We start from the raw sequence: 144,179 nt of genomic DNA, 5'->3' as shown, positions 1-144,179 counted from the left end.
ATGGCTATATCATCTTATCTGATTAATGAGTGACAAGCTTCTTAACATGCATGGAAAAAGCAACTGTGAAGCATAAATATTTTCAAGCCACAGTCAGTGAATCCACTCTGGAGAGCTTTTGTCCTGTCCAGTGGGAATTAGTGTGTCTCATCTCATTTTAGCTCATTGAATCAATGCAGTAACAGTGGAATACAATAGAGTGGCTGTGCTATAGGCAGCTCTGGATGAAATAAGAAACAGCACATTTTGTGAGGAGTGTGTTCTTTTCACAGGGAATAACAAGGTGAATTCTTTAATTTTTTTTTATTTTTCATGTTTCATGACGTGAGAAACTGTGCTCACTTTAATCACTGACTTCAAGGTCTGGGTTAAAAAAAGAACTACTGTGGTGGTTTCTCATGTCTGAAAGCTTGTGACCTTTGCTGCCATTTCATACTGAACACTATCTCCCAACACCCTCTCTCCCACTCCCCACTGAGCCTGAGAAATACTCCCCCTAAAATGTATGTAGATAGGCATAGATTATCGTTTCACTGCAGTAACAAACAAAGCTATTGAGCTCAAACTCTCGAATCACAGCTCATCTTAAACTGAGTGAGGTGCACACTCATCCTTGACTTTATGCACCTCCATCTTCCTGCTCTTCATTCTCCTTGCTGGCTGGATCATACATGCACAGTTTCTGGCCTTGTGCAGGAAAATTTACAGCCTGATGTAACCATCTGTTATGCAGCAAACATATGATGCTCAGGCTCCTGCACCTTGTTGAGCGTACTGCTTTATATTGTGAATGTCCTATTAGCATTCATGAAGGTATTTACATGCATTCACAAGCCACACTGATGGTATTTATATTGCACACTGAACACAGGAAACATTAGAGCATTCTTCTAGGTTATGATGGCTTCCATTAAATGATCAACTTGTCTCAGTGATAAAGATGAGCGTGATGAATTTTGCATTTGTGCAATTGAGGCCATGTGGCTTTTGCAGTACAGCAACCATGAGACCACATAAGACAGTAATTGAATTTTGGAATACTGACAAATGTGAAGGATAAAATGAAGGACCATAACCACACAAGTAGACATCAATTCACATCTTAATCTACCTCCTTTGACAAACCGTAAGACTGTGTCCACTTTTATATACGGTCCATGGTTATTGATGAGAATATCTTTTTGCTCATAATTTCTGTTTTCAGAAGGTGTAATGTGTGAAGTTTTATAGTCTGGCTTTAAAGGTTTAATATGAATGAATTAGTGATTTAAAGTTGAGACTGCTGATTGTTAGAAAGGGAGGACTCGCTCCTCACTTCCCCTTTCCCAAGTACATCTACGAACTAAGGTGGACTTGTACATACAGTATGAAAAGGTTTATTCTAAGGTTACGCAAAACAAACTATTTCACTCACACTTATTATCCATTTGCAAATGTGGCTTTAACTCAACCATTGCTTATTCACACTGAATGGAGTGGCATCAAGGGTCACTGAACTCCATTGTGTACTTCGTTTTGCTTGTACTGCATGTGGCAGATTTGAGAAATATTCAACTTTACAAGTATGAGCACTGGCCAATCAAATCATGACATAAATAAAATATTTAAGCTCAAACCCTGCACTGTCCAAAAATAGCTGTTGGTTTTTGTGCTTCTATCAGACAGTGTGCACCCAACAACTCTCTCATTTTTGGCAGGTAGCCATACTGGTCATATGCATGGATGTATTAACAATTGATCAATAATTTACATTGATTTGACCACACTAATGTCTTAAAAGATTACTGATAGTGATTTGTGTAAACTAGAATTGGGCAGTATACCACACCTCGCAACCTCATATGCACCAAGGTAGCGTATTGTTGTGGGCTATATAATGTGTTCTGATCTGTGTTATTGTGTCACTGTTGTGAATTGTTAATTTTTGATTATGTTCAGTGTCACTACAATGTACAGTGCTAAAATCTCAGGGCACCACCAGCTTTGTTTATTTCTGTCATACTCTGTTATCTTTGGAATTTGGATTGGAATGATGTGACTAAAAGTTGGTCTTATATATTAGCAATGTTTGAACTCATACAGCATGTGCATGTAAATGCTCAAGCATGTCTTGAATACACCTGGTGCAATAGACCTTTTTCACAGCAGATGTTTTTCAACATGAAAGAGTACAACATTAATAAGAATTCCACTCCAGCTTCAGGGTCATGCAAGTGTAGGATTAAGTTTAAATGTGGGTCACACTAAATACTTGACACTAACCTGTAGAAGCTATTTCCTTTTCTGAAAAAAGTCATTTTATACTGCATTGAAGTTTCCTTTATTTTCTGGATGTGTTCCAAAAAGGTGATACATTCAGGTAGATGATAGTTGGCCCTAGATAGTTGGATAATAGGCCCTAGGCGACTGCCTATGGCCTATGCCTAGAGCTGGCACTGTGTAAATCTATGTTAATTTATTATTGTTATTTTATATCAGTGACTCTCTATTTTCTGGCCGTCCCACTATTTGAGAAGTACTGCTTTAGATTGTCAGTGAAGGAAATCTGGCTATAATCTTTAAACCTCAGTCCTGGTTTTAAAAGATTTACTGTCAAGGACACTTGACAGTAACGCTCAACCATTCCCAATATTGGAATGTTAAATGGTTTATATAGCATTTTCCTAGTCTTGATGACCACTCAAAGCTGCTGTATACTACAGTTTTCCCATTCACATAGTGCATCTGCTTGCAGCACATTTTTCTATCACTCGTCTTTCATAACCACACACACGCTGCTGGCACAGCCACCAGGAGCAACATGGGGTTAAGTGTCTTGCCCAAGGACACATCGGCATGTAGACTAGTGGAGATCGAACCCACAACCTTTGAGTTGAAAGACATCTCATTCTACCACTGACCATCTGACACCGCTGAACTCTCCACTCTGTGCATCACAGTGAATAAAAGAGCATAATAATAGTCGTGAAACATTACGGGGAGATGAATGACTGCGGCCTGTTGGCATTTAGCAGGATACTCTTCTGTATGCTGCAGACGTGCCTCTGCTCCTCATGGCCTTTAAAGTGGCTGATATTCTGCTCGATGCACGAGGGAGCAGAGCTAATATGGCCATACTAGCTTTAACAGTCACATCTATTACAGACACTAACTATCTCATTTGTCCTCCTGACCAAACAACAATGGCAGCAGACTGAGGTTCCTGCAGGTCCAGCTACAGTCAAAGCCGACGGCAGTCAAGGACCGGCATGTTTACATTTATCCCTTCACTGCGTAAGTATTTCAATTGGTCATTATTGGGTCCCTCACCGACATAGTCATTAGTTTTTGTCACCATTAAAGGCTTAGTGCCTCTTTTTTAATTAAGCAAGTTTCTTAATTAGATTTGCTGCAGTCAAGCCTACAAACTGCCTGTCGAGGTAATGAAGTAAAGGCCCACGTTTATGGAGGTGTGGATAAAGAGAGTTAGAGAGAGTGGAGTGATGATGTTCACTTATTGTGTTGCTCTGTGATAAATGCCACTGCAAGGCAAACTGAGTTAAAAAAAAAAAAAAAAGTTTCTGCCACAAGGCAAATAGTTATTTATATTATTCACCATTGACATCCTGTTTTAGTGGGGCTTAATGTAGTTAGTGCTGCTGCACTCAGACATTTGGTTGCCAAACATTAGCCTCATCTCAGCGAGACATCACACACGCCTCGCTCTCAGGACGTGCCTTGAACGGCAACAGCCCCCCTGTCACAAATGGAAGGACAGAATCTATCTGTTTCTGCAAGATGTTTTGTGCACTTTTATCTTTTAGCAAGGTAATTCATGGTGCACGCATCAATACATCATAGGCTTCTCCAAATTGAGCTTTTAAACACAAAGGGAAGGGCAAACAAGATGGACACAGAAATCAATCTCCTGCCTGATAACACAGAGGGAAAGCACATGCTGCCGCTTTAAGAATTGACAAGGAGTCGGCATGCGGCAGTGTCTGTCTATCAGCCTGTGATGCCCTCCGAAAACAATCGTCTCTGACACGTCGTATACAGTTCATGTGGCAGACTCTAGATAAGGCTATTTAGTCCTGACCATGTCTGAGGCACACCGTACATGATTTGCCTTGCATAAAATTGAAAGGAGGAAAAGACAATTGGGTTCACCCTATAAACCATCAAACCAAACAGGAAGTTTACTTATTCACGGTGTGTTTCCCTCCACAGCTTCACTGCACTTCACTTCAGGTTTTAAAAACCTTTAAAATTCACATGTGGATGTTGATGTGGACCAATGTTAGTCAAAGAGAGGGAAGTATGGCATGGTGAGAGTGCAGTGGTCATGTCTCTTCTGCTGATGTGTAGACTTCATCACAGCCCTGCCTCTGAGCTACGATTCATCTGAAGCACATACGTTTTGCACTGGGGGACTAAACAAGGCCTTCAGAGCTCTGCCACAATTACACAGCAGGATAAAGATAGGCTTTTGACTGGAGACCTCTGCAGAAAAGACGAGAGCTTGGACATGAGTAGCGTATTTTCTCTTCTTAATTAATGTCTTCTTCATTGAGAGTCAATATTTGGTCTGAAATACAACAAATCTTTATCACATGGTAAATGGTTTGTATTTATACATCACTTTTCTAGTCTTCATGACCACTCAAAGCTGCTGCACATACACATACAGTTTTGCCATTCACCCATTCACTCAAACTTACATACAACACATCAATGTGCAGTGTATTTTCTAGAGCTCATCTTTCACAAGCTGCCGGCAAAGTGTCTTGTATCTTTCTCCTTATAAATTCCAGTGCTGAATCACAATTCTTCTTGCCCCTCAGAAAATGCTGGTTTAACCCTTAATTAGTCAAAACATCCTAAAAATCTGAAATGTTTAAATATATAATGATTGATTTAAAATAAATAAAATGTAAAATATTGTAGCGACTTGCAGTAATGTCTGTTTATAAAGTGTCCCTGTTCTGTAATGTAATGCTCAGAGTGTTGACTATGTGATTATGTGATATAATCAGTGTTGGGAAGTAACGAATTACATGTAACGATGTTACATAATTTATTACTAAATGTACGTAATTGTAATCCGTTAGATTACTGAGAGAAAATGTGTAAATACAATTACAGTTGCTTTTGGAAATTTCCATGATCACAATTTTAGTTACATTTTTAAAATTGCCAAAAAGCTTGGATTTATCATAGTTGTTTTCATATCAACATCCTCCTTCTAAAGCCGATACTGTGATTCGCTCTCTCTGGTCATGTGTCATTCTGCCGCTAGACTCAATCGACTTGTTAATGGTACGGCAGTCAGCAGCAACAATGTAGGAGGCGCACAAGACTAAAACAATAAAACACTTCAGACAGAAGAAAAGGGCCCAAACATAAACAAAGAGTGTTTGCCGGCAGTGAAGGTGCTGTCGACGTTGAAACAGCCGATGTCGAACCGGAGGACACATCTAAAGCTATACGTAACCTACTAGCCTATAGCTGTAACTGCAAGCACTCACATACAATACAATGGGGAAGAAGTGCCAGCCTTCCGTGTGTCTTTACATGCTTGGCAGGTTAAATGATGATGACAAATTAAGATCCATTAGTCTCAATGATCTAGATTTTCCAAATTACCTCGAAGCACCACCTTGTGGTGTAATCTTCATTAGTTTATCTGAGATTTTTAAAAGGTTAGACCAGGTTAGACTTATAATGTATGGTTGAACACATAAAAGAACACTGACCTTTGAACAGTTTCATCTTTATAATTTTGGTTCTATTTTATAGAACATTAATGCCATCACTTATCTGCACTATTAACCCGAAAGTTCATTCTACACAAACAGTTTGAGTAAATACCACTTTTAAAGATTAGTATTATTGTATTACTTAAACAGTATGAGTATATGAGACAATCATTGGGTGTACTCATTTTTGTAAGTTTAACAAACTTAAACTATCAAGTTTTACCTGGACGCTTTTAATTTGACTGCCGTAAAGAGGGCACCATTTCTGCTTGATGTTTTGTTTTCTCTATTGAAGTATTAGAAACTGCTGGAACATTTTCTAGTTTGAAACGTGTCCATTTGAATGTGTGTAAATTTGAGTTTGACTTATAGGTCAATTTTGAGCGTTGGACAATTGCAATTGTGAGAATCTTTGAGTAGCTCTCTCTACTTGTGTGTTTTCTACATACAGGTTTGCAACAGTAGTGTCAAATTCAAATTATGAGAGGATTTCCAGTCATTCTTGCTATGTTTTTTAAGAGCAGTTCAGTGAGTAAAGTTTTTTGATTGGTGTGTGACTTTCTATTCTCTTATGTGAATTATGAAAATCACATTATTTATGAAGACCACACAGCTGATTGTGGACAAATTGCTGTTAACCTGAATATCTTACTTTTGTCTTGCTTCTCGTACCATAGAATTTTAATGAGGGAGACTCTGTGGACATTCCCGTGGGAATCCTCTGCCATGAGGACACCAGCACTGCAAGCCCAGCATCACCACAACTTAACTCCTCAAGAGTGGGGATCATAATAGAGGGCAGCCTTGTAATCGAAGCACTTACCAACCTACCTCAGGCAATGTGCCTCTTGTTTGGCTGTACTGTTGTAATTGTTGGCAAAGACCCATTTTGATAATTTTATGAAAACTTACTGTTATTTTGGATCTGCATCTGGTATTTCACTCAGCATCATTGTTAATATGTGTTGCTTTGTCGTGTGTCTAAATAAAATAAATAAAATGTACTGCATTATGTGGTCATTAACAAATAATAATTTAATTGGAATTGTCTTATTCCAAATATAATATTTTAAAATTTAATAAATTCATATTTTTAATAAAACTCGAATTTTAAGTGTATTTGACCCATAATATTAAGTTTTGAATACTGTACTTTTAAGTAGATTCCACTATACTTACTTAAACCATTTAAGTGTAAGTAACTTAAAAATGTTAAATTCTGATTATGTACATTTAAGTTGACTGCACTTGAACAAATTGATTTTCTCTACTGTCAATAACTTAAACCCTTTGAGGCAATCACTTGACACAAATGGTTTAAGTACAATCAACTTTACAGTGTGGGTTGTCATACAAAGTGCTATTGTTTAAATTGTGCACATTTGTCATCAGGTCAACATGGTATCTTGTTTTCCACATGCTGCACACATTAATTTAATTTAATTTAATTTAATTTAATTTAATTTAATTTAATTTAATTTAATTTTAAATATGTGGTTAATTCCAAAATAATGATCCATGGTTTTAATCCACTTTTAAATTCAGAAAAGTAATCAAAATGTTATCAAATGTTATTAGTTCTATTACTTTGAGTAATTGAAATAGTTACACTACTATTACATTTTCAACAGGGTAACTTGTAATTGTAACTAACACAAGTAATCTTCCCAACACTGGATATAATACATATAATAAGCAATGCAGACTCTGGACTGTAATGTATCTCAAGCTGTGAGACAACCATGGAAAAGTAAAATAATAATTGTTGTGTGGGTTTCAAAGAAAAGCTTATTCTTCTGCTTCAGTTGGTTTTTATGGCAGTTGGCAAATTATTTGAAAGGTGCATTACCACCACCTTTACACCAGGTGTATTCTTCACAGAAGGGCAAACGTTGGCTGCATTTAAAGGAGCCGACAATTCATGTGGCAATGAGAACAAACCCATGTGACGGTGCTGTGACACATTTTCATCTGGACAACAAATGCACACATGGAGGATACAGCTTCTGCTACTGGGACAGCTCTTGTCTCATTTCATGTGTCTTCAGTTCCTGTCCTCCTGTGTTTCCTTGTTTCCTGCACCTGCCCTAATGTTTCACACCTGTTTCTCATTGCCTCCTCTCCCTATTTAGTCTCTGCATTTTCCTTTGTCTGTTTTAGTTTGTCTTGTACATTCATGTCTGTGTTCCAGCCTTTCACCTCATTATGTTTCTTATTGTATCATGACACTTTTTTTGTCAATACTGGACTTTGCTTCTGCTTATCACATACACAATCCAAGATGACAGCATGTCCTTTTGTTTGCTCAATGTTTGTCTGCCTTTACTAAATGGATTTTAGTTCCTTTCTCACTCTCAAAAAGGTTTTAAGTTGCTGTTTCTTTGTTAACTTTAAGTATTTTATCGATTTTGGGACTGTGGCCTATTTATCTTGTTATTGTTGTGTGGTGAGTATAAGGTAGAAAGGTTAGAGTTAAAGGTAAAGAGCTACTAGGATAAACGAGGTCCCACTTTGCCTACTGTTTACTGAAAAGGCCACCTTGGGACTTTCACCCAAAGATTTATTATATATATTTTTTTTTTTTTTAAATTAAAGATACTATGTCACCCATTTATGTGACAGGCACACACATGCACACGCACACACACACACACAGTGAATACCTAAATCCCAGGGGGACACAGCACACAGAAAAGACTGACACCACCACCAGCCTCTGCACTAAAACAAGATACAAAAATTAATCACACATAAAACTAACTCAGAATTATAATAAACACTGGGCAAATTATAATAAAACTAAACAAAATATATATTGCCCAGAATAAGTAAGAACAAAGGCAATACAACTAATTACTCAAGCTTTATTAAGAAATTGATAACCACACATTACTCAAACAAAACAAAACAAAGAATTACAACTGGGCAAATTATATTCCAAAGACTAAACTACATGTAATTTCCCAGAATAATTAAAGGAAATAATAAACATATATAACACTACATGAAGCACTTAAGTAAACTATGCCCTAAAATATATATAATACAAAAGTTAACTAATTCAAGTTAACCAAAATATATCTCAGAAATCAAAACAACAAAAGGGCAGACGGAATAACACAATCAAGTTAATAAACAGAGTCAAAATAAACCTAAACTAAGATATCAGAATAAAATCAAGCAAACACAAGGCAGTCATGCAGCACCAGCCACTAGCGCAGATAAATAGGGAGCCACGACAGGCCCACGAGAGCCAAGGCAGAGGCCCTGGAGCACCAGAAGCAAAGCGGTGGGAGCCACACAGCCGCAAGACAGCGGCAGCGGAAGGAACCGTTAAGTGGAGCAAAATCACGTTGAGACAAAACAGAATTAGATCAGAGAGCTAATGTGCTAATTACGTAACTTCCAGGTACCTGGCCAATCACAAGACAGTGGGAAAGCTCTCATTGGCTGGCCAATCACAACACAGTCTGTGTTCTGGGGGTGTGACTTTGGTCTGAAACAGTGCAGCTGATGAGAGCGACAGTGAGGAGAGATTTCGATTAGCTCGTTTGCCGCAACTAGGAGGTGTTTGACCATAAAAACAAGTAGTATGTATGTATGTAAGTAGACCACCATAACTCACATATGTCACTTTTAAATCAACAGATATTGTTTAATAATTAATTTATTAAACAATATCTGTTTAATAACAGATAAATTAGATTTTTAAATCTGTGTTTGTGTGTTTATGTTTTTGGACTGTGGGAGGAAACCGGAGAAGACTCACACACACTGGGAGAACATGCAAACTCCATACGGAAAGGCCCTTGCTCTGACTGGGTCGTGTCTTCTTGCTCCAAAGGCAAGAATGCTAACCACTACACTAACTGTGTGGCTACACTGTGCAGTCTTTTGTCATTGTAATCTAACAGTCTGATTAGTGATAACTAGATTTCACTAATTCACATACACCAGATCTTTAATGGTCCACAATATTTATTTTAAATCAGCATTTTTGTAATTCAGTTTGAGTTTGTCATGAATTCATTAGTCTGCTTCCATTTTCCTGTGAAGTATTTTGCTCAACTATATCCTTTGCTTTTTTTTATTTGTCCTAATACACCTGGGTTTGTGAATTATGCTCTCAAACCAGCATAGAAAACAACAACACTTGCATTTTCACATGTTCACATGCCACTGTTTCTGTATTAATGGACATCTGAATGTCACATGGCATGTTAAGAGCTGTTGACTACATGCAGAGACTTTCCAGGCAGGATGATTGAAGTCTCAGATTCTGAGAGTGTGGATGCCTTCCAGGGCCAGATTTACCAAGTGTCCCTGGAGAGAGACCTGACAGAGAAAAGCCATAAGACAAGCTTCAAAGGACACAGAGATTCTCTGCTTCATCTCCGCCACATCATCTGCCACCTCCTCCCTCCTCATTTCCTCATCTCTAGCCCCTCTCCCGTTCAACTTAATTTTCAATGTTCATGTGGCACAGACCTAAATGTGCACTCCTGGTGGAGAACAAGCTATTTCAAGTGTCCGACCCTGCACACCGCACAGTTTTCTGACATTAGTTCAGTGCTAATAGTAAAAATTATTTGATGTACATTCCTTGTGTTGGTTATAGACAAATGTTTCGGTGTATTGCCAGCATGTGTGTGATGTGAAGGGTTCTCTCAGTCTGTATGTGTTTTCTCAAGCTGCAGTGTGTGAGGCTCTCTCTCAGTCCTCATTTAAATGTCTCTGCACAGCAAGATTAATATTCTCTTCTCTACCTGTTTCTGTCTCATTCTTATACTGAGTCGAAGACCCAGTCTCTGTTTTCATAAGATAAACTATAATTATATTGTAATAGTTTGTATCATCTGCAGACTCTGTGTGGTAGAAACATTCTTACTTTCTTACTTGGGTGTCAGTCACTCACTCTCTGTCTGTCTGACTCGCTCTCTTTCTCTGTCTCATCAGCTTCAGCACTTCAGAGTTAACCATGGTATTGGACATGATCAGAGGATTGGACAGAATTTGGTGAGAGGAAAGGAGGGTGGAACGGTAAAAGCCACAATACTGCATGTGCTCCAATGTCTCACAGCCTTGTCATGCTTCTCACATTTTCCCCTCCAAGGACCCAGTGCAAAGGGAGAGTAGTTTCAGACCCGTCTTTGTTTTACACTGTCACACTCAAAGGGAAATATTCATTAGATATTCCTCAGAAATAGAGAGGCTGAGAGGGATGAGGAGTGGAGCAATACAGGAAGACAGACAGAGAGACATGTGCAAGTGTTTGCTTGTCATTCCTTCGTTCACAAACATGACGAGAGAGCATCAGTTTGCTGGCAAATAATGGCCATATTATAGAGCAGCAGGCAACACTGGGGCATAGTGATTACATATATCTGTGCTGGATGGGTACATTAATTTGTAAGTAATGCATGCCCAGAACATTGGCAAGCTTTTTCCAGTGATGTAATATGAGCATCAAATGAGTCATAATCATTGTGTAGACCAGGGGAGGGGGAATGCATCACCATCACAATGGATGCCTCCAATGTTTGATTGCTCATTCTGACAAATAGAGAATAATTCTCACAAGTTTAACAGCTATTCTTTTTCCATCTGACACATATTTCATCAAAATGAGGAGAATCAAATTAATACTTCTAGAAATCCAACCATTTTTGACTGTTTATGTGATGCCTCAGTGGGTAAGTGGATAAAACTCTTCATCTTAAGCCTGCCCCACACATAATGATAATCAGCCAGATTTCATTACCAATCTGGCCCTTCAGACTATTTTGACATTGCACACACAACAGCTATTAACTGATGATGCTGACAGTCCGCCTGTCTGGTTATATTCTGAAGTCATGTTAAATCACATGAGTTTCTATGAGACCCCAAATCCCTGGGATCTCCTCCCTGAAGTGTGTGGTCCTGTGTCTTGACTGGATCATCTAGTCTGTGCTTTCTCAGGATTAAAGTTACAGAGTTCATAGTGTCTGTGGTCTCCCACATTTTTTTTAAAATCAACTCGAATCAACTTGAAAATCCTCTAGTGTGGAGTAGGCTTTAGCAATTGTCCTGTGTGGAGTTTATTTTGCTTTTGATAACCCAGTCTGTTTTAAAATGGTTTAGCAAGCTGACAGTCAAATGCTTGTACAGCAGTAAAGAGGCCAGGTACATACTGTCTAGTAGTACATACAGTACATGTGCTGAAAAAAGCTGCACAAACTCACCTATTATTCTAATGAAAAAACAGGGCGGATCTTGAGACGCCCAAGCTTTTCAAGTACTGCTGTGAACCTTAATGCAGTAGTAAACTTGTGTGTACCCACACAGTAATTTTTTTTGACACTTTGCAGTATCAAAGTTTAATGACTTTTGCAGAGTTATTACAACAGATTGAATAGAATGCCCCCTATGAAAGAGTTAATTTAACACCAATTCTGATAAGGACCTAATACACTCGGACACAGTGGTAATTTAACTCTTCAAGTGTTGATTTAACATTGCAAAATTTACTGTGCATTGCAAAAAGCTAAAGCCAACTGGCGAAGGACACAAATGATATAATGACATGTAAAATTCTCACCTCAGAGGCTTCAGTGTTGGACTCTGCTAAACACAGAAACATAGCACTAATTGAGAGAAAACCAGCCAGTCACCTCATTACATTAATTGTTTTCAAGAAATTACAAATATTGTTGGATAAATTGTTGGACATTATGCAATAGTGCTTTCACTTGGCACATTTTCATCCAAGTGCATTCAAACTACACAAAAAACGAGAACAACATTTTGGATATCACCCTTTAGGATAAATATAACCCTTTCGGACAAACAAATACACACAATTCTGTTGGAGTTTTTTTTTGTTATGACATACTGTACGTACATGCTGGGAAGGTTTGACAATATAAGTTTTAGCTAGTAACAGAAGGATAGCAGTGACTCTTTTGCCCTGAGCTGTGAAATCTTTTCACATCTGTGAAGCAGGTCAAAGATGTCTAGTCAAAACAAACCACTGCACAATGGGCACTCAAAATCCAGATGAAAGCAGTGAATAGGTGGTTTTGAATAGAGCTTGGAGTTATGTGAATGTGCAGTTCACAGTACTGCACACTTGCATCAGATGGATGGAAGCGACAGATTCCATCCAGACTAAGGATGTCCCGATACAACTTTACAGCACGAATCATACATACTTTAATTACTTATTTTGTGGTGTGGAATGTTAAAATAGGCTTGAACAAGTGATATTACTTAAAGGGGACATATTATACCCTATTTTTTCAAGTTAAAATAGTTCCCTGGTGTCCTAATGAACATGTCTGTGACATGCTTTGGTCAAAATACCATAAGGATGAAGCACCAAAGCAGTTCAATAATCCTGCCAAAACCGCCCCTTTCAGAACGCTCGGTTTTGTGCATGGTCCCTTTACATGCAAATGAGACACAGGCACACACCCACTTCTTCAAGGGGGTTTCTGATTTGTCGTTTTTACTGCGCTCAATCAGGTCCTGTTCCCTCCGCTCCATTCCTCTCCCCCTCCCTCCACTAGTTCTCTGACAATATCAACATGGCAGTGTGCGTGGAAAACAGCGAGAGTACCGTCACAGGAACAGATGTCCGACACAAGGATCAAGCCGAACATTTTCAAAACCAGCGCCCCTAGCGGTTGTATACATGACTGCAATCTGGTACATCGGAAGTGGTATCTAGTAGCTTCGCTGAAAGCGCCACTGGCAGTCGGCTCAGTGACGAGAGCCCTGCACCTGAGTGTGGTCAACAAGGGTTCAACTCCCTTTTTAATTTTTACTGCTTAACCATGTCTTTTTTGCCCTAACCTCAGTAACACATGTGCATGTTTGAGTTGAAAAATACTGCACCAGTGTAGTAAAAACTAGACGGTCGTATGCAGGAATTACGACCTATGTCTACGTTTTCAAAACCAGCGCCCAAAACGACATTTCACGGGTTGGAAAAACGACCCATAGTTATGTTTCAGCTGGAGGACAGGTTGATTCCCTAAAAATCAGACACAGTACAGATTGTGGTGAGGGATTTCCAGATGCTAGATGGTCATTTACAGAGCATCGGGTTTCAAATGTGAAGAAGTGTGTTTACACTGACTATGTTCTAATTCCTGTGATGTTAATAACCCAGTTTACAAAATTTGTCATGAGAGATACTGCAGTATGTAACCTTTGTCGATTGTTATTATTCTGCCTCTGTTTTGTCCTCATGAACATAAGAGATGTAACATTATTTGTATGCTGCATCCATCATCTGAAAACAGGCTCTGTTAATCAGTTCTATCAGTCCTGACTGAGTGTTTGTGTGTATGCAGCAGTGTAGGAATGGTGGGCGCAAGAAGCATTTATCCCATCAAGCTGCCTTTTAAATAGTCAAATTTACTTTTGAAACTTTCCATGGGTTCTTCTTTTTGCAGTGGTCTTGCTTTACTAGCACAGTGTTGCTGTCGCCTCCCTCTGATGACATAAAAGGAATCACTTCGGTTCGAGTGCATGAATTTCACAGGGTGAAAGGAGCTCTAAACACCACTATATTGGGAAACACAAAAACGAGAGTCATGTGGAGCTGATTGGCTTAATCAGAACTGTGAACTAATTTGACAGACATTTTTATTTATTTAAAAGTTACACACTACAGTTTTGAGGACTGTGCTCCACTGAGTTTTTTGTCTTCAGTTTGCTCTTGTCAGATTGTATCTCTTTGACATCCCTATCACCCTTGATAGGAACAAATGAGGAAAGTAAGAGGAATCATTTGTTCCTTTTTTCCAGATGAAAAATTATTTTCCTCCTCTGTTAAGTGATTTCACTACAATAGCCAAGGACAGTGTACTCTGATTGAGTTCTGACAGATCAGTTTTCTTTGTGGCAGACCTTGAAAGAATTTAATCACTAGCAAAGTTATTGTACATGTCTATCTCATGGACAGTGAGGTGGATGGAGCGTCAGAATCACTAGGTCCTGAGACATGTTTCCAGATCAGAGGAGAGCGAAATGGACAGGTCTCAATAACCAGAGATGAGTCCTACACAGTCAGAAATCATGACCCCCAAATAAAATGTCTCAGGAGATGAGTTGGTCACCTCTGGGATTTGTCCCAACGTCTGACATTGCCTTCATCGATACATTTCCAGCAATCGCCTGCAGCATCATCACCCTAAGCTACTCCAGTCTCTTTCAAACACCACCTCCTCCCCTGCCCCCAAATCTCATCTTTCAATCATCTTTCAATCTTCATCCTCCTGCTCCTGTGGCTTATCGATTTTCTATTTTCCCTTTTTCCCCCTCCTTTACCTTGTCCTCCATCTCTCTCAATCTTCTCAAACACACTTCCTGCAGTTCAGACCGTCCGTCTGAGTTTTTTTTTTTTTCGCATCTTTTCTCTCCTCCCTCTCTTTCATTGTTTGGTCAGAGTTTCTCCTCTTTGACAAGGTCGAAGCCCCAGCCGTGCTCGGAGCTGCTTAAGCTTCGTAAATATAGATGTAATGTAATAGAGTGGCAGAATAATAGAATCTGTTAGGGCTGGGTCTGATCTTGTTAGAGAGGGCTGGGGTGGAGAAACTCCATTGGGATCCTGAGGCATCAGGGGTCTGATATGTGGAGGCTTTGTTCTAGGATTTCACATTGAGATGTGTGAAGAAACAATTTTAAATTTTAAATTTGTCAGTATTATCAAAATTGTAGACATTGTTAAGATCTTTTCTTTGATTGCATACATTTAAACGACATTTAAAATGACATTTAAAATGACAGCCCTAGTATTGCATACTAGGGCTGTCATTTTATCCACATCATCATTTTCATCATCCTCCGCTTATCCGGGGCCGGGTCGCGGGGGTAGCAGTTTCAGCAAGGGACCCCAAACTTCCCTTTCCCGAGCCACATTAACCAGCTCTGACTTAGGGATCCAGAGGCATTCCCAGGCCAGAGTGGAGATGTAATCTCTCCACCTTGTCCTAGGTCTACCCCGAGGCCTCCTTCCAGCTGGACGCGCTCGATACAGCTCCCTTGGGAGCCGTCCAGGGGGCATCCTCACCAGATGCCCGAACCACCTCAACTGGCTCCTTTCAACGTGAAGGAGCAGAGGTTCTACTCCGAGCTCCCCCCGGATGACCGAGCTTCTCACCCTATCTCTAAGGGAAAAGCCAGCCGCTCTCCTGAGGAATCCCATTTCGGCCGCTTGTACCCGCAATCTCGTTCTTTCGGTCATGACCCAACATTCATGACCATAGGTGAGGGCAGGAAAGAAGATTGACTGGTAGATCAAGAGCTTTGCCTTCCGGCTAAGCTCTCTTTTCGTCACAACCGTGCGGTAAAGCAAATGCAGTACCGCACCAGCCGCTCCGATTCTCCCACTCCCTTGTCCCCTCACTCGTGAACAAGACCCCGAGATACTTGAACTCCTTCACCTGGGGCAAGGAGTCATTCCCCACCCAGAGAAGGCAATCCACCGGTTTCCTGCTAAGAGCCATGGCCTCAGACTTAGAGGTGCTGATCTTCATCCCGACCGCTTCACACATTTTATTCACAATTTAATTAAAAATAAAAATTAGGTGACAATCTATTTCACCGAATATAATCAAACACTACTCCCACCCCAAGTCCACACATGCCAAAAAAATGTGACATTATTTATTATTACTACTATGTGCTGACGAGGGCGATAACATTACATGTCACGTATTGTGTCACTTCCTGTGCTTCCACTGGTGTTACGCTGTGTGTCTCCTGCGCTCTCTGTGGTTTTCTATCTACTGGAACAATCGATTAACTGAACAAACGACTAAGACTAATACTTTCACCCACTGCTTTTGCTTAGACTCTATCGTTTATGTAGATCACGTACGGTGTTTCTTTCTTTGATAGCGTAAAGTTAGCTTAGCAGCAATGGCTTCTCTCTCTGCTTCTCCTTCTCCTGCTCTCTCCTGTGTTGTGTGCCACATGTTTAGCTACTCCTCTGCCTCCTTTAGCGATAAAAGTACTTGTAAAAAGTGTAGCTTACTGGCTAGGGTGGAGGCGAGGCTTAGTGAAGTAGAAACTCTGCTCTGCACCATAGAAGCTAAATCAGTTAGCCAGTCCCCTGTAGTCGGTGCGGACCACATAGCATTAGCTCCCTCAGCAGCTCCCGTGCAGCCGGGAGACAAACAGGGCAGCTGGGTGACTGTCCATAATAAGAGGCGTAGTGTTAAGCCGAAGAGTCCTGTCCACCACCAACCTGTTCACACCTCAAACAAGTTTTCCCCTCTCAGCACCACACAGACTGAGAAACCAACTCTGGCAATTGGTGACTCCATCGTGAGGAACGTGAAAATAGTGACGCCAGCAACCACAGTCAGGTGTTTTCCCGGGGCCAGAGAGGGCGACATAGAGTCTTATCTGAAACTGCTGGCTACAGATAATCGTAAATTCAGTAAAGTTATTATTCATGTCGGCAGTAATGACACCCGATTACGCCAATCGGAGGTCACTAAAGATAATGTTGGGTCTGTGTGTAGGTACGCACAATCTATGTCGGACAACATAATCTTCTCTGGTCCTTTGCCCAATGTGACCAGTGATGACATTTATAGCCGCATGTCGTCATTCAATCGCTGGCTGTCGAGGTGGTGTCCAGAAAACAACATTGGGTTTCTAGATAACTGGCAAAACTTCTGGGGAAAACCTGGTCTAATGAGGAGAGACGGCGTCCATCCCACTTTGGATGGAGCAGCTCTCTTATCTAGCAGCTTAGGACATTTTATTAGAAACCCATGACAATCCAGAGTTGAGACCAGGACACAGAGTTGCAGTCTTTCACGCTTCTCTGTGCTTCTTTTCGTGCAGTCACCAATTAAAAACCCCATAGAGACTGTGTCTGCCCCTCGACCTACTAAAGTAAAAACTAAATTAAATAAAGTAAATAAATCAATAACAGAAGAGGAGTTAGACATTCTAACTTAATAAAGATAAAAACCAACAATAAAAGAGAGTCAAATAATACCACTTTTAAATGTGGACTATTAAATATTAGGTCTCTCGCCTCAAAATCTGTTTTAATAAATGAACTAATTTCTGACAATTGTATTGATTTATTCTGTGTAACTGAAACTTGGTTACATGAACAAGATTACGTTAGCCTAAATGAGTCAACTCCACCCACTCATGCTAATACCCATATTCCTAGAAGCTCAGGCCGAGGAGGAGGTGTAGCAGCCATTTTTAATACTAGATTATTAATCAATCCCAAACCCAAAACAGGATATTCATCGTTTGAAAGCGTTATTCTTAATCTATCTCATCCTAGTTGGAAATCACAGAAACCAATTATGATAGTCACAGTTTATCGTCCACCTGCACCTTATTTAGAGTTCCTATCAGAGTTCTCTGAGTTCTTATCTGAGTTAGTGCTTAAGACAGATAAAATCATAATTGTATGGGATTTCAACATCCATGCAGATGTTGACCGTGATAGTCTTAGCTGCGCATTTAACTCGCTGTTGGAATCAATAGGTTTTATTCAACACGTTAATAAACCAACTCATTGCCTTGGTCACACCCTCCATCTTGTTTTATCTTATGGTATTGATATTGATAACTTAAACATAGTTCCTCAAAACCCCCTCCTTACTGTTCATTATTTACTCACATTTAATTGTACAATAATTAACTACAATAACATAAAAAAGAAATACAGCTACAGCCGGAGCCTGTGTGATAATAATATTAATACATTCAAAGAGACAGTGCAACCTTTATTTAACTCTGTGCCATATGTCAGTACATCTGAAGGTACCTTCTGTGATTTTACTCCCACCCTCATAGATAACCTTGTTGATAGTACAGCAGCCTCACTGCGTACTACATTAGATTGCGTTGCCCCTATGAAAAAGAAAGTGGTGAATCAGATGAGATGAGCACCATAGTTTAGCTCCAATACTTGTGCTCTTAAAGGCCACATAGATTGGAAGCTCCAATTAACACTGCGTTTGTGTGTGTATTTGCGTCATTACCTCGTTTTTGAAACCCTAAAGTTTCAGAACAAACAGTTCAGCCACTGCTGAGAAAATAGGGTTTTATTATTTTCTTGGGCTCTGCGAAGCGGATCGGCACTTCCTTAATTTGATGTCGTCATCAGAAATCCTCACCACTCCTCTCACCACCATAGCGGCACTAGTCCGGGCACATCCGGTTGCGTACGTTCAACCGCAGAAGAAGAAGAACTACTCTCGTTGTAGCTGCTGAGATGCAGAGTATCCACCATGCCAGAGGGGGAGCTGTGGATCTGAGAGCTGGCCTACCAATTACGTCACTTCCAGGCACCTGGCCAATCACAGGACAGTGGGAAAGCTCTCGTTGGCTGGCCAATCACAACATAGTCCACGTTCTGGGGGTGTGATTTTGGTCTGAAACAGCGCGGCTGACAAGAGCGTCAGTGAGGAGATATTTTAATCGGCTCATTTACAGCGATTAGGAGGTTTTTAACCATGAAAACAAGTTAATATATGTAAGAAGACCTCCATAGCTAACATTTAGACAGTTTCTCCCATATAGATCTCCCTGAGTTAACATCATTAGTTTCATCATCTAAGCCATCAACCTGTCAGTTAGATCCTATCCCCACCAAACTGTTTAAAGATGTGTTTCCTTTAATTAACAGCTCTATATAAGCTCAAATTAATCTATCCTTATTAACTTGATATGTGCCCCAAACGTTTAAAATAGCAGCTATTAAACCCCTTCTCAAAAAAGATCACATTGTCCCTTTAGATGACATCACCCTGGCTTCCAGTTCCACTGTGAGGAACCTTGGAGTTACTTTTGACCAGGAAATGTCATTTGATTCACACATAAAACTAATTTCTAGAACAGCCTTCTTCCACCTGTGGAACATTATGAAAATTAGAAACATTCTGTCTTTACAGAATGCTGAAAAACTAGTTCATGCTTTTGTTACATCTAGATTACATTACTGTTATTCCTTATTATCAGGATGTTCCAACAAGTCTGTTAGAACCCTTCAGTTAATTCAAAATGCTGCAGCACGAGTTCTGACAGGAACTAGAAAGAGAGACCACATAACTCCAGTGTTAGCTTCTCTACACTGGCTCCCCATACAGTTTAGAATTAAATTTAAAATCCTCCTCCTCACGTACAAAGCACTTAATGGTCAGGCCCCTTCATACCTGAAAGACCTAGTCCTACCTTATCACCCTAATAGACCACTTAGGTCACAAAATACAGGTTTATTTGTGGTTCCCAGAGTCTGTAAGAGCAGAATGGGAGGCAGAGCCTTCAGTTACCAGGCTCCTCTCCTGTGGAACCAGCTTCCAATGATAGTTCGGGAGGCGGACACTCTCTCTGTATTTAAAGTTAGACTTAAAACTTTCCTTTTTGATAAAGCTTATAGTTAGAGCTGGTTCAGGGAAACCTGGACCATCTCTTAGTTATGCTGCTATAGAACTAAACTGCTGGGGGATTTTGCTGTGGTGCATGCACAGGGCCGGCTCTTGGCATAGGCGATATAGGCGGTCGCCTAGAGCGCCATCTGCTGGAGGGGCGCCCCTCCAGCAAAACAATGAAAATAAAAATGATTTTCTATTCCCAGTCGCCCTCATTTGTGTGTTCTCTCTTGAAAAGAGCATCAACCGTGAAGTGTCTAGGCAGGTGTCATTTGATGATACCATAGATGCTTTTCCTGCAAGGAAGTCCAGACGTGTACAATTTTAGTTAAAGTGAAAGACATGCTGGAAAGAGTTACCTGAAAGTTTGTTGTTGTTGTTCAAATGAAACTGTTGTGATTGTTCTTGTGGTTGCTGTAATTCAATACTTGAAAGTTGTGATTTTTTGCTGTTTGCTGTTGTTGTTCAAATTTAACATGTGTGATTGTTCATTTGGCTGGTGTAATTCGTGTGTGTGTGTGTGTGGGGGGGGCACCGGAGAGCAATCTCGCCTAGGGCACAAAATTAGGTAGAGCCGGCCCTGTGCATGCACATTCACTCTCTCACACTCAGGATATGATTATGACTTTTTATATGTCATTAACCTTGTCTCTTTCTCTCCCTTGTTTGTGTCTTTCCTTCCTTCCCTCTCTCTCTCTCTGTATTCTCATCATGCAGGTAGCGGGATCAAGATCCAGTTTTCAAGGCTACCCATATCCTCACCATTATTATTGTGCTATAATTAAAAAGGTGATATCATTGACCGTGTAAACTTGTAACTTGATACAGTTGTTGTGTATCTGCTCCTGGTCACTCTCTCTTCTGTCTCTACCTCATCTCCCTCTTGTCCTTTCTCTCCCCCCTTTCTGTCCCCCACCTCTCCGCTGTCCCCCATTTTTCCTTTCACCCCAATCGGTCGAGTCAGATGACCGCACATTTCTGAGCCTGGTTCTGTCAGAGATTTCTTCCTGTTAAGAGGGAGTTTTTTCTCTCCACTGATGCCTAGTGCTTGCTCATTGTGTGAACTGTTGGGGTTCTCTGCTCTCCTTGATGTTGTCTATGTACAGTGCCTTGAGATAATGTATGTTATGATTTGGCGCTATACAAATAAAATTTAATTGAATTGAATTGAATTTCCACCGACTCGCCTCGCCTCGCCTCGCCAGGGCACGGTTTAGCACTTATAACTAGCACTTCATTGTTTGGCTTGTTGTAGTGGAGATTCAACCTACCGTGCCGTGCTGGTGGAGCTGGTGGAAATACGCCATTATAACTTACTATTGTTATTGTGGCTTCATATCAGTGGTGCCAGGGTATTAGACGATTTGTCTTGTGTTTTGTGTTTGTGACATATTCATATTCAATAGATAGAAAGGTAACAGCTATATCCTCAAGAAGGACTGTGTGGACATAAGGACTGTCCACACAGAAAGGGGTTTAAGTAAATACACATACTATTTTTGTCGGATAAGTGTTCTGTCCACATGGAAACAGCGTTTAAGGGGACCTGAAACGGAATTATTTGAAAACACTTCCCAGAGTGGGAAAATCTCAAAACAATGGCCTCATACTGCTTTAGGAAAACGATGACGTCATATGCCCACCTCTCTCTTGCGCTGTCATTTATTGACTTGTGTTTGGAGACTGACAGAGTTACTGACTACTTTCAATGAAAAGTAACTAAAGTCAGCCTGAAAAGACACTAGATATCACAAGAACACGTCCTGTCTTTAGCGATTTCACACATGGGGATGTAAAAAGTATTGAATTGTATATGTCCACAGCTCCTTCTTGTCTGTGTGTCTGACTCTCCACTCTGCAGAAAATACAGTTTGATGAATCTCACTTGGCAGAATTTTGCATTTCCTTTTGCCTCCTCTGATCTGATAATGTACCATGTTTTGCTTTTTCATTAAGAGGCTGTTGTGTGAGTTACAAATGTTAGGATTATGATGAAGGACCCTCTGACCCTCCAGGCCTCTGGTCAAAGGGTTTGGTAATCCATCCATGAATCCAGGAGCACAAAAAGACTAAAAATGTTCAGTGTGCTACAGTGAAAACCCTGCACTATTGTCTACAGCACATTTTTCTGTCAAATTAAGGTTAACAACACAAACACAAATCCATCACAGCATGTGTGAAGTCACTACAATGAGGAGTGATATTTTTTAAACATATTTTATCTTGTAACTAAAACTCCTTTCCTGGCAATTCCAGACATATTGGGGAAAAAAAAAATCTTCCACAAAATAAAGCTTTGTCCTGTTAGGCCTGTTTTCTGTCCCAAGATGGATCACTGCTTATTCCTCTGTTCATCAGTGATGACCTTCAGCAACTCTTTGATATAGTGGGACATCACATAGCTTGGCAGCAGTAGACGGGCCACCACTAAGGCAAGGACACAACCACTGTGGATCTATCACCCAAACAAACGTCCACTTATTTGTGGCCGGATGCAGGGATACATCAAACTGACACAACAGCAGGTCACTGCTGCAGGTGTTCTGTCCACCATTTCTTTCCTGAGAAACAAGGACTCTGGTTCTGTAAAACCCTTTGAAATGTCTTGCTTTATCCACAGGGCATGTGTATTTAATTAACTGCATATGATTGGGCAGAGACAAGGGTTTTTCCAAATCTAAACTTTTTTCAACCTTAAACTAATGACGATGACTGTAAATAATATGTGCTCAGGTTCAGTCTACACCATACCTGCTAAATGCTCTCTTGCTTCACCAAGTAGTTCCAGCTTTGTCTTACTGATGCTCTGTTTCATTGACAAATAAAGTTAAGTATGCAAAACATTTATATCGGTTTTTTAAAGGAGCTGGGTTTGTCCCCAAAGGTCCCCCAATTGGGGAACTTTGACGGAGTTTATGCAACTTATTTTTCATTAAGGATCACAGAAAAAAATTTTTTAATTTTTTTTTGAAAACTTCGTAGCAAGATTTTCTGAAAAATCTGGTCTACAAAGCAGTAAAAAAATCTTAAAAATGTGACAAACACAGCTCAAATAACACCTAAATAAAGAACTACATGTCAAACTTTGTAAATACCGATGTGTCAAAAAGTTATTGCGCATATCGTCGCATTTCTGGGGCTGATGCTCCGCCATCTTGTCCAACACACACAAATGAAAGCTGAGACTCTGCCCTTTCCACAGCAGTATAGGACAAAGTATTACAGAGATACACGCCAGAGAATACAGACAACAGAGAGTTGTTTGCCGAACAACTGTAAAAATGCTCTTACCTTTGATGTTTCTCCTTGAAAAATTAATCTTTCACTGCAAACAAAGCATTCACCAGTTAGACTGACTCCCTGTGATAAAATCAAGCACTACCTGGCATATCTAGGTGACGTCATCACGTTTTTAGAGGCATTACCCTATCCTAAGGCAGCAGTCAGCCGCGTCACATCCACGCACTTGCCTCTCATTGGCGAACAAAGCTGTCAATCAAAATGACGTCGTTCATTCATGTGGCCATTCTCTCACTGAGATACAGGCCAGAGAAGAGAGACAAGTCAGCTGGTGTGTGTTTTTTGAATGGAAAACATATTAAAGTCTGAAGGAACTTTGAAACAACGCCAGAAATTGTTTTATTTAGCATTAATAGATATATAAGTGAAGAAAGTAGTTAAATACATGGCTTAAATACAAATTGCACAGATGTTGTGACAAATGTGACAAATGAGTCCTCGCCAGTAATTTTTGTACTAAAATCACTCTAATTTTGAACTGCTTCACTTTATCAAAGTCAAACTTTGCAGAGATTATGTTCACAGGCTGTACTTTGATTTGACTAGAGCTTATTCACCATTATTCCAGAGAGATATTCATCTTTATTTTGTTTGTTTTTTCAGGTGAAGCTGAATTATTTTAATTTTGTTGGTGTTCTATCTTAATTTACTCTTCACCACTAATACTTACACAAATCCCACATTTTTTTTCCTTTACTATGATACCAAAAGTATTAAAATAGTTTGTGGTTGCAGAGATATACTCATTTTATTATGAATATGAAATAAGTGTTCATAGACCTAAAACATAGGCATAAATAGGCTCAAGAGGTTAAGAAATAAAAATAATAACAAGGTATTACATTACATTACATGTCATTTAGTAGACGCTTTTATCCAAAGCGACTTACAATAAGATATGCTTGCGCTGCAATGCATTCTAGTGAGAACTCTAGGACTCATAGGATGAACAAAGTGACAAGGCAGGAAGATGAAATGCATTGTGTGTTGAATGTGGCAGGCACAGAGCTGAGTAGACAGGCAATTAAAAGTTCACACTAAACCAAAGATGACTAACAAACAATTAGTTTGTTAAAATAACTTATACTATCTGAGTCATAGAAGTTCACTGGTTTGGATCCCGGCCCTTCTCTGTGGATTTTGCATTTTCTCCCCTTGTGTGTATGGGTTTTCTCTGGGAGCTCCACTGTCCTCCCACAGTCCAAAACATACAGATTGTGGACTTGTTTAACTTGACAGTCTAAATTGATGTAGGGGTGAGTGTGAAAGTAAATGGTTGTTCATCTCTTTATGTTTGCCCTGTGATGTCCTGTAATGGATTGGCGACCTGTCCAAGGTGTACTCCACCTTTCTCCCTATGTCAGCTGGGTTTGGCTCCAGCTCCCCATGACCCTCAAGTGGAGGATAAAGCATTTGAAAATGGATGGGTGGACCTGAATTGCAAGAAAACATAACCAGAAATAGTCATGCGTCTGCCCATATGATAGCATCTGATGCACAAAATCTCATTTAAGTTTATTTTTTGATATTTTGTCTTCATTTTTAAGAGCACCTCATTTTGTAAATGTGTGCATCCATTTTATAATCCAATTCATAGTAATACGCTTACACACACACACACACACACACACACTGAGTTGTAAACAGCCTGAGATGCCTGACATTATACAGTCGTTTTGTTCTCTCAGTGAGCCTCGCAGCATCAGCCACTGTTTAATAAACTTCCCTCGACACCTTGTATGATTAATGATGTTTAACAGAATTGAGTTAAGGTTAAGAATGACATGGCTGAGGCAGAGGGGGCGGTCAGAGGGGATAGAGACAGCAGCGCTGGGTTGAAGGTAGCAAGTGCGGTAAATAACTTCTTTAGAGGAAATATACAGCGGCCCCTCCTCTGCGCCCTCTCTGCCATGCCAAGTAATTACTCGCCCCGGCCTCCTGTAATAATTCCTATTACAAGCAGAACGGAAGAGTCGGTAACTCAGCGAGCAGGACAAGGTGAAGGCAAGGCCACGGAGCAGTGGATCAATATTTCATTTACTCACCCTGCTTCACCATCCCGGGCCTAGATCAAATTCACCAGTAGAGGTGGATGGAGGGACAGGGTAAGAAAATAGGAGAAAGAGGGATGGAGGAAGAAAAAGAAAAGAAGCAAGGTCCATGGAAAACGACACAAGTCCTCTAATTTCCTCTGGATTTTAGGTGGAGGAGGGAGCGAAGCACACTGAAGATGGTGCTTGGGGAGGTCAGGTGTGTGTGTGTGTGTGTGTGTGTGTGTGTGTGTGTGCATGCGCGCGTGTAAAAATGTATAGAGATGTTTCCACAAGGTCGTCAATCACACACAATAATCAAAGAGAAAATCATCAGTTCTGCTCAGAGCCACTCTGCAATGGTTTTGTCCTTGTGAATGAATTCCACATTCATTTTACTTAGCAAACATTTAAAATGAAAAATGTTAAATGACCCTTTTACATAAGAGTATCTAAAGTATTTCAAATCTTTGAAAAGTTCCAAACAAACTTTCCACATTTATACTGTTTATTTTATACTGTTTAAAATGGACATTGAATCCCGAATGGGCCATGTTTCGTGCCTCCATTGTTGAGGCGGCTGACCGGAGCTGTGGCCATAAGGTGGTTGGTGCCTGTCGTGGCGGTAACCCCCAAACTCGTGGACTCCAGTGGTAATGGATGCCTTTAAGCTGAAGAAGGAGTCCTATCGGGCCTTTTTGCATTGTGGGACTCCAAAGGCAGCTGATGGGTACTGGCAGATCAAGCAGCTTTGGCAGTCGTTAAGGCAAAAACTCAGACGTGGGAGGAGTTTGGTGAGACCATGGAAAGTGATTTCCAGAAGACTTCGAGAAGGTTCTGGTCAACGATCCGGCGACTCAGGAGGGGGAAGCAGTGCACCATCAACACTGTGTACAGTGAAAATGGGTTGCTGCTGACCTCGACTTGGGACGTTGTGGGTCGGTGGTGGGAATATTTCGAAAACCTCCTCAGTCCCACTGACACGCCTTCCAATGAGGAAGCAGAGTCTGGGGACTCAGGGGTGGGCTCTCCTATCTCTGGGGCTGAGGTTACTGAGGTGGTTAAAAAGCTCCTCAGTGGCAGGGCCACCAGGGGTGGATGAGCTCCGCTCTGAGTTACTTAAGGCTTTGGATGTTGTAGGACTGTCTTGGTTGACACGCTTCTGCAACATCGCAATGACATTGAGGACAGTGCCTCTGGATTGGCAGACTGGGGTGGTGGTCCAACTACATGGGTATCATATCATATCATAAATAGTGCTGAGAACATGTCCCCGGCATCCCCGGCGTATCTGACGCCTATGGCTGAGAGTACAATTGGTTGTGCTGCCCGAAGATGGTCAAAAATCAGTTATGGCTGATTAACTTGAGAAACTTAATGTATAATCCGTACATTTTCTATATTTTTCCAAATACTTTTATTACATTTAATAATTAATTATGATGTGTATGTTTTATTATGAAATATGGAAACATAAAATATATTCTATTTCTGTTATTTTTATTCTTTCTTGTTCTTTCTTATTTTGAACACTTTCATTGAACTTTACTGAAGATAAAATAAATATCTAAATCTAAATATTCATCTCACCTGAGCATATATAAATCAGATTTTTATCCAGCGAGACCACAGAGGTGTAAAAATATTCCAGACATGTTCCAGACTCTCCAAAACCAAAGCTGCTCCTCTTCTGCTGTGAAGCTGACGGAGGCTTGGATCAATAAGTGAGAACACTCCTGACTTCCCCAGGTCTCCATTCACAATCGCTTCAGTCCTGTCCAAACCACAAAGGTCAGATTGGAGAGGAAGAGAGAGACAGAGAGAGAGAGAGAGAGAGAGAGAGCTCATGCATTAAAGACTGAGGCGAGTTATGGGGTTTACAGACGAAGGAGGTGGAGGAGTGAATTTAATAAATAACAAATTCCTCTCAGCTCTACAGAGCCATGCTTTGTGTTTAATTGCACTGTATTGATTTTCCCTCTCTTTTTCTTTTCATTCTTGGGCCAAGCATTGCTCTCATTTTGGAACAATCAGGTGGCCAAGGTGGACCTCGCAGTTGAATGTCATTTATTCTTCTCCTCCTCCCACTCGCATCTACTTCTTCTCCTCCTTTTTTCTTTCTTCCTCTCACTGTCTTTATGATGCCTTTTGTGTTTTACACTTTTAAACTGTGATTCTGTTACTGTCAAGGTTGTCTTGAATTGCTTTCAAACATTTACAAATACTTTGTTTGTTTGTATGTTACAGATTTCTGTTAACAATTTATGTTTCAAAAGACTATGTCCACACATAAAGGTTTTTGTTCCATTCACCAGTGTATTGTATTCTTTATATTTCTGGTGAATGAAAAATAGAAGAAATAAGACACAGACCACAGGATTGTGTCCAAGTAAAGTGTTTACTGTGCTGTATGCTGTAGAAAGTGAATGCCCTACTCTCTTTAACAAGCTCTGCACAGTTACATTAAACTACATCACCTCAAACCTTATTCAGAACAGTCTTTAATTACACCATACAGAACAACTTAGCTCAAGTTTTCCAAGTGTTTATTACCATAATTTCTTTGTCCTTTCCATCTTCAGCAGCATTTGTGATATTATTCAGTGTTAAAAAGTTTGGACTTCAAAGGTGATGAAAAGCTCAGGGAGAGCACAAAATAACATGGAAATCCATCATGAAATATAATGAAACTCTGTTGATTTAACTCACTGGGTCAGCAGCCCTCACCTTTAAATAAGAGCGTATGGTAAATTGCATGTTTTGAGCTGACCAGGGTTCAAGTTAAATGCCATGAATAAAGCTACAGTAGCTCAACCTCTGGTCTGGTGAATCAGGGAGAAGATCATGCGTTTCAACAACGCCACCACACTGCTCCCAGCCTTGCATGTGAACACAGGTGTATATTTTCATCTAAAAGGAAAGCAATTTGCAAAGGATCCTCCCCTTTAAAAGCTGACTTGACATTTCCTGCCATTATGAGCACAAAGTGCTCTATTATAGAATGAATGGCAATTAAGTATATGGGAAAATGTCAGGTGAATTTCAACTCAACGAGGTGAACCTTTTGACAACGCAGCCACCATGACCTACTTTGATCCTCCCTTACCAAATCACCCCCTCATCTAGATCTCAAATAAAAACATTTTTAAAGTTTTTGAAGAACGAAAATCAAATAGGCTTCTTTACTTCATCTAGATTATCTATGCATGGTGCAAGAACACAATTTTGGAAAGTAACTGTTACTTTTAAGACCAAATGTAACTGGCTACTAACTTTCAAAGAATAAGCAATAAATAAACCAAAATTTCAAATAGTCCTTAAAAGACGATTGTGTATGATTAAAAGCCATCTAGGGAATAAGTTTAGTATTGCAACAAACAGAACAGCTTAATGTAAACAAACACGGCTACATAGACGATTCCATGGAAGAGAACATGCTATATAATATATAATGGTTACATATATAATATATAGTATATAATAATATAATGTTTTTATTCTTAGCTAATGAAAAACTCAGCAGTTCTTATTTATCAAGTTAAATTATTTAAAAACTGAATTTCAAATGTTGTATTCAGTTTCTGTTGATCAACTTTCACAAAACGTCGAAACTTTACTTGTTGTCTGTGCAACATTTAGGAGGGTTCATAAGAGTATATTTGTTACTCTTATTTCAGTGACCTGCTTTTATTTGTCATATCTTTATTATTGTTATTGCTCTGAATTCTACATTTGTTTCAGTCTGCAGTCTCACCACAAATTCTTCCACAGTGGATCTATAATTAGATTTGAAGTCTTGCAGAGACTTATTGACCGCTAATGGAGGTACTTTGGGCTGTACTTTCTATGAAAAGGCTGCAAATAGTATACAGTTTGAAAAACACCTTTGGTGGCTTATTAGCAAGGAAAACGTGTATGAATGTTGGCGAGCTTGAATAACTTCAACTAACCTTGAAATGTATTAACCAAGTTCATAGCTCATTTTGGCTCAGAGATCAATTTTGAATTTAGGTTCATCATTTACAGTCTTTGACAGTCTCAAAGAAAAGCCACAGGCCAATTCTCTTCTTCTCCTGTCCTCGAACATCTGCCCTCTTCTTCCTTCCTTTCTCCTCTCCTCGAACATCTGCCCTCTTCTTCCTTCCTTTCTCCTCTCCTCGAGCATCTGCCCTCAGGCCGGCTTTTGGCATCCCTTTGCTGCTGATGTAGTGCTGGATAAAGTTTTTCAGCCTTAGCATCAGTTACCAAGTAGAAGGTAGGAGTATGGAATGCCAATTAATTTTGCTTTATACAAAGAGTCACTGCTGTCCATCTGAAACAAAAATACAACAAAGTACAAGCCTCCAGAAAGTGAAAAAAGCTAATTTAGTAAATATAATTATTAAATTCTATAATATTTAGAACAAATACAAAAGTTTTAGATGCACATGGGTCGAACTTTGTTAATAAATCATTTTTTGGAGGCTAAGCCCAACTGAAACTGTGAAGCCATAGCGATGAAGGCACTGCTTAAAAATAGCGATCCGTGCCTACTTACCTCATGCTCTAAGTCACTAATCATCGACAGCAGATTTTCAATGCAATCTGCCAGAGGTCATGCCTCTTTAATTATCCAAACAGGTCAGAGGTCAGAAACACTTATCATGTGGCAAAGGGTCAAAGGGCAGCCAGAGAGGTCACAGAGGTGACAGCAGTGTCACAGAGAGAATCAAGCAGCTCACTCCTGTTCACTAACCAGATATGATTAGTGTCATAAGTTACACAAGTAACTAGTCATTCATTTGTGTGTGTCGCATGTAAAATGAAGTCACAGTTTCGTGCAGCCGTGCAGTGATGGCTCCACCCACATTGAGTAAGTACTATTTTGTAGAGGAAAATCAACCTAAACTGTGCCATGCCGAGGTGAGCTGTGACTATAGGGGGAATAGGGGAGTATTTCTATATGCTAGTCGTAGATACTCCCATCACAGAATATTTCCTCTACATGTCCCTTAATCCCGAGTAAGCAGACAGGCAGTAGATACCATTTTTCACATCTTTGTTATGACTCAGCCAGGGTTTCACTGGCACGTCTAGGTGGTGAAAACCTGCAGTGTACCATAGTTTAAAGCTATAGTGCAACACTGCTTGATGAAGCAATAAGTTACATATGCAAAAATACTCATTGAAATTGTTGTTTTGGTGGACACATGAATGCTAAAAAGTAAAAGAAGGAGATATACAGTATGATGTTGTCTGTTGATCAACCTCAGAATTTTCTAACACACGCAAACTTTTAATTGACTTTGCTGAAATTTTATCTACTTCTGTAACAAATTCACACCACCCTCCCCCCAAATGAACCTCATTATGTCCCCCACTTAAAAAAAAAAACACTCACACCCTCTTTTGTCTGTCTCGCTTCAGAGTGTGTGTGATATGACTGACAATACTGACACCATCAATCAGCTGCTGCTCACCAAGGTCATACTCTGTTACTTGGCTCTGATTGGCTGTTGCTCTTTTACCCATCATCCCTGGTTCTTTGTTTGTGTGTCTGCATTCATGGTCATGGGTAATGTATACATTTTATAAAATGGGAAAACCCAAGATCCAGTAAAGAACCTACATGGGACCATTCTGGAGGAGTGAAACTGTGGAGTTTTATTTACTTATGTACCATTTTGCCGCAATCAGGAATAATAATGCCATATTAATTTGCTGTTGTTTGCTGGTTAAGTACTAGAGTAGTGCTTTCAATTATTTGTGATTACGGGCACACTATGGATTTAAAGACTATATTATGACTGTGACATGCAGCTTTGCATGTGTGTAATGGAGAGAGAGATTGTGGAAACGATCAAATGAAAGAGGTGAAATGCAAAAAATACTGTTGCTGAGATTTTGATTATCAGGTGAGATGACTAAGGATGGAGTTTCTGGAGTCAGCGATGAGTTAAGTTGAAAAGCTGTAATGAAGACAGCTCAGATCCGAGGTGAACTGAGACAATGTCAAATATGAACAACAAGATGTTCAGTTAGGCATCCTCTGCCAGTGAATCTCAGAGTTAAGGTTTATCTTTGGTTTGAAGGATACTGTATATGAGTGAGTGAGAGAGAGAGATATTGAGTTATTATGGGTGCTAGGGTTACACAGAGGCCTATGTGATTTGTCAATTTCAGCTGGTCTATACTGAGTTGTTATATTTGTAGGTTGCTAATTTAAAGATGGCCAAATAATACTTTTTTCTCTTACAGATACAAGCAAAGCTTTAGAAATCTACTTCCGTCTTCGATTACATTTTCAAAATGGGAACCCAAAAGCAGATTTACTGCAGCAAAATAAAAAAAGGTCTTTCATTAAGGAAGTACAGTAGTACTACATTAAGTAGTATAAAAACCAGGCAATGGCATAACACAATCCAAAACAGCAAGTGGGTTAAAAGAAATCAAGTAGACAACTGTGACTTAACAGAAACTTCAAGTAAATGTCCAAATAAACTAAAGGTGTGTAGACTAGAAAACCCAGGGGTACTGACAGATTCACAAAAGTGCATACGTATTTTAACAAAGGCAACACATTTTGCCTTTATTTCTGTCAGACACATTCATCTTTTTGTCGAAATCACATAATCCATTGCATGTGTTTGTCTGTTAAAGGGTCAAGCTGAAACATTCACACAATGCCAGAGGAGAAAAGATGAGTGTATTTTTCAATATGAGCCGTAAACAGGGCCAAGTTAACCAAAATATAAGCAAAGAAATTGCTTGAATGTGTGTTTCTTTATTCTGTCTGTCTTCAGAGAGATTATGGGAATAATCGGTTTAATGAGCTGAGAACAAAAGATGGGATCCAGATTCTGTAAAGGGGGGGCTATTGTACAAAGGCCACAGTTTACACATACAGTAGCTGTTATGTACAGGTCCATTTGTTTGTTTGTATTGTATGTGTGTGATGTCTGATCCTTAGAGGTAAAATCCACTGTGATTCATCATCAAACACAATTCAGGTTTGAGAATATGAGTAAACAGCAGTGGTGAGCAGCAGGAAAATCTTATAATGCAATCCAGAAATACCACATATTACTCTTAACAAAAAAACCTCTCTCTCACCAAGTGTGAGAGAGAGGACCATGCAAAATCACTTCAATCAATTCTTCTTCACTTCTTGAAGAGGAATGACGCTCTGCAGTCCTTCATGTGCACAAACCAGTGCCGTTCTTGTTTCAAATTAACCAATGAGAAGCGCTCGGGGTCCCTGAACTTCTGGCCCCGCGCGTACAGCGCATGCACATCAGTTCAGCAATACACAACACTGCATGCGCTGGGAGGATATCTCGGCCGGGCCCCACTGTGCGGAAAGAGGACGCGCAGCATCCGGCAAAACCAACTATTCACATACAACTACACGATGAGTCTACAGAGGAAATTGCGTTCATCAAATGAAAACTGCGTTCATCAGATGAAAACTGTGGACGTATCATTGGGGACAAAGTTTAATTTATTATTAACTTGTGCTCAATGACATTTTGACATAGGAAAACATAAAAGCTTATAATCCTCCCCTGCACAGCAACACCCTCTGGTGGGGCACGGCCAACCCCCCAATGCAAAGACGCCGCTGGTGAACAGAAATACATGGGTTAAATCAACTAAAGCTCAACTGTGCTCTAACAACCTTTTCAGAAGAATCCAAATCACTTGAACAAATGTTAAGTTATCTTTTAAGTTTCCATTTCATTTTAGTAATAGCAGTTAAATATGTTAACATTCATCACAATTAATACTTGGAAATACTACTTTAAATTTAGTTGAAAAAAAATTGTCAAATCATACACTGTAACAATCACCTAATAAAACCTAATATCCAGTCACAGATACAGAAAAACATGATCGTTTTTCAAAATACCTGAAAAGCATTGTTCTGCTGCAATATTACATATGTAGGTTTACTTAAAAAAATGTATCCAAAGGATGGCACCAAATTGGCACTAACAACAGCCTCAGCTTTTTTAAGCTTACAGGTACTTTTCCTTATATTATTTGTTTCTTAGACTTTCAGAGAGGTAATTTCACCACAGGTAAAAAAAAGCAGGTGTATCGACATTGACCTACATTGTCAAAACTTGTAGGAGCACAACACATACCGCATGCAAGTTCTGCAGCAAAGACAGAGGCTAAAAACTACAGTAAAGCATTCATGATCTACACTAGCTAATCACCTGTTTCACCATGGGTCAAAGGTCAAAGGGACTGTGGCAAAGCGCACTTCAGTAGATGGCCCTTTTACAATTTACTGATGTGTTCCAATGATGTCATCTGACCCTTTGACCTACTCAGTGTTTTAGAGCTCTAATTAGCTGTTGACCTCGTCTCCTCCCACATCAGCTCTTACACCAAGCATGACCTGGCTGACCTTAGTGATGGGGTCACATGCCTGTTGACATCAGCAGTAATCACCCCTTGTCTCCTATATTTGCAAGTTTTAGAGGAGTGAAAAGAATTGTTTCAAGGCATTTTAGAGGTCCCACTAAAAAGGGACCACTGTTATGTGAATATATGAAGCGATTCTGACATTTTGGGACCTTGTTATGGGTTCTCTCAACCATGGTGACATCTTGGTCTTCTCCTGTACATAGCTGATGATAGAATTTGAGAGGGTTCCTCAACAGTGATGTGCAGTCAGGGGAGTAAAATACTAACAATGATAAAAGAAAATCAATTTGTCTGTATGTATTTCAACATTTCTATGGTCAAAATCGCTGAATTTACGTATTTCCTGTTCAAATAGAACAGTGAGAACGGTGAAGTGAGGCAGTGATGATGTGCCTCTGCTCTGAAGTAGCTGTGCCGCACACACACACTGACACAGGCAGTTGGCGCATACCCATTGCTGCCTCTCTTTATATCGCCAATATTTGATTATACATGTACTACAAATGCTGACGTTCCACGGTCCGTCTAATAAATTTAATGAATGTGCGTGACCTATTTAGTCTTTCTGATCGGCCGTAAATGTGCAGTGAAAATGCACAGGGTGAGGCAGAGGGTACCGTCCGTGCCGCACTGATGGGGGGCAGTGCTAAGCGCGTGTGGCACAGCTCATCTCTGTCTCACCTCACTGTTCTCCCGTGTATTTGAACAGGAAACGCGTAAATTCAGTGATTTTGACCATAGTAATGTTGAAATACATACAGAAAACTAGGACGACCGGCTACCAACACAAAACCTCCAAAAAAAGCATATGTAGCTGTTCTTGGACGATATGTTTGGCCTAAATGGATTCATGTTTGTCATTGAAGAATAAAAGAAAATTGCTGATAAAAGCATAGGCTTTTAAATAATAATTAAGAGGTGTGGCCCATGGACATTTGATGTTATCGGACAGAGGTCCCCTCTCCTAATAATTAGCCCTATGATTTTCCACCATTTGCCACCAGAGGGCACATTATAAAGGGTGGCATTGATCTTGCTCTTTCTTATGCTTGGCACCTCCATTTTCTGGTGGCCTCACTTCCTGACACTTTACTGCTGCAGTGAACAGTGGCTGCCTTAGACTTAGACTCAACTTTATTGATCCCTTGGGATGACTCCCTCAGGGAAATTAGATTTCCAGCAGTTTACAAGAGGTACAATATAGGATAGAAAAGTAAACACTAAACTCTTAGCTAAATATACAATACAGTATAATATACAAAATATAGATGGAATAAAATAACAATGAGATAAGATGAATATAACGGATGGATGAAAAGAATATAATGAATGAGTGGATAAATTATTGCACAGTAAGTATCTGTATCTGTCTCTCCTTTCCTTCTGTCCTCTGTACCCTAGTTGCCGTGTCAAACTGTGATTAGGTTATTGGCCTGTTTTAAATATAAATAAATAAATATAAATATACTATAAATATACTGCTATTTATAGCCGCTGGGTCCTCCTGGTCTGCTAGTAATGGGATTCGTGAGACAAGTGCCATACTCTCCCTAGGTGTGACAAACACTGCTCGATGGTACATAGGCTTCTGTCCAGTGGCGGGTGAGGGGGTGCAATCGGCAAGTCAGTTTTTCACCTCAATGTGCTATGGTATATAACCACAATTTGATATATTAGACATGGCAAAGCACCATTCTCATGCCTGATACCATTATTTTAACAAAAAGTTGTTTTTTTGGAAAGTGAAACTCTTGACATTGATATTATGGCTGCTGATTGGACAATAATATTAAGACATAAGCCGGCAAAAAAAACTATCGCCCACTATTGGCCAGCTTTCTTTGGTCCATATGGTATGATTTTAATAGGCTTCTAATTTTTACATTACACTAAAATACTCCATTTGATATGATTAAGAATTTACTTGTGTAATGTTCTGCCTCTCAAAGGCCCATAGTTTGCACAGTTGTAAATATTTGTGTGGTCTTGTGGTGTAAAATGGTGAGTAAAACTCTACAAAATTGAGCTATATTTGTGTAGACTATTTACTATAATTCAAAATGACTACTTTATATGAAATTATCAATCTTTCCAACCGAACTGTTGAAATTTATCAACGAGCGGTTGGTGATCAACGTGCCAGTGTAGTACTATGGTGGTGCAATGATTCTGAGTCTCTATTGAGCTAAAATATATAAAAATGCAGTTAAAATATACAGTTTCTAGGTGTTCCGTAACATGCACACATGTACTATCTGTTTTAGGCAGGCACACTGCTCCACCTAAGATGCCCCTGTGACCTGAGGGCCTGACAGAGCAACACCACAGTGGACCATGGACCGTGTATGTGTGTGCGTGTGTGTGTCTGCAGCCCTTGTGAACACCCCTTCACAATCAGCCACCTTGAGGTAACAATGACTCCTTTGTTGGTCCAGACAAAGGTGTCTGAACAGGGTTAAAGAGGCGGAGGGGAAAGGAGGGGTATATATATATATATAGCAGAGGGAATAGTGTGGAGCTCAACACCTGGTAGCAGTGTATGGATGGGAACTGAAATTGTGTGTGGGGGGGTTGGACACAGTCCATCGGTCAGCAATGGCCAGGCTCAGAGATGGAGGCCAACATTGAGTACTGATGTTGGGCAGGACCACTGACCTGAGGCAGACTCCCCCAGTCTGAGGTCTGAGCACCAGTTGGGAGACCATTGTTTGAATCACAGTAGGATGGTTTAAACAAAATTGGGAATCCTTCAATCTTTCAGATCTTCCATATGATTTTCCCAATCCATGGTCAAGTTGAAGTTTTAAGACTCAGAGTCAGAGGCAAGAGACAGTCAAGAGACAGTGTTGCTACTGCATGTTCCTTGTCCTAAGAAGAAATTCTTGACACTGGCATATTATTTCCATTTTTGTGTGTGCGCACTGAAGACTCTTCAAGTTTGTCTTGTTACTTTTTGTTATTGTCTTATTGCAAAAACAAAACCCACAAAAACTCACTCATCAGTTACCTTCTACCGCTTTATCCTCCATATGAGGGTCACAGGCAGCTGGAGTCTGTCGTGAACTATGGCTGAGCAGAACAAAGGACTCAAATGCAGGACTCAGAACACGAATCAGTCAGTAACAGAGTTTAATTCCAGGCAGAGGTTCGGTACACAGGAGATCAACAAGAGATCAGGCAGAGGTACAAAAAGCGTCAGGCAAAAAGGCAAGGTCAAAAAAGGCAGGCAAGGTTCAAAAACACGAGAAGGCAAGACTATGGCTGTGAAAAAGAGTGCTGGAACGTGAGCTAAGAACTACAACGAACTGGCGACGAGACAAGACACAGAGGGGAATATGAGCAGTGCTTGATTAGGGAGTGATAGGATGCAGGTGTGGTAGACACAATCAGGGATCAGGTGCACGCCAACAAGGAAGGGGGCGGGGTAGACAGGAACCTGAAACAGAGACAAGGGTGAGTAATTTCCAAAATAAAACAGGAAGACAAGACATGGAACATGAAGGGAGAAACAAAACAAGATACTTAACGGAGGTGACAGATCATGACAGAGTCAATCCCAACTGACACAGGGCTGGTGGAGTACACCCTGGACAGGTTGCCAGTCCATCACAAGGCCAACACACAGAGACGAAAACAACCATTCACTCACACCTTACGGACCGGGTCATGAACCCAGGTTATTTTGCTTAGATAGAGGCTGTCTTTGACAAAAACTTGGGTCCAGTTTGGTCACTTCAGAAAATGCCATTTCTTTTACAAAGTCCCGACCAGGGTGTATAAAAAATGGATAAAATGTGACCAATGTATCTAACAACTTCATGACAGGGAAACAAACGTATCAGGCTGCATCAGATATGGGTCAGGTTCAAAGAAGCAAATAAAATGTTTCAGGTTCAGTTACTATTCCCTTACGCTCGGATCAAGTTGGGAGATAAATATCAAGACAATCAAGAGCAAGTCCATAGCTCAACTAGGCTGTTTAATTAGACCACTGTCCTTGACCCAGTAAACAAGCGCTATCAAAGAATCATTTCATTTAATTCATTGAATGAAATGTGTCCATCTCCACTACACTAGGCGGCAACATGCCTTTTTTCAGCTTGTAGGTGTTGTCTGGCTTAGTTGGTGGCTAGTGGGTACCATGTCAAACACAATTCTGAGCCAGACTATCATCCATTAAAAATATAAAAATATTTAAGCTGACAGAGCAACACACACTTTTCAAATCAGTCCAAAAATCTATGAGCTTGGATTTTACCGTGCTGTTCTTGCTATTGTCTTATTCTTCTGTGTACTGGCTTTGTCTGTTGTTACTGGGTCAAAGCCCAGAGGCAGAAACTGTGGAGCATGTGCAGAAAGCAGAGGCCACTTTTAGTCCAGTTAAACATACATGCAATAGTTACTGGACTGCCAGTCTCAGTTTTAGGGTGTGTTAGTTTGAGATATTTGATTTAGTGAGATTTTATATGGACTAAGATGGTTACATGTATTTTAAAAGTCAGGTTTAGTTGGACCAACACAATATTTACATTTTAAAATGTCTTTTAAATGTAACTACCAGAGTTAAAAACTAAATATTCTACTGCACACTAGTTAAAATGATTTAAACTGGGAGTAGAAGACTTGTGTGGCTTGCTGACACTGTAGAAACTCACATTCACATCTATGTATATTTTCTTAGAATAATGTTTTGATTATGAAATCATGTCACAATATAATAATGTGCAATGTACTAAAAGCTGGACCATATAAACATGTTGTATATTTAACACAAGTCTTAATTTTATCCACATCACATACACACTGAAGGCCCAAAAACAAATAAATCCCATTATTTCAAGGAAATAATGGGCCCATTTTTCTCCCACACAGTCCCACTTTATGAATAGTGTATAAACTCTGCCATGCGTTGGGTCCTCAGCGGTAGGGTGGGGGGGTTGACACTGCCATTGGAGGCGAGAAGAGCTTGAACACATTTCTGCCTTTTAACCCCCTTGATAAAGAACTCCCACTTACACAAACATAAAGTACAGCACACAGACACACGACAAATATGCACACACATGCACAGAGAGCGCAAGACATGAGAGTGCTTAAAAGCTCTGCCTCAACATAGACCCAAGGCCAATAGTGAGTGCTGTGCTGAATAGCGCTCCACCATCACTGCACTCAGCCGCTTTTATGGTAGAGGAATTGCCCACAATGGCTGTTCTGTGTGCAGAGAGAAAAAGGGGTGTCATCAAGCAGCTCCTTGCATTTTTATTTTAGTCAATAGTTTTATCATCAGAAAAAGCACATGTTTCATCATGTTTCATTGTGTCTCCTCTGTTGGCAGTGCCTCAATAAGATGAATGCCATGGTAAACATAAGGACGACTGCAGTACTCGATGTTTCTGCTCTCTCTCTCTCTTTCTCTCTCTCTCCCTGTCTTGTCGGTGGTGTTGTAAAATGGGCCTTTGTTGTGCTCTGCAGTATAAATCATTTATGGGCTTTGCATAAATTTATGTAATCTCCTTCATGGGAACTGGGCAGCCTTTCCAATTCACTGGAAAACAGGGAATAACTCATGGTGACAGCGTGTGCCAAAACATGCATGTGAGGAGAGAAAATCTGAATACATTTGGTTACAGTATCACTTGCAACATGTGTCAGGAGACACACACATAATCAATCCAGTGCAAACATAAATACAAAATACCAGTAAATCCTGCAGCATAATATATAATCACTACATTAAAATGACATTAAAGGTGAAATTCATCCTAAAACAAATGTGTTGCTCTAAAATACTAGTAAAACTATTTTTATATATATTTTAAATATAAATAAATATTTTTATTGATTTTCTCAAAAAAAATTGATAAAAAAAAATTAAACAAAGAAAGTATTCAGTATACACAATGTAGCTATACAAGCACACACATAACAGAGTTACAAATAAACACGGGGGGTAGGGCAGGGGGTACATCCTCGTAATAGGATAGAAATGGTTGCCAAACTTAATAATATATGGGTAGTGCCGCCGGCGGTGTATTTAAGTTGTTCAAGTTTGAGATGGAGGGCCACGCGGTTAATGTAGTGGTTAGCACTCTTGCCTTTGCAGCAAGAAAGGTTTTCTCTGGCATCCTCCCACAGTCCAAAAACATGCAATATGGGGATTAGGTAAATTGGTCACTCTAAATTGACCAAAGGTGTGAGAGTGAATGATTGTTTGTCTCTATATGTGGCCCTGCAACAGCACTCATATATTATCCATATATTATAAAGTTTGGCAACCATTTCTATCCTATTTCGAGCCCTGTATACACCGCCGATTGCCCTATGTCAGCTGAGATTGGCACAGCACCCCCTATGACCCCGTGATGAAATAGCGGTAGAAAATGGATGGATGCAGAGGTGTAGTCTACACGATACGCAGGTATACCCATGGTATTGTCACAGTGAAGCTTATTTGCAGTTCATTCAATTATTTTCAATAGATTCTTATCTAGTTCAGAAGGTGTTATTGCTAATATAGATTCAAAAAAGACTACATGTATGATGTTAATTAGTCATGTTTTTGTTAACTTCCAGGTTGTGTCATATTCGCAGCAGCAGCAGCAGCAAGAAATGTCCTGCACAAAAGACTCAAGTATCCCGTGGTCTCCTTAGCACATTAGTACTGAGGCCAGGCTGGTTACATATACAGTAATACAGTGTTTACATAGCCAACAGTTATTTATTTATTGATACTTTATAGTTTATTTGATGCTAGTGCCTAATGATGATTTTAATTTGACTGTTTATTGTCCTAGAAATCCTTATTGTCCTTTTTTTCCCTTAGATATGTAGTGGAAAACATGCTACCCATCTCCACAGTGGAGGACCTTTCTTTCAGACAGATCATCAGCATGGTGCTGTGCACAGTTATTATTATTATTATTACTATTATTATTGTTGTTGTTGTTATTATGAATTATTGTTATTAATAATATTATTATTATTATTATTATTAATAATAATAACAATAATAATAATAACAAAACAAGAATAATAATAATAAAATGGGACATACGTGTTGCTAGGGCAATCGTCATTGTTTACCACGCCTCTTGATAGTTTGTATTATTCAGCATCAGTACAGAACTGAAATGACGACTAGAGGGGAACTCAATCAATCAACCTATATGTAATGGGAGCATTTGGAAAAAATGTTTTACAGTAACTAAAAAGTTCTCAGTAACGCATTACTTTTTGGTTTAAGTAACTGAGTTACTAACTGAGTTACTTTTTTACAAAGCTACTAGTAACTGTAACTAGTTACTATTTTTCAGTAACTAGCACAACACTGATAACAACTACAACATCTAGACTACACCACTGGATGGATGGAAGTTTGAGATGGGACATTACCTCCTCCTTCCAACAAAGAATGTTATTGCTTCAGCCTGGTGCCTTGTTATTGGTGTCTCCTGAGGGATGACCCCAAATAATGCAGTCAAACTGATAACTTAATTACACATATATGAAAATGTATCAAATATACCTGTCCAAAATAGAGTCAGTTTCGGGAAGAGAAAGTGTGAGAAAGAGAAGTGTGTTTTAAGAAACGTCCGCACCTGTAGGTATCTAAAGAAATCTAACTGAGGGATACTGAAGTCATTCTTCAGCTGTTCAAAAGAAATGAAGAGCCCTTCCTCACCTATGCCGCAATTGAAAAGATGGGTCTGTGAGAGATGGGACAAAATTGATGTTTGCTAGAATGGGGGAAGTGAGAAGAGCTTGTTTATGCTTAAAATTAATTCTAAACTGCGACCATATCTTCAGACAGCCAGAAATTATTGGGTTGTTTATCCAACAACATTTACTTAGGGGTAGTGGGGAACAAATTAAAGAGTGAATCGAAACAGGATTACTTGAATACTGTTCCATTTGGCACCAGACTGGGGAGTCATCATCTGATACAACAGAGATCCAGAACATCAGTTTGTGGATATTGGCCGTCTAGTAATAATACAAAAATTGAGACAGCCCGCCATCTCCTTTTTGTCAATCCAAATATTCCTTATGTAGTGATGAGCTCAAGAGCAATTGGTATAGTAGTACATACACTTACATGTTTCTCTGAGAGAAAAAGGATAAGATTGTCAACATAAAGTGATCATTTATGCAAATGTCCTGCCCTTTGCACTCCTACCAGATTAGTGGTCTTCCTTAACATTTTTTCCAAGGGTTCAATAGTTAATATCAAATATCTGGGGGCTCAAGGGACACCCTGTCTTGTCTCCCAGGACAGAGGGAAATAGTCTGATATTTTCTTGTTTGTACTTACTGAGGCTTGGGGGACTGTATAAAGAATTTGAATCCATGAACAGAAAATAGGACCAAAGCCAAACCTCTCTAACGCTGTGAACAGTTGGTGATATTCAATTCTGTCTAATGCTTTTTGTGCATCCAAGGACAGTATTAGCTCTGGCTCAACATTGTTAGGTATATAATGTTGAATACTAGGCGAAGATTGAAGAAAGAAAGTTGTCTGCCTACAATAAAAAGTCTGGTCTGGATGGATCAATTTAGGCATAATTTCCTCAAGCCTAACAGCCAATACCATGGTTAGAATTGTATAGTAGCAACTAAATAGGCTGAACGCACTGTAGGACTCACATTATAATGGATCTTTATTGTTTGAAGAGATGGAAGCTTTTTTTTTTACCCACAACCTCTTCAAATACCTTTGATAGTAATGGTATTAATTAAGAACCAAATGTTTTTAAAAATTCTATTGGAAACCCATCAGGGCCTGCTTTTCTGGACTATTAATCTCTGTTAGGATTGTATTCCTTTCCAATTCTGATTTGTTTGATTTGTCTTAAGAGGGCATTTCCAGTTTACTGAAGAATTTTCCAACTCCCCCTCACCACCCTCTGAGGTATACAAATTTTCATAAAAAGACTTAAAGAGGCCATAGCCCGGAAGTGCCAATTAACGCTGTGTTTTTATGTGTATCTGCGTTATTACCTCCTTTTTGAAGCCCTAAAAGTCCATAACAATCAGTTCAGCCATTGCTGAGAGTGCAGGGTTTTCCTGAGCTCTACGAAGCAGAACGGCACTTCCGTTGACTAATAACGTCACTGGCGAATTTCACCACTCCTCTAAACAGCAGTGTCTCCTAGTCCGGGCACTAGAGTCCGGGCACATCTGGTGACGTACTTTCAACCGTAGAAGAAGAAGAACTACTCTTGTTGTAGCTGCTGAGCTCCGTACAACCAATATGCTCAGCAGCTACAACGAGAGTAGTTCTTCTTCTTCTACAGTTGAAAGTAGCAATATAAAGCAGGACACAGCTCCAAACTTCACCAAAAGGAAGGAGCAGTGCCAAAAATACGTATATTACAATTTTTTCAAACCGTAAAACTGTCTTTGTGTGCTTGTTTTGTCGTTTAGCATTAGTGATAGCCGGCTACAGGCTAAGCTACACGCTACGCTTGTGTTTCATTTGCATGTGTGTTTATCATGTCGATAACCACAACGTTATCCAAGCTACAGGCGTCCTGCAGCAGTCTTACCCAGTGCAAACATAGCCATCATCTGGAAATATAAAATGAGGTCACCCTGTGACGCTGCTGACACTGAGGCACATTTCATCACCATGGACAGCGCTATGAAATCACGGTGCACAACAAACCATACAGATATTGACAAATACATTCATGAGCATCCTCAAACATATTTAAAATGCACAAGCTGGTAATACAAACACTATGAAGTGCTGTGCACCCGGCCCCTCCGTGATCCCACCTTGGCCAGCGTGTGTCAGCCCTCACTTTTCAAACCACACTTAAGCTATGGTTATTGTCCCTGGCACTTTTATAAACAAAGTGAGCATTTGTTGTGAAGTGGGCGATGACAGCGTAGTAAAGTTTGTCCTTTGACTTGAGCTCCAAAAGAAGTCCTTTCTCTATGGACATCAGTACCAAAGATCCCAGGCAATCCAGTCCAGTATTGTTTCTGGCGTGTGTCTTGATTCACTTCAGAGCCGAGTAAGACCGCTCCACGGGGGAGGTGGACAAGGGGATGGTCAGCACCAGGCAAGTGAGGGGATACGGCTGAGGCATGCGCTCAGTCAGCTCTTTAAGTGTCAGAAAGTGCAGCAGGTCTGATTGGCTCCTTGCCTCAAAGTTTGCCAAAGTTTGTACATGACTCTTCAATTCAATTCAATTCAATTTTATTTTATTTGTATAGCTTTCAGTTCAATCTTGAGCCTGGGGAAGTCAAAGTGCAGCCCGTAGCCCGTAGGACCTTTTGTTTTTGGCCTTCTCCGGGATTCAAGAAGTCCTAATCAATTAATGAGCCAGCTAACCGGGCCTAATAGAGACAGACGATTCTGATTGGACATGCATCAGGACAGTAACCCTTTCATTACTGATGGGAACGTGACAGTAAACTTAACTGTAAATACTTAAATGTATTGTATTAAATTAAACGACATAGATTTTTTTTAAATATAGGCACACAAATAGATTGTGTGTTTAAGAAATCAACAATTTTTTTTATCAGCAAGTAATCTTGAATTAAGGCCCCATGCACGTTTAGGAAGTATGTTTTCTGGACAATGGTACAAAATGACTTTAACTAAATAAATTACTATACGGTCGTGTTCTACTTGTGTAATCATGGGTAGTAATTTTTGGTCTATTAAAAAATATAAAATTTTAGAATAGGTTTGCTGAACTGGAGAGAAGAAAGAGAACTGTTTGGATGTTGGATACTTGAATCTCCAGGAGTCAATGACTGCATAGGCTTGATGGAAAGTATTAATAGTAAAAGTGAGAAAAGATTCCTGAAGAAATCAACATCTATCTTTAAATTCCAGGAACGTCAGTCTGTGTGTGTGTGTGTGTGTTATTCGCATATCTCTCAAACCGATGGTCCGATTGATTTCAAACTTGACATCAAGCTGAGGCAGATGACGATGACAATTACTAAAAACACACACAAAAACTGATTTTTCACAGGCACTGCACTATTTATCCCAATTAGGATCATATATATTCGCCAGCACCACTGGCCTAGTGAACAGCTTGCCTTGAATTATTACATAGCAACCATGTGTGTCCCTTATGATGTTAGACAATTCAAACCGCACATCTCGATGCAGGAGAATAGCCACCCCCTACTTTTGTTAACAGGTTAGTTTCCTGCAAATATACTACTTTTAATCTTTTAATTTGTTTAAAGGTGACATCGAATGCTTGTATCGTACATATATGTTAGTTATGGAGATCTACTTACATATATTAACTTGTTTTCGTGGTTAAAAACCTCCTAGTCACTGCAAACGAGCCGATCCAAATATCTCCTCACTGACACTCTCGTCAGCCGTGCTGTTTCAGACCAAAATCACACCCCCAGAACGTGGACTGTGTTGTGATTGGTGCAGTGGCTCAGTGGTTAAGACCCTACCCTGTGTGCGAAAGACATCATGGTCGCAAGTTTGATCCCACCCCTGGCTGATTGTACTTAATTCCATTGTAAGTCGCTTTGGATAAAAGCGTCTGCTAAATGACATGTAATGTAATGTAATGATTGGCCAGCCAACGAGAGCTTTCCCACTGTCCTGTGATTGGCCAGGTACCTGGAAGTGACGTAATTGGTAGGCCAGCTCTCAGATACACAGCTCCCCCTCTGGCACGGTGGATGCTCTGCATCTACAGCAGCTACAACGAGAGTAGTTCTTCTTCTTCTTCTGCGGTTGAATGTACGCAACCGGATGTGCAACCGGATCAATTTTAGCAGAGATTACATTTTGACCAGCGACTCTTTTCTGACAGTGTTTCTACCGTTCTTTAAGACAAACTCCTGAGCCAGCTTTGTGTACTTGAAACTTGCGGGGTATCTCATGCCGTAGCGGCCTCCATCTCCATCTTCTGCGCTAGCACCAGCGTTAGCATTAGCGTCAGCCTCCGGCTCTGACTTGTTTGCTTGCCGTTTTTTGGCATTTCCCTCTTTTGTCATTCTTTCTCGTTTATAGAAACTTGTAGGGTTGCAGAGAGTGATTTACAAAGAGAAATAATATGGATTTGGTAGTCCCGTGAGGAGCCCAACAAGAATGCATCTTCACTAGAGTTGCACGATACCCACAGTACCCCGCAGTGCAAGTCATAACGGTTCCTACTATACTAGAAATTCTACACGGTAGAATTTCTAGGTATAGGTAGGTATTACCGTGGACTACTATACTACCGGTGCCAGTTTTTGCTACATTGCGGCCGCCTCTACTCTCCTCCCGGTTTTTCACTGCATGCTACAAACCCACATTGCAACTACTGCAACCGAACTACACAGGTGCTGAATGATTGGCTGTTTGCTTGTTACTGGTGACGTCCGGGGATATGATAGGCTGTTTCCACATGCTGGGTCCGCCCGTCTGTTAGCTGATTGGCTCTTAATGTGTTTCTGCCGACAAGAACGAACTCTATGAAGACAGCTCCGATTCGATAGAAATTCGTTTCAAAACAAACAACAAGCTAAAGTTGTGTCTCGCCCAGACGCGTGCACAGCTTACAGTCACAAATACGAGATAACACACTCACCATGGCAGAAGCACTGAGCCCGTCATCACCCACATTTATATGTCGAATACCATGTTAGTATTGGCTATATGCTCTGTGTACAGGCTGATGAATGAAGAGTTAAAGGATGTCAAAGTATAAAGCACATAGAAAAGGCATAAAAATAGAGTTTTCACAGGAAATCAGTTCCTGTTTATTGTATTTTGTTCTCTATGGTTTATTATGTTGGAAAAGAACCATTATTGTCAAATAGATTTTTTTTAAAAGACAATGGATTTGTTATCCTAAATTGATTACTTATATTAGTTAAACATAAGTTAATGTGCAAAGTAAATATATAAATATGTATTTATATTTTTTATACATATAAAATATAAATATATATTTATATGTTTATCATGCACCAAACAACATTATAAGTAATTAATAAGTATTTATAACCTGTACAAATACATTGCAGTTCATAAAAATAATAATAATCAAAAAAGGCCGCAATATCGCGATAATACCCGGAACCGTGATACTTTGTCTGGTATAGTATCGTGGTTACTCATTTTGGTATCGTGAAAACTCTAGTCTTCACATGGCGCTGCACATACCAGAAGTCCTAGTACAAACTAAGCGACAAAATTGATTGCAGACATTTTATCATTTATTTACACAAGGAAAACATAGAACAAGCTTTTCTTTAAAAAAACAAAAAACAAACAAACAACTGATAGAGGACAATGAAAGGATAATGGGAAGATAAATGAAACCCTGAAAAGCACAGAAAAATAATATATAACACAATAACTAAATTAGAAAAATTAAAGTTATTGTAAGCTTTAACAAGAAGCAGACAACAAAGGCAAAATGTTCTCATAATCAGTCATGGAAACCCTGCACTCATCGTGTTAGTCATTGAGCTCTGCGCTCAAAAAATAACTTCCTGTTATACAATTATCAATACTGACTCTCACTTCAATGTGTGCATGGTAATTAGATACGTAACTGTACAGTCTCAAGAGTGCCTGAAACTAAGTATTGAACTACATTTCTTTGTAACTAGTGCTTCATAAGCTGTTTAAAAAAAATAGATATTCAAATTAATTATTCATAGAATTATTTACACAACTGACTGCTACATTGCTCTCAGGACATATATGTTCTCCCAAACAATGTACAGTACATAGTGTATAACTTTATACAGTGTCTTCAGAAGATCGAGGCACATTTCTGTTATTCAGATTTGGTAATTATACTATAACTGTGTGGTAGTGTATAATAGAAACAAGGTGAAAACTCTCTTTTAGAGTGGATTTCTCCTTTAATAGCTTGGAATTAAATCAAATCCTGCCACTGTATTGAGACTGGTGCAAGACATTGAATGTTTTATACAAGTCGATTGAATTAACTTTTGGGGACAAGAGACAATAGTCCCCAATAGTTATATCTCACACCATCAATTTCTGTTGGTGCCGTGATACACTCTCTCTTTTACACACATTCACAAACTCCCTCTGTGCAGTGACAAGGCTGCTGTACGACAGTAAATCATTGTCAGGTGGAGCGCAGCACTGAAAGCTCAGTGACAGAAGATAAAAACATACAGCGGCAGGCGGACTCTCCGATCTCCACCAGAATCCTCAGACAGCATGTAGTCAAAAGAAAACAAAATCTATTCCATCAAGACACAGATAAGGAGGTAATTACATCAGAATGCAGCTTGATGTGCAGCTTATGAGTATATCCACTTTGTGAAAGAGGGGTATTGCACCCCCGATTCACACACGGGATGCAACAAGTGTAAAAAAGCAGGATGCAGCTCTGATGGTTCAAGTGAAAAAATGATGCCGATTTATTTAAGTCCGCACGAGCCATTCATAGGCAAAACAAAACTCACTTGGACAGGCACGGAAAAGGCAACCTCACAGCAAGCTGACATACAACCATTTGAAAGCGCTCAACCCCCCTACCCAGTCTCCCCACTAGCTTTAAATAAGCCTACCAATCAGCTACTCATTGGGAAAACTCACTAGGATAGGCATAACATCTCCAAGCACAATCATTATAAAATAGATTTTACACCATAACATCACATCATAATACCTATATTTATCCATACATATTTCCCCCTTCAAACATACTCTTTAAGTACATCACATCAGCAGTAATAATGATACCCCGTTAGCAAACCCCTATTGTACTATAAGGATCTGGCTCCAATGTGGCTCGTGTTTCCTCACAAACTGGGAGACCAGCAGTCAACTCGTGAGTGTTGTGTTGTGTCACCGTTCACTGTGTTAAGTAAATAAATGAAGTTCTGTACATTTATGTACAGCTCTTTCAGAGTCTCTCCTGGTCGCACATCTGGATCACGGAACTGCTGCCTGTAGATCTCTTCGCTGATCTCGTACTTTGCGAGAATGGCATTCCTCACCTTGCTGAAGTCCATGGCCTCCTGAATATCCATCGCCACATATGCTGAGCGGTCCCGTCCTGTCAGGTAAGGTACCAGGTACACAGCCCATTCAGCTCTTGGCCACTGCCAGCCTCTCGAAGGTGGTGAGATACTGTTCGATGTTATCCCCTTCCTCCAGCTTCGGCACCGCTGCTCTGGTCCAGGCGGCTGGAGACGGTGCTGCTCGTTCTGGTGAGTCGGCTGGTCCAGATTCCGGTTCTGACGGGGCTGCTGGTAGTGGCGATGCCCTTAGAAGTCGATCGCCATCACCCCCTGGCTGACGTTCAGCACCGCCACGCCTTCGCTCTTCTTACAGTTCATCTCGGACATTGTTCAGCTGCACCTGCACGCTACGCCATCTCTGCTCCTGCTTGTAGGCCTCACACTCTTGGCCCTGGAGGGTTTTCTGAAGGAGGCTGTAGAGTGATGACAAGTTAAAGGTCCCCAGGTCGACCACTGGATCACCTCCCTTGGCTCCGTCCTCTTCCTCATGTACTTCTTGCCCTCGCTGCGGCTTATCCCTGGTTTGATGTCGGATGGACATCCTCGGACGTATCGACTCCCGTCTTCCGGAGTTATTCTTGCTGCTCTTGGAGGGCACCACCATCCCACCGCTGCCACCAATTGTGAAAAGGGGGTATTGCACCCCCAATTCACACACGGGATGGGACGCCACAAAGTGCAAAAAACAGGACACAGCTTCGAGGGTTCAAGTGAAAAAAATGGTGCTGGTTTATTGCCAAGTGCGCACGTGCACAAAAAATAATAACAAAAAAACGAATAAAGAAAATACTTGGAAAATCACAAAAATCAAACCAGCCCTTCATAGGCAAAACAAAACTCCCTTGGAGAGGCACGAAAAAGGCAACCTCGCAGCAAGCTGATCTACAGCCATATGAAAGCGCTTTTTTTCCACCCCGTCTCCCCACTAGCTTTAAATACGCCCACCAATCAGCTACTCATTGGGAGAACTCACTCGGATAGGTAACACCTCTCCAAGCACAATCATTATAATAGCAACAGACAATAGAGTTAACATCATAATATCCCCTCATAATACCTATAAATATCCATACATATTTCCCCCTTCAAACATACGCTTTAAATACATCACATCAGCAATAATAATAATACACAGAAGTATTCACGTCCACTCACCCCCCGTCATTAGCAAACACCAATTGTACTGTCCTGGGACAGAATAAGGATCTACTTCCACTGTGGCTCGCGTTTCCACCCGGACCAATTTGCGGACGGACCTGGGAGACCGGCAGTCGACTCGTGAGTGTGGTGTTGCGTTTGGTAAACTAGAGAAAGTATTGTTAACTAAATGGAATATGTAACTGAACCAGTGGGTAACTCACTGTGTGCTGTGTTAAGTAAATAAATGCCATTGCTTGAACCGACGTTTGTTGTGGTTGTTTGTAGCCGTTAGCTTCGCTTAATATGTTGATCAAACGTGCTACGAAACTCGGCTTGGAAATGCCGCCCGTGGACAACGCTGCTATGTGTCGCAGGCTCCAGGCTCGATAGTAGTCTCTGGGAAAACAAGACCCTTGCTTTTCACAATGATGGCTATAAATTGTAGATTGTGCTAACAGTTATTTAACTAGTAGATGACAATGTATCTGTTGATGACCAAGGTGGAAGTGTTTTATTGTGGAACCAAATGTATTGTATTTGAGACATTTAAATTGATATAGCTTTACAAAAATACTGTATAGTATATATAATTGATGTCTGGTTTTGCCATCTAGTGGTTGAACAGGAAAACCAAATTACACAAATTTTACATTTCTTACACTTTACCTTGTGTATACAGATAGATGTGTGTGTGTGTGTGTATATGTATATACTGTACATTTTACACTTTACCTTGTGTATAGATATGTTCTTAATATTATATGTTTTGTGTGTAAATATGTTGTATGTAGGTTTGGAGTAATGAAAGTAATTTCCTCCTGGGATTCTGATTCTTAAAAAATGCAATGTAACACTATCAAGTTGGCTATCTGACTTTTATTTATTATTATTTGACCCACTGAACAGGTCATCTTAGCCATCATCGCAAAAGTTGCCCCCCCTCAGAGATTTGTCAGGAGCCACCACTGGTTTTAATTGCTTAATTATGGCCCTTTTCCACTATGGTCCCGGCATAGTGTCCTGGCACACACAAACGAGTGACTAGTGACTTGTAAAGCAGTTGTTTTCAGTGTAACTGAATATAATTAGAATCAGTTAATTAAAACTATTTGTTATTGTTTTTCTGGGCTCTGAAAACCAGAAAGGCAATTCCGTTTGCTGATGATGTCATCAGTAAACCTCACCACTCTTCTCACCACCGTAGCTCTTCTTGGTGCGGGCACTAGTCCGGGCACATCTGGTTGCGTACATTCAACCGCAGAAGAAGAACTACTCTCATTGTAGCTGCTGAGATGCAGAGCATCCATCGTGAGGGGGAGCTGCTCATCTGAGAGCTGACCTGCTAATTACGTCACTTCCAGGTCAGTGGGAAAGCTCTCGTTGGCTGGTCAATCACAACACAGTCCACGTTCTGGGGTGTGATTTTGGTCTGAAACAGCGCGGCTGATGAGAGCGTCAGTGAGGAGATATTTTGATTGGCTCGTTTGCAGCGATTAGGAGGTTTTTAATCATGAAAACCAGTTAATATATGTAAGTAGACCTTCATAACTCACATATATGTGCGATACGAGCATTCGATGTCACCTTTAAATGAATGCACAAAACATGTGCAATCCGGTGGCTCCTCCCTGTATAATGATCTTGCGGGACACGGTGGACTCACGTCGTAAGCGGTTATTCACATAACCAGACGTTAACATGACCCGTGGAGCGGTGCATTCTGGGTTATGTAGTACTGCTACACCTCCTCCTTTTAGCTAAAGTCATGCTTCTTTATGAAGTGCTCAGAACAGCTTTAACAAACATAAATGTACTGCATTACTTGGCATGAACATTTGTAATGTAAACCTTTTCTTTCAGTCATCATTACATGCATACAGCTTTAAACATCTGCTATAACACCATATCAAACTTTGGTATTTGTGCATTTATAAACACGGACAGCATTTTACAGATCCATTCTTTCTGGAGGTCTCACCACTCGACCAGACCTCGTAACAGTCCCTGTTGGTCTCAGGTGGCCTCTATTCCTCCTTAGGAAACCTCTTTCAGTCTCTACCACATATGACCGGGGAGCATTAGCAGGTCTGACTACTGCTCCAGTAGATCCTTCTGTTGTAATCCACACTTTCTGTCCCGTCGATAGTTGTGGGAGTTGTCTGGCACGATGTCTCCGGTTGTAGTGTTTTGCCTGCTCACGTCTCCACTCCTCATCCCTTTTTCAAAACGCGAGCAAGTCCAGCCATTTAGGAACCAGTTTGGCTACAGTTTGGGGCAGGGAGGTGCGTAGGTTTCTCCCCATGAGCAGCTGCACTGGTGAGAATCCATGTTCCAGTGGGGTGGCTCTATATGCCAGCAGCGCTCTGGTATGGTCACTGTCCTTTTTCCACAGGTCCTTGATGGTCTGAACAGCGCGCTCTGCCTCCCCATTAGCCTGGGGGTACCTGGGGCTGCTCGTAACATGTGTGAACTGTTACTCTTTTGCAAACTGCCTGAACTGCTCTGAAGAAAGCTGTGGCCCATTATCTGATACCACTGTCTCAGCAGTCCCATGTCTCACAAAGGTCTCTTTGACTGCTTTAATAGTAACCTCTGCAGATGTATGTTTGAGTTCGGCTATCTCAATGTATCTAGAAAAGATATCAACAATGAGAATATACTGTTTCTTTGACCACTCAAACAGGTCCATGGCAACCTTCTGCCAAGGATGGTCAGGAACAGGAGTAGGCAGCAGTGGTTCACGGTTCTGTAACCTATGTTTTTGACACATTTCACAACTTTCTACCATCTGAGCTATCTGTGCTGAGATGCCCGGCCACCATACTGCCTCCTTTGTTCTGGCCCTGCACTTTGAAATGCCCTGGTGGCCTTCATGTAGACATCATAAAATATCTGCCCTCAGTGGAGGTGGTATCACAAGTCTATCCCCTTTCATGAGAAGACCCTGTGCTACATGTAAGTCCATCCTGTGTTGCCAATAACCTTTTAAGTCTGGGTCTAGCTTCCATTTTTCTGGCCAGCCTGACTCACATTGTTTCCTGATCTTTGTACACAGTTCGTCTTTTCCCTATGCTAACTTGATCTCCTCCAGCCTTTTATCTGTAGCTGGGAGATGGGATACTAGTGGGATACAGTCCATAAAAACAGATGGGATACAGTCCATAAAAACCCTTTACCTCCTTCTCAAGCTGAAGATCTCCTGCAGAGGGTGGGCCTGCCAGTGGAGCTCGCGACAGGGTATCAGCCGTGATGAGGTTCTTTCCTGGGACGTGGACGATGATGAACATGAAGCGCAGCAGCCTGAGGCGGAATCTTAGGATACGAGGAGGAAGGTCGTCCAGGGGTTTGTGATCCGTGACAAGTGTGAACTGTAGTCCCATCAGATAAGATGAAAGTCCTTCGCATTCCCACGTGACTGCGAGCGCCTCCTTTTCAATTTGCGCGTAACGCTTCTCTGTGTCAGTGAGTCCTCTGGAGATGTACGTTACAGGTCGCCACGAGCTGTCTGACTGCTTCTGTGTGAGTACAGCTCCAATACCATATGGCGATGCATCTGCAGCTACTCTTGTGTCTGAGTCTCTTGCTTTAGTCTCTGAAAAGCTTCTTCCTGTGGCTCTGCCAAAATCCACTCATTTCTCTCTCTCTGCAGTTCTTTTAGTGGTGTAGTGATCGTGGCTAGTTACTTAGCTAAATAGTTGTATAGCCATGCCCATGAGACGGCGCACATCCTCTACACTCTGGGGTTGTGGAAGCTGCTGTATCGCCTTTACTTTATTTGGATCAGCCTCAATGCCTTTCGCTGAGATTTTGTGTCCCACAAAGATGATGTCACTTTTTGTAAATTCACACTTCTCATTAAGAGTGAGTCTTACCTTTTCAAACTTTTGGAGAACACGGTGCAGTCTCTCATCATGCTCCCATTTGTCTCTGCCATAGACCAGAACGTCGTCAGCATGACAGACCACGCCCTCAAAGTCCTCCAGCATCTGCAACATTCTCCTTTGAAAATACTCTGGTGCAGAGGCTATTCCAAATGGAAGCCTGTTGAACTGGAACCTTCCGAAAGGCGTGATAAATGTTGTGAGAGGCCGTGACTCCGTTGTGAGGGGGATTTGCCAAAATCCGAAACGTGCGTCGAGCTTTGTGAACACTTTAGCTTTCGTCATTGCTAATGTCTGGTCAACTGCTGGAAGAATATGTCGTTCCCTTTTTACTGCTGTGTTCAGAGGTGTGAGGTCTACGCATATTCTGGGGGGCTTATTTGCTGGTCTGGGAACCACTACAATGCCTGATCACCACTCTGTTGGCTCTGTTACTTTTGAAATGACTCCCATTTCTTCCATTCTCTGCAGCTCTGTTCTCACTGCATCTCTGAGAGGAAGGGGAACACGTCGTGGGGCAGACAGGGCTACAGGTACTGCTCCCTGCTCCAGCTCTATGTTATAAGGCTCTTTTAGCTTTCCTAAACCCTTAAACACATCGGGGTAGGCTGCTCTGAAATCTGTCTCTGTTTCAGTAACTGTGTCTACTCTGTACACTAGTCCCAAAGCCTCACATGCTGGTCTGCTCAATAGTGGCTGTACAAGACCTGACACAAGATAAACATCTTTTGATGCGCTGCGCCCTTTTACTACTAATTCTGCCCCAAAACAGCCCTTTACTTTAAGTGGGTAACTGCCTGGTCCCAGTAGTTTCTTTCTTGGCTTCTGCAGTGTGCCATCCCTGTCTGGTCTATACATTTTCTCTGGAATAGACTGCCCCTGTGTCAAGTTTAAATTGCACATTTTCCCCATTTAACTTGATATTTTGCACCCAGGGCTCTGACCTCTCTGTCTCGATTTCTCCCAGAAACACACAATCCTCACTGTTTGCATTACTGTTTGTCACTGCAAGTGTTAATTCCGAGTCCATTTGTAGCTGCTCAGAAAGTCTTTTATCTCTTATGCCAACTACAATTCTGTCCCTTACAAGTTCTTCTTTGAGCACTCCAAATCCACAATTCTCTGCTAGTTTGTGAACAGATGTGATGAATGATTCTGCACTCTCACCATCTTGTTGACGTCTGGAGTTGAACTGTGCTCTTTCAAAAATAACGTTGTGTTTTCCAACATAATGCTGCTCAAATGCTGTTTTTACTGTATCATATTTCTTTTTATAGTCAGCACTGGCAAGTGGCAAAACAGCCAAAACGTCATCTGCTGCATCACCCATTGCATACAGGAGTGAATTTACTTGATATTCCTCTGGTTTACTGTCAAGAGCTGTTGCAATACGAAACCTTTCAAATCTTCTGATCCACTTTGGCCATTCTGAAGGATATGAAAAGTTGAATGTCTCTGGGGGAGTTATTTGAACTCTTGTTGCAATCGCACTCTGTGGATTCCTGACTTCTTCTCGTTCCGAATCAGGCTCCTCCAATGCGTTCTGGCTCGCATTCACTTCAACCTCCGACATTCCACGTGCGGCTGTAGCCTAGCAACACTCTTGCAGCTAGCACCTTGCACCGGTGACTGCCTTCGCCTTATTCCGCAAGTTAACTGCACTGTACTGTACCCGATAATGCCGCTGAGACTTGCAGTTCGCCGCTTCTGACACCATGTATAACGATCTTGCGGGACACGGTGGACTCACGTCGTAAGCGTTTATTCACATAACCGGAAGTTAACAACATGACCCGCGGAGCGGTGCATTCTGGGTTATGTAGTACCGCTACACTCCCCATCAGGCCTCCAGCACACTTGTGACTAATTGGTTGCTCAACTCACATCTTCAACTCCTTCCTGCTTGTTCATTGGCCAACCCACTGTCTTTGTTCTAGTTTATCTTTAAGGCTTGCCTTTTTTCCTGCTCAGCACCATCTCTATGCTTGTTCTGCCTCAGACTGTCAAAATTTCCTGGCATGTGCCACACTTGGCTTCATTTGAATCCTGAATTACTTCTGCCTCTCCATAGACCTGCTATAATTCACTCCTGACTCAGTCATCCATGCTTCTTCCCAATAACAATACACTTTTTGACAACTTTCTGCACAAAACCATCTTGTTTTTTGAACTACAACTGAACAAAATCTAAACTTTTTACAGCTTCATCCATTTTTACGACTCAATTTTACTGATCTGTTTTTCCAAGTTTACAAAGCAAATGCATTTCCTGCTGTAATTATTTCATGGGCTGCAGTTGGTTGTAATATTTCATTATCGCTAACTAATATTGGGATAAAATTATTGAAAAGTAAATATATATATTTTTTGGTAATTATGAGCGGTCAGGTGAATACTGTGTCCATGTGTTTTATTGGCATTTTACATTCCCCATAATATTTTATTGTTATTCTAAATGTTTTTCAAATAGATGAAGATGACATTTATCTATTGTACTCATTTGTTCATGTTTATTTAAGTCACAGTGTGTCCCAGTCTCTTAGGCTGCCTCATGACAGGACAATGAGAGATGTTTGACTGGAGGTAGTAGAGTTTAGGAAATTGGCAGACATTGAATGGAGTCACACAGCGGCAATCAAATGGATGTCCAAGTAGTTTGTGCAATAAAATGAGAGCCTCAGTGTGAGACCACACTGCCTGGTTTTTCAATCAGATTCACATCCTATCTCACCTGGTCACAGATACTTGTAACACACACACATAATGTAAGATTACACAGTAAAGTCTGTATCTCTCTGTTTCGTGCACACACACACATACATACACAAATCACTTGGCAGGATCATTTCACACATCCTCGGTGGGAAACCCCATCAACTCTCACAGCAGGGAGCAAAGCAATGAAACACATTCCAGACTGCTGCTCTCTCTCTCTTTCTCTCTGTCTCTCTCTCTCTCTGTGAGTCTCTCTCTCTCACTCATTGATCCACAGAAGTAGTGACTTATAAAAGCCCAACATGGTGGCCACATCCATGCATGTCTTATAAAGATGTAGCATGCTGTAGGAAGTAAAGTGCTGCACACTTCTAAGGTCTAAATCTGGGAATAGCACATGACTCCTGCAGGAATACACATTAATATTTTATTTGATAGAAGCTACTGAATGGACAGTGTGTTGCAAAATAAATATCAATCCCTTGGTTGCTTCTTGGTTTTTGTGTCATTCATGTTACTGGATGCAAGATTTGCATTGAAGGAACTAGCAACTTCTCACCTGGGGCTATTGCTGGAGCTAATCAATAGCCAATCACCATCTAATAACATTGTGAACAAAAGTATGAATCAAGTATTTTCAGAACTTACCAGGTAGTGAACCTTCCTCACTCACTCTCTGGTAAGCTGCCTCCTTCTTCCCTCTGCAACAGTCCACAACGGCATCCGCCATTGCAAGAGCGAAGCCACAGCATAGAATGCAAAGGATGATACATTCATATGGGATGATGTTTACATTCTATCCACTCTACTTCAGTGCAGCTGAAACAAAACTACAGGATTTGTCTGGATTACCTATATGGCTTCATACTTTCTTATTCCATCAATACAATTGGTGGTGATATTGTGAAATTTAGGATAAATTTATATAGTGTACACACTTGTTCTTTTTTTGTTGTTTGGACTGAAATAATGATTCATTTCATTATTATGAAAGGGAAACAAAATTCAAAATTCCATTGATTAAAGGCAGAAATCAAATCAGTACATTGGAGTTTATGATATAGGTGTCATCTGTCCATCTGTCCATTTCCAGTAGGCTATCTTTTTATTGCAAAAAAATGTAATACCATGTCCAAAATATCTTAGTGGACAGAGTTCTTTTTATAGTCATGACCACGGCAGTTCCCAGATGTGTACTGATTCCATTTGTTTTCATTTAAGCAACCCACATTTGTAAATATAGGATACAGGTTGAAAAATACCAGTATTACTCTTTAAATCTAAATCACAATCTTTATAGCTTCAGTCACATGCTGCAAGTGCCTAAACATAAGCATTTCAAAGAAAAACAGCTGCCTGCTGCTGCCTGCTGCCGCCTATACAACAAATATGAGAGAGGTACGAAACAAAACAGCTTATCCACAGAGCAGGCAGCTACAAAAAAGAAGCTTACTACAAAGTTCCAACCTCGTGAAGCAACAAACCAGGGACATTATTCTCTGTAGGTCCATCTCTGCTAGTGACCACATTCATACTGTCATCAGAGACACTGCTATCGTAAAATATACTTAGTAATAAGTTATAACCACTTTAAGAGATCGGTGTCCACAGCATGTACATCACTTTTGCTCAAAATCTCACCGTGCATTTATTCTCCTTTGTTAGCCGACACTTGTTGAAAGGACAATGTTTCTACTGTGGAAAATCTGAAATATTTAGAGTTGTGACAGTGTAGGACTGTTAGTGAGTGACTATAAGAGTGAGTTCAGATACAGCACAGTTTTCATTCATCTATAGGCTCAACACGTATCAGTTTTGAACTGAATTTGATCAACATTTTCTGGAATAGGTTATGGCCCAATTCAAGTAAGAACTGATTTGAGTTTGGTGATGATCTGGCTAATGACAATTTTTTAAACGTGTGTGATAGTAAAAGATAATATTTATTGGTGTAGTTGCATATTGCAGCTGAACTCAAAAAATGCTTAGTTTGTCCTTTGTGAGCTATTGTACAAACATGGTAGACCAAATTGGTGGCCTCTGTAGAGCTGACCCCAATGCCTGATATAAATATAAAAAGCTTATTCTGGGGTAAGGAAAATTCACATTTGTACAGTAAGAAATTAAGAATGATGATTTTATCTTCAATTTCTGCCAAACGAAAATAAATTCACCTACACTTTACACACATTAAACCCTTATTGCTTAAGATGCTGACCCAATAACATGCTTTCATCCTGTCATTATTCTCTCCCAGTCATCTTACTCCCTTCCTGACTATTAGAAACAAGTGTTAAGATGATCCAAGTGTTCTTGCATGGTTTACATCTGCTCTCAAGAAAAACATGCTCAGTGTATCATGAACTATGGCTGAGCAGACCAAGGGACTCAAATGCAGGACTCAGAACACGAATCAGTCAGTAACAGAGTTTAATTCCAGGCTCGGTAGGTTCGGTACACGGGAAGTCAAAGAGATCAGGCAGAGGTACAAAAACGTCAGGCAAAAAGGCAAGGTCAAAAAGGCAGGCAAGATTCAAAACACAAGAAGACAAGACTATGGCTGTGAAAAAAGAGTGCTGGGACGTGAGCTATGAACTACAACAAACTGGCGACGAGACAAGTCACAGAGGGGAATATAAGCAGTGCTTGATTAGGGAGTGATAGGATGCAGGTGTGGTAGACACAATCAGGGAACAGGTGCACGCCAACAAGGAAGGGGGCGGGGTAGACAGGAACCTGAAACAGAGACAAGGGTGAGTGATTTCCAAAATAAAACAGGAAGACAAGACATGGAACATGAAGGGAGAAACAAAACAAGATACACCAAAACAAGGTGACAGATCATGACACAGTGTTGACACACTAATTAGGCGCCCCTTTCTTGGAGGGCAAATGTGCTGAAGATTCAAATGCTCCTGCTATTTGTCCATGTGCAATCACGACCTGTATTTCATTTTTAAAAAGTTGAAAAAATATTGAGTGAATGTAGAAACAGAGCTGTAGTGTAAATATGAATGTAATTTATAAATTTGGGTGTGCAAGTTAATCTTGTCTAATGTGTATTTTCTCCTTCAGAAGCTATAGCTTTAGCTCATTTGTATATGTTATACTTGTCACATCCACATGTTAGATGGGTTAGGGTTAGGGTTAATCACTATTGCCTCACAGCAAGAGGGTCTGCGACCCAGTCCGACTGAGCGCCTTTCTCTCTGCATACTCCAGTTTCCTCTTACAGTCCATCAACATGCAGAAAGAAATTGGACACTATAAATAGATCTTTTCTGTGAATGTGTGAGTAAATGGTTGTTAACCTCTGTATGTTGGCCCTGCAATTGGCAACCTGTCCAGGGTCGCTCTATGCCATTTGTGATTGGCTCCAGCTCCATGTGACCCTAATGTGGAGGATAAAGAGGTAGACAATGAATGAATGTGTCACACAAATATGATATGAGTATATATGTACAACATAGTTCTTAAAATATTGTTTTTGAAGCCAGTATATAGGAAAGCCCAGTTACCATCAACCAATGATGTAATTGTAAGTGTTTTGAAAGTGGGTAAAGCCCAACACTCAGCCAGCTGACCAAGAGTAACTGTAAAGATAAAGTCAAGCACAGACCTCTGCAAGTGTAGCGCTGGACCTTGGTCAGTCCAGCCACAGTGTTCAACCCATCTGCACACATTTATAAAAAAGGTGATATTCACATGGAGATTCTTAGCAAAGTCAAAGGGAGGATGGAGAATGTTACCACAGCAAAACATAAAAAGCACAGATAGTGTATTAATTGTGGATGTATGTGTTCAGGTCGTCACCTGAAATGAGCAGGAGCCACTTTAACAAAAGAACTGAGTGCATTGTGTTGTCCTCTTTTGAACTTCAAGTAATCAATTAAATTAATTTAATGCACAGGCACTCGGCATGGAGGCCAGCATGGCTCTGTGTTCTAATTTATACAGTTTCGATCGTTTCACATACATGCAAGGAAATAGGGAGAGAGAGAGAGAGAGAGAGAGAGAAAGGGAGGTAGGGAGAAGTGGAATGCAGAAATTGTAAAGCTGAATCTTAGGGGGAAATGAAGGGATTGTTTAAATTGTATACTGTGGTTTAATGTTGGCAAAGTTTAAATGGCTGAGAATAAAGAGGGAGCTTAATCATGAGAGAGAGAGTCTAACTCAGAGCTACCTCTCCTGTGAGCCTCCATCTAGCCTTTGGCATAAAAAGTGAGCCTGCAAATTACTCAGTCTATCACAACACAGCGGGAAAAGGGAGGGAAGTTAATACACTTTCATACCAGTGTGGTCTCTCTTTGCCTTCCTTCTCTCCTACGTTCCAGCTTTCCTTTGCTTTCAAACTCCACTGGATAAAATGTGTGCTAATAAAATTAACTAGTATATTGCTTTGATTGTTTTTCCAGGCAGATAACATCCAGGCGATTCAAAAAATAAATAATAATAATTTTTAAAAAATGAGTGTGTGTGTTGGTTTGGGTGGATCTTTAATTATTTTGATTGTATTCAGTTTTCTGTTCTCTGTTCTCTCTAAGCCCATGGCTGGAGTAGTTTGGTCTTCAGAGAGCTGTTGAAGCTCAGAGGCAAACATTCTTGTCTGTGTGCATTTCAATGACATAAACAGCATCGAGTCTGCCTCACCCTCAGCAACCATCTATCTGCCTCTCATAAATCTGAATGACATTAACATTTAAAACACCCAACTCTTGCCTGTCTGTGGATAAGCCTCTCAGACAGACAGACAGACAGGCCTCCATTTTATTTATCCACATGGTGAGCAGGGAAGACAGGCAATGCTACAGACAGGCATAAATCTGTGCAGGTTAGAGTGTCAGTCAGCGGGTTAAAATGAATATCACCCTCTGCCTCCTGGTAGAGCTCACACTCCTATTTCACACTTCTTGTAAATATGTGTTTAATTTCAGCCTTATTTGGATGGAAAATAATTTTACTCCTTTATAGAAGGTAATAAAATATATAGTTTTTTATTACGTAACATTTACATTTTCTATTGTATAAATGTGATCACTACAACACAGGGCTGAATAAAACATTCATGGCAAAAGCCATTTCCTCTGTGACATTTGCTCCCCTATCTATCATCAGTTTTCTATATGCAGCCAGGAGAATAAACGATATAATAAACGGTCAACTGTTTAAATGTGGCCTCTCCACATGAAATTTAAACCCCACTTTCACATTAACACCTGCCGGCTAGATGAAAAAGCTTTTTTTGTGCAGATAAGAGAAAAGTCAAAGGAAGTGACTCACATGGCTGTTGTGGCAGTGGGGAGTATGTTGATGGCCCTGGGAAATTGAAGCATGTCAGTAAAATTAGAAAAAGCCAGTATGCCTCAAATAGTAGACATGTAAATGTGTCTGAGCCACATAGATTAGTCCATTATGGACCATCCTGTGCTGCCTTTTCTCATCAAAAATCCCATCAGTGTATTAAAAGGTATAGCCTTGGTACTGACAAATTAATTCATTCATTTTTTTTCTAAACTGATGTGAATAGTGATTCACATGAACTCAGGGATATGCAGTAATTCAACTTCATCATTCATCTTCACTCATCAAGAAAACATGGAAATGATTTATTATGAATGGTACTGTCTACATAAATGACACAATGTACATATTGCAAAGTATACATGTCACACAAATCAAGAATTGAAAATAAACAACTTTATATATCATGCAGGGTGATGCTGATGAACACAATAATTTTTCACACATTTATTTCTATTTTGAATGTTTTTAATGCCCCTATTCACTCATATTTGTAAGACCTTGTCGCACCAAGGTCCCAAAACATGCAGCAATATTTAGTAAGAGGTTTTACAGGATTAAATGGATTATGGCAGGGACCAAAACAATCACTATATATGAACTATAATAAACAGAGTCAGTTTTCATGTGTTATTATTCCTGATGAAGGGTTCCAATGCATGAAAAGAAATTGAGAGGAAAAGTACAATTTCTTGACACCAGAACAACTTGTGTTTAGTGTTTTACTAAAATCATTTTAGTATTTATTGTTGAAAAGTTTGAATCATTCTGGTGAAGCCATTAACTCTTACCTGGCTTAACTCTTTTTATAGCATTTATATTTCCCTGATTCACTCACTAATTTTGACCGCAGAGACATTCTTGTCCCTAACAGCTTCCTTCACAGAGAGTTTAACAGATTATGCACTAATAACTGAACACTCACATTATTTAATACTAGTGAAAATCAATAGTTATCTATGTGACTATAACTGAAGGCAGTGAGAAAAGGCAAACACATTATGTCATTGTGTTAATTGTTTCATCTCAAAGAAGTTACTGATGATTTTTTCCCCCTCTTGTCCAATGTGTCGTTGGCTCAATTCTCATTCTTAAAATTGTAAATGCTTTTGTTGTTTGTCAGTATAATGTGACTGGAGTGTATACAGTACATCCCCATCTGAAAATAGTATTTCTCTTAAACTTGAAAAATTTCTACTTATTCTTAGATCTTGACTTCTGTAATTCAGACAGAGTGATCCACTGAGCCCTAATCAGACACAAGGGACACTTAAAGAAGTAAATATTAATGAGGCAGTGATTCATTTACTGGACAATGTCTTACCTGATGATCTTGGTTGAGTGAGAGGCACAAATGTGAGTCTCACGAGCACAAGCTTGAAGTGTGCAAAGTGAAGCATGGGAAATTTGTGCAGCAACAGTATGTTAGTATGTCAGAAGCAAAATGAAAGAAAAATGAAAGAAAAACATGTTTGTACAGCATTGTATTAAAAAACATGTATGAGAGATGAGATCAAATGTGTTATTAGCAAATATGGCAAATTCCAGTGCATATGAGACTCAAAGATATCTTTCTCCCAGACTTCATGTATAATTTAGTGAATTGATAATCAGCATGTTAAAATGCATGCACAGGATGCTGTTTTTTTATTTATTTTTTTACATTCCATTCATCTGATTTGGCGGATTTTCCCAGTTTGGAATCTGTGTTGCCCCACTTCAGGTTGTTTGAAGGAATCCCACAGGTACTCATTAGTATTGTTTACTTGTGAACCCAAAGGAGCCATGCTGTTTTCTAATCATAGATTTTACAACACCTACTACTTTCTGGCACCATTTTCCACACCTGTGATCTCATCAAGAAGTAATGCTGTTTCCAAATGTGAACATGCATGTTACCTGATGCTCAAACAAACAATGTACCTCAGATATCAAATGCTAAAAGTACAACAAAATTTGATTTATTTCCCAGTTATTGTCTTTGGTCATCAAGAGCCATTAGTTTCAGTGCAAACTGGTTGACAAAGAACACAGTGTGCGCTAAGTTCAAGGTGCAGTGACCACAATATCGAATAATGCATAAGATTTCACAGGATGAAATCAATAACCTTGTTATTATGCCATGACATGAAGCCTCATAGCCTGAAGTAAACATATCATAATAACACTTCTTCATCAGGGCTGACAGTGGACACACAAAGATGGAAGACACAGGGGAAAAACAGTCAATTAAAATGTCTGTGCAGATATTTCTGCTCTCATTGTCTCCAGGATGATAATAGTAACCAGGGCGATGAAAGCTGGTGTGCTTTCTTGGCTCTTATTTTCTGATCATGAATGTATGAAAAACAAAGAGTGTGAGTTAAGCAAGTTAAAGGATTTTTGGAATCAACTTGTTACTACTTTATCAAAAGGCATGGTTTTATAAGTTGTAACCACTTATTTGTATTTAATTAACAACACACTAATGTGTTGTCTCTCAGAGTGTATGCTTATGTAGAGTCTTCTTGACCTTACTATTCAAAGCTGTAGTGTGTATGTTTTAAAAATAAAAAAGAGTTCACACCTTGAATGAAGCTGTATGTATCTAAAGAAAAATGTTTGGAATAACAAAATAATTATTGGCCGAGACACATGACTATAGAGTTGTACTGTGACAGGCCGAACCTGTCACTTATTCCAGTTGCCCATAAAACTCAAAACATCCAAGGAAACAGTAGAGAAGCATGAAAGCAATGAGAGAGAATTATTGATAAAAACTCAGATATTTCTATATTTTACTCTAGTACTCTAATTAAAGGTCAGAGTCCGCCATCTTGCACTGTCATGTTTATGCAGCAGCCCAAAAAGACGAAGCTCACAAAGAGGAATGGCTTCCCCCAAATAAACCTGCTGCATAGACCGACAAAGAAGGAAACTGGGGAGTGAGCGGGAGAGTGGAAGAGTGTACAAGAGTTGTGAAGTGAGTGTTTATATGCTTTCTGGTTTGCAAAAAAACACCATAGTTATCTGATACGTTTGAGAAAGGGAGAAGAGACAGGTCCACTGTTAATTGCAGTATTATACATATTAAGTATGAAAAACAGTTAAAAAATGTAGTGAAGGTATTACATTGATGCAGCACATATTATACAGTCAAATGTAATGTAATTTAATTACATTAATTTGAAGAGAAAAGTTGTTGACTCATCGTATTTTTAAATTTTTATTTAAAGCCCCCTCCCTCGGTCACTTCAGGACATCTGTGAGGTGCATCTCAACAGAAATGTGTCATGTCCGACAGCAAGTGAATGTGGCACGGAGGAGGAGTCCCGCTGCACCTCCCTCACCGAGCGCGTGTCCGACTCTGAAAGCGCGCGCACGGTAGGTGGCGTGGGGTTGTGCTCGCTCCTGCTCTCTCTGCTCTCTGACCCCAGTGGCAGCTCCGACTCACTGCACTCCGCCTCCCCCTCCGAGGACGGACAAGGGTGTTCTCCCTCTCTCCCTGTTCTGTCAGTGTCTCTCGCCCTCCTCTCCAGCTTGCTCTCTCTTGTCAGGTTTATCTCCACAGGAGTCAGCGAAGGTCCCGCCGGGTCGAAGGTTCTGCCCTGCCCGCTCACACTGCCGCACCCCCGGACGGCCGCGTTGGAACGAAGCTGCACGCTCTTCTGCTGCTGCTGCCGCATGGACCCGCGTCCCTCCGCCGCCGTCGCTACCGCGTAGAGGGCGACCCCGACCCGACACTCTTTCACCGGCCAGATTAACTAAACGCACAAAAACCCCACACGAAGAAGGTAGAGCAACCTTTCCGCTTCACTTCTGTAACCGAAGAGGGAGGGAGGGAAGGGGAGACGGGGAGTAAAAGAGAGATTCCTGACACAAAGCCGTCGGTTAAAAGGTGGCTTGTCATGTACGTGAAGGAGCAGAAGGTTAGCGCGGCGGTGCTGTGACACTGACTGAGCACCTTTGGCTGATATCATTTTTTTTTTTATTTAAAAAAAGAAAAAATGTTATTGCAATTTTTATTATTATTCCTGGATCGGAGTTCAGGGTTGATATACCTCTCTCTTGTTTTCGTTTATTTGTGTGTACATTTCTGCAGGCAGCAGTGTTAACGGCAAACGGCGCATTGCTCACACCGTGTCTCTATGCTTGGTATCAGAATGGGTCAATTTATTCGCCTTCACTGCCCCTGCTCCTCACTGTACTGATTTCCACCCGTGAACTTATCTACGCGGTGTTAAACAGGCGCCGTGTGTGTGTCCACAGCGACAGCACTGACAGATACAGTGTGCAGCCGCGGACTGTGGAAAAGCAGCTCAGTGTGAAGCTACAGCGTGCAGAATAAAACATACTGTATCTATTGCCTGCGCAGGTTTAGCAGGCTAAGCTAGAGAGCTAGTTGCTGCTAGCACGGCGAGTTTCACACACACGGACTGCACACAGCAGCGACAGAACTAAACTGCATGCTGTACACATATCCTCAGATTTCTGGCCTGCAAAAGCAGAAAAGAGCGCTTTTTCCGAGCAAGGTTTCTGTAGAAGTGTACGCTGAGATGTCGTGTACATCTTTCCTTCTTTAATTATTTTGTTAAAAAAAATTTGAACAAGGAAAAAGTCTCACAAAGACCAATAACCTCTAATAATAATAGTAAAAAATATATAATATGTATATATTTTTTAATGCAGACACAATCTGCTAACTTGTTTATAATGCTGCCAGAAGCATAGTTTTACCTCAGCTGTAATATTGCTATTTCACATTTTGTGTAAATACTGTGTAAATATTGTAGTAAGTGTGTTAACTCATCTTAAGCTGTTTTGTGTGCTTTACCTTCGTTTTTGTAGGCTGGAATAAATATTTCAGACTAAACTTAATAGCACACATCACAGGGTGCAGCAACCAGTTGACCCAGAAAACATGAATCAATGTTTTTTTGAAAATCGGACAGTTTTTACCTGAAATTGAAGGTTATTTGCTTATAAGAAATCAACTGGAGGTCAAAGCAATTTCTTAATTCATTGCTGCATTGCAGCTTTCAATCATTATGTGCACTCTGGAGCAGCTGAATTTCCATCAAAAGTGTTTTTGTTTTTTTTAAATTAAGGTTTTGCTTTTAAAGTTTTTTTCTAGTTTTTCTTTTGTGCTGCATCAGGAGGTCTGGTATATAAAGCCTGTCAAACCCGCAGTGGCCACTTTACTGTCAGTCAGGGAGGTCAGACAGGAGGGAAGCTCTGGATGCAAGGGAACTAACAGCCAAGCCCGGTGAGTGAGTGAGTGCTGAAGATGCAAACACAGCACCGCTTTTTCGTCCATAATATGAGCAGTGCCAGTATGTATGTCATTTTAAAATTTTGCATATGTATATGAGTATATGCCTATGCAAAGATGGTAGAGCAGCTCAGCTGGCAGATTGTTGTAGTGGTTTGTTTCAGAAATGGAGCACTAGGCCTGGAATGAGAAAAGCGAATCCTTTTTGTTGCTCTGTATGTTTTCTGGGTTATTTGTCAGCATGGAAGCAGACCTTTTTCCTGCATGGGTTGCAAATATTTTTTGTTTTACTGAAGGCTGTGCAACTGTGTGATCAAAAGCAGAGACATGACCTGCGGCTTATCTTTCTTGCCATGTTAAATTTCAACAGGCTGATGCTTTCGAGGCAATGCCTGCAGTAATTTTGTAATTTATCGGGTTATGAGAAGTAATTAAAAGGTTGCCCTCCAGATTGTCGTGTGATGCCTAAACAGTCCAGTGTTTTCTTTGAAATAGATGTTTTAAAATACACAAGCTATTTTTACTTCACCTCGTGGAGTGGGAGTGAAGTATTGTTTTTGGTGGCTCTGTGCTTCTGCACTTGCATGCACTTGCTAATATTAGCAACAGCAAAAATTTTGACCCTGACGTAGATTTGAAGACACAACCTTCTGATCTGGAGTCAGATGCTCCACTGTTGCACCACATAGCCTGTTATACATATGGGCCAACAGGCTTGTTGCGTGAATGAGGTCTGACATCTCTGATTCCCTTGTTTATTCTTGTACTGGAATACCATGGGATTTTTCTTTGTGTTTTTAAAAAGGGCAAATCTGCTAATTATAAAGTCTTGTGTCATTACATTTAGATTTCTAATTAGGATTTCATGAAAATCGTTTGAGGTTTTCCTGGAATTGAAGCCAAACAAAGGAAAGTAAGTGCTTATAAACAGACAGTGAATCTGCCTGTTGTGCTTATAAATTATTAGAACATGATCACACCCCATTCATGTGATGTGAGCTCTGTCTGTTTCTTTGCATTGCTTCAACCCAGTCGTTTCTGCTCTTCCAGCCACCTAACTTGTTATTTTTTGTTACAATTGGGGAGGACTTACATTTGTCATCCTGTGAAAGGCCCCCGACCAGTGCATGTCCTGTGTAAAAGCAGCTGATGTGTATGTGAGTGTGTGTCTCTCTCTGTTCTATTGTAGGAACAGACTGCAGTGTGCCGTGGTTAAGTTGGTTGGCTGGGTTGCTGCTGCTGCCACTGCTGCTGGTAGACTGGGCCACTTGAGAGAAGGATGACCGCTGCATGGCTCGCTATTAAATCCCGGTGAACGAACGGTGTCTCATGTCCAAACGGCGGAAGGATGGCTCATGGCAAAGTGACCATCACAGTGGACGAGTACAGCTCCAACCCCACACAGGCCTTCACACACTACAACATCAACCAGAGCCGCTTCCAACCTCCTCATGTCCACATGTAAGTGCGCACACACACACACACACACACACACACACACACACACACACACACACAGGTACTCATAAACATGGTGAATCACTTGCCTTGAGATAGTCAATCAGAAATACCTGCATAAATAAATTAATTTGTTCTTTTTAATGAAATTCCACCCTGATTGTAAAATCAAATTTTTTCACATTTTTGCCTTGTGTATAGTTGATACAAGTTTTGTATGAATATCAGAAAAATATATTATCCGATCTGAAAATGCAGCTATGAAAGGAAAAGATAACCAACCAGGAGCATCATTAATGCAGAGCCTTTGTTTTTACTTGCATTTAATTGGCTCAAGATCAGGGAGGGTATGGTGGCCAGTGAACACCAAAACAATTCAGTTTTATTTGTACAGCACCGAAATCACAATATTCATTATCTCAAGGCACTGTAAAAACAGTACAGACTACTCTGTTCAAAAAAAGATTAAATAAAATATTCATTGTCAAAAGACTTCTGAAGGAGTGTTGCAGGTGTAAGATGTTGCCCTAAAAAACACAATCAGATTTGACAAATGAGCAGAATTTGCATGAACATAACAGCTCACTGAAATTCAAAGATTTGAGGACAATCTTCTCGGTTTTGGGTGGTGTTTGTTCCTACTGTGTGTCAGACGTGCTTCCCTCTGTTCGTTGTGGTTGTACAATGTGCCTGTGATCATTTGTACCACATTGTCATTATGTTGCTTGAACACTTTCTCGTGTTAGGGTGCCTTTGTTATTTAATTATAACACCAGTTGCTTAGTGTTGCACTTGTCTGATGTGGTTATGTTCTTTCTCTCATTAGTGGGTCAGAGGGCTGTGACCCGTCAGCCCTCGACATGAAAACACTCATCAGAGTGCTGTGTGTTTTATCTCTGGGCAAATTTTTAACACAGTGCTGCAGCTTGCTCAGTGTCCTCTCCCAGTTACTGTTGATTGAGCCTCAATAAGAGGTTTGTGACTGATTGTTAGTTGTGTGTAAATGCACATTGTTTTTGAAAAATGTTCACACTTTGAGTGTTGTGTAAAAAGTTAAACCTGCAGCAGAGACTCGAAATGAGTGAAGAAGAGGGACTGAGTGCTGTTGTTTTGTATGGGGGATGCACGTGTATATGTGTGTGTGTGTGTGTATGTACACAAAACTGTGAACCCTTTGGAATTATCTAGATTTCTGCACAAATTGGTCATAAAATGTGATCTGTGATGTGATGTGTAAAATGTGATCTTCATCAAAGTAACAACAACAGACAAACACAATCTTCTTAAACTAATACCTCACAAACAATGATATGTTTTTATTGAACACACAACATAAACATTCAGAGTGCAGGGTGGAAAAATTATGTGACAAGTATATGCTGTCTGATAACTGCATGTAAATGACATAACTATAAGATGATCGACCAGTGCAAACAGCTAAACTGGACACTTGCCGCCCTCCTGGTGTTGGCAGTGTTAATGCTGTGCCACTGTGTTGTTTTGGGATTCCATAGCTGTGAGCGGTGCTGCCACCGTTTGTGCCGTCAGTGTGGCAAGAGAGACAAGGTCACCTAGCACTTTGTTACGTCATTCCATTTTAATGGGTGACAAAGGAGGTAGTAGACACAGCTCTGAGTTCATCTGACTTGATTCCTCTTTGACATTTGAAGAGGCTCCCTGATTTCTTCTTTTTTCACAATAAAAATAGTACAAACAATATTATTTTTTAGCTTTTTAACAGGACAGACTTACCTCTGCAAGGTTCCATTTTTTTTGTTAAATCGGACGGCTTATTTATGATTATGTATGAATTATTCTTTTATTCCGCTGTTTCATTTGGAGTCTTAGTTATCTATTTCAAAGAAAACACTGCTTGTATTCAACAGTGTTGCACCAATTAACCACAAGCAAAGTCCACTCTGAACAGCAGATTAACAATACACAAAAGAAAGATGACATAAAACATCTTATCTGATAATCCGGAATAAAAACAGTCGACCTGATGCTTTGGAGGAAAACCCTGAAAATGAAAGTTTCTGTGAGTGGATCCTCATTTGTCATCTGGCAATTGTTTAATTTCAGATGATGAAAAACAAAAACAGATTGTGATTATGTTTGCATTCAAGTAGTAGAAGGAGCTGTTTATTAGGTTTATTTAGTGAAAAGGATAATTTGAGAGTCAGACAGCAGGGGTGAAAACAATATGCACTTGCTTCTGCTGTTTTGAGAAACACAGCAGTGAACATGAGACATTAGTCTGTGTCTTTAAGATTTACCATTTCCTGAAACTTGAAAGAAATAATTGTAATGTGTCATCCATATAAAAATTTTGCTTGCCTATATTGTGCAGTCCTGCTTCATTTCCCATTTCCACTGTGGTAGTTTTTCGATGTAAAGCCCACATAGGAAGGGGATGTGTTGAAGCTATGGGGCCTCTCAGATATGTGTTTGGATAAATACATTAGGCTGTTTCCTGGCTTCCACAGAGCCTGCAGTGTTTTACTTTGTCATTTTTAAACTCAGACTGGGAACTCTGGAATCACACATACACCCTTGCACACACACTCCTGTTAGCCCATCCCCCACTATGTTTAAGCGCTTATAGAATACAAGCTCTGTTCTGGGAGAGTAAAGGCTTGTTTAGATTTCAGAGATAATGATCAGACTTGGTCTTAGTTCCTCTAAGTCCCTCTCGCACTGCATCTGCAGAATTTGGACAATAATAAAGTTGTTACTTTTCTGAAAAAGAGAACAATTTCAAGTGAAGCCTATCCATGCTCAAATGGTTCTCTCGTCCTTGCATAGTATATTTAGATTTCTGTGATGGAGTACAGCAGTACCTTTTTTTGCTGTATTGAAAGGTATCGCTGTCTGAACCTCCATATGAAAAAACATTCTTGCCGAGCATGTATGCACAGACTGACATGCACACAGACATGCGCACTATGGCAGTTACAGGCTAATGCTCAGGAACGTGACCCTGAAGTCAAAGTACCCTTTCTTCAGAGCTTGGGCCGTCTGTCTGACAGTGAGCTACAGACTCATTCCTGCCCTGTTTATGTCTGGTTCAATTTCTGAGCCGTCTGTTTTATTTGTTTGTTTGTTTTTTCTTCCTTTTTTCCTTTCTTTTTTCCTTCAGCCCCCTCTTAAGTCATCACATGAAATAAAATGCTCAGCAACTTGGAACATATGCTTCGAGTTGGGACATTAATGGCTTTGAATCCAATTTGAGCAGGACTGAGGCCAGACTGGAAAGGCCAAACACACATATGCAGATAAGCAAACTGAGAGAGTTAAAACTAATAAGGCTATAGACTGGAGAGCTTGGTTGTTTTTGAAATGTTTGCAGGTCCGTTAGATATTCTGAAGAAGTTTTAAAATGCTTTAGATGGTGTGGGTTTTTTTTTTAAACCTGTCCTGCCCAGTACCTAGGACATGTAATATGGTTGACTGCATGTCTTGTGGTGTTGGACAGATTTGACAACAATATCAAGTGTGTATGGGTTAGTAACATCGAACAATTGAAATGATGTAAAATAGACAGAACATACTCGACAAAACAAAACATAAACCACATTAGACTGACATTAGTATGTTAGTAACAGGTTAATAACATTAAACAGTTGAAATTGTATAGCACACACAGAACATACTCTGCAAAATAAAACATAGACAACATTAGACTGACATTCAGGTACAGTTTCTACATCAAGACCACATCAAGAGAGGGTGTCTGGGCTACATCAGTTTAGTTTAATTTATCTAGTGTGTGTGTGTGTGTGTGAGCGAGTGTGCGCGCATATCAGTGTATATGTGCAGGGATTGTCATTAGATGTGGTTGGAATCTGGGTGGGGGACTGGGCCAATCTCCAGTAGCGGGCCGATAATGACATCTCGGGCGCCCAGCAGCCGTACAGAGCAGGTGAGACACACAGCCCCTACCCCCCAGGATAGCAACGCATCCACCCTATAGGGGACCAGTCGGAGGAGTGCGTGGCAGAACCCCCCTCCCACCCAGGGTCAACCTGAGGGAGCAGGTGGCGATAGGACCAAGGACAGAGGCCGAGCCACCCCACACCCAGGCAGGCCGCAGAGCCCCGCTCTGGGTTCGGGGGGCCAGCCCACCACCGGCAGAAGTGGAGCCCCCCCTAGACCGCCCACCGAGGAGGCACGGCCAGAGCCCACGACAACCACCCCCACCGCCCACCAGAGACTGACCGCACGCCTCCCCATCCCAGGGAGGGACAGGCAGAGGCCCATGCAGGGCCCCAAGCCAAGGGTGCCCCCTGAGACTAAAGGCAGGCAGACCCCCGAGCTGGTCCAGGGCAGATCCCCCAAGCAGATGCGGGGCCAGAGGTCCAAGGGGCTCCACCAAACATCCAGGAGTGCCGATGTTTTCCCGGTGACACCCGCCGGGGAGGCAGATCGCCGCCCACCACAGCACTTTCAGGGAGGTGTGTCATGATGGGCCGTGGCCATCCCACCCATTCACCCCTCAGGCTAAGTGTACGGGATCAGATCCCCCTCGTCCAGCGATGCCCCCCAGCCACCACAGCCGCCCCCACCCAGACCGCCAGCTCCATCACGGCTGAGGGATGGGGCTGATCTGGTGGTGTGTGCATGTGTGTATGACGTGTGATATGGGGTATGTTGGTATCTTTTAAATGGTGTTTACTAAAGCTCCGACTAATGATTATTTTCATAAGTGATTCATTTGTCGATTATTCTCTTGATTAATCGTTTGGTCCATAAAATATCAGAAAACCTTAAAAAATGTTGATCGGTGTTCATCAAACCTGGAAATGATGATGTTCTCAAATGTCTTGTTTTGTCCACAAACCAAAATGATTAACTTTTAATGATTTCTTTGTTATCCAGAGCAAAGAAATTGAGAAAATATTCACATTTAAGAAGCTTAAACAATCGGAAATCTTGTTTTAATCATGAAAAAAGCTTCAAACCGATTAATTGATTATCAAAATAGTTGCTCTAGTGTTAACATTTTATTTCCTGGGGCCTTGTAAACAACCATAGCCTGCTACTAATGATTGTTTTATCTATTTCAGCACAAATTGTACTAAAAGCTTGAGTGATTCAAATAGCATTCCAACTCTAATATCAAATATTACTGGTCTTGGACATGTTGTAGTAGTTTCCTAAACTTAGAGAAAATGGTACCATATTAGATAGAGCAGGAGTGATTGCAGCTGCGTTGGCATTTCTCACTCGGTGAAACTAAGCGATGTGAGAGACTGAGGGTGTGACAAGACGACGTAACCACAGCCGTCAGACTCTCCACAATCACTGGAGGACAGTAGTTGGCCAAATCTTGGCCATTTTTTTCCTTTAAAGCCCCCCCTAGTAAAGACTGCAACAGTGATTGATGAGGCAAAAAAGCTGTCTTTAAAAATTAGAGGATTGTTATCTACAATTATCAATAAAAAGCATTAAATGAAATCAATCAAAAGCCATTTACTGTGGCGAACCACTATGGTAAGAGACTGCCATCATCTCCCTTAAGAGCACATAGTGAATTTGATGCTGCGGTGGTCGTAACAAGACAAAGTAACTGGTATTGCAGCTGCAACACCCCTACACTGTGTCCCCATAGTCAGGATTGCCACCAGACTCGAGACTGACACTTGAGAATAGTATATTATTATATGTTACGGAAAGCACGGTCTGCCTGTACATCTTTACACAGAGACATCACTTGTTGATGCACTTGATGTGACACATCCTTAAAAGATTGTGTTAATGTTCCTTTTGTACAATTATTTATTTAACAAACATAATTTACTCTAGACCAATGAGCCACTTTCATTTTAATCCTGGGTGATGAAAATTTTGCATAATATGTCCCCTTTAACACTCCCTTCTCCAGAGAAAAATCCACATTTAACAAACTCCTTCTCCTCCAGATGTATAGTCAATTATTCCTGCCTTCTGAATAATTGAGAAGCTCATAAATATGAATCATTTAATGACTTTCACTGCCTGCATCCATACACGTGGATATTCTGACACAAGCTGGTGAGGAAATGGCAGCAGAAGAACATTGCCTTCACACACTTTTTAAGCACTTTATTTTGGCTTCTTGGTACAGAGGAGCAGCACTGTGAATGTTGCTGAGGAAATTGTGAGGATATGTTTTTGCATAGAGAGGAGAAAAGCCTGTTTAACATCTTGCAGTGTTATATGTATGTATGTATGTACATGAATCATTCTTTTTTTAATTATTATTTTTTTGCCATTTCCATTAATGAGTTTGTACATGAAAAGTTACTCACTGGCATGTAGAGTCAGATGTTAAGGTGCTTGATGATAATGATCATGGAAAAGTAGCTTTTTATACTACAGTGACTCTTGCTCTATGAGAATCTTTTGTATATGCTTATCTTTCATTAGGTGAGGTCAAAATGCTTGTGTGACAAAGAGATAATCAGTTTTTCACCACACAAACAATAGAAAATGTGCAGTGTTTTCTTTTCAGTACGGTACATGGCTCAATGTTTGAGAATTGAATGAGAAACTGCTGTTTTAGCTGGTTGATTTAGCTCTTCTGTGTTTCCACTTCTACATATCTGTGAACTGTTAATAACACTTGTTTCTCTTGATTTCAAGGAATGATTCAGTTGAATTTAATTTTTGATTCAGAGCATTTGCATTTTATTAGTTTGTGGTGCCATTAAGCTTGAAAGTCAATTTAAAGCAGGGTCTGCTCTTGTTTGTAGTTGTGTCTTTAGTTGGGATATAATTAACTGATGATCCAGTTTCAGGATTTTTGTGGCCTATGTATGATTTTTATTGTTGCCCTAATGTTCCACACTTGCCTTGCAGTTACTTTGCTCTCTATGCTCGTTTGGTTCACATGCTTTTAATTGGTTAGATGCAATGGAAGCACTTCAATCTGATTGCAAATGGAAGCACTTCAGTCTGATTGCAGACCTTTTCATCACACTTTCATGTTTCTTCATTATTCAAACCGACTAATGGACCTTTTCCACTATGGTCCCGGCTTGCCTCGCCACGGCACGGTTTAGGTTACATTTCCATTACAAAAAAAGTACCTACTCAACGTGAGTGAAGTCTGCATGGCTGCATGAAACTGCGGTGACTTTGTTTTACACACGACACACACACACACACACACACACACACACACACACACACACACACACACACACACACACACACAAAGCAGTGGGAGTGGACGTCTCCGGAGCACAGGCTCCATCTGACACACTGGACTGAAATACAGCGGCAGGGTCTGTGATGCCGCTCACTGCTCGCGATCATCAGTGCTGTCGCTAAATACACCACACTCCTCAAGTTAAATATTGCGATTTTACACATTTCCCTGGTAGTTGTTGGAGATTAACCCACGTTTTTAGGATTGTTAAGTATTTTTAACTGATCTACAGTTCGGCATTGTCTGGCTTGATTTTTGTGTCGGATGTCTCTTCCTGTGACGGCACTCTGACCAAAAATATTTGTAAAATGGACATGTTTTCTAAATGAAAATAATTTATATTAAGAAAACATAGCAATTGCTATCACCGTTGTGTAGGGAGCCTGTGAGACTGTGCCAAAAACAAAATATCTTTCTATCTCATTTCTTAAATGGCAACATGAGCATGGGGCAGACTGAATAATAAAATACCAATTCAGTCAGATTTTCAGGCTCTTAATACGTCACAAGATATTTGTAACTGAAAATGCCCCACTATCCTGGAAATCTATGATTATTTACCTCATGCCTCAACATCCCTTGTTTAATTTCCCTTCCAATCAGTTTATGGAGGAGCAGTAGTCAGGCTTCAGTTCTCCTGAGACAAAGAGCAGGTCCCATGTTGTGGCCTTTTCTTTTTGTTGGCATCGACAGGAGTGGAGGGGCTTTTGTAACAGGAGAACCCTTGATTAAGTTCCCTCTCCACCCCTGACCTGCTGCTGGAGCCTTGAGAGATGGTGGTTGTGGTGGGGGGTTAAGTGACAGTTGACATTGGACAGGTCTGCTGTTTTTGAGATTTAACCGCTTTTGATGTTTTTTTTGGGAATTTGGCATCTGAACCCCTGGAGCCTGGCATTGCAGGGTATGGTGTCTTGATGATGTAATTTCCCTATTCTGCTCACATATCCACACCTATATGTGCAGCATTGTATCATGAGTGTATGTTGGTGGGTGACTTGTATGTGAAGAATTTCTCACCGAAACTCACTACAAAGAAAACCGTAACAAAACGATCACAAACCAAATATTTTTCAAACAGTGAAAGGGCCAAAAGGAAATTCAATTTGTAATTGTTATGTTCACTCATGGTCATTTTCATTTTGCGAGTGATCTTTTGCCTGAATGAAGCCTTGGTTGAACTCTGTACAAGAAATTAATTTGGAAACAGCTGCACTAAGTAAATGGTACTAAGCATGTCCATCAAGAGGGAAAATTGATAACCTTGACTTGATACAGAGCTGTAAAGTGCTGTTAGTGCACTTTGTTTATAGATGTGTTGTCGTCCAGGTGAACATTAGTCTGCAAGTTTATTTTTTTCCCCTGGAGCCACTGCTTGCCCATCTCCTCAGTCTTCTTCCCATCAGCCTGGCAGCCAGGCAGACTGTCAGCAGCACAATTAAGGACTGTGCTTTAATGAAAGGGGCATTAGCAGAAGCAATTTATTTCCCAGTGCAGTGCCGGAAGGTTTTTCTGACGCTGATATTCCAGCGCAGGCTTTGTGTTCTCTTACTCGGCCATTATAAAAGAAGTAACAGGACAAGGAAGCACTCTGCCTGAACAAATGGGGTGGGGGTGGGATTAAGACAAAAGACCATTATATTTTCTTTAAAATCAATTCACATTTGAGTGTTTTCCTAGCTATTTTTGCATCGTGTCTTTTTTCCTCTCGTGAATTTCCATCATTCTGCGCCTATATTGTGTCTTTGTCCCCTTGTTCCTGTTGGATTTTCTCGTTTTCTCTTCTTGACTCCCACCTTTGCCTTATTCTTTTCTCCCATCTGCACCCCTTTCCCCACCACCGCCATCACTGCCTCCCCCACCCCCATTATTCCTGTGTTCATTTTGTTCCTCTGAAGTTTATTGAATTAGCACAGACAGCTGAAACGCAGAAGATAAGAGAGGTGCTCGCTCTATGCTCCTCTCAGTGAAATGGTATTTCACCGTGGATGAGTGAGCTGTGTGTTTGTGTGTGTACAGAAGGGGGAGGGGAACTTAGGCAGGGCTTATAGACGGAGGAAATAGGGAGCTTATGTTTTGATGCTTGTCCTGAGAGTGATAAAAAGAATGTGAGCTCAGTGTTTTGTTTTCAGTTCAGCTGTGATAAGCTATGAAATTTGTCACTCTTGTTAATGTGATGGACACACAAACATAATTTTTTTTTTCTTTGGCCGTTTCTCAGTACCCAAGTATGCAAGGATGTACTTGCACACTTGGGAAGTATGACTGGAGTACATACTCTCCAAGTTCGCAAGTACACAAGTACGATCTTTTCAGCAAACCTCTGTCGGTCTATGTTGGTCATGTTGGCAAGTGCGGAAACACAGACAGACAGACACACACGCAGAGCCACTAAAACAATACTCCCACTCAGGGTGAAGTAACATATGTGTGTATGTATATGTGTATGTATATATGTATTAGGGCTGTGCGATATGGACCAAAACTTATATCTCGATATTTTTTTTTTGAATGGCGATATGATAACGATATTTTGAAACAAAGCGGATAAAGTGTGGACTTTTAACTAATCACCATTAACCATTTATTAAGTTTTAGTTTAGTTTTTTGCTCAATAAAGCACAGCTGTGCATATAACAACAGGTATAAACAATAGTGTTGCCTGTTTGAAACATGTAAAGTACTATAAAAGAAAATTTATAGTAATAGCCTACACTTATAGGCATAATTGTGCAATAACAAAAAATGAAGAACAAAAACAGGCTCAGAAATCCGGAGACCAGAGCCTCGGTGTCGGACACTGTAAACAACGAGTGGCCGATGTCTCTTAAGTCCACTTGGAGTCGAAATCTGTGGCTAACAGCTAAGCGGCTAACAGCTGGTGCCGCTAAAAACTAGCAACAACAAACAGACATTACGTCACCAGCTCATCTTTTATTTTGTAGTAACGAGTAACGAAGATGCTTAAGGGAAATGTATTGGAGTAAAAGTACATATTTTAATGCGGAAAATAACAGCACCATTATTCTTTTTCTTAGCCACCAACTGCTCACTCTCCACCTGCACCGTGTCCACAACGTTTTCGTTCAAATGTCTGTTATGATGCGTAGCGTGGGTGGGAGAACAGTACGTAGTATGTACATGTAAGGGGCGTGATTGAGCAGCTTAATTTGGCTTGTAGGCTCAGAGAGAAGCAGTAAATGGCATTCGCAAGGCAACATAAAAATAATATATAATATACCGGTATGGCGATATTGTCTCAATATTACATATCTCTTTCAAAAATATACCGGTATAACTTTTACTACCAGTATATCGCCCAGCCCTAATCCTAATATGTATGTGTGTAAATATTAGGGGTGGGAATTGATAGGTTTTTGTCAATATCAATGCCATTGTTGATTCTGCCTTTCAATCCAATTCCTTGTCAATTCTCTTATTGATTCCTAAGTAGTTAATCGAATGATACAATAAATACAATAAATAAAAAACAGGAATAGAAATGTAATACTTGCTAAATGCTTGCATGCTAAATTACAGCTTAACACTCCTTTTCTTAAAAGGGATATTGTAAATAAAGTAACTGTGGACATACAAGTAAAAATAGTCACGTATGCCACAATAACATTGTTCATGTAACTTACTGCAAGTTTAAACCCGATTTCACTAAAATTATTGCTTAATACTCCTTTTCTAAAAAGGGATATGTATGCCTGCATAAAAAATTTTTTTAAATGAAAATAACGCTACTGTAAACTTGTCACAGTAATGACTTAATGAACATCAGCAATTCTTATGTAAGAATACAAGCATGTCTGTCTTTTCTGGGAGGATTCTTGAGTATGAACATGAACATGAACATGAGTATGAATATGAAAGTTAGTAAAGTTACGTTACCGTCGTCAACGGAGGTCGCAATGGAGCTTTGACCAGAAACGTTAGCACTCGTCAAACACATGACATTCTTGGTAATAGTGCCATGCTGGGTTGACATGTTGCTAGTATTTGCACCCTTACACGATATTAACGCATTGCACTGATTACAAACAGCGTAATTTTCTGCCTGTTTGGTGAAATGGAGCCAGACTTTGGATCTCTTTCTCCTCTCCATGACGCTTCCTAGTATTATGGGAGCAGCTGAGAGTTAAGAGTGTATCCCTATTAAGAGAGCAGGAGGTGCACAATGCGTGATGACATCGGTGTGTTGTGCGCATGAGCGACAGTGTACGGAGTGAGTGTTTTTTGATGTACAGAGAGAAGAATGAGATGTATTAGCCGCCAAAAAGCTTATAACTGCACTGGAAGAAGTGTTTAGGTTGATTGTTACAATACACTCAAGATAAGGAATCAAGAGGTGTCCGTCCATATGTTTACCTGCCGTGTGGAGTTAATTAGGTAATTGAACCTGAAGCGAAGTGATACTTCTTCAGCCCTGGAAAACAACAGTGTCCTCCCCTATGCTCTCTAACTACGGTCGGGGAGTAGGAAAGTTTAACACTCATGTGGTGTGAAGATCCTAGTCGTTACAGAGTGTGACGTAAATGTACCGCGACGCAAAATTTCGGGGGAACCGGAAGAAAACGTTGTGCAGTGAAATGAGAGAATCGTTAATAACAATTGATAATATAGGAGGCGTACGTTGGAACCGGTTCTCGATTCCCATCCCTAGTATATATGTGTGTGTGTGTGTAGGCATGTATATATATATATGTGTGTATATATATATATGTATATATTAGTGCTGGGCCGTTAACGGCGTTAACGTGCTGCGTTAACGCGAGACTCTTATCGCGCGATAAGAAAATTATCGCCGTTAATCTATTCTCAAAGTTGGGTCTGGGACCTGGGTCCACATAGTGAGCAAGCTATGAATTTCACTTTGATATGTTAGCGCGGATGTATACCTGGCCCAGAAGGCTCTGACCTGGCTGAGCGCGGATGTAGGTAACGTTACGTTATGTAATTTATTGTCATTTTTTGTTTTATAACGGTCTATGTAATTTACCACGGTGAAAATGGTTTCAGGTTGGATATCCAACCCTCGCGTCCGACAACTGTCTGAATGAATATCCAACCTGAAACTAACTTCACGCGGTATAGCTTTAGCTAACGTTATCAACGTTTTGCTGATTAGTTGCTGATAGTTGCCTACTACTACTAGCAATCTTACTCTGATATACTTTTTCTGTCCTACTCCTAATGTTAGGTGTGATGAAAACAGAGGAGCGCCACTTAGCAGAAGAAGAATTCAAATGAGCCATTTTAATCTAGATTAATCTAGATTAACTCCAAGATTGTAGTGAGATTAATCTAGATTAAAAAAATTAATCTATGCCCAGCTCTAGTATATATATATATGTATATGTATATATATATATATATATATATATATGTGTATGTATGTATGTATATATATATATATATATATATACATATATATATATATACATACATACATATGTGTATGTATATATGTGTATGTATGTATGTATACGTGTATATATGTATGTGTATATGTGTGTGTACATATATATATATATATATATATATAACTTTCAAACTTTCAAACTGTCACGTCAGAACTTCTACATTAAAAACAAAGTAATGCTTCAACACCAAATCTATAGATCACACCAGTATTTAATGACAGAGACTTCTGAGCCAACGTATCACTTCAACAGGACAGGCCCAGATGACACTGTTTTGTGCCGGGCACAGAGGCGGAGCTGTTCACTGCCGACTACGTTGCAGCCAAACTATAAATGTGTCATATTTTAATATACAAACCACATTTTTAAATTCCAAATGACTAACTTCTCGCCTCAAGATTTATTTCACATTTATATTTGTTTTCTCTGCCACTATGTTGCGGCAAAATGCATTCTGGGATACATGGCTTTCCCAAGTACGCTCAAGTCACCACCCAATGCATACTTGGTAAAATGGGCAGAGCGAGAACACTTCCAGGTATGAGAACCATACTCGCTGCTCGCGTACTTGTGAATTTTAGCAGAACTTGACTGAGGCTGATGACATTTCACAACTACAGAAAAGTATGGATATTGAGATACAGACTTTGTGTTGTGAATTTTAATAAGGATGTACTGCACTGTGAACATCTGTTCATAGTCCTTTATTAGCTCCCATATATAATTGTATAAAATATTCTTTCTTTGTCAGCTCACCCTGCTCAGTTCAACAAGTTTTAAGCTGCAGTGAAACTTTTGTAATGTTTATAGATTGAAAAAAAATTGGCTTTAATTAATAGTAGGTCACATATACATTACTTGTGATAAGTGCTTTAGAAATGACTTGAACAATTGATGAATTATTACAATTGTTATTTTTTTCTGTTGTTCAACTAACTTATTCATTAATTGATGAGTTTTCTGTGGTCATGCCATTCTGTGCCAGAGGCAGAAAGTGTTCAAGTTTTCAACATTCTCCTTTTTTTATTAAAAATCATTAGCAGGGCAACTCCATTAACAATGAAGAAGCAGGGAAGAAAGAAGGCAGAGCTGGTGGCTAATCCTTCAGCAGCAGGTGACAGCAGGTATAAAATGAATGATCTCTTCTGAGACAAGTGAACAGCTTAGAGGTTGTTGAACCTATTAACACTATTGGATATAAGTAATCAGTCTATAAGTCTGATTTTAACTTTGTAGTTTATTGAAGTTGTTTCTTGTGATAATTCACAAATCAGCCTTATCAATATTTTTTTTGTTTTGGAAGAACTTGACTGACTTGCACAGAGTCTGACCTCAGTGACCTCTGAAATGAGCTGAAATGTTGAACTTGAACCCGGGTTCATCACCAGTGCTTCTGTGGCAGAATGGGTTCAACATCTCTTCCCAGAGTTCAGCAGCTTAATGCCCATGGGCGTGATGTTTATGTTTGCACATTCTTTCCTTGATTTTCCAACAAACAACCTGTTTTCTTTTAGAACTAGTCAACTTTTGTTTTGCTTCAGAAAAGCATCTCTGAACCGGCTCTTTGCTCTCTGCTCTGCACGCTCTCTCACTCACTCTTTGAGCAGTCAGCTCACAGTCAGCCACTCCCCCCTATACACATGCTGTTCCTCACACACTTTGTCAAAGATGAGCAATAAACAAGAGGGAGAGACTGTGATCACATCCAGACGGCATGAAACGTAAACGATCGTTTTCTTTCCCATTTTCAAAAAGTTCCCCGTAAACACGGCATTGAAACTCTGTAGTACATATGCCAGGACTGTAATGTTACGCCAAACACAGAAAAGAAGACGTTTTACACATTACAGATATAATAACTGAAATGGAAACAGAATGAACTGAGCCAGAGGAAAGAAAGGGAAATAATGTCTTTTTGTACATTGTACGTTTCTGTGTGCATATTTAGCAGCTTTACAGACCCCGGTGACTTTAAAAACTTTTTAAAAAATGACTACCGAATTTCTGTCATAAACCTAAATACTTTATGAGAACGAAAAGCACAACTCTGCCACACGAGTGAGATCCCCCCAACTGTAGTTACTGCAGGCGGAGAATCGCGCACACACACGCATGTTGGACATTCATGACTTGAGGGGACATTGCATTGACTTACATTCATTTCCTGGAGACTTACTCTAACCTTAACCACAATTACTACTGGCCTAATCCTAACCCTGACCCTAACCTTACCCTAACTTCAACCTAACCTTAAAACATATCTTCACCTTAAAATGTAGTCATTTACATTGTGGGGACTTGATTTTTGTCCCCACAAGGAAGACAAGTCCCCATAATGTGACTGTGTACAGTAAACAGTTTTAGGTCCCCACAACATTAGTAATACCTGCACACACACACACACACACACACACACAAACACTTGCAAAGCAAAACTTGGCTGCATACAGCGCAGATTATGAACTCCCTGCAACATTCACTTCACACCAGAGGACATTCTGTATCTTCTCGCCCCTTTTGAGAATCAGAATCAGAATCAGCTTTATTGGCCAAGTATGTGAACACATACAAGGAATTTGACTCCGGTTTTATCACACACTGTACATTGAACGTAAAACACATAAACATAACATAACAGACATTCAACTGGAAAGAACAAGGACAACAAAAGAACAATAATTTAAAAAGAGTGGTATAAAAAAAATAATAAATAAGGTGTCCAGAGGTCTGGTCTATTTTTAAATATACAGTATATATATATATATATGTATGTGTGTGTATATGTGTATATATATATATATATATATATATCTATATATATATACATATGTGTGTGTATATATATATGTGTATATATATATGTGTATATGTATATACACATACATATATTATGGCATGCTGTTCAGGAAATTAATCCATTGAATATATTGAATGAAACTCTGAATATATTGAATGAATCCTTGAATATATTGAATGAAACCTTGAATATATTGAATGAAACCTTTAATATATGGAATGAAACTTGACTGACGCCATACTTCACGGCAGTGCCTGCGGCCATCTTGTGTAACGAGTGGATGCTGCAGCAAAAAGTGACAGAGTGACAATGAGTCAGGCCGCTCGCAATCTTGTTGCAGCAATATTAAACAATGAGGACATCTTTAACACTCAGGCAAATGCGTGTACGTTCCAAAATCAAAAACCTTTCTCCTGATGTTCTCGCTCCCTTTTTAACTGTGGCAGACCTACTACAACAGGCCAGGCAGCTGTTTATCAGGCCAATCTCAGCATGCCTTCAATCTCACAGGAGTGCCCCAAAACAGCCCATGTGTACAATCTCTGCCACACAGTGAATGGCCGTGCGTAATGGCATTGCACTCTGACACGGCACTTCTCCTAAATCTCTGTAGCCACAGCAGCTTCTCCAGTCCCGGAGAAGTGCCGCGTCAGAGCACAGTGCCATTAGGTCTGCCACGGTTAAAAAGGGAGCGAACATCTTCGTCAGAATAACGGCATTGGGCGGGGGTATCGGGAGGATTTTGGAACGAACGCATTCGCCAGTGTGTTAATGATGTCCTGTTTAATAATGCTGCAACTCATTGTCACTCTGTCACTTTTTGCTGCAGCATCCACTCGTTACACAAGATGGCTGCAGGCACTGTTGTGAAGTCTGACGTCAGTGAAGTTTCGTTCTATATATTCAGAGTTTCATTCAATATATTCAAAGTTCCATTCCATATATTCAGCCGGTCACACTCAAAGCCGGTGTCATGTTTGAGGCAACGACAGGAGAGGGAGGGGGAGAGGAGGCAGCCACAGCGAGTGCAGGAGCGGAGCGGCCAGAGAAACGGAGCGACTGTAGTGAGGCGTCAAAACTGAGGAAAACTGCAGAAGAAGTGTGGGTGTTTAACCCTCTCATCGGGAAAAGTGTGGGTTTTAAAACACCCACCTCCCCCACGGGTGCGACGCCTCTCCCTTGCCATGCTGAGCTCCCCCTTGCTAAATGTTTCTAGAAAAACCCCTGTATAGGTTCAGAATGCACCAGAAGCCACCAAATGCCACCATTTTATTAAAAAATTTCACGGGGGGCCATGCCCCCAGACCCACCTATCGGGAGCGCATCACTGGCACTCCTGCGCACTGGTCCACGTTACATGGTTCTGTCTACTTTATAAACATCTCTGCCTACTTCATATTTTAAGGAACACACTGCACAGTAAAGTGAAGTTTTCAGAGAAAATTTGGAAATCAATCACAGTGATTTTGTGGCGTCCTTAAAGAGCTTGAGGAGTCTGAGAGTGACAGAGACGGCAACCTTATCTGTTGCAAGTTAAGTGTCATGTTTGAAGAAGCAAGCTCAGGCTGAACTTTAACCCCATTTGCTTGTGTGTTTTTCCAAAAGGCCATGGAGCCAAGTGTGCTCCATCAAAGGAAATATCCTCCTACAGACATCAGAGAGCACTCCTTTTTCCCTCCTGTCTCTCACACTGAGAGAGTGTGTGTGTGTCTGTCTGTCTGTATGTGTGTGTCTGTGTGTGTATGTGAGTTCCCAAAGTACACTACAGTTTTCTGTAATACAGAAAATGTTCTGCATCTGTGGTAACTTGCCTATTTTGAGTTACTTGCCCTTACTTCATGAGCCACCATAATGGTCCTTTAATAAGCATCAGAATGCCCTATTTTTACCTAAGATTTTCCCAAACTCCCCTGATTTCTCAAAAATACAACAACTACAAAAACATATTCAAGTTGATCTCTATTGAAGCCCAAACAAGTTCTTGAATGTGACATATGAATTTGCTACATTTTGGTTTTAATGGAATGCATATTTTTTGACTGGTGTCAGTTTATGAACTACTGCACTGTGTAAATGAATGTTTAGATGTAAGAGCAACTACAATTTTGGTTCACTAGGTAAGTTTGACTTATCAAGGGTTTTAGCAAAACTGTCCAAGCTGATTTTTGCTGTGAAAGTTGAAGCCATAGGTGAAGACGTGAAGATGCATTGAAGTTTCTCCACTGAATGATCGCAGACTATTTCTTCATCGAGCAGATATATTTTTGCAGCCACAGGCCTCGGTTTTGTGTCAGCTCCAGTGTCATGGCAGATTTGAGGGTGTGCTGCTGCCCTTTTTGAGTGCATTAGCATTTCTCCACTCCCCCACTCTTTTCCCTCTGCAGTCTTCCCTCTAATGTCACGCTGAATCTTAGACATGTTAACACAAACCTTTATGCTCACACAGATCAGTCTGTCGCTGGAGACTATTCTTTTATTTGCTGCTGGAGCACCAGGAGGCTTTTTCATTTTCACTGTCTTTGTTTGCAATAGATCACAGGATTCTGCAGCACTCCTGAACTCCTGTATACATTACTAATGAACCTCTAGATTGTTATACAGTCATATGTTAACAGGAAAGATGGGGGGCCCTCTGTTTTTGTATCTCTGTGTGTGTGAGTGAGTGAGTCAGAGAGAGAAATGCAGCACTACCATGAAGATTTCTTGGCCCAGGCCAGCTCTAAATGATAGGGGCTGCTGGTATTTACTTGCATTCTCTTGGTGTATTAAATCTCAAAGGAAAGAGATGGTGATTGTATGTTTTTCTCTTGGCTCTGCTTTAGTGTGTGTGAGAGATAGAGAGTTGTGTCATCCCTTGTGGTTCTGCATTTGTCCTTCCTTCATGACAAGAACTGCTGAATCCCGTAAAGCTGCAACACGTCCGGGTACAATAGAGCACCAAATCTAATCAGCAACTACACTGAAATATTATCTCCATAGCTAGTTTTTCATTCTGTCCAATGTGTTTAATATGGAGGTCATGCCTGCTTTGGCAACTGAGAAGTTTTCTTGTAATGATCTGAAGACTGGAGGCTACAGGCACAGCGATAAAAGATGCTGATTACATACAACAATCTACAGACAGAGATATGGAGGTTGTCTAATAGCCATCCTCTGACTGAAATGAACCTAGGCTTAATCTATGGATGTAAAATTCCTGAATTAAAAAGTTTACAAAATATCAGACCCTTCTAGGAGAAGCCTTTGGAAGAATCGATTTGTAGCTCCTGAGCTCCATCAAAGTTACACTGAATACAACTGCTTTACAAGTCACTAATCACTCGTTTGTGATGACTACGCCCACATTGAGTAGATACTATTTTGTAGTGGAAATGCAACCTGTACCTGAGCTGGGACCATAGTGGAAAAGGGCCAATTGTGTATTTCTGCTAATTTTAGTGTGAAAGCGCCAAAGAGCCTTTATCAACATTTTACCTTTACACTGTTTCATTCAGACATATTTTGCTATTGTGATTCGATTTGTATAAAATTTGATGATGTACACTAATGCAAGAATGAGAACTAAAAGATCATCACCAGCACTTACAGCCTGCACTGATTTGAGATGGTCGCTAAAGGCATTGGCCATTTTGTTCACCAGTCTTTCTTTTGACATGACCTCACAGATGATAACCCAACAAAGAAAAAATAGCTCTTTGTAAAGGTTTTTCACATCTGATATTCTGTTCAACATGTCACTGAAATGGGGGAGACTGAAAAATTGCTTCCCAAATGGCAGCCCACAAATGCAATGTTGTCTTCCACCCAGTAAGACTTTCGTGGTAAGGTGCCGATTTTCTCCATCTCTGTTATTAACATTTTCTTCCATCTGAATCCTTTTGATTTCATCTGCTTTTTGTTTGTGCATACAAGTTAACTGAGTGAATGCTTGTCAGGTTCTAGATTGCAGTGTCGATTATTCGTATGATGTTGTCAACAGTGTGACATCCCTTCTAATTAAATAATGGTCTAGTGGCAGAGTGCTGAAGAATAGAACATTGTAGACTTCAATTATAGACAAGATAATTTTTTCCCTTTTCCTTTCACATAGAAAAAAGTACAGGTTTTCTTCCTGTTTACATGCTTATATTGAACAAAAATGCTGAATAAATGCCTTTTTTCTTTGGATTGTGGTTAGAAAGGACAAGACATGCCTTAATTCACCATCTCTTTAGCCAGTCTGATGCCACAAGACAGCCACTGGCCTCTTTTTGTGCTACTTGTTTTCTAGCCCACACTAGATATTCTTCACTGTCGTAATGTCTCTTTTCTCTGAGATTCATTTGCTGCATTATAATGGAAACCTTGGAATTTATTGTCAACAATAACTGATGTTTTTAAGTTTCCAGTTTTCTGCTATTTCCTTGTTATTTTGTTTTTGTTGTTTTTTTTAAATGAGGGATAAGTGTACATTCTCTGAATTGCATTACTTAGTTAAAATGAATAAAGGACTAAATAAAACCAAGGGCAGACAACTTACAAATAAGCAAAAGAAACATACACCCTGCATGACAATTATTAATCAAGTATGTGTCAGAAATTTCCCCACTTGTGAACAACTCTTTTCAGAGGAATACCATGAAGTTCTGCAGTGAATTCAAAGTCCAGAATCATTACCTACTCAGAACATAGTTCATATCCACTTTTAGCAACTCTCACTCTGTCTCTCTGTCTTTTCAGGGTGGACCCGATTCCATATGATACTCCCAAGCCAGCGGGACACACCAGGTTTGTGTGTGTTTCTGACACACACTCGCGTACAGACGGCATCCAGATGCCCTACGGCGACGTGCTGCTGCACATGGGCGACTTCACTGAGCTGGGTTTGCCCTCCGAGGTTAAGAAGTTCAACGACTGGCTAGGTACCAAGCTGCTTAACACATGCACTCATCTGCACACCGCTGCACGCATAATTTTCACACTCTCATGCCACTGACATGCATGATCTGTTATGTGCAGAGGGAAGGGAAAGGCACAAACTATGGTACATGTAGGGCTGGGCGATTAATCGAATTTAAATCGAAATCGGATATATTTGTTTGGACGATTGGTTTTGAAAAAATTAAAATCGATTTTTCTGATTTGTCCTTTTTACTGAGCTCACTTAGCTCCTGTTCCATCTGCTCCGTTCCTCTCCCCCACTAGTTCTCTGACAATATCAACATGGCAGTGTGCGCGGAAAACAGCAAGAGTGCAGTCACAGGAAGAGACGTCCGACACACGGATCAAGCCAAACAGTGCCGAACTGTAAATCAGTTAATTAGACTTAGGGACAGCACCGCTGATCGCCACCGAGAGCGGCGAGCTGCATAAACTGCCACTGTATGTGACTGTATCAGACTGGGTCTGTGCTCCGGAGACCTCCGACACAAGGATCAAGCTGAACACTGCCGAACTGTAAAGCAGTTTAAAAAGACTTAACAATCCTAAAAACGTGGGTTAATCTCCCACAATTACCAGGGAAATGTCTAAACTCTCAATATTTAAGCATCACACTGCCGCTGCATTTCAGTCCAGAGTCTGTGCTCCGGTCATGGAGGACGTACTGAACAAATATTTTTAATTAACTGACACCGAAAAAAAAACTGCTTTAAAGTCACGAGACTTTGTGTGTGTGTGTGTGTGTGTGTGTGAAGAATGTCATTCATTTGCATAATAATAAATATAATAATTATTTTGTATTTAGTAGTTATAAAAAAAAAAATCGATTCAAATCGGATCTGGTATAAAAAAAATATTTTTTGGCCATATCACCCAGCCCTAGGTACATGTACTGTATAATCAGTAACTGGACCACACAATAAATACCCCCTCGTCTGTTGACCTCACAACTGTCAACTGCTGTGCTTAAGTGCTGTGCTTTAACCTTTCTGACCTAACACTCTGGTTCAGTTAACCTTTGACCTCTTCTTCTGGCATGTGTGTGCGTGTGACGTCCCCACACACTAATTGATTTTCTTTTTTTACATGTCTTTGCCTGTTTAGTTGCACCTACAGATCCACAAACCCCTTAAATTTAATGAAAGGAGTATGGTCACTGAAAGAAAGAACATAAAGCATATTTCTCATGTGTGATTGCATATAAAGTTAATAATAATTTAACTAATTAATTATGCTAAATTAATATACTTGTATTTTCCCATTTGATGTCAGTATGGGGCAAAGTTGGGGGTATTAGTTGAATTATATAGTTTAAAGTATAGTATAGTCAGTCAGTCAGTCATCATCTAACCGCTTTATCCTCCACCAGAGGGTCGCGGGGGGTGCTGTGCCAATCTCAGCTACATCGGGCGATAGGCGGGGGACACCCTGGACAGTTCGCCAGTCCATCGCAGGGCCACACACAACTAGAGACAAACAACCATTCACGCTCACACTCACTCCTACGGTCAATTTAGAGTGTCCAATTTACCTAATCCCCACATTGCATGTTTTTGGACTGTGGGAGGAAGCCGGAGAACCCGGAGAGAACCCACGCACACACGGGGAGAACAAGTATAGTATAGTATATAGTTTTATTTTGTGTATTCTGAACAAATACCTGCTTCAAACACAAATAAATAAATATGTACTGCAATGTAATTCAGCAGATCACATTTTAATTTTAATGCTTGGATGTGAAGGAGGAGGCACCACGGGATGTTAAATGTGAGAGTAATTGGTGATTTGAGATTGGTGGTGATGTTAAAAAATTGTATTACAGTTTCATCATTAAACTTATCTTCTAAGAGGAAACAATTTCTAGAGAGCATGTTTGTCTTTGAGCAACAATGATAAAGTAGTTTCAGTGACAGAAGGTGAAAAATCCAAAAGAAAATGATTAATCTTTTGAAATTGACTCATGTATTTGAAACCCTTAGCTTATCCCCTATCAGGATGAAAAGTGACTGTCAAAGTTTTGCCTCTCCAAAGATGACAGCAGCTACAGTCGGCCTCGATTCATGGCAGTGTCAGTGGATTCCAACATTGACCTTATGACTTGTTTTCACAGTAAAAAAGATGATAAAAATCATAATCTAGCCATCTATAGAAACTTTCTAAACCACTTCTTAACTGTCCATCTGTGTGCTCGGTGTGTATTTAATCATGTTTAGTACAGAATTCAGTTTAAAATATTGGTAACTATTGTCATGCACAATCCGATCAAACTCACCACCCAAGGCTGCATTATTATAATCAGGATTGGGATCGGGATTGTTGTATTGTCTACTACAACTGCTACAAAAGCTGCTTTGTTTGTATGTCTGTGTCTGTGCTTGCTCTTGTTGGTGACATGGTTAATTAAGTGCTTGAAAGAGAATAGAACTGTCAGAGCGGTAAAATATAATTTATTAACAACTTTATTCAACTGTGATTCATGGAGAAACATCAGCTGCTCCCTGCAGCATCTCTCACTCACTCTGCTCTTTTCAGCAAGACAGTGCTGCATGGTGTGAAGTCACTGGTGTCTGTTTCAGCCAATCATTGTGTTATCTAAATTTTTCTGCAGATGCATAAAACCAAGCAGTAAATATTGTTTAACTTCAAAAATCAGCTGAAGGCAAAAAGGAACAGCTGATTGCTCTCTCTCTTTCGCTCAGCGTTTGACTTAAAGGTCACCTACATAATTATAGACTTGAAAATAAAAGAGAAGGATCATATTTATAGATGCTGAGTAGGCCCTTAGTTTTTCACCAAATATCTGTCCTGATCTAATTGTTTGATTTCTAATTCAACAATTTTAAGCCAGTTGTGACATTGTTTGTTTTCTCCATTTGGAGGACAGACTGAGCTCAAATGTCTGCAAAGGAAAATTAATTGTGTTATTATTGTGGGTTATACAGTAATACTGCATGTTTCACATAGAGTAAAGTGTTAGCTCAATCACAGAAAATGAAAGCACATGCAAACAGTTTTATTTTCTCTCCAAGGCTGGATTTTGTCCTCTTTGATGAAGGCAGAGAGAAACAGAAACAGCATCATGATGAAAGTCTAAAGAAAAAAAAAAAAAATTTTTGAAAATATACAAGTTTATCAATTTAATGTTTTTTGAGGATGAAAGTGCAAGTGCAGTGCAAGGACAGACTGCTCTGAAATACTCAAACACTTTAACATGATGAGGTCGCTGTAGGGTCACAGAAAAATCTAAAGAAAAGGATTGTGTCTACATACTGCACATGCGTCAATTACATATCAGTCATCAACAGTCAACATTTAACTTGAAGTGTATGTTTGGTACATGAAGATATATGTGGTTATAATAAAGGATTTATTTGTAAATGTTTAATAAGCAAATGTTTTTATTAAAGAGAATTCCTTTTAAGTGAAGTTGTGACCACCTTTTACATGCTGTACCTGCAATGCATCAAAACAACAATTCTTCACAGACAACAGTAGCTACATAGCAAAATGAAATCAAGCAATCTCAATTATTTGCAGTAAAAATTAACGGGATCTAAATCCTAACAGATTTGGGATGGTGGTGGTAGATTTTAAGCCTTTTATAAATTGATGTGTTCATGCGCCAGCTGAGCTTTCTCCCCCACAACCTCTCCTTCATCTGCTCCTCTCAGACTTTGGAGGAGGCTGCAGTTTGTCCGGATCATTAACTGCTGTTTGGTTTCCTGGCGAATATCACTGAAAATCAATGCAGAGGGATGAGGTTTTCCTCACTCCGTCTTTCTGATCTCCTGATTTAAGCTGCTCCCAGAGTCCCCTTATTGTGTAGGTGTAGGTGTTTGAGTGTGTGTGTGTTGATTGGTGCATTAGTAAATCATTTAATTTAGACATTCTGTTAATAACCCAATCCAATCAAAAATTCCAAATGTCAATTGTTACATTGGTGACTTCCCCCAGTCAGTATGTTTACATCTCAGAAAATAAATAAAATTATTTTGTGTCCAATTAAAATTCTTGGGAGCAAAAAAAGAATTAAATATTATAAAGTCCATGAATAGTAGAAAAACTCAGGGTTGGATTTGTTCTCAGGATGCTATCAACTAGCCACCACCTACTGACACAGTCTAAGAAAACCAAAAAAAAGTTGCAACTCTAAAACCAAAGCAATGAACTGGAAAGAATGACATGTGCATATCAAAAAATGCTATGTAAAAATAATTATTTATGGCTGATTTGTTAACAGATACTATTAAAACAGTATATTTAAATGTTGCAATGATATACAGCCAGATTACATTGTTGTTTTACAATACATTCCCCTTCACCTGACCTGTTCATGTATTGAATGAGTGAATTGTTTAATAGACATGCCAACTTATTAATTTCGCGTTTTGAATAGTTACAGTGACATTTTTAAAACGTGAAATTTATTTTTTTCTCAAGTAGTGTGATAGCTGTACAACAGTTAACTTAAGATGCCTATTTTTTCAGGTCTCCATGTGTTTTAGACAACATCCATAAATCTAAATAATGATTGATGAGAAAGGTTTGTTTTATATAAAACAATTATTTTCTGCCTTTGCACTAAGTAGATTTTGAGAGAGAGAGAGAGAGAGAGAGAGAGAGAGAGAGAGAGAGAGAGAGAGAGAGAGAGAGAGAGAGAGAGACCATGTTTTTTTTTAATTTTCAGCATTAGAGAAAAGCATTGTACCACTTTATTTTGACTTGATATTGTATTCTCATGTATTCCATTTCTATTGGTTTTATTTTCATAGCATGCATCATAACCTTGTACTATTGCTGGCCACAGCAACACTGAGCAGATAAATAAATGGACAAAGATAATGAAAAAAAGTTATAACATCCCATGTTTGTGAGCTCAATACTTCCCTGTTACACTTGATGTTTTGTAAGAACCAGTAACCAGTTCCCCCCTAGTTCATCTCAACCAGTATTTTCATAGTTCCTGATATTTCTCTATAGATGCGTACATGAGAGGGATAAATATTGTTAAACTTAATCAGCTCATAGAGCTCATCTCTCTATGTCAGCCTTGGTTCATCAGTTTGGCTCAAGTGTATTATAACCAATAAATCTGTTGCTAAAATTAAGTCCCCTTTCGTTATGGGCAGCCCGTGGCCAAGTGGAAATGGAACTTGGCTTGTAACTGGAGGGTCGTCGGTTCAAGTCCCCACCAGGTTAAAAGGGTTGGGGTACCCCTGAGCAAGGTACCCAACCCCCATTGCTCCCCGGGCGCTACTCAGTGTGGCAGCCCACTGCTCCTAATTATAAAATGGGTCAAATGCAAAGAAATAATTTCCCTAAGGGAATTAATAAAGTATAAGATTTAAATTTATACCACAAACATATGTGCATGTGGCCTACTTTACCCATAGAATTGATCATTTATTAAACATAGCTATTATATATGATACATGTTGTTTTGTGTTAATATAAAGATAAATAAAATCATTATGGTTTAATTATTGACCAATAAATAAATAAATAAATAAAAATGTGGTACCTACAGATTTCCACCAAAGCCAACACTGTAACCAAACATGACAATATGTTAACAAATGTATTAATTAAGATGACTTCTTTAGACCAGATTTGTATCAAAATAAGGAATTATAACAAAATTAAGACATTCTGACATTTACAGACTAAATTATCAATAGAGAAATGTAGCACTACATTTAAATTAGTTGCATACCTTTCAATTAATGTAATAATATAAATTAGATGGCCTGGTTTTTGACTGACTATTTGTCCTACAGCTGTTTTTCAATAAACTCTGTGCATGAGTTAGTCTAACTACTCACACAGTTGGCCCTCGGTCTCCAAATAATGGCCCATGGGCGGTCTGGTCCACTTAAGCATTGTGTGGCATTGTGTTCTCTGGTTAACATTTTTGGTGCAGTTGCAGCTTTTCACCACTCTATGCAGCAGTGGCACTGTGCTATATTTTTGTCATAAGAACAACACATGCACGGACTGCTTCACTGAATAAAAGACACACACAAGTTAACTGAAGGTGTTGGAGAATAATGACAGTGTTAGTTTGAAGGTTTGGGGGTATGGCAGCGTTTTAAATTGTTTAAATCGAAATGTAATTTCAACTAGTCATATTTGAACATATATCTATATCATTCTGACTAGGTAGAACAATACCCTAAATTCTGTTTAGACAATTACATTTTCCACTTTTCTGTAACATCTGTAACAGTTTGACCAGAAAAATATCAGACTACTCTTTTTATTTCAATGAGTGGAATTTTTAATAAAAAAATTTAATTATCCAGTTCATTTAGGACCAGCTGTCTACAGCATCATTCTGAGTGAAACATATGAATTACACATGATTCAGGTTCAATATATTATAATGAACCTGAATCATGACATTTAATGGAACCTTACCAAAGTAAAAAAGCTAAAAAGCTAAGAAATACGAAGAGAAAGGAAGACTGAAACAGACCTGAACATTTAGAACCCAGAAGAAGAAAGGGAAAATGTAGGGAAGAGTGATGAAGGCCAGATTTTTTGTTGAGCGCTCAATTGTCTGGAATAAAGTACTGAGCCAGTGTCTTGATGGCGAAGGGGAAACAAGAAGAGCGGAAAGGGCACAGTAGAAGTTGAAAGATGAGGGGATGAGTATCGTAATAGATGTTCTTCTCTATGTAGTTCAGGTTCATGCTTTTTCCAGCTGCCTAGCTTCAGCAGAGATGGACGATGGTCCAATGGGGTCAAGCAGAGCTGTCAGCTGTAGTTGTAACCTCTCTGACTGTCTCAGTGGAAATCATTTTTATCCTGAACTTATCTGAGTTATCTTTCCAGCCCTGATCTGTGCGCAGGGTTAGGTATAGAGGAGCCTTCTGGAGGGCAGGTGTATGATCCCCGTGCAAGATAAGACAGCCTGCTGTTTCTGTAAAAATAGGCTGACCAAGTGAAATTCATGTGATTTGATAAAATATTCTTTCTGTCTTGATGTAAAGCAGAGCTGCAGTGTGCTTTCTTAAAATTTTCAGCAGCTGATAAATCAAATGAATACTGTGCTATCTAATAGTCTAGAGTTTGTTTTACTGGTTTTACATGCTTATGCCTTAGTTTCTATTTATTTTAATTATAAATGCATATAGATTCATTTTCATTTAATTTGCTGTAACTCCCAGGTTCAGGAAAAAAATCTGTAAAAAAAAAGCAACATTAATTGAGCCCCAAAGTCTCACCTTGCAACACATCCCAGAGTTGGAGTTTGACACTTGTCGAAAGGAGAGACAATACAAGGGCAAAGAATTTTATGTCTGTATGGCAACATTTCAGATTGAACCTGAATGCCACAGAGGGAACCTGTGTGAGGAGAGGGTAGCATCTGCAGCTAGCACTTAAAATCTACACCTTCAAGTGCACCATAAGAATGACTCTGGCTGTAGTATCTGATATTAAGAATACTGAGCTGGCACAGCTCATAAACGTACTCGTAAAATGTCTGGAGTAATCGGTAACACTGGACTTATCATGAAATTGTTACTCGGTGGGAAACACCATGGCATCCATAGGACAGATGTATAACTATTAACGATTAACGATGTCAGAGGTATAATTATTACCAGTTTGTTTCCTGACTCTCCTACACAGTATTTATTAAAATAAAGGCAAAATCAAAACAATTATATATACACATGTATATGGACAAATTAAATTAAAATGCAGAAGGATTTTGAACTTCAGTTCACTCTCTTGTTCTCTGGTCTCTCCCATCTCTTCTAGGTGGCCTTCCATATGAATTTAAAGTGGTGATCGCTGGTAACCATGAGCTGACCTTTGATAAGGACTTTATGGCTGAGCTTGTCAAACAGGATTACTACCGATTCCCCTCAGTCTCCAAACTCAAACCAGAGGACTTTGACAATGTCCAGTCGCTCCTCACAAACTGTGTATACCTGCAGGACTCAGATGTCACCATAAAAGGATTCCGGATATATGGAACACCATGGTAAGAGCACCAACCTTTCTCTCTTTAATCCTCTAAAACTTCTCATCTCGTTCCATCTTTCATTGCTGCTGAGTTGCATCTCTGTCTCACTGTGTTACGGATCCCTGAGGTGAAGGTGTGTCAGTGTCTGGCTGTTTTCCAGCTCCCTTCTCTGCAGTAACTCTGTACTCTGCTTCACGCTCTCAGACAGAGGGCCTCTCTTACATGCAGGGCGCTATACCCAGCTTGCCTATTTTCTTTATGAGCTCAGGACCTTTGCCTGCTCCCTGGGCTTACGTTACACCTGTGTTTTGACACAAGGTTAAGTGATACGCGTGGTACCGTGACACTGTCAGTAGGCTCTCTGGTGTAGAAAGAATGCTGCTGGGGGAGAGTGTGTTTGGTCAAAGAATGGTGTGAGAAGCACGTATTCAACAGAGAGAGGCAGGTTACAAGTGGTTGTACGGAGATATATAGCTACGTATTGGCTGACTTTGATTTTTGTATCTTTCATAGATTCATTTTAAATTACATTTTGGGGTTGTACCCTGAAATATAAGGTACTGTTTTAGTGTTTTTCTTAGGATTTGTTTAGTTGCAAGACAAACCAGCATTATTAGTATTACTATTATTATTATTATATTTCCCAGATATCTCTAAAATTTTAAATATGCAGTTATATTGTTCAATTCTCTTCAGCTGAAGCCCAATGCAATGTTATTGGCTGATAGTATTTGAACAGTATCTTGCATCTGACCAGGGCTCACAGCTGTGTGTTTTGTTGTAAGACGGTCGAGGCTGGAACTTCCTCTGTCCTGCTTTGACTCCGTCTGCTGTGTTCTGTGTTCAGTGTATTGGTTCTCACAAGTCTGCTGCAGACTCAAAATAACTAGTTAGGTCACATATTCATATTTTAGCAGCTATAATTAGCAGGTCTACTGCCTGACCTCAGAAGTGGTGGAGGACAGCGGTGAGGAGGAGGCAGGGTCAGATCCCAGAATTCCTCAGACATCACAGAAGCAGGAAGGAGAGATTACCCTGTTTTCCTCCATCCTTCCTCGTTTCCATCCTTCTGTTTTAAAAAGGAAGGATGCTGCCCTTCTCCCTCGTGGGTGTTAAGTGTGAGGACTGATAAGTGTCTGTTGTGACAGCTGGGGGTCTCATGAGACGCAGAGTGGACAGCTTGGCTGCCACCCTTCCACCTCTCCTCGGCCTCCTCACCTCCTTCATATCCATATGCCACCGTGGCCTGAGGTCTGGTCTGCTTGTCCAGTGTGAGGTCTCATTTAGCCTTTCTCTGACCCCACACTTTATCAACAGCTCACCAGCTCACTGCCTAGGTGGCCGAGTACCTCTGAGCTCACAGTGCCCTGCTGCTGCAAGCCAGCGCATAACAGCATCACTCAGGAAATGTAGCATGTAACTATCACCTGATAAATTCTGCTGTAACTGCAGTGCTGTGGTCTGTTGCTGCTTAAAACAACAATAAAAACATACTAGACTTTGAGCTTGGAGATGTCTGGTCTTATACTGTATCCATTTTCGGAAAAGCCCTTAAAATCTTAGTAAAAAAGGTAATTTTTTTCTCCCATATTAAGTACATGTTCCTCATGAATAATTGGGTGAAAAACTATGTGTTAGAAATATGTATTTGTTGTTTAAATAGTTAAAATTTATCTGTACTATAAATACAAATTATTTTTCCATTATTTTTAATTAAGCATGAATGAATTAAAACTTCTGTCCAAATGTCACAACAGTGTCGGGTTGATTGTTGATTGTGCACATACACAGTATGCTCATGTGAAGTGAGTGACAGCAGCATCTGTTAAGTCAGTCTTATCTGGCTGTGAAGAACTGCATATACATTGCAGAACGAGAACAGCTAAAGTGAAAACTACTTACATTATAAAGACTAAAACAACAACAATAATAATAATAATAATAATAATAATAATAACAATAATAACAATAATAATAACAAGTTATTATTATTAGGTTTTGGAGTGGCTCAGTGGTTAAGACCCATACCCTGTGTGCGAAAGACATCATGGTCGCAAGTTCAACTCCACCCCCTGGCTGATTGTACTCAATTCCATTGTAAATCGCTTTGGATAAAAGCGTCTGCTAAATGACATGTAATGTAACAATAAAAATAATAATAATAACAATAACTCAATAACTCAAGCTGCTGCTACTCATAGATAGTCTTTTGAAAGTCCAAGATTACATTTTCTTATTATGTAAAAAGCATGGTTCTTCAAAGTTGTAGTAATAATTATCTCAATTTGTTTTCTTTGTGTAGGTTCTTCTAAAATTTGTTCTAAACATTTTTAGGGAAAACTCACTTTTGACCCATTTCATTTCTGCTTGGAATGAGAGCAGTGTTCCATGAAAGACACACGACATTCACTGTTAAAAGACAGATGCTTAACAGACCAAATAGCTAAAACTCCTCTCCAAATACTCACAAACCCCTATGCGTACACACACACGGCTGACCTTTACCTTTGACCTTTGTTGTTTTATAATGCATAATTTATACCATATTAGATACTTTCTCCTGAAGGCTTTTTGAAGTGGAGGAAAAGATTAAAAGAAAATCTCAGACCTAATACAATATTTTTTCAAAAGATTTATTTGAACAATCAAATTCAACAAAGACAATATCAATTTGGTAATTTGTGACATATCAGAAAGATCAAATCTAAATTCCCTCAGAGGTTACCACTTTCAGGGTAATTCATGACATTAAGGTGGTGTGAATTTAACAGACACAGTTACTAAAGATTACAGATTTACTGAACCTTTCTGTGAAAATACAGATAATTGCAGTTCTCTTTGTATTTCTTTCTTAATTAAATGCTTCTCAAAAACTTCTCAAATGTGAAGATTTGATGCTTAAGTTGTATATTTTGAATATATTTTATCTTTATTTTCTGTCATCTATAAAATATAGATAGTAGCTTAATTGACATGAAAACGGATAGATTAATACATTTTTCGAATGAATGTGTCAGTTCAAAAATTAAAAAAAAAATTCAATAATCACATTGTCATTTCAAATATGCTGTAGATAGAAGGAGTAACAGCAGACTGGTCAGATGTGAGGAATCCTGCTGTGATAAGCTGCTGACTGATTCAGTACAGAGACTGAGCAGCGTAGACAGACAGATGGTTTCTCTCTCTTGTAATCCAGATTCCACACCACTAGGGATGTAACGATTACCGGTATGACGATAAACCGCAGTAAAATTCCCGACGGTTAGTACTACTGTTTCAAATTTTAATTATCGTTAAAACCGTGATTGATTACCGCAACTCATTACCGAAAAACTCAGTAATACTGCTCATTTCCTGGAGAAGCAGCAGCACCTGAACGGCACTCGCTCAGAAGCGGGCAGTTTCCACTGTCTGTCCTGTGACAACACGGCTGAAGCCACCTGTGCTCCAGAGATCCCCCCCGTAAAAAAAACAAGACCAGAAGTCTGGGCATATTTTGTATTTTTAAAGGATGTTGACGGTAAAATAATTGAAGGCAATCAACCCTTATGCAATGCAATGCAATGCAAAAAAAAAACTCTGCAATGGGGGGTAACACTTCCAATTTGATGAGTCATCTCCGTGACCACCACCCACAAGCGAGTGTAAAGTAAGTCAACAAAAACAGGATTTCGGAATAGTGGGAAATATCATGGTGTGTCTGTAAAACTTTCCTATTTTCTCAATAAAGGAAACCTAAGTTAAGTGTTACCTAACGTTACTCCTGTAAAAATACATGTTATTGGGCGCTATCAGAGAAGGCCACTAGCGTGCAGACGACACGTACCATAGCAGAGCAAAATGTGTTTGTTTCTGTGTTTTTTATTTTATTTTTATGCTGTGTACGACTGCTGCTACTTAATTATTATCCAACACAGACTGAGGACCTGTGTGTGTGTGTGCGCGTGTCAGTCAGATGATAATTAACAATAATAATAATTATATTCATCATATAATATAAAATATATTTTTTTAAAATAAAACTTTGTTAAAAGATTTCAGTGTGTGTGTTCAGTACTTTTTGAACATTTTGAACACATCTAACAATACCGTGATAATATTGATAACCGTGATAATTTTGGTCATATATGGCAGGAAAGACCGGTTACCTCACTCCATCTCCCTCCAGATATAACCTTTTGTTGAATGAACATTTTGGTGCAGTAATATAAGGACCACCCATGACCCTCTTATCTCTCATATCTTCTTTATGAACAGAAATAAAAATTCTGAATAAAACTACCCCAAAAATCCAAAATAAACAAAATAAAACAAAAATGTTATCACTTCAAATCTGTTCAGTGGTGGTAAGAAATATTTGTGTAGACTTTAAACACACAGTTAGCTTTTCATCTTTAAAGCACTTTTGTTTCTAAATTACTAAATTACAAACAGGTGTGTGAAAACATTAAAATATCTCTGCAGGTTTTCAAATGCCTTAATTTAGTTTCATATTTCACAAACTGTGATGTGCTTTTATGTAATTTATTTTTCTTTGTGTATTTTGATTTGTTAAAATGGGTAGTAAATAAAAAGTACAGTTAAAATTCCAATATTTACAACAACGTAATCACAATATATTCGTAATTGGTTTCAATAAAACCTACATGGGAGGATATTTTGTCGTGAGACACTGATAAAAGGAAAGCACAGCCGATACACTGAAGCTCACTTACTCTCCTAACTCACTAAATACTTCTGATACTTGTAGCTCATTTTCTTCTCACTATTAAGAGTGTATAGTCTGCTATTATTTTCAACAGAATGTTGTTAAATTTGACTTTCGAACATATATTCTTCTTATCAAAACTTAATTTGACCAGCTCTTTGATGTGCAAGTGAATGAAATTTTTAACTTGACGTTGTTCTCAGCCGTCTGCATCGTTGAAATCTGGCACTTGTGTTGGCTTTTAGCTTAATCACCCCTTTAATCACCTCTTCGTTGGCGCCAGCCTCTGTCAGTTTATGTTGGCTGTCTGCCCACCACACACACACTCACACGGTGGCATACACTATTTTCTCTGTCAGACTGTGAGCACATGGCAGCTTTACCTCCAATGAAGCAACGGACCTGACAAATGTCCGTCACCATAAAGTCAAGGGCTTGGTGTTTGCTCTGACCTCATTTCCTTTGCTCTGCTGAGAGATTGGCTGGCGTATTTTTCTAAATCTGCTATATGTCACATCATGATCCAACCAAACCAAACCATGCAGTAATGTAATTTTCACCTCCTCCATAAACAGAGGAAAAAGCTAAAAGTGTATTCTTATAAAGCCTTTTATATCAGTCAGACAGGAATATCATTATTAATTATAGTAGTATTTCAGAATTAATGAGATAATGATTTATTGATTGTAGAACGTGACACCTTTTATTAATGGAGCATAAAATAGAAATCCCCAACCATCTATCAAAATATTTGGACTGTGGTGGACACACTTCACATTGCTGTGTGTGCATTAGTCTGTATGAATGCGTTGTTGGTCTTCTAATGCGGTGCTCCCATGGGTACCGCTGCAGCTGCAGGTGGTGTTTAGGTTACAGATGCGGGGAGCTTCAGACTGTAAAGAGCCCACCCACAGGTGGTGATGAAGTCTGAGGAGGAGGATGGTTGGCGGTTTGCTCCTGCAGGTTATACAGGTCCACAGCTGGAATAAGCTTGTGCATAAGGAGTTTTCCTTGTCTGAAGGCTCAGTACGAGGGTTAAGTGATGGATTTGTCACACCCTCACTCTCTGCAGCCTTATGGCTCACAGCATTCCCTGCTACATGACTCACCCAACACACACACAAAGGTATGTTTTGCAAATGGCTACTGCACAGCAAACAAATAAAACAATCAAAATTCAAAAGTGAAACATATTGGGAACTGACAAACACAGATTTGTGGTGATTTGTGACATGTCTCTGACTCCTCTTAGGGCAGCTCCCAACCCCAGCGCAAGATGAGCCCCCAATATGTCAGAGGGAGAGTGATGGGTCCTCGCCATCATTTAATAAAGCTCTCCTCCGTGGCCTTGTGCATCAGTCACTGGCCATGCAGGCAGAGGTCTGCCACATGACAGCTAGCAGCTCCATCAAACACTGCCAGGCCTTGAAAAGGGCTGATGCAGCTTCAATCCCGCTCTGGATCCAGTCCACAATACACGATTCACTGCAAAAGAGAAAAATTATCCAGATGAAGTTGTTTTTTTTGTTGTTCTTAAAAGTAGTTCAAATCAAATTCGGTCAAAGTTTTATTATCATCATGCAGGTGGAGGTGTTTGCTTCTTTATAGGTAGAATTAAAACTGTATTGAAGTGTTGGCAAATCTATTAACTACACAATATTTGCCAAAATTCAAAGCACAATACCTTGTTTTATTAAGTCTAATATGAAAGAAAATGAAAGATTAAATAAATCTTCCAGCAGGGAAAGCCTACTTTATTTTTTTCATTGCTTTGTTCCACTTCATTTTCAATTACTGCAGATCAAGACACACTGAGAATGTTTTTGACATTTTCCTGACACTTGTATCCGATAAAAGGCGGATAAGTCATTTAGTTTGGTATTGATTTGGAAATGTCCCTAGATGTCAGGGTTTTGGACTGTCATGATTATTTTAGACTGGAAAGGTGCAGTTGTATCATTTTTCTTTTTGTCATCAGAGAATCATTGGACATCTGTCCCACAAAAGAAAAGCTGAAGTAAATGCATCGCTGATCAGATAATTCCTCAAGTTGACGTCTTGCTTTCTTGTTTTTTTCAGCATTATGAGAGGATGTTGAATCATTTTAAGTCTTTAATCTGTTCATGTCAGAGGTGCGGTTTCTCACCTCAACTACAGTATTACCAAAAATAAAAAAGATATAAAAATAATAATAGCAGATAATGGAGAGGGGCAGGTGTATCGCACTCAGTGGTGTGTTTCTGCTCTCGAGTTGTGTAGCAGACTGTTAAACCTGCTCTCAGGTCAGATCAGTGTTTGTTGCCGGCGGTGTGGACAGACTGTGGTTACAGTAAACACAGTCTCCAGCTGGAAGATAATTGTTCCTGTCGCTTTGTGCTCGTGGGTGTGTGTTGTGTGAGAGGGGAAGAAAGTAGCAGTCTTAGATGAGGTCACCAAAGATGGATTTGGATGCACTGAAAATTCGGCCATCAAGACATTTCAGCTAAAAATACTTTTAAGACTTTTAACACCAAAACAACATGACCGAAACAGGATGTTGTAATGAAGCATGCAAAAACTGCACCCAGCACACAACTGTCTATTCCCGCTTAGAGTCTTTCCAAGATCAGTTTGGAACACCAATAAAATGGTTCCAACAAGAGTACACATGGAACAGCACCTACTAAATGCTGTAAAGTCTCGTTTCGCAAAAGTGAAACTTGGCTGCATACAGTGCAGATTATGAACTCCCTGCGACATTCACGTCACACCAGTGAATGTCACACATCAGAACATTCTCTCACTTCTCGCCCCTTAATTGCAGCACAAATGCGCCTTTTACACAAAGAGGTTGACCACGGAGTGAAAACAATGAAAAGTGCGCACTTAAGAGTCTATCAACACATTTTACTACGATCTATTTCGGATCCCCTGCACTTGCATCTGTATCGATCCTCGTCATAAAGATCATTATTTGAATGTGGGGAGAAAGCAGCGCGTAGAGAAATTATCCAGGCTGCGTTGGATATGGAGAGCCCGCTTGGAGATGGAGAAGCGCACAGCGCAGGAGCGGTGTGCAGGAAACAAGGCTTGTCTGTCTGCACCAGATAAGGGGCAGGCACACTCGTCTGGTGCAGACAGACAAGTAATATATTTTCATGGATTCTTAATTGATTTATTCTTTGAAGCATGAATATGAATCTTTAAACTGTATCTGTATACAGTGTCCTCCTATAGTATGTGAACACTGAGGCCAATTCCTTTATTTTTTGCCATAGACTGAAAACGTTTGGGTTTGTCTCATATTAATCGAAAGATTAATATGAGACAAAAGATGAACATTTTAACACAACATAGAAGATAGCACCTTTTGTTTGAACCCACCCATTTTTCATGTGAGCAAAAGTATTGGAACAGATAGACAACCCAGCCCAAGCTCACGGCCCAAGATTGATATATAACAAAAAAAGTGGCTTTATAAAGGGCCGAGACATGCTCACATGCTCCTCCATGTTCACGTCTCCTCTCTGTAATCACCGCTCCTCACCCTGCCCTCCAAACACAATGACAGCCAATGTCCACTTCAGGGTGCGACTGACCATTGTTTTCCAACCCCAAAAACTCAAGCACAAGAAGCCCAACACATAAAAACAGATTTTTATAAAAAAGCAACTCGCATGCACAAACAGTAAAGTTAGAGATTAAAAATTAGATTAACACGATTAAAAAAACATAACAGGCTAAATATGTCTGTAATTAATTAATTAATCAATTAACACGATAACTTGACACCCTATCCGAGACATGCTGAAAGGTCCTCACATACCTTACACTAGAATGTATACACAGGTGTGCATAGCCATATAGCATGCATGTAGCTATTTGCTGTGTATTCATTGCTGTTTGAACAGGTTGTGAGAACCCCATTCTGAACTAGCTCTTCAGCTCTATTCTGAACATCCTTTGTCCTGTGAAGTGTATTCTGTGAAAGATTTTTTTATTATTTTGAATGTATTACTTTTTGCAATAAAGTAATGGTGGAAGTTTGAAGTTCCAAACCACCATAGGTTTTTGGAGGGTTTTTAAACTAATGCGTGCTGGTTTGTTTTTCCAGAGGAATTTAGTGGTGGCAGAGTCTAATGATTTAAACCAGATTGGTGAAGGTTGGGTGGGGATCATTGATCATCAAATAGATTTTTGGTAAGATCATCATTTTTATAGTGGAAACTCTTCCCATAATTGATATAGGTAAAGAGTTCAATTGTAGGAGGTCATCCTCTATTCATTTAAGTAGTGGAGTATAGTTTAATTGTGTTAGATCTGACAGCCTGGAGCACATTGCAGCTGCAAGTGGTTCAATAAAGATGGCAAACAGTGACGGAGAGAGTGAACAATCTTGTCTGGTGCCCTTCTGGAGGGTGAAGCTTGGGGAAGTTTGATCTTTTGTCCTGACAGAGGCACTGGGTGAACTGTATCAAATTTTGATCAAGGAAATTAAGTTTCCTCTGAAATTGTGATTTTTTTTTTGTGGCATCTCCTTGCTAGGGCTTTGCAGATTTTCAGTGTTTTTAACTGATCTACAGTTCAGCACTTTTCGGTTTGGTTTTTGCGTCGGACGTATCTGGAGTACAGACTCCATCTGACACAGTCACTGGACTGAAATATAGCGACAGGGTCTGTGATGATGCAGTGATGTCGCTAAATACACCTCACTCCTCACTCCAGATTTTAGACATTTCCCTGGTAATTGTTGGAGAATAACCCACGTTTTTAGGATTGTTGAGTCTTTTTAAGTACTCTACAGTCCAGCACTGTTTGGCTTGATTTTTGTTTTGGACGTCTCTTCCTGAGACGGCATCTGACCATATTACCTACTCAGAACGCTTGGAATCTCATCAGAGCAGTACAGTACTAAAAAAGTACCTGGTACCACGTACTATGCTAGTGGAAACGCAACTTAACCGTGCCGAGGCGAAGCGAGCCGGTGGAACATGCCATAAAAGACCTGGTCCTCCTCTCACCTAATATGTTTTTCATCTTTTATCTGGAAGCTCTTGATTTCCTTTACCACTGTGACAAACACATCCATCTGCAGCAGGGACACGTGTAATGGCAGGCTAATGGGAAACGCATATCCAGCTCATTATGGTTGTAGTTTGAACATCTAGACACTGACAAGTCTCTTGCTATGAATTTTCATTTTGTCAGTTCCACATATTAAGTTTCGGATTCAGAGCTTAGCAGAGCTTTTGTGATTTTCCTGACCATTATGTGAAATAATTATTATAAATAATTTTTTTTAATTTAATTTGTAAAGCAAAGTTTAGACTTTATATGCCCTTGTTTTTGCATGATTTTTAAAGCTGTATAGTTTGAAACGTAAAAGAAACAAATGTCTGTTACGTTCAAACCATTGGCAAATGCTGATGAAGCCCATCAGCTCCATGTTTCTCAGTATAGCTTTTTTTCATGTCTGTGACGACATTCAGGGCTTCAGGATTTTAGCCTCTCACAAACGTGATCGTCCAAAATTGAAAATGTGTGCCCCGCTAACAGCAATCAAGTTTTCTGGATGCAATCAGGACAGGTAACACTACAGTAAAAACAGATAATCAATACAAAACCTTTGTTTGAGTTTTGTGTGCTGTCAAGTAATGTAAACAAATTAGAGAAAGCGGGTCTCAAATTTTGATTAAAGATAGTTGATAAAGTTTCCGTACTGAAAAAACAAGGCCATATTTCTAAATGTAAGATATAATTTTGATATCTCCATCATGACATCAATCTATAGACTTCATTAGCACTTTTTACAAACAAAATCAAAAAAACAAGAGACCACTGAGTCCATGTGACTTCTGTTTACAAGCTCTGGTTCACCAAATTCATCAAGGGACTCTTTTATCCTGTGGTTGAGACTTTTATCTCCTTGTTTGTAAGCATGATAAATGACTTTCAACCACCAGCAAAGACTTTTTTACTCTCCATCATTTAAGAAAATACACCAAGGTCTTGGTTCGACATAGCTCTAAAAGAACGGACCTACAAAGGTCAACTTTATTCCTTTTCTTTCAATTTTGGTTATTCCTCTATAAGTTTGGCCTTGTGCTTCAGAGAGGTATACCCACTCTTTCATTAACCTGAAAGTGTGAAGTGTGTGCGTTTCCTATGTTGCTGCTGTTTGAAATTCTCTCCTCTTCATCCCCACAGTCCTTCTTCCTGTTCTTTTGCGTCTCTTATCTTTCTCCCCTCTACATTGAATGGACAAATTATGTTTTCCCTTGAGAGCACAGAGTCTTTTTATAGTTGCTGGCTACTAGCTCCTTGTCAGTGGTGGATGTTTGGTGACCTTTCACCCTGGGGCTGGCAGGGTGTCAGTGGCAGCATCAGCTTCAATTAGAGAGCAACACAACTCCATGCTCAACAGTGCCTCTGATCCTCCTGCTAATGTTTAGGCTCAGGCTGGATGGGATAGAGGGGACATGATAGCAAGTAATGACAAAGTCACAAATTCAGAGATCACATAAGCCCCAAGAGGAATTAAAGAGGTTTGGTGTAATTTCAACCTCATCAGTTCTATTTCAATTTCACTATCTATCAACTGAATCAATCTACTATTAGATTAGATTGTGTCTACCTTTGCAGATTAATGGCAGGCTTGTGATCAGGTTTGGTTTGGGTTGTTGCCAAAGTCATAACAAAAGTACCACCATGCTATGCACACACACGAGATTAATACAGTGTTCCTTATTTTCTGTATAATAATTTTTCTTCTCTGCCTTTGAAGTGAAGAAAAAACTCATCAAAGACCTCAAAAATATGAACAGCAGCCAAACAAATCAGTCCTGACAGGAGGCAGATGTAATAGATAGACCAGGTGGGGGCATATTTTTATTGTGTGCTCACACTGTAAATCATCTCTATGGATTTGAGTTACAAACAGCAGCATGGTTGCACAGGCTCCAAACCCCCAACCAGTCTCATTATTTTTTAATGCGAATGATTATTCTCGTTAAAAAAAACCCCACAAACCTGGAGGAAAGGACACAACCAACTTAGAGGGAGTTAGTAAACACTGTTTTAATATAATTAATACTCTTGGAAATGTAGCACACTTAGTAAGGCTGGTTGTAGCTGCTTGAGGAAAGCTAAAGCAGTTGGACCACAAAGGAAAGCAGAAAGAATTTGAGGTTTGGTGGGTCACTCTGACTGTTCAAGCCAACAGCCCTCTGAACAGCTTAGACATACAGGACAACTTCATGTCAACAAGCCAAAGATGAAACAGATGAAACAGAACATTAAAGCTCAAAAACAAATTCCGTTTGTTGATATAGACATTTTTCTGAATTAGTTTGAACATTCCAAGGAGAAAAAACAGAAAATAATACCCTGAAAAAACAGGACTTCTGTAAGTATACATACTATATGTAATTTCCTCGTGTCCTCATAAGCATCTATAAACCCCTGTTGTTTATCATTTTGTAATTTCTCTAAAATCCTTGGAAAGGGGCATAATGTTTTCATGCTGAGTTTTTTTGTGCATCAGTTTGAGATCATAGCCAGATCATAGACTTTAGTGGAAGTATATATAGAATACTGTAGGGATCGGCTTCTTTCTGTCAGCATCACCTATGAAAGCGAAACAGGCAATATATTTGTATAACACAAACATTAATTCCTCCCAGAAATATTTGTCCAAGCACTTTTTTAAAGATCTTTAAATGTTTTCAAACAACACTTTTCATGAAGCAAACAACATGTTTTAAGAAGCAAACTAAGTAAATAAATTAAAAAACAAATACATTTGTTGTTTCCAAAGATTGGAATTATGTTTGCTTCAACTCTTTTTCTATTGAGCTCCCTCACTTGTTCTTTGCACTCCCTGATTTGTTCTTTGTGCCATGGTTTTTTGTTTGCGATTCTGACCATGGGCCTTAGGAAGTTGCCTGCTGATTGGCGGCTGAGTTTTGGAGCGACAGCTCAATGGACTTTCCCTGACTACATCCGACAAAATAATTGTAGGTATCTAACGTTTCTTAAACGTTAGATACCTACAATTATTTTGTTGGAGTTCCAGACGGACAGCGACTCCAAGCCTGTGTCTACCTGCAGACCATTGAGCTGAAAATCACGGAGCACAAAGAACAAGGGAACGCAAACGCAAGAAAAAAAAGTGTATTTTCAAACAAATAAAATACAAAAAATTTTAATGATTAAATCGATATTTTATTTTCAATTTGTGAATTTATTTATGATTTTGTGGTTCAAGTGTTGTTGCTTTGTGAAAAGTGTTGTTTGAAAATGGGTGGGGAATCAGACGAGAAGCCTGGAAACATTGGTGCAATCCTTTTAATCCTTTTTAATTAAAACAGGAAAAGATTTTTGTCAAGCAAATGGACTGAAAAGTGAGAGGGGTAGAATGAGCAAGGGATGAAAGAAAGCCAGCGTTAGGAATACAGCAGGGGATTAAAGACAGTGAGCGAGCGTTACAGACCCCTGGCCAGTTTGCTGCTGTAATGAACATTAGGGCTGCGGCATAAATTTAATGACCTGTGAAACAAACAGTGTGGCAGAGACCAGTGCCTCTGAATGCTAAGTGGCTCTATTATTAATACCAGCTCAGAGAAGCCACTGTGTAAACACACTGTAAGTCTCCTATGAGCCCAGTTAAACACTCAGAGGCCGAGTGGTGGCAATGCACCAGCTTATTTCAGTGCTCTGAAATGGGGTCACGTCTTTCTTTGTACCTTTTCAGTTAATGGCATGTCGACTGTTAACTGTATACCCGTGCTAACTCATGGGTTATGAATTGTATTGCAGCTAATGTGATCTTGGCAACCTAGTCCTTGGCAAATTAGTCAACTTGATAATGAATGGCTTAGTGATGGGGCAGGTAAGCAAGTGGTTCATTCAATTTTATTTGTATTGCGCCAAATCATAACATACATTATCTCAAGGCACTGTACATAGACAACATCAAGGAGAGCAGAGAACCCCAACAGTTCACACAATGAGCAAGCACTAGGCATCAGTGGAGAGAAAAAACTCCCTCTTAACAGGAAGAAATCTCTGACAGAACCAGGCTCAGAGATTACATTACATTACATGTCATTTAGCAGACGCTTTTATCCAAAGCGACTTACAATGGAATCAAGTACAATGGAATCAAGTACAATTAGCCAGGGGTGGAATCGAACTTGCGACCATGATGTCTTTTGGTACACAAGGTAGGGTCTTAACCACTGAGCCACTCCACCCCCCAAGATGTGCGGTCATCTGCCTCGACCGGTTGGGGTGAAAGGAAAAATGGGGGACAGTGGAGAGGTGGGGGACAGAAAATGGGGGGAGAGAAAGGACAAGAGGGAGATGAGGGAGAGACAGAAGTTTATACAGTTACTGATATCGACTTTTTAATTACAAAATGATAATAATGGTGACGATGAGCGTAGCCTCGGAAACTGGATCTTGATCCTGCAACCTGCATGATGAGAATACAGAGAGAGAGAGAGGAAAGGAAGGAAAGACACAAACTAGGGAGAGAAAGAGACAAGGTTAATGACATATAAAAAGTCATAATCAAATCCTGAGTGTGAGAGAGTGAATGTGCGTGTACCACAGGAACATCCCCCAGCAGTTTAGTTCTATAGCAAGTGGTAATAAATATATTTCATGCTGTTCAAAAGTGTTCATCCATTGGCTTTGAGTGACATGCCAATAATTAGTGCTCAATGTGTGTCTGACTGTGGTTTAGTCCACAGGCAGATTAGTTTTTTTTATTTGGTAAATTATAGGGCTGTAAAGTCCCGGTCGACTGGTCGATTAATCAGTCGATACGTTCTTGTTCGACTCATATTCTGATAAGTCGACTTTTTACCGTGTAAATTTCATACAGTCTATAGTTAATTTGATTTCATCTGGAGGAATGTACCAAGTGCTAATGGGGGTGTTTCAGAGCACCCCTGTTCCACAGATAACAGCGTGTCTTCAGAGAACACCCCCCTTGTTTTCAGTATTTTGGATTAGCCCAACCCCCAGGAGACAGAAAGACTACAGAACGTCCAGTGGTTTTATTTAATTTTGAGCTACAGTCAGTCCTCCTCATCCATGTCAAAGACATCAGCAGTGTGGCAGCATTTTACAAAATAGATGGCGATAAAAAGTCAAATGCAAAGTTTGCCAGCAACAGTTTGCATATCACAGCGCGACTACAAACATATCATATAAAAACGGTAAGCTAACTTGTCTTCGTTATGTTGCTCTGTCTGTTTTGAGTACATGAACATATCAGAATTGGCATAATTCAATGTTTTAGTCTACGGCAGCTGTCTGTTTGTGTCTCAGCCGCGAAGCTGAACTCCTGTGTTCAGTGTCACTCTGTGCAAGGATATGCACTGAGACAAATGATCTACATACATACATATATATAGCATGGGTCACTTTCATTGTTATTTTTATATTTTTATTTTTATTCCTATCTTATTTTATTCTATTCTCTATTTTTAACAGTGCTGTGTATGGATGCTGGAGCTGTTAATTTCCCCGAGGGAACCTCCCAAAGGGATTAATAAAGTCGTCTGTCTGTCTGTCTGTCTGTCTGTCTGTCTAAATATTCCTCAACAGTTGATACTGCGCTGATATCAACGTAGTATAGTATAGTATAGAGTATATTTTCGGAAATCATGCGCTATGATATTGGGCAGATGCAAAACGCTTTCAGAGCCGTCAAAAAATGCAGTTTTTTTTTTCAGGGTAAGAGCCCGGAGTCTGATTATAAGCAGTGCAGGCTAAATGAAATGATCCAGAACAGCAGGGTGCACAGAGGGCACTAGGAGAGCCCAGAGCTAGCCAGATGTCTTCAGCATAGAGGAGGGACACATGACATGAGGAGTCTGCTCCAGGCAGTAAAATGCAATCACAACTCCCTGGAAAGGAGCCCAAGATGGCTCAGCAACCAACAGTGGTGTCAAGGCGGTCTGGCTACATACAGACCCCTGCTCTCCCCCTGAACATGACCACAGGCTACAGAGACGATGCTAAACCTTCAGGCTGCTCTTCCAGTAGGCAGGCAGCAGTGAGTTTATATTATTATCAGTGTCGCGGTTGTGGTTACAAAGGTAGCATGTGTATGTCTCTGATATCTGAATCTGCCCATCTGTTTGTTTTTTCCTTGCTGTGTTTGTCCTGGTCTATACAGTATGTGTGTACACTGGCAGATCCAGGGCCAGGCAGGACACTATCTTGTTTTCAGTCCCATGCTGTGTCAAACACTATGATGGGATAAATATTTGAAAAGCAGAGGAAAGCCCCGTGTCCCCAGCTGTTGTGTGCCAGCTCTGTATTGGCTGCACCTTTTACATCATGTACATCATGATCCTGGCTATTAATTTCGGTAGAGGTTGCCAAGATCACCAACCTACGTGCTGGTGAAGCTGAATTCGGCAGATGTAAAAAGCTCAGATGAATAAGTAATATCATCATCAAGTGTGGACTCGACATTGAAGATGGTGAGTGTTAGGAGGTTTTTGATGGAGTGAAAAGAAGTATGAGGCCTGCTGAGTCTTGTAAGTTTTAGAAGAAAGAAAATGTTAATGATTTAAAATGGAGGTAAAATATGAGGCAGAGGCTCAGTCAGAGCCCAAAAACCCCAATTCCTCCAGCTTGGTACAGAATACAGCATAACAAAGTGACAATTATTATACAACTATTGCTCTACAATAGTTCTAGTTCACTTAGTTTGTATTAGGGGAGCCAAACTGCTACAAAAAATACAACACAGTACTTACTGTACATCTTTGCCCCAAGAGATGTCTGTGTACTTCAAAACTATATAACTACAGTGTTAAGATTTTTGTACAGTATATATTTATCTAATGTATAGATCAATGTGCTGCCTTAAAGTCTTGAGTGAAGTGATCAGTACTTTAAGTGGGTTTGAATTATTTAATCTGAAATGATTCTGAATGTAACAAAAATGCAGTTAAAGCTGGCCTCACTGGAAACATGCAGTGTATCACTTAAAGTTATGGATAAAAATATGAGTTGATTTTAATTAAATGGATTTAGCTATAATACTGTACTGTAGGACATTTAGAATGTCACAGAAGAGCAGACTTCTCCTGAGCTGGAATTGAATTCTTGGCACTCAAACCCACTCTTTTCTGCCACTTTGTCTCCCACCACACCATGTGGCCCATGAGGAAGATGTGGATTGTCTGAAAAAAGCCATCAATCACGGCTGTAACGACAGCTCCATAAACAGAAGGGCAGCCTACATACTGGTTTCTGCTCTGTAGTGATAGCATTCACATCATGCTGCAGCACTTCCCCTCCTTCCTGCTGACCTATGCACAGTTTTAGTGGCTAGGACGGGACTGTTCTTATCTCCACTCGCTGAATTTAGACTAATGTTGGTACTGGTAGGAGCACAGTGTCAGCAGAGATGGAGCGTTGTAAATAAAAAGCTGGTCAAACTGTTACCTCCATTCAATTATCAGTGTCAAACAAATAAGCAACAATAGAGACAAAATATTTTAGTCAATATGACCTTTTGGCCACTTTTTTGGCTCTAGCACAGCAGAGCACAGAACACTATTAAAGACTTAGATTAAATAAAGGCAAAAGAAACAAATGTCAGGTAGTCAAATAACGGTAATTGGTTTGCTCTTTAGTTAGCAATAGCATGAACAGCATTTTTTTGATTGATCAGTTGACAGTCAATATCAACCAATTTTCAGGTGATCAGCAGATCTCCATTTGTGCCTTCAAGTCCATTTAATCATGTTTGTTTTTTAGTAAACTATCTGGTTTCTGGCATAACACTTGCTTAGAGTGTGTCGTGTGAGGCTTATCCTTGTTCACTGGCCAAGAGCAGCATCTTTTTTGCTCCAAGATGGTACAAAGACAAAATGTGTCTAAAAAACATTTAAAGACGCATTATCTGGCAAAACATGGTGAGAAGAGAGTGAAGAGGAGAAAAAAAGTTGAAAAACTATGTGTGAAATACCATAGGGTTGTGCCAATGGACGATGTCATCGTACCAGGTATTATCGCAAATGGAAAAGCCAAGAATGTGCCAAGTCAAGCCGTGCTGGAACTGTGTAGTGGAAAAGCACCAATAGAGAACAGCTTTTAATTATGATCAGATAGTTCGAAGGAGAAGACTCACTAGACTTGTAGATGTTTGGTCATGGATTGGGGCACTAGTGACACTACAGTTTATCAAATGTCTCTCTCCACATCTTTTATGCTTCAAAAGTATTGTACATCATATCAAGTATTTATTTTTGTTTTGTATATAACTGGTGTATTTCTTCTTTGTATAGCTCACCCTATTCAGCCTTGTGTGTTTTGCTTGGTTTGTGTTCCAGCTCTTTGTATACAAAAGCCATGAGACGAACAATGCCAATTTGTGTGGTTTCCTGTGACTATTGTTGGCACAGTGTCTTTGGGTCCTCAGTAGTATCCATTCGTTGTAAGGTAGAAACAATAACAACAAACAGAGTGCCATGAATCTGCACTGGCGTGACCCTGTGGCCCTTCCTGTTGCCTTGAACACCCCTTACCCAGCAGCAGTAAAGACTGGTTGGGCCGTCATGTTATGACAAAGCAGTATGAACTCCCAGGGCTTTGACAGGGCTCTGCAAGAACCCGCTTTCCTTCCCATAATTTTCAGGATGAGATTAACTCCACACTGTTTAACCCTTCTGTCGTCACCAACAGGATTTGGCATGCGTACTTCTCTTCACCGCAACTCCTAGACTAGCGATCTGTCCAGGGTGTGATCCTGCCTTTCATCCTATTTCATCTGAGATTGGCACAGTATCCCCTGTCACCCTCAAGATTCACCAGTGTGTCACACATTTGTGACGTCATTTTCTCAATACCATATTCTTAAAAGGTTAAAAAAAATGCCAACTATCAAAAGTGAAAGGTTATCTTGGACAAAGGGGCAGAAGCACTCACTCAATGTTTTTTTGACAATTCTTTAGCCATAAAATCCAAATAAATCCAGGCAATCCATATCATAATGGTCTTAAGTCATGGAGTCTTTAAACTTCTCTTCTGTGTATGAGGCTGGTGGCTTGACAGGCTTTTAGCTTCTACTTCTAAACACACCTTAATTTCCACCTCGGCTGTCAGTAGTCCAGGGATACATTCAGAGTATCAGCCAACCACATTATTCAAATCTTACTACAGATCAAATTTGGTAGTTCACATTGTTAACCACAAATATCTTGCATCTGAATGTTACTGTCCTCTCAAACTGCACATATACTCACAAATACTTTTTGTGCCTGTTTTCATCAACAGAAAACTTAATGTTTATGAGACCAATTAATATTGAAGTGAGATAAATAAGAAAGATGTACCTTATTGCAGTGAATTTGTGTGCGAGATTTAGCTTGAGAGGATGATGCTCTGATTTTTTGATTTTGCTATGCTTCCATGGTGCAGGTCGATGATGTAATTGCACAGCTGGTAATCTAAATGTAGACTCCTTGGCTCCTCCGGTCCATTACGAAATGTCCGTGAGCAAGTCATTGAACCCTTGTGTTAAGACTAGGGAAGTACCATGTAAATGCATCTATACCATGTAGTGGACAATTTAAAGATTAAATGATTTCCAGAAAACAATGTAGCTGAGTTAAATCTGAATATCCCCTTCTAACATCACCCCTATGGTCTTATTCAGTCAAAGCCTCCTCAGTTTGTTTTATTCTTTTTCATTTCTCTTGGTCCTGTTTGTGTTTGAAGAGCAGCAGACCTTCACCATCAAACCTGAATTGGCAGAATAACTATAATAAATTATAGTTAATAATTTAATTTCATCCTTATGTTTGAGATACTCTCAGCTTTTTTTCCTCAATTAATTTGCAAACCTGGAAATGTAGTCTTGTGTTTGTGCACTAGCAGAAGCATTCCAGAAGATTTTATTTTCAAATCACCCTGTTCCATTTAAAATACATAGAAAATGGACTGCAGCCTCTGTCCTTGGAGCTGTGCTGGAAAATGAAACCTTGCCTGTCAGTCATTGTCACTAAGGAAAGCTTGCTGTTTCCCAGAGATATTATCCTCCCCCGTACCTCCCTTCACCCCTTTCTTCCCCCTCTTACATTGTTCTCTGGGATCAAGTTCATGGAGGCTGGGGCTGGAGGAGGGTAATGGGACCCTTGTCCCTGTGTATCAGGACAGGTTGAATGGGTCTCGGCCCCTGCCCCCAGCCCCCATACAGGTTCTTTGAATAGCTCCCAGATTCCACCTCTGTTTATTACTCTAGTCTCCAGTGTCTCCAGACCTACCCAGCTTCCCGACAGATACATATTTCAAAGTGTTTAGATTCACTCATGTTCACATCTGTCTTCCCACATCTTGCTGCTTCCACCTGATCCTAACTGCCACATTCACAAGCAGCTTACACCTTTCAACTACTCATATTTTACACATCTATTTATCAGCCCACAAATACAGTTCACAAACACAAATCATTTCAACTGCTGCTTGTGGTGGGTACTGGTAAATAAAACCTCATTGTTACTGAAGTTTTGAGGCTGGTAGTAAGTTAAGGCCTTTTTTGATTTAAACATTAATGTGTGAAATTGTGTGGAAAGATACTGTTTGCAAGACAGTTGACAGCTGAACAATTTGTGGAAAATTTAAGTGTCAACAGCGTATGATTTTAACATGCATCATTATTATTAAGCCCATAAAAAAACCTCTACCAAATCCTAAAATACAGTTGTTCAAAATAAGATAAATTACAAACTGTTTATTGTTAAATATCTCACCCTTTGCTGTGTCTTAAATAAGACTTTCTGCTTTCCTACTATGTGTATAAAAGCAAATTGAGTGTTTTTTGTTTAACTGTTCTGTCAAAACAACTAATGGAACGAAATTACTATTTGTATAAGGAAACTATGATAGGTATTTTTCACCTGTTGCATTCAGGCCAACCCCCAAGCACCCACAATAATGCCACTTTAAAGGTTTATTTAAAACAAGAGTTCTCCTGGCAGTCTAGTTATGAGGGTTTAGTAGAAAGTCCCCCATAGCTGGGAGAATCCTGCCTCTTGAACTAGTACCTTTTTGTGCAGGGCCAGCAAGCTCCCACCTTAAACCTTCACACACATCATACAATTAACTATGAATATCTGCAGTCCATCACACCCTCACACACACAAGCTGAGAGTGACAGATAAACGGAAAGCACGACTGTAGGTTAGTAACACACCGTGTTGACATTTTTTATTTGGAAAAAAGAAAAATCTAATTATATAATTAGTTGATGAATTTGCAGTGGCAAATTGCAATTACAAGACTTGTAAATTGCAAGATACAAATTATATTTGCACAACTAAGATGTATTCCAGAAAAGATTGTTTCCCTATGTTTATTTTAGTTCTAATTTGTTTCAAAGTAACCTCATGAGGCTTTCTTAAGTACTTTTTACTGTAGTCGCACACTATTTTCTTCAGTTGCAGTGTGTTAATAGTTCCCTTGCTCTTATCCCATGCCAAAACTCTGCCTTTACACAAACATGTGTGCATGCGTGTATTAGTCTCTTTTTTTCTCCCTATTGTCCAAAATGTGCCGTTATGATGTGTCAATGTAGATGACATACACTCTAAATTGGTTTCTGTCTACAGTGTTAAACTGTAAGTGAAAGAAAAAAGTGCCTGTCTAACAGTGTGTGCCAAAACTCACACCCACACTCATGGACCTATGTTTGGTGAAGTGCTGGGAGCTGCAGGATCACTGAGAGCAGCTGTGTTTGCAGCAAAGCATCTGCTGGCTGATGCAGTGGTTGTTTTACATGAACAGCCTGCAGGTCAAACTGCAGCTGGCTGCATCTTATTGCAGGGACAAACCCTAGGGACCCCGTGTTTGTGTGTGTGTGTGTGTGTGTGTGTGTGTGTGTGCCAACCCGTCCCCATGGTTGTAGCCTTTCCTAAGCGGGCTAAGTCTTGTGGCTAAACCTTAGCGCCTCAGCATTTGGCAGCATGACTGCAGTGAGATTAATCCATTCCACACTCCATCAGTCACTAGGCACAGGTTAGTAGTGCTAGGGTAAAGCAGTGCACGCACACACACACACACACACACACACACAATCTCACACAAAGACACACATTCACGCCCTCTTCACCCTTGTGACTTCGCCTTCTACCTCATCCCCAAAGTTTGCAAAGGTGGCCTTGGTGTTGAGAGGCTATTTGTCAAAACCCCACCAGAGTCTCCACTTGGCTCCTTTTAATAAGGCTACCTGGGCTCTGGGATTTTACACACACACACACACACACAGTATGTACTCTGCTTTGGCACATACTCATACAGCTTTGAGTGTCAGGTGGTACATCCCGTGGGGCTTATAAAAGTCCCATTAACATGGCTTTCCTCATTGGTTCTGACAGGTTGATCAATTAGACCCCTCCCCCTACTGATCCCAGGGCCACTCTGACTCAGAGGTCAGACACAATGAATCGCTGGACCTGCACACACTCTCAACCCCTCCCTCCCTCTCTCTCTCCCTCTCTCTCTCTCTCCTTTTATCTACCTCCCATCCCAGTGCAGCCTGTTTGTCCCATTGTGTTCAACGATGGGCTGCTGTCCTAGGAGCTGCTCTCGTCCAGTTTTTAGGTGAAGATTTGTACTTTACCTGAGACACATTTTGATCACACATGTAAAATGCACATATGCAGTGTTCTGTCAGTTATGTTAGTGACAATGTTAGTGCATATGTGTTGTCTGTTTTCACGCTAATCATTTGCTAATCATTTGCAGCAAACAAGCACATGGGTATGAGGGAATTCTTGCAATGTAGGGACTTTCCAGTTCTCAGTTGATTCAGGGGATATAAAGGCTTTTTCTGTCACTGCACTGTGAGGAGAGATTTGTGTGGAGTTTTTTGTTACACCACAACTGCTGCTTCTCATGTGACCAGCCAAGCACAACATTGGGAATTACTTTGTGTACATGTGAGCCGTTAATTCATTTTCTAATGATGTTGCATCTACCCCTCTCCTTCTACCACCTTGGAGTATGACCAAAAATAGCGAATATATTTCAGAAACCAACATCTCAGTTGTGAGAGACGACAAACTGAACCTTAGTCCGTCCAGCTCTAATGTTTCTTATTTTTCTATTTATAACCACCTTTTTTGGTCGTAATAATATTGAAAAAAAATTTTTTTCATTGATTGATCAGTCTAGTTTAGTAAAAATCACAATTTAAAATTAACATTTTTTTGAGTACAAGTATATTATAAATAAAATATATTGCACGTGCAGTGTCTACTTTGTGGAAATCAAGTTAAACAATGTACACAAGTTTAGCCAGACTCAACAGGCTCAAACTGTGGATTGTGTTGTGACGATAGGTGGATGTGCAGCAGTTTATAGGCCTGCCCTGACTAGAGGGGTAATAATTCTGAATTGGACATGTGAAGCCATGGAAGTTAAGTGAACAGAAGCAAACACCACCAAACAGCTTTCTGCAGGTCAACCTGATATCTTGTTAACTCAAACGGTGCAGAATAATTAGTGAGCAGAATCTGTCTTGTCTATGCTCAATGTAAGCATTCGTCTCTGTGTTTACACTTCTAATGACAGTCCATGAGTACCTATTTACCCTTTTTTATTAAAGAAAAAGCATGCATGATTCCATTGGAAGTGATGCAGGTTTTTCTGAACACGTTGACTTATTTGTATAAAAAAAGTTTGACCTGACTTTGTTAAACATAATCAAAGGAGAAAAACCGTGCTGAAAAGAAAATGATTGAAAATATGTGACCTCGAGGCTCCTTGTTTAGCATCATTGCTGTATCATTTAATTTATCAGACACTAACTGAATTAGAAAAAAGCAAAGTGCAGATGACAGTCAAACACGGTCTATGTAAGCCAAACAAAACTCCCATTCATATTAATATTGAAATGCCGGTTAACTTTTAGTACACTGCACTTGCTTTTAGTACAGCAAGTGCAGCAAGGTTTTCTAACATACTGAGGTTGGAATAAACTGATCAAATTCACTGACATGTGGTCCCTTATTTTGTGTTTTAACCTTAATATAACCTTAATAAATATCTTAACATGTGCAACGAAACAGCTCTTTGGCAGCTTGTTTCAGTTTTAATTACCTTTTGTTTTAAATCGTTAATGTAAAACATATTTCAACATTAAAATATGACCATTTTTGTTTTTTTATAAGGGAATGTGTGTGGTCTTGTATCTTAACTGATTCATGGGGTCTGTTGTGTCTTTGGTCCCAAGAATTGTTTAAGTCCTCCATCATGCACTAGTGAAACAGGACATCATTAAATCACTGATATCAGCCAACCCTCTGACAAATCAGTAATATGGTGTAAAGATGGTCGCAACGATTCATTAAGTCAAGGAGTCAGATTAAAAGACATAATGAGGGAATTGCAGCGTTTAGTGTGTGTGTGTGTGTGTGTGTGTGATGGGGGGGTGGGGGCACTAGTGGATATTATAGTCTATCTAGGGAGCCAGAGAGAACAGTGCAGGGGAGAAAAGGGGCTAAGAATGGTGTCATGTCCAGAGAGACGTTGAACCGCCATACTATAGGCTGGTGGACTATGATGTCCACCAGCCTAATTGAATATTGACGTTCTGCACAATAGGGCTGAATGGCTCCTGTCTGCTTCAGCTCTGCTGCTGGATGGGGCTACTCATTTTTAACCCACTTCCACCATTTCCATTTAATTACCAGGGGAATCCGTAAAATCCTCAAATACCCCTGTTACCATGGTTACTGGCTCTTCGTCCCAGTGACACATTGTTTCACTTTGTTTTGTGTGTAGTGGTTTCGTTGTTCATTATAGGGTTTTTTTAAGGGGAGTATCCTCTTCAGCAAGGTTTCTTATAGGCTGGGAACATCTCATTTTCTGCAGTCAACAGAACACTACTGTTCCACAGATACATGACACATGGTAGGTGAAGTCTTGTCTTTCCACATTTTTGTTTGCTGTTAATTCAGCTCTCTTTTTCCCTCTCTCCCCCCTCTCTCTCCCTCCATCACCCTCTTTTCTATTTCTGTGTTGGTGTTTCTATGTTGTTTTACTTCCCACTGTGCCAGCCTCCAGACGCTTCTCCTTTGTTGCCAGGGCGACGTGCTCCAGATGGCGAGTGTCAAACCGAGACTGAGCTCTGAGTGTAGTTTGATTACAACACACACACATGCACATACACATTGGTCCAGATATATACACACTGTGGAACAGATGAGACACTGGCGCACATTCTGTTCAGCACTTCCTACTCAGAGGCTGGTCGACCTGCTACACACACATGTGCATACATACACACTCAATACTATATAATAAAACCTGTGCTACAGCCACACAGGAAACAATCTCTCCTTTATTTGACCAGGATGTCATTAATCTTGGCGGAGGTTAACAAATGCACTTGCATGGAAGGTATATTTCATAGGCAGACAGCCGACAATGGGGCCGTTGTGGCGTCTTGCTGCAGCACCCCGCTCTGCTGCTGCATTCAGTCAGGACCTTTTGGTTGGCTCTGGATCCACAGCTTATGTCAGGGGTTATGTTTCATCTTCCGGATGAATGTATTTATGTGGGAGAAAGCATGTGAAACATGGAGCATGTGAAACATTTGCAGCTGTTTATTTTTTTATTTTTTATTTAGGGAAATAAATTTGTTCAGCCATTTTTCAAAGTTTGGCCTTGTTGCTATTTGTCAAAACCAGAGCCAGGCCCAGTTTTGCCATCCAAGGAGTGGCAAGTTGTCCCAGTGATCCATTAGACTTCCATTAGCTCAGATTTGTGTGATAAATTGTTATTAATCAGTTCAGTCTGTGGCCTTCACTTCCCCTGTGCTCCTCATTTCATTTCATGTTTAACCTCATTTCTCAGCTCTCCACCAGGTGTGAGAATGAGGCAACGACTGAGCAAACAAATCAAAGAGCTTGAGCTTGTGGTCTGCCATCGTTACATCCTCTGTGTCCGAGACCTTTCAATAATGTTCAACCACCAGGCCCCAAGTGCCAGTGCTTTGACTCCATTATACTGCTTTTTCTCACTATGCTGAATTAATGAGAACATTTTTGTGTGTCTTATTTTGAGCAGATATACATAAGAGCTTGGTTGTGTTAACCATTTAACCAGGTAGGATTGTGATCTCATGTTTTACACATCTTAAGTTTGACCTGGCTCTGGTTAGCCTCACTCGACCCTCCCATGGAGCAGCTAGTATTGATCAGTGCTCCTGCACTCTCCATCATTCACTGTAACAAAGCTTATTGATGTTTGTAGAGCCCTGATTTCCCCTCGGTCAAATACTATACCCAGCACCATTGCTAAGTAACTGGAAGCTGCTCTGAACTCGGTGGCCTATCTCAAAGTAACCTGGGAATAACAGAGTCGGAATGAACTTAAGTGTTTTTTGCTGCTGGTCTGTCCTGCAAACCTCAAAGTAAAATGAAAAGACCTTTTCTGGGGGTGTAGTAGTAGGTTGGTTTATATACTGAGGTATTATGTGATGATAATCTATCTTCCTTTCCTCTGTTGTCAGCCTTCTTATGCCATTACCAGTATTGTGATAAATGAAGGCTCAATTTATCAACTGGCCTCTGCTCAATTTCTTTTTCTCCTCCCTTTCCCTGCCCCCGCCACAACATGTAACCTCTGCAGAGTTTGCTTTATTTCTTCATCTGTTCAACACCATCCATCCATCCATCCATCCATCCATCCATCCTTCCATCCTTCCATCTATCCATCCCTCATTCCCACTCAGCCAGATCGAGGCTCTCTTTGTGTCTGAAGGAGAAGGCTGAGATGCAGCCTGTCACCCAGGAGCCGCAGACTCTATCCTGCTGCTGGATGTGGCCACGCTGTTGTCAATCACTCTGTAACTAGGTAGCAGAGAAGGTTTAGGGCTTGACATACAAAGTGTTTCCCTGCTGCAGAAGTTTTCTGCATTATACACTTGTACAGTTTTGAAATAACAAGTATTTAGATTTTTTTTCTATATTTTAATTTTGATAGTTCATAAACATACATCATTGTCTGTTATGTGCACATTTTGGTTTTATTTGTGGTTATATTGTTTTAAACTTACCTTATAGATCAATTTGACAAACACATTATAGAAACACCTGAAGTAAATTTACTAAACATCATTTCAACATGACCATGTTACCAATACGGGTTTTAATAAGTAATATGCACATATTCCTGTAACCAACTCTGTTCTGTGCCATAATTATGTCTGAATGATGGTAATGTTCTCTCCCTCTCTTCTTCTCTGCAGGACTCCATGGTTTAACGGCTGGGGGTTCAACCTGCCTCGGGGTCAGTCTCTACTGGATAAATGGAACCTCGTCCCTGAAGGCATCGACATCCTGATGACCCATGGACCTCCACTTGGTGAGTCCAATTAACCAATCACAGTCCCCTCATCATATCTAATGAAGTTATGCCTCATTATTCCAAATCTGTAAGAAATGGCTTGGGGCATTGCAGCAGGCCAGGTGTAGATGTCTCTGCATGTCCATGGAGTCAGCTCTATTTAAATAAATCTTCACTCTGTATCTGCAGTGCACTCTCCAACATGAACATGCTCCGTGATTCAATATTTGTTTGACTTCATGAAAAAGAAAATGCAATTTGTTTGGTTTTCAGTGTTCCTTCCTTCCAGCTGTTCAGGCTGATTTTTTTTTCCCTTTTCCTCTCCATCTGGCTTTATTGAGTGATTTCCTTTCCTCTCGCCTATAGAGGGTTGCTGCATTTTCTGCTGCAGTAGCCGCTGTGGCCATTTGATTGCATGGAAAACTCGATTTTGCAGCAGAGAGGCAGATGCTGCAAATGATAAGAGAGAGAATAATCTTGTCTTACTCCAATCACAAAGAAAGACTCAGAGGATTCTTGCCACCAGAATGAATGAATGAATGAGCAGAATATGAATCGGTCACTGAAATATAAACAGAAACCAAGAGAATAAATGTAGTTTTGAATTTTGGACTTTCAACTTTACTAATGTATGTTTGGAATTTTCAAAATTCATGTTTTTAAAAGTGTGTGTTTCAGTTCAATACAACTCTGATCATAATGGGTCTGGCTTAATGGAAAGCAATTTTCAATCTATAGGCTTGTTAACCACAACAGCACGACTAACATTTCTATCTGTGCAGGTTTCCGGGACTGGGTTCCTAAAGAGCTTCAGCGGGTCGGCTGTGTAGAGCTGCTCAACACCGTCCAGAAGAGGGTGCGACCCAAGCTTCACGCATTCGGAGGAATACACGAAGGTATCAACTTTTAAATCAAAGGCTAATTTTTCAATACCAATGAGGAATACTGAATTCACTTAATACAGTATTTGTGTATATTCAGTAAATGGTTTTATTGGGGGAAAAAAAAAAAATTGACCAACACAGGAGTAAATATTCATTTAGTGGCGATGTGCTTGCATGGATTATTTGTTCATGAACAGGGTTACAAAGGGTGGAAAATTCTTCTCTCTTTCCATGGGAATTTATATTCAGGGATTTTGGAAATATTCCAAATAGGAAACTTTCCATGGGAATTATTGGGTCTAATGAGAATTAACAGTGTGTCATATACATTTTGTTTTGTCATAAGCAGACATGCATTCAAAATGATACAATTAATAAGCACAATGTTGATTAATATATGTAGATATATATATATGTATATCTACATATATATACATATATATATGTGTATATATATATATATATATATATGTAGATATATATATGTAGATATATATATATGTATATATCATGAATAATAATGTAAAGAGCTCCAGGGCCTTAAAATTAGCTGTATGTCTATGGATGAAATATCCTCAAAGATTTACATTGAAACAAAGCCCAATCCCACATTATTTGCATATATTTCAGGTCTAACTTCCTCATATTTAAGCTGTTCATGGCAGTTCTTGCCGAGACAAAAATAGAACAAAGGTTTGGTATACACTACAATTTGGGGCTGTCTCAGATGAAAGATGCAGCAAATTGTGTCAGAAATGTGAACGTGTTTGTTCTGCTATGTTCTACGTCTGAGTGGCCAATGACAATGCAACATGGAATAATGGATTAAGAAGCGACACCACCAAATACAGTGGAGTTAAAACGTAAACAGAATGCCAGTATGTGGCATACAATGTGTGTGTGGAATCCGCCGTCCCTTGTTTGCTGCTAATGATGTTGCCAACTGGTCTTGCAGCTGATGACTTGCATCGTAGGCTATGATTCAGTAGGTGTCAGCACTGTACATTTTGCACACATCATACTTAATGTCTTGGTTTATGAGACCCATGTTGTACAGTGTGACTTACTATGATCTTAACAGATTGCTGAAATGTCACATCTGTAGGAGGCATTATGAAATGAATGTGGTTAAATCATGAAAGCCAAACGTAGGAATTAATAAACTGAACAAAAATTTGTACATTTTATACACACACCTAGTAGTACTAGTACACACAAACAAGTGACTAAAAGCAACAGTTTATCAAACGCGTAAATGCATATTTTTTTCATTTTGATGTTGGCAGTGCTTGTTGCTGACTCATGTGTTCCTCGCTCTTAGGCTATGGCATTATGACAGACGGCTTCACGACGTTCATCAATGCATCGACCTGCACTGTTAGCTTCCAGCCCACCAACCCCCCCATCGTGTTTGACCTGCCTAACCCCTCCAGCTCCTGAGACCAGAGGACAGGGGCATGGGCAGGAGATACTACTTTTTTTCTATAATTATGTCAAGTTTAAAAAAAAAAAAAAAAAATCTATGTGTTTCTTTGCAAATGTTGGTCTTCTCTGCGCTGTTGTTGAGAATGAGAAGATTTAAAAATGGTGTGGTATGTTGGGGGTTTGTCAGGGAGGGTTGAAGGAGAATATCGGTGTTTTCATCTTTTAAAAGTTTGTGCCAACAATCAGGATTCCCTCACAGATTTTAGTTCTTCATCACATAGTCAATGCAGTATTTGTGTGTCAGCACTGCGTCATGTCGCAGTCTGCTTCCTGCCAATCACTTGACAGCATCAGGAAACAGTTGAAACCTCATCCAGGAAGTAATCTTCAACTCTGTTATCTGACCGCAGTTTATTTGGAAACTTTGTATTAAAAAGTAAAACAAAGAAAACATTCAAATTTCAGTAGTTATGGCATGAGTTGCAAAAAATATTTTGTGGGTAATGTTAGTCTGTATGACAGGGATTTTGTGGTAAAAACAATCTTACCCTTGATAAATATTGGTCAGATCTGTAAGATAAATGACACTTTGTGAATTTGTACAATTTCCTCTTGTTTTGTTTGCATTTGCTGGACAATGGATGATGCCATTGTGTTATGTTGTATCATCTGATTTATTTTTATTATTATTGTTATTTTTCCCCAGTTTCTCTTTTCTTAATGGCTGACAGGGACGCTGCCTTAAACTAGCTTTAATTTTCTCAGCTAGAGCCCCACTCTCTGCAAGCTCAGAGAAAAGTCTTTATTTATTACCCATCATCCCGACAAAACAACACCTGACTAACGCTGGAACAGATAGCTATTGAATTACAGCCTGAAAAATTTACTTTGTAACATCCTTAAGGATTTCTGATCTAATTTGGAAAATGTATGTATAAAATATATATATATTATATATTCATGTTGTAAAACATCTGTACTAAAAGTTGTGTTTGATTTAAAAAAAAAAAAAAGAAAATATGGGTGCATTGGGTTTTTTTTTGTATGCGCCTGAATGATTGACATGTTTCAAACGCTCCCATCAGATGTTTCTTTGATGTTTTTGTATCGACTCTCCCAGTAGATGTTTGTCATAGTCACAATCCAACAGGTGCTGGTTGTTCCCATCATCACACCTGCCTAAACAATACATTGTCCCTTTTAAGTGTAAATTTGATAGTATTTGTGTTTCATTGCTTTTTTTCTAATTTTGCACTGTGTGTAAATGCAATCTTGCTAGCACAAAAAAAAATGTTGCCAATAGTTGTTTCAACTCTGCCGCTGTAAATGCTCTTTTTCATGCTCTGTTCCTCTCTCGCTCTTTCTCTGATTGTATCCCTCTTCATGAAAATGTTAGTTCTCTTTCAGTTAATTGTGATATATTTAGCTGCCTTTATATGCAAATAAAATTGCAAGATTTTTACTTACAAATGGTTGTCTTTGTTTTTTTAAATTTAAATCTTCTATCCATTCCATGATTATTTAAATTATAAATTATGATTATTTATGATTATAAAACAGCTGACCATCTAAAACAGATTGCTGTATAAAAATAGAAAACAAGAATTTAAAAACAGTGGTAATAACAGCAGGATTGTGGATTAACAGACGGTCTGTCCTCCTCTGTGACGCCATGCTTCATGCAATCTGTCAGACTGAGTCGATTTATAACAATTTGAGGGAAGCATTAGCTCACCACATATGTTTTGAAAACATTTCCTTTTTCATGTTCGTGTTCAAGTACAAATCATACTGGAGCTCAGTGCTTCAGTGTAAGTCAGTTTTTATTTTTCGTCATGATTAGATTCATGGTTCCAGAGTCCAACTTATGATTCAAGTCACACTGCTACTTTTTTGCACTTTTTTGTGATTGCTCACAGTATAATAATATGTGTTCTATTATATAAGCTCCTGGTGGCGCACAAGTGGCAACAGAATAAACTAATAGTTGGACCATAGGAAATTACTGTATTTATGTTTCTAAAGGCCCTTGTTTCAACCAGGGCTTGAACCCAGGTCTTATTGCTGCAAAGGCAAGAGCACTAACCACTATACCACCTGTGGGGCTGTAATGAAACTATTGCAATTGTAAAACAGAGCCTTTGAAACTGAGATTTGATGTAGTTGTGAAAGACTGTTCCTTTCATAACTAAGCAAATGGAAACATGATATGAAACCTTGACTTTAAATAAAAGTAAAATGTGTGTTTCTTCCTAGTTTATACATGTCAACTGAGTACTCACAGTGTTTCACCTGCAGTTCTGTTATTTCCCACTGGTTTCATCAGGTTTAATTCCTTGTCACTGTGTGCCAGCACACATCCTTCAAAGGCCAAAAATCAAATGAGCTGTATTTAGTTGTATGCCACATTTTTGCCAGTCTTTCCAACCAACCCCTTCACTCATCACCACTACATCAAAGCAGTCCAACCAATTAACCATTTCCTGAAATGAGAACAGGAAAACACACCAGATCCTGCTCAACGTTATCATAATCCACTCTAATCATGTAATCATGTAAAGTAAAAAATGTAAAGCGCAATACAAATAAAATCTATTATTATTATAAGCCACAGATGAGCTGGAGGAGACACGGCTGCTCCGGCTCATACAACCTCTTGGTGTGAATGCAGCAGAACTTTTATTCTGCTGCACTGTTTGAGGGCACATGTGATGTCTCAGTTGTGACCAGTTCTTAAACAAACTGTGTAGCTTAGTTCATTAAAATGGCCTCATACTGTATGTGTTAACATTCTAAATGCTCACATGTGGACCCTTCTCATGAACACTGTTAACACAAGCTTACTTTTGGAATGTTGTTACTGTCATTGCTCCATTGTCAATGTCATTTTATTGTGAAGTTCCCTCTCTGATTTTGAAGTCTTTTTTGTCCCTTGTCTGCGTGAGCTTTACTTTTCCCCCTCCCTGATTATCTCAACCTGTTTCACATGTGTCTTGCAGCTGTTCGCCGTCTCCCTGATTCCTATGTGTATTTAACCACTCCCCTTTTCTTTGTCTTGTTGTGAGTTTGTCTTTCTCTGTCATCAAGTTGACGCTCCTCTCCGTCTTGTGGTTCTCAATTTTTGACCAGTGGATTTATTTGCACGTGTGCTTCTGTGACTGCTTAACTCTGCTTACCTGTTCCAGTCGGTGTCCATTCCCATGCCTGGGTTTTATGCACATTTGAGGATCTTCATTCTGTTTTCTTGCCTGCTCTTTGTGTGATTAAATAAAGACTTTTTACTTACCAACGTGCTGCATCTGGGTCCAGTCCTGTTCTTTAAAGTTATGATAATCTCACATGGAGACTTCATCGGCAGTGTTCCAGCTGTCAGTCACCTGAAGTTTTTGTTATAGCAAATTAAATTTGTGTTGTCAATGTCATGAAAATGCAAACATTTTCCCGTTTGACAGTCATTTAAAGATGCACTCTGTAATGTTTAGGAGGATTTATTGGCAGAAATATATTATACTAACCATAAGTGCATTTGTACTGTAAAATGGCTTTAGGCAATGGCCAAGTTTGTACAGCAACTGTGTCCATGTTTGTTGGGTTAGTCCTTGTCAATGATGGAATCAGAGCAGGACACACTCACTACATTTACATGTTAGAAAAAAAAACAAATTATTGTGTTGGTCCAAATAAACCCAGACGTAGAGAACACATGTAAACTTGTCAGTCTGGCTGAAATTGTGCTAAATTGCAGATAATGCAATTGAGATTTGAATTAGTATTGTATATAAATGTTCAACTGGACCCAAACGGGTCCAATTAAATGACAAAGACAAGCTATGGTTGTTACTTGGCTAAACTGTGCTTGTAAACATGCTGAGTGATATTATGTGGTTTTGTCTTATATATGGGGACAAAAAAGTCCCTGTGATACAAGTCATGAAATCTATAGGTGAAGACGTGTTCTGAGGTTTGATAAGATAAGATAGTCCTTTATTTGTCCCGCAGTGGGACAATTTACGTTGTTACAGCAGCAAAGACAGTAAAGATAAAGATAATAAATAATAAACATGCATTACCAAAAGATGTACAATATATAAAGATATTAACACTAAGACTTTAAAAAATGTGTTAAAATAGAATGTAGAATGTACATTATATACAGTTTGCAGAATATACACAGTATGGACTTGAAATTTACAGTATAAATAAACAAAGGTTGAACATGGGAAATGATATAAGTATAAGTATATTGCACTTATGTAAATGTACAATATATTGCACATGGAGTGAGGAATGAGGAGCCTGGTTATGTGTGGTCTACTGAGAGCAGTGCTTGTTGTGCAGTCTAACAGCTGCAGGGAGGAACAACCTGCGATAACACTTTTACACACATTTAGGATGTTTAAGTCTGTTGCTGAAGCAGCTGCCCAGTGCTGGCTTTTTTAATCAGTCCTTCCAGCCTCTTCCTGTCCACAGTTGTGATACTACTGCCCCAGCACTCCATAAAAGATGGCTGATGCCACTACTGAGTCTTAGAAGGTCTTAAGGAATTTTCCCTTCACTCCAAAAGACCATAGCCTCCTCACCAAGAAGAGTCTGCTCTGACACTTCCTGTAGAGTGCAGCAGCATGATCAGACCAGTCCAGTTTATTGTTTACGTGAACACCCAGGTATTTGTAAGATGTTACCATTTCAATGTTCATTTCCTGGATGTTCACCGGTGTAGTAGGAGAGTGTCATCTCCACCACCAGTTCCTTAGTTTTCCCCACGTTGATCTGGAGGCGGTTCCACAGGGACCAGTCCACTAAGTCCTGTATAAGTTCTCTGCACTCCTTGTCGTCATCATCTCCAGTCAAGTCAAGTCAAGTCAGTTTTTTTTGTCAAATGTACTATATGCACAACATACAGCACAGATGAAATAGCAGTCCTCTCAGACCCATGGTGCAAAACAGGCAGTAAAAAATAAACTTCTATAAATAGAAGGGACATAAAATAAACAATCAACAGAGCATAAATAAACAATCAACAAGATATAAATAAACAATCAGCAGGACATAAAATAAACTCCACACTGCCAGAGCTGCCTCTCTCTTCTCTGTGCTCATCCTCTTGGACCTTTCTGCAGCGTTTGACACAGTTAACCACAAGATCCTTACTTCCTCCCTTCAAGAACTAGGTGTCTCAGGCTCTGCACTTACCCTACTCTTGTCCTATCTTCAAAACTGAACATACAGAGTAACCTGGAGAGGATCTGTGTCGGAACCCTGTCCTCTAGCAACTGGCGTCCCTCAGGGTTCTGTCTTGGGCCCGCTCCTCTTCTCTCTTTACACCAACTCTCTTGGTTCTGTTACATTACATTACATTACATGTCATTTAGCAGACGCTTTTATCCAAAGCGACTTACAAAAGTATTCTCTCTCATGGTTTTTCCTATCACAGCTACGCCGATGACACCCAACTCATTCTCTCTTTTCCCAGCTCCGACACACATGTAGCAGAAAAGATCTCTGCTTGTCTGACCGACATCTCTCAGTGGATGTCTGACCATCACCTGAAACTCAATCTCGACAAGACTGAGTTTCTTTTTCTCCCAGGAAAGGGCTCTCCCACCACAGACCTAACCATCACCCTCGAAAACTCTGTGGTAACTCATCTGTCTCATCGCTGTTGTTGATGGGACCCACCACAGTTGTGTCATCCGCAAACTTAATGAAGAGGTTGGAGCTAAATGATGGAGTGCAGTCATGGGTCAGCAGAGTGAAGAGGAGGGGGCTCAGCACACATCCTTCGGGGGCCCCTGTGTTCAGCGTGATGGTGCCGGAGGTGTTAATGCCGACCCGAACTGCCTGTGGTCTCCCCGTCAGGAAGTCCAACAGCCAGTTGCACAGGGAGGTGTTGAGCCCCAGCTGGTCCAGTTTGTGGATGCTTGTGTTGAATGATGAGCTGAAGTTGATGAACAGCATTCTAACGTAGGAGTCTTTAGTCTCCAGGTGGGTGAGGGCTGAGTGGAGAGCAGTGGAGATGGCATCATCGGTCGAGCGGTTAGACCGATATGCAAACTGGAAGGGGACCAGGGCAGGGAGGCGGGCAGACTTGATGTGCTGCATGACTAGCCGCTCAAAGCACTTCATGAGGATGGGAGTAAGTGCGATTGGACGGTAGTTGTCGTAGCTGGAGGAAGACAACTTCTCTGGGACTGGGATGATGGTGGTGGCTTTGAGGTACGTGGGGACAACAGCCTGTCTCAGCGAGCAGTTGAAGATGTCGGTGAAGACATCTGTGAGCTCCTCAGCAAAGTCTCTCAGGACACGACCAGGAATGTTGTCAGGACCCTGGGCTTTCTGTGGGTTCGTCCTATCTGGGGACAGTGTCAATACCTGGTCGTCGGAGGTGGTGGGGTCTTCTGTGCCGGGGTGCTGTTGTCTGCCTCAAAGCGAGTGAAGAAGTCGTTCAGCTGGTTCAGCAGAAAGGTGGAGCTGTCGCAGGTCTGTGGAGAGGGCTTATAGTCCGTTATGGTCTGCATCCCTTGCCACAGGTTCCTGGTGTCTCTGTTGTTGAAGCGATCAGCAATCCTCCTAGAGTACTCCCTCTTGGCCATGCTGATGCTTTGTGACAGGTTGGCCTTGGCTGTCCTCAGGCCCATCTCGTCTCCAGCTTTGAAGGCAGCGTTCCGAGCTCTCAAGAGCCTGTGGACTTCACCTGTTAGCCATGGCTTCAAGTTGGCCTGAATGGAGATGGTTCTGGTAACCATGACATCATCCATGCACTTCCACATGTAGGATGTAACGGTCTCCGTGTACTCCTGGAGGTCTGTAGTGTTTGTTGTAAGTGGGTGCTTGTCTGAACATGCTCCAGTCGGTGGAGAAGCAATCCTGGAGTGCCTCTGAAGACCCCTCAGGCCACACGCAAATTTGTCTTGCAGCTGGTTTGTTGACTTTAACCAGTGGCCTGTATCCTGGCATTAGCATAATAGTAGTGTGGTCTGAGGCCCCAAGGTGGGGGAGGGGACGAGCTTTGTAGGAACCTTCGTGTGGTGTAGACATTGTCCAGGATATTGTTTCCTCATGTTGGGAAGTTGATATGTCCGTGGAGCTGTGGAAATACGCTCTTGGGGTTGGCATGGTTGAAATCCCCTGCCAGGATGAGGAAGGCATCTGGATGGGTTGTCTGCTGGTCACTGATGTGCTGGTGGAGTTCTTGCAGTGCCTCGCTCCTGTTGTTGTTGCCAGGGGGGGGATGTATATTGCCACCAGTAATATGGCATTAAATTCCCTTGGCAGGTAGAATGGCCGGCATTTAATAGCCATAAACTCCACCAGTGATGAGCAGTGTTAGCAGACCACAATAGTGTTGCGGCACCAGGCATCGCTGATGTAAACACAGAGTCTCCCGTCGCGAGTCTTCCCCCCCTCGACGAGCGCTCTGTCCACCTGGTAGCATGTCTGCCGGGCTAGTTGAATGGCACAATCCGGGACGCTGTCGTTAAGCCATGTTTCCACAAACACAAAGACACAACACTCACTCACAGTCTTTGAAGTTGTGCATAGTAGACGGATGTAGTCCAGTTTGATTTCCAGCGAGCGTACCTTCGCCAGTGTGATGGTAGGGATAGCCGGCCGATGAGGGCTAGCCGCTAGCCTAGCATGGATACCTCCACGCTTTCCCGTCTTCTGCTTCCTCATACACCGCTTGTGGCGCTTCCACTGTGGGCTGGTTGCAGTAGTGGGGGTCGGTGGCTGAGCAGGCCTCTGGAGAAGACTGCAGTCACGTAGATCTTCCTGGGTTCTAATGGGTTTATGTCCGTGAATGTGCTTCTGCTGATGGTGAGCAGAAACTCAAGGGAGTATGTGTGCCTTGGGTTTACTGGACGCAATGAAGACGAACATATGCACGTAGGTGCACAATACAAAACACATAAAAACACCGATCTGACTGGAGAGAGGGGAGCCACTGCACGTCCAAGCGCCGCCATCATCACCAGAACTATGATTGCGGAGTCATCAGAGAACTTCTGCAGGTGATAGGAGGGAGAGCATTAGGAGACATCTGCACTGTACAGGGTGAAGAGGAACAGAGCCAGAACCGTTCCTTGTGGAGCCCCTGTACTGCTGCCATGTTTGACACACAATCCCAAATCCTCACATACTGGGGTCAATCAGTCAAATAATCCACAATCCAGGATGTGAGGTGAGGATCCACTGCTCCATGCTCCAGCTTGTTCTTCAGAAATGCTGGCTGTATAGTGTTGAAAGCACTGGATAATTCAAAAAACATGATCCTCACAGTGCTCCCAGACTTCTCCAGGTGAGAAAGACCTCTGTCCTGCAGGTAGATGACAGTGTCATCCACCCCGATGCTAGGCTAGTAGGAGAACTGCAGTGGGTCCATCACTGGTCTCACCACAGGGTGAAGATGAAAGCGCATCCATAGCTTGTGGGAGGGAATTAGTTTTTTTTGTTAATTAAGTGTCCAGGAAATGACTCTGTAACACCCTCTGAAGTCATGTGAGACATGATTACATGTGAATAATGCATGTGTTAGTGTGTGTTAGAGTTCTCAACGGGTCGGGCCAGCCTGACAAACCCGACCGCACCCTCGGATGTGCAAATGAGGCAGGTCGGGTCAGGCTCATAAAACACATTTCTTGCAGAATGTAAATGATATGTTGTTTGTTGTGAATCATCGCAGTTCACGTGTGGTGAAGAGTAAATCTGCCTGCTTGATGGAGAGGGGCAGACCTGACGCTGCTCTGTGTAACCCCTGACACTTTGGGCATGTTTGTGTCATTTTTGGAGCCCTTTTATGATGCTCATTGTGAACTGGAGGGGGAGAAATATCCCACTCTACATCTTGTGCTGCTATGCAGAACGACTCAGACATCACTGCCAGCAAAAATATGTTCCCAGTATATGGTGGGGCATACAAATCCCAGCCTTTACCTACCTTTGGTGCTTCTTACCACAGCAGTGTGTATCTCATGTCTGTAAACAAGCCAGCCTTCAGACGTCTGGAGCAGGAGGAGAGAACAGTGAAAGTCTGGTCAGAGGACAACATCTCCCTCCAGGCATGCTTGGAGTGTACATCCTGGATCTGCTTTTATGATGTGTGTGATGATGTAAATGAACTCTCAGACACTACTGTATCTCATCATACATCACATTCAGCGTGGATTCGATACTTCCCACTAAAAAAGTGATCACTTATCCCAATAATAAGCCTTGGGTGACTAAAGAACTTGGCAGGCTGACTGAACACTCAGATTATTTCCCCAGATCCAAGTGTATTCAAGGGTCTAGGGTCAAATTTATTTATATGGCACATTTACAACAACCATCGCTGCCCAAAGTGCTGTACAAAATTTCAACAAATTTAAAATACATATTTTTACAAATTACAAACAATAGCAATAACAATAACCACCAAAGAGAGTCTTCAAAAGACATTTAACAAGACTGAGCTGTTTTAATGCTCAAGGGAAGACTGTTCCAAAGTGTGGGCGCCGCAACAGCAAAAGCACGGTCACCCCTCGTTTTCATCCGTGATCTCGGTACAACTAGCAACATTTCATTTGCTAGTTGATTTCATTTCATTTGTATTAACGCGGTAGTGCAGCTGAAACAGTAAGGACAAAACAACTAAAGCGAAAGAGTAGCCACTGAGGGCGTCAACGATGCTAATGCTAGTTCGCCTAGCTCTGCTGGACCTGATCCCACCGAAGCTAACCTATTGGCTAGTATCCACAACGAGATTAAAGCGATCCACTCTGACGTAAAGATCAAATTGAATTCATTCCGGTCTACACTAGATGATGTGAAGAAGAAGGTGACCAAATTCAGAGACGACATTAACCAGACCCTGGGAGTTATCAGGGGGTCTTGAAAAACACAACAGCCAGAGTTGAGGAAGCCGAACAGTGTGTGGCAGATCTGGAGGTGCGCAACCTCGGTCTTGAAGATATGTTCCGAGAAATGAAGCAGAAACAATGAAAATGACCGACCTGGAGGCTCGGTCACAGCGAAATAATATCTGTGTTTACAGAATCCCTGAAGGTGACGAAGTAAATAAGATGACGGACAGAGCTGGCTGTCCTGGTTGAGCTCGATCTGAAAATACAGCGCTGATCAAAATATCTCCTCACTGACGCTCTCGTCAGCCGCGCTGTTTCAGACCAAAACCACAGCCCCAGAACGTGGACTGTCCTGTGATTGGCCAGGTACCTGGAAGTGACGTAATAGATAGGCCAGCTCTCAGATACACAGCTCCCCCTCTGGCACAGTGGATGCTCTGCATCTCAGCAGCTACAACAAGAGTAGTTCTTCTTCTTCTGCGGTTGAATGTACGCAACCGGATGTGCCCGGACCAGTGCCGCACCAGGAGGTGCTACGGTGGTGAGAGGAGTGGTGAGGATTTTTGATGACGACATCAAATTAAGGAAGTGCCGATCCGCTTCGCAGAGCCCAGGAAAACACTATTTTCTCAGCAGTGGCTGAACTGTTTGTTCTGAAACTTTAGGGTTTCATAAATGAGGTAATGACGCACATACACACAAACAAACGCAGCATTAATTGGAGCTTCCGGTCTATGTCACCTTTAAATAAGCAGAGTTGCTGACAGTGGGAAAGTGGATCGGTGGAAAGACTGCCATAATAGAGGACAATATTAACTGAAGTAACTTCCTTGACTTCAAAGAGGGGCCCTTTTGTTAAATCAGGCTTCCCCCTCAATTTTAAGGAGCATATAAATTCTCCAGTTGTGCAAGTCAGTTTGTTTTATGCTCACTGTGTTTTGTGTTGTTTTTTTTTTTCTCAGCCACAGATAGACATAGAATAAGTGAGTGCAAGATAGGTATTAGAGATGTCTCAGACCATTCAGGAGTGTACCTCTCTCTGCATCTAGACAACCAACGAAAGAATACGCTTTGGAGGCTCAATACTGGCCTATTGAATGATATGAGTATGTAAAGAATATATAAAAGTAGAGTTTAATGAATACTTGCATAATAATGATAACAGAACAGTATCACCTGTGAGATCCTGTGGGATGGCTGGAAGGCAGTACTCAGGGGCAAACGTATCGCTTTTACACCCCATCGGAAAAAGGAGAAGCATAGACAATTAGTGGAACTGCAGTCAAAACTAGAATCTAGAATCAAAAATAAAGAATCTAGAAGCTCAACATATTGGACCCAAATAAGACCAACAAATACGGACCCAAATAAAATGTCAGGAATTTAATCAGATTTAAAAAACTGAGGTTTACTAAACAAAAATATTATGAATCTGGCCCAAAGGCTATGAAGCTTCTGTCTTGGAGACTTCGTAAACAACAAGCTGAAAGGATTATTTATAAAATACGAAAAACAAGAAACAGCAAAATGTGCTATAAACTAGATGAGATTCAGCAATCCTTTGAAGCCTATTATAAGGACTTGTATACCCAACCTGACAAAGCTGACTATTTAATCATTTAAGAGTTCTTAAAATCCTTGGACCTCTCCTGTATAGGGGATTACCAAAATAAAGTGTTGACTGCAGAGATAACAGTGCACTGAACTGGGTGATGCTGTTTCTCGACTGAAGACCAACAAAACACTGGGGTCAGATGGTTTTGTTAGTGAGTGGTACAAAACATTCAAGCCTGAGTTGAAATGCTTTAACCACACTCTTACAGAAGGCCAGTAATATCAATAATACATAAGGAAGGCAAGGATAAGGGTAAATGTAGTTCATATAGACTGATATCTATTTTGAATATGGACTATAAGCTATTTATCTCAATTATTGCAAAAAGGATTGAACATATCGTCTCTGAGCTGATAGAACCAGACCAAACTGGGTTTGTCCGAGAAAGACAAACACAGGACAATATCAGACGGACACTTCATGTGGTAGACTATGTGGTCAATGAAAATATTAATGCAGCGCTGATCTGTTTGGATGCAGAGAAAGCATTTGACTCGGTAGGCCGGGACTATCTTTACCATGTACTGCAACGTTTCGGTTTAAATCAGAACTCAATGCAAGGTATTAGATCACTTAATTCAAACCCCACAGCTAGAATAAGAATCAGTGGGCACCTATCACGACCCATCAAACTAGAGAGGGGATAGAGGGGATGCGAAGGTGCCCACTCAGCCCCGCTCTCTTTGCGCTCTTCATAGAACCCTTAGCCCAGGCAATAAGGGAGGACCGAGAGATTGAGGGGATTTCAATTGGAGATAACGATTATATGATAAGTCTATTTGCAGACGATATACTGCTCGCTTTGACGAATTTGCAGAGAAGTGCACCTAAATTGATGTTGATGAAAATGTTTGGCTATTATTCTGGGTATAAATTGAATACGCAAAAGACCCAAATACTTACTTACAACTTCCCCGGCTTCTGTACTTATTTCAGTCACTTCCTGTTGAGGTTCCCCATAAAGATTTCAGGGAATGGAATAAAATGCTATTTAGGGAGTAGGAAGCCCCAAATTAAATATAAGATTCTGCAATTACCCAATCTGTGACATTTTCCTGTGATATCACAATATCATTCTGTGGGGACAAAGAGTCCTGCAACATGGAGATTAGGGCTGTAACAATATGCAATATGAAACCAAAATTGCGACACTCAGATCCACAATCCTGTGTCGCGGTGTGAGAAGGCAGAATCGTGACACACCCCTTCCAACTCCCACAGTTATTCCTCCCGTTCAGATCCAATGAATCATGTGACGCCTGCCTGCAAAAGTTGAGCTAGTTGAAGAAGAATGTGAGGAAATATGGCAACCAACCCAGAAATAGCGGATCCTCCCTCTTCATTTAAGTCAGCAGTATGGCAACATTTCGGCTAACCTGGTGGAGATAAAGGACGGCAATCGTGTTGTCGACAAGACCCACACAATTTGCCGTAAGTGCTTTAAGTGACAAAAGATAATGCCAGAAACATTGCCAATGCTGTCAAAGGGGCCGGATTTTCACCGCATATACGCTGCTTTGCTCACACTGTTAATCTGGCTGCGCAGAGGGATGGGCGTTCATGTCCCGACTCCTTGGCAGAGTGAGGAACGTTGTCACGTTCATCTCCACAGTGGAGTTTATTTCTGTTTGTTTTTCAACAGTATTTTGTTACAAAGAAAACAGAATTGTTATAGCTTTGGCTATTTATGGCTATTTATATTGTTAACAATTTGCATAGTTAATCTTGTTCTTTGGTGTTCAGTTTATAAAGGTTTTTCAAACGTTATTTAAAAAAAAAAATTGTTTTAATAAAAATCGTTGAATAAGGGGGCAGGCCCAGAATATATGAAAGTGGTCTGCCATTGCCTGACCACACTGTCTCCAGCATCTATCCTGTCCCTAGATACCTTTAAATTTCAATTTTGGAGTCCAAAAAATCTTCTTGTTGTTCTTCCAGCAAAATTCTCGCCAAGCCATGGAGTTAGTTGTCCTAGCTTGACCCTCCACAGACAGAATTCAGTGAGTATTTGTGAATGGTCATATGTCCACCTCCATCACTTCCAACACAGGCTCTCCACAGGGCTGTGTCCTTTCTCCTTTGCTATTTATTATGTATACTGACAGCTGCAGGTCTTCCCAAGTGGACAGCCATATGGCGAAATTGTCTGATGACACGGCCCTATGTCACTCCTCCAAGGGGCCCAATCAGATCATGGCTGTGCATTACCCTCATTTGTGGAGTGGTGCGATGAACTACCTGGACTTAAAGATGACAAAGACCAAGGAGTTAATCATTGATTTTAGGAGGAACCTTTCTGATCCTGCTGCATGCACTATACATGGAGGAAATGTAGAAATGGTAGAGTCATACAAGTATTTAGGTACAAATATTTGAGTCCAGACTCAAGTTTTTTTTAATCCCCTTAGGGAAAGTATTCCTCTGCATTTTGACCCATCCTACAAGTAGGAGCAGTGGGCTGCCACACTGAGTGTGGCAGCCCACACTCATATTGATTGACGAATAATTAGGGTGTTATAGTACAATGGGACGGGGCCTGAGTTCATTGTAAGATGGTACTTTAAATTAAAAGTTCACTCTAACCTGTTTCGTCACTTATTTATCCATAAGGTATCACCTTTGCAATTACGACACAGGATTTAGTTGAAACAACAAGACTTATTTATTACAAAGTCAAATTATCTGTCTCAAAGTATGCAGTGACAGTATTAAAAACTCTCATACTCTAGCAGGTTTGACACATAAATGACCCTTGATAAACCCAAAAAGAAAAGCAGAAATGGGAAATGTGTTGAGATTGCACTGTTGTTGGGCACCATGTTGTGTATTACTCAGCATTGGGGTTATTTTAAAATTTGTTGTATCGTGTTGTATTGTATTTGTATCATGTTGTATATGTTTTTTCGACTGCAGCATGGGTGTAGGGCCCAAGACAAATTTCCCACTTGTGGGACAATAAAGTTAATCTTAATCTTAATCTTAGATCTGCTGCTATTTTCACAATTTATGTGTGACACTGCCCAACAGCAATCTCCAATACTTATTGACCTAAATCAATTTGTTAAAAGACTATACTTCTTTTTATTTTTTTTGACTAAAACCTTTTTGACTTTTCGTCGACTAAAACTAGACTAAAACCCTTTTGAGTTTTTGTCGACTAAAACTGGACTAAAACTATCACATATAGAAGTGACTAAAATTTGACTTAAACTAATAAGCATTTTAGTCCAAAAGACTAAGAATCTAAGATGGTTGTCAAAAACAACACTGTTGGTGATGTGGCCATCTTCACCACAGCGGTAGCAAAATATACCCTGTCCATCTGCAGTTTTATTGCTTTTCCTGGGTTTAAATGATTGTTTTGGTTTAAAACTTTGGGGGTTCTTTCATTGTGTCATTAAGGTCTGTTGCATGGCCGCTTGCTCTCTGAGCTGATTTAGCAGTTGCAAACTAGCCACTTCTTCCTTCAGCGATTGCACTTCAGGCTCAATGTGCAACACTGGGGGTCTCTCTTTGACTGATAGCTGCTATACTTTAGCTTATAAAGCTTTTACCTGCTTCTTAAGAGTATCCACCTAAGCAGAGTGGGCTATACTCTTCTCTGCCATGCGTACCGCATGCGCACTTGTGAGATTTTGTCTCGTCACTTTCCACCCATGCACGGTCTCTGGAAGTAGGGGGAAGGCCTTCTTTCTGGACTGCTTTTGACAGCACCTTTTCTAATCTCCTTAGATAATTCAATAGCCTTTCCCCTGACTTTTGTTGCATGGATCGGAAGGCAAAATAAAGATCTTCACCAGACTTGTGATCCCAAATGCATTTTCCAGGGCTGCTAAATAATCTTCTGGACACACATCTGCATCATTGCATCGCACAGCCTGGATTATCTCAAATGCTGGACCTTTTACACTTTACACAATCCTTTTCTTTTTGTCTTTTACAGAAGAAGCACACTAGTGATGTGTCGTTCGTGAACGATTTGTTCAATATGAACTAATCTTTTATATGACTCGGGAGTAATGAGTCGTCTCAGTGAGTGATTTGTTCATTTTCATGCAGAACCTTCCTTCGCCACATGATGGCAGGCATAAGCTCAGCAGGACAGGAAACCTAAATGATTAGTTCAGGACTCACTCAACTGAGCGTCCAACCTCGGATCACGTGACAGCTACCTAGTCACCGTCGTGCTGTTAAACAACAATGGCAGGGAGGATACAGGACACAAGTCACTTTATTGAGGTGTGTATTTGCTTTCCTAGGTTTTCATATGGTTTGAATTGCTTGTGGCATTTTATTTATTATACTAAATATTATTATATATTAAAAGTGGATTAGGCGACAAAAGCCGCTGGCACGGTATCCACATAACAGAGAGAACAGTATGTAAAAGGCAAACAAAATATGATCTACAAAGAGCACAAATATGCCAAATAATCCACTGAAAAAAAAGGTACTTCACTGACAGGAAATCCACCAACGGTGAAGGCTCAGAAAAGTGCAATACACTGGTGACGGACGAAGACAAACTCACACAGACAACAGAAGAGGGAGTGGTTATATACACTGAGAAATTAGGGAGACGACAAACAGCTGTGACGAACAAGACAGGTGAAGCACGTTGGGTAATCAGAGGGGAAAAGTAAAGTGCACACAGACAAGGGACGAAAAAGACTTCAAAATAAGAGGGAATTTCACAATACAAGACATAATAAGACATGGACGACGGAACATGTCAATCTCTGACTTGTAACTGCATATAGAATGTTTGGTAACCCTTTATTTTACAGTCTGCTAATGGTATTTACTAAAAAACTAGATGGTAACTAAATGTAGTTAATAGGAATGTTCCAAATTAACTTGATGTAATTACTAAGTTATTACCTAGTAAGAACATGGAAACATGCTAGGAAACTAGATTGTAATACAATCTATGTATTAAGAAAGTACCCATACAGAAATGATAGTACTACTTTATTAGTTAATAAGTACATGAAAAACTACCAAGAAACTAGATGTAATACAATCTATTTACTAAGAAAGTACCCATACGGAACAGATGTTAGTAGTAAGTTATAACATACTAAGTACATGAAAACATACTAGAAAATTAGATGGTATTTCAATATACATATTAACAAAGTACCAGAAAGAAAGATTAAAGTACAACGTTATTACCAAGTAAGTACATGGAAACGTATTAGGAAATTAGATGGTAATACAATACACACATTAAGAAAGTATCATAGTGAATGACAGTACTGTTATTACCTAGTAAGTACCTACAATACATTGGTGAGTTCAAGTTACTTACCTTTAAATAGCATTTACTGCCAATCCAGTAGTATTCTGTTCTGGCTTGATGATGTGTCATGGGTGCTTAATGAACTTTTAAAGTGCCATGTTCTTTCCTGGTACTAAAATATCACTTTTTGTGTTCTTAATGTGTACTAGAACTGTATAATAAAGCAGTGCATATTTCCCTATAAATACAGAGTACTTTCTTACCAAGTATACATAGACGAGTTTAAAAGTGTTGGACTTGATAAACTCAAAAGTGCCATGTTCTTTTCCGGTACTAAAATATCCATTACCATGTACTAGGACTGTAAAATAAAGTCATGCATATTTTCCTATAAATACAGTACTTTCTTACCAAATAAACATTATCAACCTTTAGTATAGTATTAGTAAAGTACCCATACTAATAGGATAGGAAATTCAAAGCTATTATCTATTAGGTACATGGAAACATACTAGGAAGCTATGGTAAAAATATTCTCTTTAGGAAGGTACCCAAATAAATGTTTAGGGAGTACTGTTATTACCCCACATGTACATGATACTTAATGATAAACACCATAGAAATGGCAACCTTAAACAAATGACATAAAGACTGATGGTGTTTATAAGACAAACCTATCATCAGCCTAGATGAAAATATCATCTAATACATTCAAAATGTTAAGAAATTCAGACCTACAACTAATACAATACAAAATATCAATCAAATATCTGCTCAAACTGCAATGAAAACACAGCGGATAGCTACATGCATGCTATATGGCTATGAACACCGGTGTATACATTCTGGTGTAGGGTACTCAAAGACCTCTCAGCATGTCTCAAATACACCATAACACCTTCCCCTGCGCTATGCATACTGGGTGATTTAAATACATATAGACATGAAAAAATCACACATACTAATCACTAGCCTAAGCATTGCCAAGAGTTTTGCAGATTCTTCTGGGTGTTGGCTCACTTTCACAACAATTAGCATCATAGTTCAATGTTGGCAGAGCCAGAGCAGTGTAAATAGACCATTGCCTCATCTCTGTTCTGCATTTTGAACTTTCGTTGACGCAACCATGTACTTAGTACGCTATAACTTAGTACTTACATCCA

At 40.2% G+C, this 144,179-nt stretch overlaps 1 protein-coding gene across 2 annotated transcripts; it reads left to right on the top strand.

Moving 5' to 3' along the window:
- The first annotated feature begins 65,433 nt into the window (after positions 1-65,433).
- mpped2a (metallophosphoesterase domain containing 2a) lies at positions 65,434-127,787 on the top strand. Of its 2 annotated transcripts, none has more exons than XM_044029888.1 (7): positions 65,434-65,692; positions 68,360-68,631; positions 88,763-88,944; positions 96,731-96,956; positions 123,911-124,026; positions 124,791-124,904; positions 126,214-127,787. In XM_044029888.1, exons 2-7 carry the CDS (start codon positions 68,519-68,521, stop codon positions 126,330-126,332), a joined length of 870 nt encoding a protein of 289 aa, XP_043885823.1. In that variant the 5' UTR covers positions 65,434-65,692; positions 68,360-68,518; the 3' UTR covers positions 126,333-127,787. The 2 variants fall into 2 exon arrangements, with proteins under 2 accessions (XP_043885823.1, XP_043885824.1); XM_044029889.1 differs by lacking the exon at positions 65,434-65,692 and adding an exon at positions 67,012-67,164.
- Positions 127,788-144,179: the final 16,392 nt, after the last annotated feature.

The sequence above is a fragment of the Solea senegalensis genome, linkage group LG7 (genome assembly GCF_019176455.1).
Source record: "Solea senegalensis isolate Sse05_10M linkage group LG7, IFAPA_SoseM_1, whole genome shotgun sequence".
NCBI classification, from domain to species: domain Eukaryota; kingdom Metazoa; phylum Chordata; class Actinopteri; order Pleuronectiformes; family Soleidae; genus Solea; species Solea senegalensis.
Note: the sequence above shows the minus strand (reverse complement) of the source record. Positions and strands in the feature narration are given on the sequence as shown.

Bases quoted from the DNA above. Each gene is read 5' to 3' on its own strand.
- mpped2a (XM_044029888.1), top strand. From the start codon at position 68,519: ATGGCTCATGGCAAAGTGACCATCACAGTGGACGAGTACAGCTCCAAC. The intron at 88,945-96,730 runs GTACCAAGCTGC...CATCTCTTCTAG, and splicing joins GAAGTTCAACGACTGGCTAG to GTGGCCTTCCATATGAATTT. The intron at 96,957-123,910 runs GTAAGAGCACCA...TCTTCTCTGCAG, and splicing joins CGGATATATGGAACACCATG to GACTCCATGGTTTAACGGCT.